The sequence below is a fragment of the Nicotiana tomentosiformis genome, chromosome 1 (genome assembly GCF_000390325.3).
Source record: "Nicotiana tomentosiformis chromosome 1, ASM39032v3, whole genome shotgun sequence".
Lineage (NCBI taxonomy): Eukaryota > Viridiplantae > Streptophyta > Magnoliopsida > Solanales > Solanaceae > Nicotiana > Nicotiana tomentosiformis.
In genome coordinates, this window is record NC_090812.1 from 40,301,299 (window position 1) to 40,445,052 (window position 143,754).

Sequence of the window (143,754 nt, forward strand, 5' to 3'; positions counted from 1 at the left end):
CGAGAGGGTGGAGAGATTGATGACTAAGTGAGGCCGAGGGCCTTATTGTGAGGATAATTATGGGATCGGGTTGCACACCGCAACATGCCATATTGGATTTATATACTTTATTATTATGGGACCGGGCTGCCCGCCGCAGCATGCCAGATTGGCTTATTATAGCACGTGAGTTGTCCGTGCGGATACAGATATTGATATTATAGCACGTGAGTTGTCCGTGCAGCACGTGAGTTGTCCGTGTAGATTATAGCGCTTAGGCTGAAGGAGCCCCTCCGAAATCTGTACACACCCCCAGTGAGAGAAGGTACCTGCTGAGTGCGAGTGCCGAGTGCCGACCGATTGGGAGGATTGAGTGACAATGAAGACTGAGTGACTGTGAGGACTGAGTGACCGTGAGAACTGAGTAACTGGAAGGACTGAGTGACTGGTAGGACTGAGTGAAATAATACTCTAAGAGTATGCATATGGTCTTTATCACTGATTTGCATCGCATTGACATGCACACATGACATACATGCATAAAGATGTATTTTCCTCATGTTCTACGGTATCACGTTATTCATGACTTCTTACACCTACTGGCCTATGGGCATAATGATGCATTTTTCACTGGCTATTTGGAAAGAAAATGAAACATCTTATTTATTGTGGAAAGGATTTTTGGGAAAATTACTGTTTTCAACTTACTCATATTTTTGGAACCTTCGGTAAACGATTTGGGTTTTTCACTGACGTACTTGAAAGGCAGAACTATTTTCAGAAATCATGATTCAACTGAGCATTTTATATCTGGGTTACTCCTTTTATTACTTGCTTTGAGTTGTTATGAATTATTGTTGCTTATGGGAGTTGGAATCTGACCTTGGTACAAACTCGTCACTACTTTCAACCTAAGGTTAGGTTTGTTACTTATTGAGTACATGGGGTCGGTTGTACTCATACTACACTTCTGCACCTTGCTTGCAGATATTGGATGATGATGTTGTTGTGATCAACGAGAGCTGGATTTGAAGACGTACCTGCGTTCTAGTTGTAGCTGCCTCTTGTTCATGGTAGCCTTAGATTCATAAAACTATGTTTATGTACTTTTCAAACAGATGATGTATTTACTTCATACCAGCTTTGTAAACTCTGTTCTTAGAAACTCATGATTTGTACTTCCAGTCCTTGGGGAATGTATAAGATTTAGATATTTTCTTTTACTTAATTGTCTTGTTAAATTACATTGGAATTGGATAGTGGATAGTTGGCTTACCTAACGGACTGGGTTAGGTGCCATCACGATTAGTTGGACTTTGGGTCATGACAGACATCTTTCTATACTATAATTTGACAGAGTACGTGTTTAAATTATATCCGCGCCATACACTCGTCAGATTAATTGTGTTGATTTCATCAGAGACATTGATCTTTATTGACATGGCAACATCTGGATCATTGGATCAGCTTCTAGAAACTACAGTTGTGTAACAAGAATATTGTGCAAATTTTGTTTATTCTTTATTTTTAGCCAATAGGAAATAGGACAGTTGGATAAGTTAGTTACAATAGATTCTTTTACATTTTGTATAAATATTGTACAGTTCTGAATGAAAAGACACATAGAAAATTCCATAATCTTCATCACTCTCTTCATGGTATCAGAGCAGTGATGTTCTTGTGCACTACTCAACCTCGTTTTCTTCTTCCACCATGGTTACTGATGCTTCTTCTGTAGGGAAATCTACTGAAGTCATAGCAGTAGATCCCAAGACCACAGTCATGGATTCCAGTCACCCATATTATCTTCATTCCTCTGACTTTCCAGGGATGAATCTTGTGAATTTCACCTTTGATGGCAGAGGTTATGGAAGTCGGTGTAGGTCGGTCCTTATCGCTCTATCAGCCAAAAATAAGGTTGGCTTTATTGATGGATCTTACTCCCCTCCATCTCTTGATTCACCAGACTTCAAACTTTGGAGTAGATGCAGCGATGTGGTTTTATCTTGGCTCCTCAACTCCCTCTCCAAAGAGATTGCAGGCAGTGTTATCTACTCCAAAACAGTCAAAGATCTGTGGACTGATTTGGAAGATCACTTTGGGCAGTCCAATGGAGCAAAGTTGTATCACCTGAAAAAGGAGCTCAATGACTTAGTACAGGGGTCTAATGACATAGAAGGATATTTCACAAAGGTGAAAAGGCTTTGGGATGAACTAGATACTCTCAATGCAAATATAAGTTGTAGATGTGACTGTACATGTGGAGGTAAGGCTAAAGTCTCTAAGTCATTTCAAGATGTAAGACTCATTCAATTTTTTATGGGATTGAATGATTCTTATGTTGTTGTTAGAGGAAACATTATAATGATTTCACATCTACCTGGTGTTAATCATGCTTATTCATTGTTGATTCAAGATGAAAAACAAAGGGAAATCTATGTTAACAATCAATTCCCTGGTGATTCATCTTCTTTTATGGTTGCTAATCAGTTTAGTGGTTCTCAAAAATTTGGAAACTCTAATTCTAGAGATGGAAAAGGCAGGGGATATTACAAGAAAAATAATTAAATTTGTTCCTACTGTAAGAAATCTGGACATACTGTGGATAAGTGTTACAGGATTATAGGTTTTCCTGCTGATTTTAAGTTCACAAAGTCTAAGAAATTTCAAGGAGGAGCCCAGGCCAATGTAGCCATAAATGATGGAGGGTCAGTTCATGGTTTTAACATTGATTCTAGAATGAATGTCCAGCACCAGTTATCACAAGACCAATTCACTCAACTCATTCAGTTACTTCAAGATGTGAAAGGAGGACAACAAGGTTCTACTTCTTCTGAGGCTGCTACTAATTCTGTTGCATGTGCTGGTATAACTAATCTCATTTTACACTGCATGTCTTGCATAAATAACTCTATCTCATGTTGCACTCACATTAAGTCTAATTCCTGGATTCTAGACTCAGGTGCTACTAAATATATGGCTTTTGACATCACTATTTTTTCTGAGATCATCCCTCTTCCTATACCGTTAACAGTAAATCTACCTAATTCACAAAAGGTAAAGGTAACTCATAAGTGAAATGTTTCAATTCTTCCCAATCTGATCCTTAAGAATGTGCGTTTAGTCCCAGATTTCAATTTCAATCTTCTATCAGTTCAAAGATTGTGCCAACAATATCACTGTTTACTAATGTTCACTTCTACTCATTACATTTTGTAGGCCCCTTCACTGAAGAGACCTCTGGTTCTTGGTGATTTGTAGGGTGGTCTTTATCAACTTCAGCCTTCTAGAGCTTTGTCTAGGATATTCTCTCAGAACAATGTTACTCTTTCAGTTTGTAATCAGCACTCTAGTATTTTGCCTAAGTCTAAGAAAAATGTTGATGTTTCAGTTTGTAATCAACATTCTAGTTTATTTCCTGTTACTAGTTCAGTTTTTGTAGTAGTAAACTTTAAAGTTGATGTAATGTTATGGCACACTAGGTTGGGCCATCTTCCTTTTTCAGCTATGCGAAATATCAAGTCTATTTTTACAAATTCTCATTGTGATATTAATATTCCATGTGAAGTTTGCCCTTTAGCAAGACAAGCCAAATTACCTTTCCCATCAAGTTCAATCACTACCAGTTCGATTTTTAAATTAATTCACATTGACACTTGGGGACCTTATAAAACCCCTACCTATGATGGATACAAGTATTTTCTTACTATTGTAGATGATTATAGTAGAGGTACTTGGACCTATCTTTGGCAACAAAAAGTAATGCGTTCACCATACTTAAATCTTTCCTAAGCATGGTTGAAAGACAATTTTCCACAAAAGTCAAGTCCATCAGATCTGATAATGCTCTAGAATTGGGTACAAGTGCTCTTACTTCGGAATTTTTCAAGTCACAAGGAATTATCCACCAAACTACTTGTATAAATACTCCACAACAAAATGATATTGTAGAGCGAAAACATAGACATCTTCTTGAAAGTCTGTAGGGCATTGTTGCATCAATCTAAGGTTCCAGTTTTCTTTTTTTTGGGGGGGGGGGGGGGGAGCTACTAACTGCTACTTTTTTAATCAACAGACTACCTTCTAGAGTGTTGAAATTCAAAACACCTTATCACATCCTTCACAAGAAGCCACCTTCTTATGAAAACATCAAAAAATTTGGTTGCCTATATTATGTTTCTACTCTCTCTGCACATAGAAACAAGTTGGAGCCTAGAGCAACAAAATGTATCTTCCTGGGATATCCAAATGGAAAAAAGGGTTACAAGGTTATGAATCTACAATCTAGAAAAGTTTTTATGTCTGGGATGTTGTTTTTCATGAAAACATTTACCCTTTCTCTTCTGTCACCTCTACTGAACATATCTTTCCAAGTTTTTGCTCCTCATATGCCTTTTATTACCTCTAGTGAGCATGTTGTCTCTAATCCCACAGCTGACAATTATGCACCAGCATAACCTTTCATCTCTACTCCATTTATCAGTTCTCATACTTCCCTTGCCTCTACCTAATCACCTATTTTGCCTGTTTCTACTCCATCACCTCTTTCTTCTACATCTTCTTCCAGATCACACACTCATTCTACTTCTCCTATTCCTCTTCCTTCTCCTCATACACCTCAGTTGAGGAGATCACCCAGGGAACACCATCAACCAATTCATCTTAAAGACCATGTGTGTAATGCAGTGCACCTTACTAACCTCATTTCATCTTGGTTCATTCCATCAGTTCATCCATCCATCTTTCCTTTTTCCCACACCAACTAGCAATTATTAAATTCGATATCCCATATTTCAGAACCACTAATTTATATACAGGCAGCACTGCATCTAGGATGGCATCAGGACATAACAAATGAGTTTGAAGCCCTAATGTCCAATCAAACATGGGAAGTTGTTGAGCTTCCAGTTGGTAAGAAAGCTTTGCCATGTAAATGGGTGTATAAAGTAAAACATAAATCATATGGGAGTGTGGAAAGACTGGAAACTAGACTTGTAGTCAAAGGGGACACTCAAAGGGAAGGAATTGATTTCAATGAGACATTTTCACCAGTGGTTAAAATTACTACAATTAGGTGTAATCTTGCAGTAGCAGTGAAAAAGAACTAGGAAATTTTATCAATTAGATGTGAATAACGCTTTCTTACATAGAGACCTACAAGAAGAGGTCTATATGAAGTTTCCCTCAGGGATGCAGCCCCCTAATTCTAATCTAGTGTGTAGATTGCGCAAATCCTTATATGGTTAAAAGCAGGCACTACGTCAGTGATATGCAAGATTAACTGCAGCCCTCAAATTCAAGGGATACATATATTCCCTAAACGACTATTCTCTATTTTTTAAGAAAACAGATGATTCGATTTCTATTGTCGCAGTTTATGTCAATGATATCTTGTTGACTGGGAATGACTCTACTGAACTCAGTAATCTTAAAGCTTTTCTGGACGCAGAGTTTAAAATCAAGGACCTTGGAGATGTTCATTATTTTTTGGGGATTATATTAAGCCAGAGAAAGTTTACCTTGGATTTGCTTGCGGAATTTGATTGTACAGACTCTCCAATTATCTCATCTCCCCTTGATCTATCCCATAATCTCCGAGCAGATGAAGAGGAATTGCTCTCTGATCCAACTATTTTTCGTTGTTTAATGGGAAAATTGAACTTTCTCACACATACTCGACCAGACCTCTCTTTCCCAATCCAACATCTCAGCCAGTATATGCAGACTCCACGACTTCCTCATTTCCTTGTAGGGCTTCGTGTAGTACGGTATCTGAGATCCGTTTCTGCACAAGGGATCTTCTTCTCCTCCAGTCCTTCTTTCAAGCTTCTTGCTTTTTATGACTCTGACTGGGCTTCTTGCCCCGATTCACGTCGTTCAGTAAGTGTCTATTTCATTAGCCTAGGCGGATCCCCGATTTTGTGGAAATCCAAAAAACAAACTTCAATTTCTTTGTCATCGGTCGAAACTGAATACAGATCAATGTGTCGTGTTGTAGCTGAACTCACTTGGATGGTTCGTCTTCTTGAAAACATCTCTGTAAGCCCAACTCTTCCTATCCTATCCATTCCGACAGTCAATCGATGATTCCTTCTTCCTCCCAGATCGTCGATCTGTTCACAAAACCCCTTCCGGTGCCTTCTCATTCTTTGAATCTTCGTAAGTTGGGCGTCTCTCCTCTCCCCTCTAACTTGAGGGGGGTTGTTAGCACAAATAATGGAGATAATTTATATGGAGAAAATGATTTGAAGAAGATGACTGAAGAACAAAGCAAATCTAGAGAAGCTATAGTGTTGTCTTAGACATAAACAAAGTAAAGAAGTAAAGATATTAGTCTTCAGACATTTGGACTAAAGAGCTACACGTGGAGGTCTAATTAGCATTGGATTAATTGTGTTGATTTCAGTGGAGACATTGATCTTTATTGACCTGGCAACACCTGGACCGTTGGATCAACTTCTACAAACTACAGTTGTGTAACAAGAATTCTGTACATATTTTGTTTATTCTTTATTTTTAGCCAATAGGAAATAGGACGGCTGGATAAGTTAGTTACAACATATTCTTTTACATTATATATAAATATTGTACAGTGCTAAATGAAAAGACACACAAAATATTTCATAATCTTCATCACTCTCCACAACTTCTAATCAACCTTCTCTTCCTTTGACGGTTTAACCCCCTCACATTCCATGATATAATGTTAACTGTCACGACCCAAAATCCCAACTTGTCGTGATGGCGCCTATCTCGATACTAGGCAAGCGGATAATCTCGATAAACCAAAATTTCTCTTAAGTTTGAAAATACAATAATTTAACACAATATAAAATCTCACAAATACTGACATGAACACTCCCCAAAATCTGGTGTCACTAAGAACATGAGCATCTAATATAAATACAAGTCTGGAAAATACGGTCTATAATAGTCTGAGACCAGATACAATGAACAAGGAGATAGAGAAGGAGAGACAAGGTCTGCGGAACACGGCAGCTACCTCAAAATCTCCTGAAAATCAACTACGTGAAATGATCAACACCCGCTATGTCCGGGAACACCTGGATCTGCACACAAAGTGCAGGATATAGTATGAGTATAACCAACTCAGCAAGTAATAATAATAACTAAGGAACTGATGATAATGACGAGCTACACAGTTACAGTTCATTTTTAATAATTCCAGCAAAGAATAGACATGCTTCCAAATCCGACAGTTTAAGTCAAATCAATTTTATACAGTTCAATTTCATGTAATCCGGATATAAAATCTTTCTGAGATTTCACAACAATGATAGATAGCAATCAAGTGCAATAACAAATGCAAAGCAAGTACATCCTCTTAGGCGACAGTCACTCAACTCATCATAACATCTCAACCACTCGGCTCTCAGCCCTCAGCACTCACTCTCAATGGGTACGCGCGCTCACTAGGGGTGTGTACAGACTCCGAAGGGGCTCCTACAGCCCAAGCGTCATAATCTGCACGGACAACTCACGTGCTGCATGGACAACTCACGTGTTATAATATCTTACACGGACAACTCACGTGCCATATATCCTTACCTCACCGACAGGCCCTCGGCCTTACTCAGTCCTCAACCTCTCTAGTCTCTCAGGCTCTCGGAAATCACAAAGATTAGCCCAAACAAAGATAACATAGTAGATCAACAAATATCAAAAAAGACTGAGGTATGATGCACAAGTAAAATCATGACTGAGTACAAGACAGCAATTAACAAATAATTCAATAAGTACGTGACCTCTGTGGGTCCCAACAGTACTATCACATAGCCTAAGCATGATTTTTAACATGATTTACAGTCAAATTTCTTCAACACAAAGAGAGCTTATAGCTAACAAAAGGTTATTCAACTTTACAGTTTCACGGGACGGACCAATTCACAATTCCTTCGGTGCACGCCCACACACCCGTCACCTAGCATGTGCGTCACCTCCAAAATAATCACATGACACAAAAATCCAGGGTTTCATACCCTCACGACCATATTTAAAATTGTTACTTACCTTAGAGCGTGAAATTCTTTACTCTCATATGCCCTTGCCTCGCAAATCGGCCTTCGAATGCCTCGAATCTAGTCACAAATAATTCGTTTCAGTCAATAACATTTATTGGAATTAATTCCATAAGAAAATACTAATTTTTCATAAAAATCATAATTTTAGCTCAAAAATTGCCTATGGGTCCCACGTCTCGGAACTCGACAAATGTAACAAAATCCGAAAGCCCATTTAACCACGAGTCTAACCATACCAATTTTATCAAAATCCGACCTCAACTCGACCCTCAAATCTACAAATCTTATTTCCAAATTTCTAAGTTCCAATCTCCAATTTACACCTCAAAATCATGTAACCTAGTCGGATTATTCGATGATAACACAATATTATGGAGTAGAAATGAGTACAAGGGACTTATCTCAAGTTTTTCTTGAAAATCTATCAAAAATCGTCTCTCCTCAAGCTCCAATTTGTCAAAAATGGCGAATGGGACGAAGTCCCTATTTTTATAATTCTTCTCAGTCAGCCTCGGTTCTGCCTCGATCTTGGCCTTCGATCTTGGCCTTCGATCGAGGTCCTCGATCCTGGGCCTAGATTCTGACCCTCGATCCTGGCCCTCGATCATGGCCCTCGACCTTGGCCTTCGATCATGTCTTCGACCCTGCTTTCGTTCGTGGCCCACTACCCTAGGCTCGATCGTGGCTTCGATCCCGATCCTTGACCCTGCCTTCGATGGTGGCCCTCGACCCTGGGCTCGATCGTGGCTTCGATCCTAATCCTCGACCCTACCTTCGATCGTGGCCCTCGACCCTGGGCTCGATCGTGGCCCTCGACTATGGGATCGATTTATTTGGGCTCGATTCTAGGCTCGATTTTTTGGGCTAGATTCTGGTAGAAGAAATTTCCATCAGAAGGAAATTGCAGCAACTGTTGTAGTTCAATTTTTGATTCGTTAACCATCCGAAACTCACCTGAGGCCCTCGGGACCTCAACCAAATATACTAACAAGTCCTAAAATATCATACAAACTTAGTCGAATCCTCAAATCACCTCAAACAACGCTAAAATCATGAATTACGCCCCAATTCAAGCCTATTGAAATTTGAAACTTTCCATTTCTACAAACAACACCGAAACCTATCAAATCACGTCCGATTGACCTCAAATTTTGCACACAAGTCCTAAATGACATAACAGACCTTTAAAATTTTTAGAATCAGATTTCGACCCCGATATCAAAAAGCCACCCCCCCCCCGGTCAAACTTTCTAAAAATTAAATTTTCGGCATTTCAAGCCTAATTCCTCTACGGACCTCCAAATAATATTCTGGACACGCTCCAAAGTCCAAAATCACCATACGGGGCTATTGGAATCATAAAAATTCAAATTTGAGGTCGTTTACACATAGGTCCATATCCGGTCCACTTTTCTAACTTAAATTTTCAATTATGAGACTAAGTGTCTCATTTCACTCAGACTACCTGTCGGACCCGAACCAACTAACCTGGTAAGTCATAAAACAACTATAGAGCATAAGTTGAGCAGTAAATGGGGGAATGGGGTTATAATACTCAAAACGACCGGATGGGTCGTTACATTCTCCCCCTCTTAAAAAAACGTTCGTCCTCGAACGGGTTTAGAACAATACCTAGAGTCTCAAATAAGTGTGGATATTTACTCTGCATCTCCTGCTCAATCTCCCAAGTAGCTTCTCCGGCTGGCTGGCCTCTCCACTGCACCTTCACTGATGTTATGCTCTTTGACCTCAGCTTTCGAACCTGCCGGTCTAAAATAGACACCAGCTCCATATCATAAGTCAAATTACTGCCCAGCCGTACCGTACTGAAATTCAGAATATGAGACGGATCCCCGACATACTTTCGAAGCATGGATACATAGAACACTGGATGAACAAATGATAGACTAGGTGGCAAAGCAATTTCATAAGCCACCTCCCCAATTTTCTTAAGTATCTCAAAAGGCCCAATATACTGAAGGCTCAACTTGCCCTTTTCACGAACCTCAACACACCCTTCATGGGTGAAATCTTGAGCAGAACCTTCTCCCCAACCATGTGAACAACATCATGAACCTTCCTGTCGGCATAACTCTTCTATCTAGACTGTGTCATGTGAAGCCGTTCCTGAATCACTTTGACCTTCTCTAAAGCATCCTGAACCAAGTCAGTACCCAATAGCCTAACCTCACCCGGCTCAAACCAACCCACCGGAGATCGGCACCGTCTCCAATACAAAGCTTCATACTGAGCCATCTGAATGCTTGACTGGTAGCTATTATTGTAACCAAACTCCGCGAGTGGCAGAAATTGATCCCAAGAACCCCCAAAATCAATAACACAAGCGCGTAGCATATCCTCCAATATCTTAATAGTGCGTTCGGACTGCCCATTCATCTGAGGGTGAAATGATCTACTCAACTGAACATGTGTGCCAAATTCTCGCTGCACTGCCCTCCAAAACTCTGAGGTAAATTGTGTACCCCTATCTGAAATAATGGACACCGGCACACCGTGTAGGCGAACAATCTCGTGAATATAAATCCCAGCCAACCGCTCCGAAGAATAATTAGTACCAACTGGAATAAAATGTGCGGACTTGGTTAGCCGAGCTACAATCACCCAAACAGCATCAAACTTTCTCAAGGTCCGTGGGAGCCCAACTACGAAGTCCATGGTAATACGCTCCCATTTCCACTCCGGAATGTCAAGTCTCTGAAGCGATCCTCTTGGCCTCTGATGTTCATACTTTACTTGTTGACAATTTAAACACCGAGATACAAACCCAACTATATCTTTCTTCATCCGCCTCCACCAATAGTGTTGCCTCAAATCCTGATACATCTTCACGGCGCTTGGATGAATAGAGTATCGCGAACTGTGAGCTTCCTGGAGAATCAGCTCACGCAAACCATCTACATTATGCACACATAGCCTGCCCTGCATCCGTAATACACAGTCATCTCCAATAGTGACTTCCTTGGCATCACCGTGCTGAACTGTGTCCTTAAGGACAAGCAGATGTGGATCATCATATTGGCGCTCTCTGATGCGATCATATAAAGAAGACCGAGAAACCACACAGGCCAAAACTCGATTCGGCTCGAAAACAGCCAATCTAATAAACTGATTAGCCAAGGCCTGAACATCCAAGGCTAAAGGCCTCTCTACTACCGGTAAGTATGCTAAGCTGCCCAAACTCTCTGCCTTACAACTCAAGGCATCGGCCACCACATTGGCCTTTCCGGGATGATAGAGAATGGTGATATCATAATCCTTAAGCAACTCCAACAACATTCACTACCGCAAGTTAAGATCCTTCTGTTTAAACAAATGTTGTAGACTCCGATGATCAGTATATACCTCACACTAGACACCGTATAAGTAATGCCGCCAAATTTTCAAGACATGAACAATAGCTGCTAACTCAAGATCGTGGACTGGATAATTCTTCTCATGTACCTTTAACTATCTGGACGCATAGGCAATCACCATACCGTCTTGTATCAGCACTGCGTCGAGACCAATACGCGACATGTCACAATACACAGTATAAGACTCTGAACCTGTAAGCAACACCAATACTGGAGTTGTAGTCAAAGCTGTCTTGAGCTTCTGAAAGCTCTCTTCACATTCATACGACCACCTGAACGGAGCACCTTTCTGGGTCAATTTAGTCATAGGCGATGCAATAGACGAAAAACCCTCCACAAAACGACGATAATAACCGGCCAAGACGAGAAAACTCTGAATCTCAGTAACTAAGGATGGTCTGGGCCAATTCTGAACTGTCTCTATTTTCTTCGGATCCCCCTTAATTCCTTCACTCGACATTATATGTCCCAAGAATGCCACTAAACTAAGCCAGAACTCACACTTAGAGAATTTGGCATAAAGTTTCTCCTCTCTCAGCCTCTGTAATACAATACCCAAGTGTTGTGCATCCTCCTCCTGGCTATGTGAGTACACCAGAATATCATCAATAAATACCACTACAAATAAATCAAGATATGGCTGGAATACACTATTCATCAAATGCATAAATGCTGCTGGGGCATTGGTTAGTCCAAAAAGATATCACAAGAAATTCATAGTGTCCATAACAAGTTCTGAATGTCGTCTTTAGAATAGCCGAATCTTGAATCTTCAACTGGTGATACCCACATCTCAAATCAATTTTGGAGAACACCCTCACTCCCTGAAGCTGGTCAAATAAATCATCAATATGTGGCAAGGGATATTTATTTTTGATTGTAACTTTGTTCAACTGCCTATAATCGATGCACATCCGCATAGTACCATCTTTCTTCTTCACAAACAGAACCGGTACACCCCAAGGTGACACACTAGGCCTAATAAACCCCTTTTCAAGGAGTTCCTGAAGTTGCTCTTTCAATTCTTTTGACTCAACTAATGCCATACGATATGGAGGAATAGAAATAGGCTGAGTGCCCTACACCAAGTCAATACCGAAATCAATATCCCTATCGGGTGGCATACTCAGCAGGTCTGTAGGAAATATATCCAAAAGGTCTCGCACGACCAGTACTGAATCAATAATAGGAGTATCAACATCAACATCTCTCACAAAGGCCAAATATGACAGACATCCCTTTTCAACCATACACTGGGCCTTCAAATAAGAAATTACTTGCTAGGAACAAAATCTAGAGAACCTCTCCATTCAACCTTTGGCAACCCCGACATCATCAACGTCACGATTTTTGCGTGACAGTCCAGAATAGCATGACATGGAGACAACCAATCCATACCCAGGATTACATCGAAATCAACCATACCGAGTAATAAGAGATCAACTATAGTCTCCAGTTCCCCAATAGTTACCGCACATGATCGATACATACAGTCCACAGTAATAATATTGCCCACATGTGTAGATACACACACAGGTGAAACTAAGGATTCACAGGGAATATCCAGATAATGAGCAAAATACGATGATACATATGAATAAGTGGAACCAGGGTCAAATAATATAGAAGCCTCCCTATGGCACATTGAAACAATACCTGTGATCACTGCGTCTGAGGCAACAACATCTGGCCTGGCACGAAAAGCATAGAATCAAGCATGCCCGCCACCTGATTGGCCTCCCCCTCTTGGGCGACCCCTAGCTTTCTGACCCCCACCCCGAGCTGGCTGGGCGGGTGGTGTAACTGCTGGTGCTGGTGCCGTTGGTCGAGAACTCTGCTGTGGAGCCCCACTCAACAGCCTAGGACAATCTCTCTTGAACTGGCCCAATTCTCCGCACTCGAAACATCTCTTCCTCTAACAGAATTGCTACTCCTGATAACCCGAAGAATTACCTGTAGAAGCCTGAGCGGACGAGGTATAATGAGAACTTTACGCTGGTAGTGCACTGAATGAAAACTGGCATGAGTGAGCACTATAAGAACCGTGGCTAGCTTATGCATCACGATAAGCTGGACGACCCGCCTGAGCGTGTCTGTAAGAACGGCCCCTACTACGGTAAAAACTGACCCCCTGAAGGAACACCGCTGAAATCACCGGAACTACGAGGCCTCTTAGCCTCCCTCTCAACCTGCTCCTGGCTGCGAACCATCTCAATCTGATGAGAAATGTCAACAACCTCATTGAAAGTAGCACCAGACACTCTTTCTCTCTAGTCATGAGTAATCGCAGCTGAAAAGTGAGGCCATCTATGAACCTCCTGATCCTTTCCCTGTCTGTAGGAATCAACCAGATAGCATGACGGGCCAATTCTGAAAATCTCATCTAATACTGTGTCACAGATATATCGCCCTGACGAAGCTGCTCGAACTGCCTTCAAAGCTCCTCTCTGCGAAATTGAGGCACGAACTTCTCCAAAAATAGACCGGAGAACTGCTGCCAGGTAAGGGGTGCTGCACCGACCGGCCTACACCACTCGTAAGACTCCCACCACCTAAAGGCAGCCCCAGAAAACTGAAAAGTAGTGAATGAGACCCCAATGGTCTCTAGAATACCCGTTGTCTGAAGCCTCCGCTAACGCTTATCCAGAAAACCCTGGGCATCCTCTGACTCAGCACCGCTAAAAGGTGGAGGTCGAAGCCTCTCAAATCTCTCAAGTCTCCTCTGCTCATCATCTACCATAACAGGAACTATCGGGGCCTGAGCGGCTGCAATCGGCTGAGCTGGTAGTGCCCCCGGTATCTGAAGTCCATGTACTACCTGGTCTGGAGTACGTGCAATAAGGGTATGAGTACCACCCCCGGCCTGAGAAGTGGAAGGTGCGGCCTGAGCCGAAACCACCTGAGCCAGACCAGTGCAGGTTGTCAATATCTGGGCCAAAGTCTCCTGAAGGCCTGGAATCTCAATGGGCACAGTTGGTGCCTGAGCTGATCCTGTTGACTCAACTATATCCGGAATCTGCTCCTGAGCTGGAGCAACTGGTGGTACTACAGGTGCTGGTCCAACTGTGGTACGAGCTACACCTCGACCTCTACCTCGGCCCCAGCCTCTACCACGGCCCCGGCCTCTCACGACCCTAATTGGTGGCACTGGTGGCTGACCGTCTGATCCGGTAGTACGTGTCCTCACCATGTGTAAGAGAATAGAATAGCAGAAATTTAGTTTCTAGAATCAATAAATTCGCACGACAGAAAACAAGAAAGTGAAATTTTCCTAAGGGTTCTGCAGCCTCTCGAAGATAAGTATAGACGTCTCCGTATCGATCCACAAGACTCTACTAAACCTGCTCATGACCCGTGAGACCTATGTAACCTAGGCTCTGATACCAACTTGTCACGACCCAAAATCCCAACTTGTCGTGATGGTGCCTATCTCGATACTAGGCATGCCGATAATCTCGATACACCACAATTTCTCTTAAGTTTGAAAATACAATAATTTAACACAATACAAAATCTCACAAATACTGACATGAACACTCCCCAAAACCTGGTGTCACTGAGGACATGAGCATCTAATATAAATACAAGTCTGGAAAATACAGTCTATAATAGTCTGAGACCAGATGCAATGAACAAGGAGATAGAGAATGAGAGACAAGGTCTGCGGAACACGGCAGCTACCTCAAAATCTCCTAAAAATCAACTGCGTGAAATGATCAACACCCGCTATGTCCGGGAACACCTGGATCTGCACACGAAATACAGAGTGTAGTATGAGTATAACCAACTCAGCAAGTAACAATAATAACTAAGGAATTGAAGATAATGACGAGCTACACAGTTATAGTTCATTTTCAATAATTCCAGCAAAGAATAGACATGCTTCCAAATCCGGCAGTTTAAGTCAAATCAATTTTATACAGCTCAATTTCATGTAATCCGGATATAAAATCTTTCAGAGATTTCACAATAATGACAGATAGCAATCAAGTGCAATAACAAATGCAAAGCAAGTACAGCCTCTCAGGCGACAGTCACTCAACTCATCACAACAGCTCAATCACTCGGCTCGCAGCCCTCAGCACTCACACTCAATGAGTACCCGCACTCACTGGGGGTGTGTACAGACTCTGGAGGGGCTCCTACAGTCCAAGCGCCATAATCTACACGGACAACTCACGTGTTGTACGGATAACTCACGTGCTATAATATCTTGTACAGACAACTCACGTGCCATATATCCTTACCTCACCGACATGCCCCCGGCCTTACTCATTCCTCAACCTCTCTAGTCTCTCGGGCTCTCGAAAATTATAAAGATCAGCCCAAACAATGATAATATAGTAAATCAACAAATATCAAGAAAGACTGAGGTGTGATGCACAAATAAAATCATGACTGAGTACAAGACATCAATTAGCAAATAATTCAATAAGTACGTGACCTTTGTGGGTCCCAACAGTACTATCACATAGCCTAAGCATGATTTTTAACATGATTTATAGTCAAATTTCTTCAACACAAAGAGAGATTATAGCTAACAACAGGTTATTCAACTTTACAGTTTCACGGGATGGACCAAGTCACAATCCCTTCGGTGCATGCCCACATGTTTGTCACCTCCAAAATAATCACATGACACAAAAATCCAGGGTTTCATACCCTCAGGACCAAATTTAAAACTATTACTTACCTTAGAGAGTGAAATTCTTTACTCTGATATGCCTTTGCCTCGCAAATCGGCCTTCGAATGCCTCGAATCTAGTCACAAATAATTCATTTCAGACAATAACATTTACTGGAATTAATTCCATAAGAAAATATTAATTTTTCATAAAAATTTGAATTTTAGCTCAAAAATAGCATGTGGGGCCCACGACTCTAAACTCAACAAAAGTTACAAAATCCGAAAGCCCATTTAACCACGAGTCTAACCATAATAATTTTATCAAAATCTGACCCCAACTCGACCCTCAAATCTACAAATCTTATTTCCAAATTTCTAAGTTCCAATCTCCGATTTACACCTCAAAATCATGTAATCTAGTCGGATTATTCGATGATAACACAATATTATGGAGTAGAAATGATTACAAGGGACTTACCTCAAGTTTTCCTTGAAAATCTATCAAAATCGCCTCTCCTCAAGCTCCAATTTGTCAAAAATGGCGAATGGGACGAAGTCCCTATTTTTATAATTCTGCCCAGTCACCCTCGGTTCTATCTCGATCTTGGCCTTCGATCGAGGTCCTTGATCCTGGGCCTCGATCCTGGGCCTCGACCCTAGCCTTCGATCATGTCTTCGACCCTGCCTTCGATTGTGGCCCTCGACCCTAGGCTCGATCGTGGCTTCGATCCTGATCCTCAACCCTGCCTTCGATCGTGGCCCTCGACCCTGGGCTCGATCGTGGCCCTCGACTCTGAACTCGATTTATTTGGGCTCGATTCTGGCAGAAGAAATTTCCAATAGAAGGAAATTGTAGTAGGTGCTGTAGTTCAATTTTTGATCCGTTAACCATCCGAAACTCACCCGAGGCCCTCGGGACCTCAACCAAATATACTAAAAAGTCCTAAAACATCATACGAACTTAGTCGAATCCTCAAATCACTTCAAACAACTCTAAAACCATGAATTACGTCCCAATTCAAACCTATTGAACTTTAAAACTTTCCATTTCTACAAACAACGCCGAAACCTCTCAAATCACGTCCGATTGACCTCAAATTTTGCACAGAAGTCATAAATGACATAACAGACCTATTAAAATTTTCAGAATCAGATTTCGACCCCGATATCAAAATGTCACCCCCCCCTCCCCGGTCAAACTTTCCAAAAACTAAACTTTCGGCATTTCAAGCCTAATTCCTCTACGGACCTCCAAATAATATTCCGGACACGCTCCTAAGTCCAAAATTACCATACGGAGCTATTGGAATCATAAAAATTCAAATCCGAGGTCGTTTACATATAGTTCTATATCCGATCCACTTTTCTAACTTAAATTTTCAATTATGAGACTAAGTGTCTCATTTCACTCAGACTCCCTGCCGGACCCAAACCAACTAACCCGGTAAGTCATAAAATAACTATAGAGCATAAATTGAGCGGTAAATAGGGGAATGGGGTTATAATACTCAAAACGACCGGTCGGGTCGTTACATTAACCTTCATTGATCTTTATAACTATACATCCCCTTACTTATTGTTCCATTGCTCTTGAAATTGCTCCCGATATCCAACCCCTTTAGTTCATTAATACCTTTTCTTTTTGGAGTATCCATCACCTGTAGTAATTTTCCTCTATTTTCTTGCCTTTTGTTGTTGATTTTTAAAAAGAGCTCCAGAGATTCTTTCTCACAACCTTGAAAGTCGACCCCTAATTCCTTGCTAAGCCTGATAATGTTCTGATGTACCCAAATTGAGGCATAAAATTCTAGGTCATTTTCTTCCTCTAAACTTTGCAGGTTTAAAGGTATTGCTTCTTCAATTACCCATCCTACAGCTTTGTCCATTGCTTGCGCTTGCATGAGTGTGTTGTTGATATCCTGCAGTTCTCCTTGGCCTTTATCTTCAATTTAAATCATAGTATTATCCTTTTCACTAGGACACCTCTATCGTGCTCTTCTTCTTCTTCTTCTTCTTCTTCTTCTTCTTCTTCTTCTTCTTCTTCTTCTTCTTCTTCTTCTTCTTCTTCTCCCTCTAAAACTCCTTGTACAACTACTGAAATTTGCATGGCTGTCGATTGCCTCTAGTTGTTTATGTATATCTCCTCATTAAAAGAATTGGGTTTGGGCTCTGTTCTGGTTTCTGTATCAGAGACCCTAATTGAAATAGTCTCTCATAGATATTGGGCCAAAATGTGTAGGCCCAAAGTTCTTTTAATAACTTGATGTCCCCTATGACTAGGGTTTAAAGATTGTGAAGTATATTTATGAAAGGAAAATTTACACATTTGAAAACTTGGGAAATTTACCGGCATTTTTTACTCGGAGCATGCGCTAAGCCATGGTTAATTAAGAATTATAGGTAGGAATTATGCATATTATATTAACCATAACTAGTAACAATCCTTGTGTAAAAGATATATGTCACGCTTATTGCTTGGTTTATGTACCGAAATAAAATAAGTATTTTTCAGGAGCGACGACTAAAACTAGAAAATAGTAGACAACAACATAAAAGTATACTTCCATGAAAATATTAAAGATCTTATTAAATGTGACGTAGAAGAATATATTCTTCTATTTATTTTGTTGATTTATTCCGATAGCATTATTTCCTACAGGTGCAAACAAGTAAAGATAACTTTAAAGCTGGTTTTATGCATTAATTTTTATCTTATCAAGTTGACAACACGGTGCTCTTGTAGAGTAGGTCATTAATATTACCGTGAAATATTAGTTGGTTATTTGATTATCATTCAGCCAAGTACATTATCGATATGTAGCTTCACCATTTTTAAATGATCCCCATCTCTCGATGCTCGTGTCTAGGCTTGGTCGTTTTAGCGATGCGCGTCCTAATGTTGGAGTAATTTTGGTTTACCGTAGGGTATTTATATATTTATCATATGATTAAAAAAATATTCAGTGGCATAAAAAATAATCTTATGACTATTGTTCAAGTATTATTATGATTAAATGTACTATATCCATATATAATTAGTTTATGAACCAAAAGACTCCTAGATTATGTAATAATAGTAATTATTAATCACCCTAATACAATGTTTACATTGTAATCTTTACCTAACTTATTAATGAACCTCCTGTTATAAAAATAATTATAATGTGGATGTTCGTTTATTAGTCCGCTATAGATAATCTTCCTGAAAAAGATTATCCGTTTGGTACTCTATTGAAGTTTATCTACAAGCAGCCGATGCAGGCAGGTTGCAAGCAACTCAATGAAATGATTTGCAGCAGCTTCTTATTAAACAGGCACGTTGCAAGCAGCTCAATAAAAGCCTCGCAGCTGCTTCCTTTCTTCTATAAATAGAAGAGTTTTCAGTTCATTATGTACATCAGTTTAAAGTTAAATAATATATCAGTTTCTCTCTATACTTGTCTTTACTTTACAGTCTTTATTTTATAACACGTTATCAGCACGAGACTCTGCCATCTCGAGCAAATACTTTGAAAGTATCTGAGGTATGAATTTTTTTTTTCTAAATAATGTCAAATCTTTCTAAACTTGATTTTATAGCCCTGGATATATCGGGCAAAAGCTACATGTCTTGAGTGCTTGATGCTAAAATTTATCTTGATGCGATGGGTCTCACAGACACCATAAAGGATAAAAATCAGGCATCAAATTATAATCGTGCCAAAGCAATGATATTCCTACGACATCACCTTGATGAGGGCCTGCAAATGGAATATCTTACTGTTAAAGATCCAGTCATACTGTGGAATAATTTGAAAAATAGATATGACCACCCGGAGATGGTCGTTCTTGCACATGCACGATATGATTGGACTCATTTAAGGTTACACGATTTTAAATCTATCAGTGAGTATAATTCTGTCGTGTTCAGAATTATTTCCGAATTAAAATTATGTGGTGATAATATTACGAATCATGATATGTTGGAGAAAATTTTCGCCACTTTTCATACCTCGAATATGCTCCTACATCAGTAATATCGAGATATGGGATTCAAAAAGTATTCTGAACTTATCTCATATCTTCTTGTATCCGAGCAACATAGTGGCTATTAATGAAAAAATTATGAAAGCCGACCTACTGGTTCTTGTCCATTACCTGTAGTGAATGAGACGAACTTCCACCAAGCTAAGCGTGGAAGAGGTCGTGGCCCCAGTCGTGGTCATGGCCGTGGTCGGGGAAGAAACTCTAATCATGGTAATAATAATGCACCAAAGAACTCGCCCCACCACCAGCAGTGGAAAAGGAAGGAACAAAAGCATGAAGCAGTGCAAGCAATAAATGCAGAAAATGCATGCTATAGATGTGGAGGAAGAGGGCACTGGTCATGTATCTGTCGTACGCCAAAGCACCTGGTTGAGCTTTATCAAGCCTCCCTAAAGAAGACAGAGAAAAATACTGAAGCAAATTTTATTTTTGAAGATAATTTAGACTTCATGCATTTGGATGTAGTTGATTACTTTGCACTCCCGGAAGGAGAAACAAGTCATGTGATCGGTGATGAATCTGTAGAAATATAAATATTTTAATTTATGTTGATTGTAGAAGATAGTATGGTTATGTAATTGTTGTACATAAATAAAAGTTATGCTTTGATAATGATGTTTACTATCATATTTATTTTGTTTATGTCATTTTGAAGAATATGGATAATCTTCAAATTATGTTTGGATCAAAGACCAATCATAAAGATATTTGTGTAACTGATATTGGAACAACTCATGCCATATTCAAAGATCATAAATACTTTTCTTATTTGCATAAGGAAAAAGCAAATGTTTCAACAATTTCTGGTAATATAAGTTTGATTGAAGGCTCCGGAAGAGCCACTATATTTCTGTCTAAGGGAACAAAACTTATTATAGACAATGCATTATTCTTCTCCAAGCCCCGAAGAAACTTGTTAAGTTTTATAGATATACGTCGAAATGGGTATAACATTGAGACGATAGATGAAATGAATGTGGAATATCTTTGTATTACAAAGAATGTTTCTGGCTAGAAGTGCATTGTAGAAAAGTTACCAACTTTATCTTCTGGCATATACTATTCAAAGATTAGTATAGTTGAAGCACACTCTATCATAAACCAGAAGTTCATTGATTGAAATACTTTTGTGTTTTGGCATGGCCGTTTGGGCCATCCTGGATCAATAATGATGAGACGAACTACTGAAAATTTGAGTGGGCATCCATTAAAGAACCTGAAGATTCTTACAAATGATGAATTTTCTTGTGATGCTTGTTATCAAGGCAAAATGATCACTAGACCATCACCAATGAAGGTTGGCATTGAATCCTTTGCCTTTTTAGAGCGTATACACGGGGATATATGTGGACCTATTCACCCACCAAATAGGTTGTTTAGATATTATATGGTCCTAATAGATGCATCTTCAATAGGGTCTCATGTGTGCCTACTATCATCTCGCAACCTGGCATTTGCAAAGCTATTAGCCCAAATAATTCGATTAAGGGCACAATTCTCAAACTATCCTATAAAGGCTATTCGCCTTGATAATGCTGGAGAATTCTCATCTCAAGCTTTTGATGATTACTGTCTATCAGTTGGGATAAAAGTTGAACATCTTGTAGCTTATGTTCATACTCAAAATGGCCTTGCAAAGTCATTTATTAAACGACTGCAATGGATAGCAAGACCACTACTTATAAAAATAAAATTGCCCACTACTATTTGGGGCCATGCTATCTTGCATGCAGCATCACTTATATGTCTCAGACCGACACGTTATAATAAATATTCTCCGTCACAATTAGTTTTTGGTCATTACCCCTATATGTAATCAAGAGGTCCGGAAGATTATCCATTTACAGAATATAGCAAATCAAATTTCAGACGTGTTTACTCATTTAAAAAGAATAACTAAGTCACATATCCCTGCAGAGAATGTGCCTATCCGAATTGATGTCCCAGCAGGACCATCTACTAGCATGAGAGCTAGTGAACCTAAAGCACGACTGAAGCATGGTAGGCCTTTGGATTCTAAGAATCGAAATTCTCAAAAAATAAAATCGACAAATGATCAAAACGATACTATAAAGGGATCTCCTGAAGAGACCCAAGATCTTGTTAGTTCTGAGATTCCTGAAGAAATCAATGAACCCGAGACTCAAGTGAGCGAGGAACTTTTAATACGTTCTACTGGTGATGGGATTAATTTAAATCGATCTGAAATAGTGGTGGATAATATTTTTGCATATAATGTTGCACTGAACATTATGCAAGATAGTAAGTATTTTGAACCCTGATCTGTCGAAGAACGTCGACAAAGATCTGATTGAAAAAAATGGCAAGGGGACAATTCAATCAGAATTGAACGCACTTGCTAAAAGAGAGGTCTTTGGACCAGTAGTCCAAATACCTACTGGTATAAAATCAGTTGGTCATAAATGAATTTTTGTGCGAAAAAAGAATGACAAAAAAGAAGTTGAAATATACAAGGCTCGCCTTGTCGCACAAGGATTCTCACAACGACCTGGAGTCGATTATGAAGAAACATATTCACCCGTTATGGATGCGATAACATTTCGATATCTCATCAGTTTAACCTTACGTGAAAGGCTTGAAATACATCTGATGAATGTGATTACAACTTATCTGTACGGGTCACTTGATAATGAGATTTACATAAAAATTCCTGAAGAATTTAAAATGCCTGAAGCAAATTCAAAATCTTGAGAAATGTATTCAATCAGATTACAAAGATCTTTGTACGATTTAAAGCAATCTGGGCGCATGTGGTATAATCGCCTTAGTGAATATTTGTTGAAAGAGGGTTACATAAATGATGTTATTTGTCCATATATTTTTATAAAGAAAATGGTATCAGAATTTGTTATACTTGTTGTTTATGTTGATGATATAAATCTTGTTGGAACTCCATAAGAGCTCTAAAAGGCAACTGAATATCTTAAGAATGAATTTGAGATGAAAGATCTTGGAAAGACAAAACTTTATCTTGGTCTGCAAATTGAACATTTAGCGGACGTGATCTTTATACATCAATCTGCCTATACAGAAAGGGTCTTAAAACGTTTTTAAATGGACAAAGCGCACCCATTGAGTACACTAATAGTTGTTCGATCACTTAAAGTGAATAAGGACCCGTTCCGACCTCCAAAAGAGGATGACAAACTCTTTGGTCCTGAAACATCATATCTCAGTGCAATTGGTGCACTTATATATCTTGCTAATGCTACAAGGCCTGACATAACATTTTTTGTTAATTTACTAGCAAGATATAGCTCTTCTCCTACACAGAGATATTGGAATGAGATTAAACATATTTTGCGATATTTAAAGGGAACTCTTGATATGAGTTTGTTTTATGCTAACAAAGGTAGTGCAAATCTTGTTGGTTATGCAGATGCAGGTTATTTATTTGATCCCCATAAAGCTCGATCTCAAACCGGATACGTATTTATATGTGGAGGTACTGTCATATCATGGTGCTCCAAAAAGCAATCTATTGTTGCTACCTCTTCAAATCATGCTGAGATAATAGCTATTCATGAAGCAAGTAGGGAATACGTATGGTTGAGATCAGTGATTCATTTTATTCAAGAAAAATATGGTTTGGAATATGATAAAAGATCCACAATTTTATACGAAAACAATGCTGCATGCATAGCCCAATTAAAGAGAGGATTTATAAAAGGAGATAGAACGAAACACATGTCACCAAAATTATTCTACACACATGATCTTCAGAAAAATGGTGACATCGATGTGCAACAAATCCGTTCAAGTGAAAATCCAACAGATTTGTTCACTAAATCTTTGCCAACTTCAACTTTTGAGAAGATGGTATACAAGATTGGAATGCGGAGACTCAAATATTTGGAACAAGGTTTTCATTAGGAGGGTGAAATACGTGTTGTTCTCTTTTTTCCTTACTAAGATTTTTCCAATGGGGTTTTTCTTGTAAGGTTTTTAATGAGGCGGCTAGAATTGTGTATTACTAAATATGTGTACTCTTTTTCCTTCATTAGGATTTTTTTCACTGGATTTTTCCTAGTAAAATTTAAAAGAGGCACATTATCTTTTAATGAACATCCAATGGGGAGTATTATGAAAATAATTATAATGTGGATGTCCATCTATTACTCCGCTATAGTGAAGAAGATTATATGTTTGGTATTCTATTGAAGTTTATCTACAAACAGCTGATGCAGGCATGTTGCAAGCAACTCAATAAAATAATTTGCGGTAACTTTTTATTAAACAGACAGGTTGCAAACAGCTTATGTAGACACCTTACAAGCATCTCAAGAAAAGCCTCGCAATTGCTTCATTTATTCTATAAATAGAGAAGTTTTCAGTTCATTATACACATCAGTTTGAAGTTGAATAATATATAAGTTTCTCTCTGTACTTATATTTACTTTACCGTCTTTATTTTATAACATCTCCTACTTTTTTTTCCAAAATAAAAGTTAAATAGAAGAAAACACAAAGCAAAATGGGTCTCAAATTGAAATGTCGTTTGGTAAAAGGACCTGTACGACAAGTCTGAAAAATTCCCTTTTCTTTTCAATTGAAAAATACCTTCGATTTGCCCTCTCTCTCTCTCTCACTCGCAATGATTGCGTTCTTCTGATTCTTCCCAATTTCACAAATTTACTTCTCTTAAGATTCTCTAATTTATTTTATTATCCCTCAGATTCTCCCAATTTCTGAATGTCCAGAATCTGATTTTTGTCATGAGGAAAAAACTCGACACTCGCTTCCCTGCGGTGAGCTGCTCTACTTTTTCACTCTTTCCTCTCTAATGCATTTTCTTTTTCTTTTTATTTTACTTATATTCGCCTTGATCTGCATATGGGCTCTGCTAATTTCAATGAATCTGGTATTTTATTAGCTTTTTAGCTGGAGCTATTTTGCTTAGTGGGTCGGGTTTCTAGGGTTGTTGCTCAACGGATAGCTTGAATTTTGACTTCACTTGTACATTGGCTCGTCATAAAATTCGCGTTCAAATTATCACGTATATGGTAACTTCAAGTTGAAATTTTGAGCCTTTTTAGGGACATGGTAATTTTTGGTTGAACTACTGGTCAGAATTGGATAAGCTTAGTGTAGCCAAAGAAAAAGTATAAGAGCTAGGATTTGGTATTGTGGGTTAAAGTAATTGCTTCAATCTATTGGTTTTGCTGCTAGTCTTACTGGCTTTATACTTGCTTTTACTTTACGTAACTATGTTTTTCCTAGGAGTTGTTTAGACTTTCAAAGATTTGTACATCACTAGAAAATGTAATGAACCTCTAGTACTTTTTAATTTAATATATTATATTATTATATTTATTTTGGATAATATTGGTCTCTGATGAGTTTATATGGAGTAACATGGTCACTGAGGATTAGTATAGCCAACTCCGGCTTATTTGGGACTGAGGCGTAGTCGTAGAGTTTTTGTCGCTGTATTTTGGTCCTTGAAATGACTTAAGTGAGGCAGTGCCGTGATGTGGCATGTCATCTGTGGTAGTTAAGGTGGATTATTGTTGGATACAGAAAGACAAATCAGCAAGTTACATTTTGCTGTGAATTGTTTTACAGTGTAATACCTTGGGAGCATTTGGAACTTTTTCAGCTTATATTAATTCTTTCTGCTGCTTTGGTGGTTAAAAAGTATCAGTAACTGTGGAAATAGAAGGAAGTTTCATGAGCATTGTCGCATTGGACATGCGAATGATAGATGGGGTTAGCCGTTTGGAGCTAACTGTTTGAACGAAATGGGTTGTACGTTTTTGTTTTAGTCGTGAACCTATTAACCTTAACTAGCGCAGGGCAAGCATTAAAAGCCAACTCATTCAAACTTGACAAAAAATGGCTGTTGTGGACATTGAGGCCGTATTTCGAAGAAGTAATTGTTGGGATGTGTCTATTGCCAAGAGCAATGAAAAACACACCTAGTGAAAATGTGCAATGGCCTAATAATGATGGCTGTGTTAGCATTGTTCTAGCAGCCAACGAAGGGAAAAATAGTTCTATATTCCAGAAGTGGCATTTCTTATCGTGATGGGAGATTACCTCAAATCAATCGTATCAAGTGTGTTAACCTCTTAATCACTCTTCTTAATTGGCACTGCGACAGCCTACTATTTGCCTTTTTTTTTTTTTGGGAGTTCTGTGCAGACACATTAAGTACAGTTTTATGTCCGAGTTATCAATCATATCAAGGGGTGGATTATCCTTGTGCCAGTCTGTCTGCCCATAAGAGGTGCATTTTGTGACAAGAAGTGGGCTCTCTCTTATCTGTGTGTTAAATGACCTTATAAAAAATAAAAATAAAACTGTGTGTTAAATGAACAGATATGCTGGTGCCTCTATAGGATCTGAGTTACTACATTTCTGATTCAAGTAGGGTCTCTGTTTCAGTGAATAACTCTTCCTTCGATTAAGAAAGAAAAGGATGGGCTTGGAGGATTAACATGGAAAACACGTAGAAGAACGTCTAATCAGATTCAAGTCTTTTTTATTTGTTATCATTGATGTTCTTATTGTTATATTCGTCATTATTATTTGCTTCTCAGCTTTTAGTTCTATCAAATGTTGAATATCTGAGATATCTCCATTTCTTCATGAAAAACGTTTAGGCCCGGATCAAGAAGATTATGCAAGCTGATGAGGATGTTGGTAAGATTGCAATGGCAGTGCCTGTTCTAGTGTGTAAGTCCCATATAATGTTTGTCCATCGTCAATTTACTCGTTGCTCGTTGGTATCTTTTTCTAACCCTTCTCCTCTTGGCATTAAATGCAGCAAAAGCCTTGGAGTTATTCTTACAAGACCTTTGTGATCGGACATATGACATAACTCTTAGAAGAGGAGCAAAGACTGTTAATTCACTGCATTTGTGAGTGACTTTACGAAAATCTCCATTCATCTGTATAGATCAGATCTGGAAGCTAATAATGAGCCGTTATCTATTCAATCTCCTCACTGATTTCTGATCTGGTTAATTTGTTGTTGTGTATGGTAACTTAATCCTGATAATCGACTTGGCTGTGTTGAGCAGTGCTTCAGACTTGTGCTTATCCTCAGGCCTTCCGATTCTTATGTAGTTTTTGTATTATATTGCATAGATGAAACATAAAATCATTATGGCTTTACTAGGAAGGTAATTAGATTTCAATATGCACATGTTATCTTGGTTGTCTTCTAAGTTCTCGGGCTTGTTTCAAGAAATGCACTTGCCTTGTATATAGGTCTGCTAGTACATGTCTTTAACATTTGATGAATTTATTTCTGCAGAGTGCTTCATCTCAGTGCCATTATTGTTTTTAACATGTTTGATTGATGAGAGGACCCTAGTCTTCATAGTTGTGGTGCTTTTGGTGAAAACCTGTTCAGTCTTTTTGATTCTTTCTCTGAAAATATCTGCCACTGTAGTGCTATTTTTTCTCATCTCTTTCTGTCATTGGAAACTTGTTTGGCTATTGCTGTTCATTTCTTACATGCTCTCTTCAAGTCTGCCAATCTCTACTGCAAGCCAACTGAGATGTTCTAGAAATCATGACGTCTTTTTGACAATAGTGGAGTATCATGGCTTCCTCTTAACATGGTGCAGTATCTTATGTCTGAAAGAATCCGAGCTACCTGCCCAAAACCTTTATGCAATAGGTGGAGTGGTCTAGGACATTTAAACCCTTTTGGAAATGCTCACGCAACCAATGAGGAACAAGTTTATTCTCCAACAGCACGTGTAACCCAGTTCTAGGGTTTACACGTGTGTTGAAGATTTAAATTCTTGTCAACCTGTTACCTTAAGGTTTTGGATTGGATGCTCAGATTCTTTCACATGGAATCAAAGCATCCAACTCAAAACCTTAAGACAATGGGTGGAGTGGCCCAAGACATTATAAACTCCTTGTATTTGCAAAACCCTTATGCAACCAATGAGGGATAAGTGCATTCTCTAACAGTAAAGCATAAGTTAGTGTTTGTCTCCACTTCAGCTGTGCAGTTCCAATCGAGAGTTTCGTTATCTTTTGCTAGTACATCAAATGCCAATGAATGTACTTTATTCCATTGCTCTACTTCAACTTATTTCTTAATTTTTTTCTTCCTTTTTGCTGATACTCATGGGACCTTATGTAAAAAATGCTTTATTTGTGAGTGCGAACATGTACAGATGACAAAATTTTGCTGTGTATTGATATCCTGACAGTCTTATGCTTGGGTTGTTTTTGATCTTCCTGTAGCTTGAGAGACACTACTGATCAAAATCAGTTATCAGGTGATCTTGTAATTAATCTGTAGGGGGACTGAGTACTAGCTGTTAGAGTTAAAAGACTTAGTTAAGAGCGAAAGGCTGCAGAACGACTTGAATTGCCACACTGTTTATGTTCTGTAAATCCTAACCTCAAATGCTAGGAGGATTAGGGGAAACAGTCACATATGAAATTTCAAGATTCTTTATAAAAAAAATGAAATTCTAAGAAACTTTAAGGAATTCTTCATGCTGAAACTGTTCATGCTTTAAGCACACAAAATAGTTATACAAAGGGAAACAGTTTGGCATTAGAACAAGCCAACTTTCGGCCTCCTGAAAATTTGGGGGCTAAGGGAAGAAGAACAACCAAATCAAGCAATAACTCTCTGTCAAACCAGCTGGCAGCTGTAATGGACTTGCTTCCTGAGCATTCCTTGAAGGCTAGCTGCTGCAACATAAAGCAATTAAACTTCAACATTACTAATACACCTTGGAATTGTCTAACAAATTGAAAATAGTACTCTAAAGAATGTTATGCATAGAATTTAGAATTCAATGCATTTCACAGATCCTCTTTTAATGTTCATGTCATCTTTAATCTGTGTTAGCTAATGCATCATTTTTTTTCTTCTGCAATGTGCTGAAAGATCCCACTCCTACTACCAGAACACGTCTTTCTGTGCAGGTTAAGTAGGGTGATGCTGCCTTTCTCACTCACTTGTCAATTCGGAGATAATGTGCTTGTTGGTTCATTTATCCTATTACATCCATACTGATTGCATCTAACATCTATTTGTAGAAAGCATTGTGTACAAAGCTACAACGTGTTTGACTTTCTTCGGGAAGTTGTCAGCAAGGTTCCTGATTATGGCCATTCTGATGCTGCTGGTGAAATGCCAAAAAGAAGGTTAGGATCATTTCTTGTTCGTCTTATAATGTTAAAGTTGGTAGTTTTTCTTCTATTCAGTTGATTATTTGACTTACACTTCCAAGGTGACAAACTTTGCAAAATCATATACTGTTTTATCAGGAAAGTTGCAATGGAAGAACATCATGACAGTGAGGATGAGTTCAAAAGGAGCAGGACGGTGAGAAAGCCTTTGTTGACTCTTCTAGTTTAAATTCCTCGTAATTGCTCAGGCTAAAAACTGAAAAAGAACTTATTTATTGTAAATCATTTAATTATTGCTAATGAAAAAACATTTAGTTCTCTCAAAGAATAAAAAATGCTCTGAATGTAGTAATAATATAAACAAGTAATTGCTGATGATCTCATTTTCTGAGATGAAGTTTTCACGGGACAAACTGATTTAGCTCAAGAAAACATTGCACTATCAATATCTTTGATTCTCTTAATCTTTATCTTTTAGTTAGAAATAATGTTCTATCCATTAGTTAGTGATAACCTTTTTTTTTTGGAGATAAGGTTTTATATAGAATGGACATCAACTGTTTACTTTTGACCATCTTATGGGTTTCATTTTAGGAAAAAGGGTCAAATTTGCCCCTGAACTTTGCGAGATGATCTTACCCTCCATTAATAGTTGGGGTCGTTCGTACTCCTGCTGTTACAGAAGTTGCACAAATTTGCCCTTTTGACTAAAAGTCAACAATTAAAAGATTAATTAGTCACTAAATATCTTATTTGCATCAGCAAGTGACATGTGGCTTAAAAATTAACCCTCACCCTTAACCCCCTCCCCCTTCCTTCCAAAAGTATTGTCACCGCCTTCTTCGTCTCTTTACTAGACCCGCTCCTACCCCCCTTCCAGCCATCCCTTCTCTCTCTTTCATTGGTTGAGGAAGGACCAAACAATGTATGCTTGTTTGCAGTTAAAGATCGTTCTTCAAACATTTACAATTATCATCGCTGATATAAGCATGGTCGCCTATTTTAAAGAAACTATGCTGTTCCTCAACCTCTCCGATTTGGTTATCGTTTTTGCTGCCGCCGCTTGCAGCAGTTGTCATCCGTCAGCCGAGACAAAATACTTGCCATATTTTTGTTCTATGGGATGTCAACAATTCCCGTCTCTAGTAATTTCTGGTTCGTATGGTGAAGAAAGAAATTTCTATATCTTGAAAATTGTTAATTTTGGCCCTTGATCTTAATTTTATGTAATGGGATTTCTGTAATTCATATAAAGTTTTTTAGTTTAATTGGTTGTTTCTCTCTGAATCTGAAAAGCCCCATTAAACCTGCCATACGTTTTATCCACCCCTGTGCTTACTCTTTCACTTTATTGCAGAAGTTGTAAGTTGGCTTTTATTACTTTGTCAACTACCTTCCATATAGCTTTATGGATTGGATAATAGTTGGAGTTTTCTTTCCTTATTGTGCAGAAAGGGAGCATCTAAGCCATACTTGCCAAAGATTTGAGCTTTCTTGCTTTTTTGGACTAGAAGCTAGATAAAGCTCGAACCTGTTAGGTTATTTTGTTTCAGAGGCCTCCAAGTATATTAAAGTGAAAGAGAGACGGGATCGGCCGAGAGCGAGTCTGGTGAGAGTAGAAAGGAGGAAGATGATGATTATTTTAACAGGAAAAGGGGGAGGGGATAGGGGTGTGGGTTAATTTTAAGCCACATGTCACACTTGCTGGTGCAAATAAGATATTTAATGACTAATTAATCTTTTAATAGTTGACCGTTAGTCATAACTCAGAAGGGCAAATTTGTGCCACTTTTGTAACGGCAGGGGTGCGGATGACCCCGACTATTTACGGAGGACAAATGCAGACAATTTCGAAAGTTCAGGGGTAAATTTGACCCTTTTCCCTTCCTTATATGAATCGAGAATTTATTTAGAGTTGCACCAACACTTTCACTCATTGCAGTTGAGTTTTCTCCAAGAGAGTGATGTAGATTAAACTAAGGTTGCACTCATTTTTTATTTATTTTTAATCTGTTAAAGATTTATATGTCAATAGAAAATGAAAATAACTTAGTGTTAGATAACCCAAATTATGGGATATTGGAATTAAGTTGGTTTTAAATGGAGCAATACGGATAAAGGATTCTTATCACTGACCCAACTACCTTGACATTGAGGTGTATGTTATTGTTTCTCTCAGTTAGTTAGCGTTTTTATATGGCATAATTAAATAAGGAGGAAGATGCAATGTGATAAGGCAATGTCGCATGTCGCATATCACAGATCAGGTGTTTTTTGTATAATGTGATAACACAATCATTTGTGGTTGTCATGAGAGTTGTGAAAGCATGATGTTTTCACATAGTAATCAACTTACAGTGTACAGTGATCACTTTATATTTTCTGTTATCAATTCATGACGTGAATGGCATTTTTTTCCTGCAGGAGACGTGTCATGCTAGCAGTAGTGGTAGGGGAAGAGGTAGGGGTAGAGGAAGAGGTCGTGGCCGGGGACGTGCTGATAGGGAGCTCTCGCGGCCTGATATGCAGCTTGAATCCTGCACATCTGTTCAGCAGAGTGGTTTGCAGAATCCAAACCCTGGAACTCACACAGAAAACTGCACTGAACCGAAGGGATCACCTAAACAGGATTCCAGTGCTTGTGACAGGGAAAGTTCAGTTGTAACAACTCCTGATCTGAAGGTCAACGTAGATGAAAGTGTTGATAAATCAGCTGCACCAGATATAGCAGCCTGCAATCCATCGCCAAGGCCTGCCAATGAGAAAGTGGAGGAAGGCCCCCAATGGTCTCTCGAGATGGAGAGAATGGTTATCGACCCTGTCCATATGTCACAACTTAATTCAAGTTTGGCGGAGGAGGAAGAAGATTATGATGAAGAGTAGACAGATAAAATAACAAACAAATGGCCTATTCAGCATATGCTATTTATTTGGTAGCAAGTTCCTATGGGCCCTAACATAAAGGGCATGAATCCCTCTGCCTCCCTTTGTGATTTGTTGCAGTATATGTATTTCTTAGTTGTCTTTGTGACTCCAGTCTTGTAATGGTCTCTAACCGTTTCCTCTTTCCAGTAGAAATAAGTAGGAAATGTGTGTTGCTCTCCAACCAGCACTCCATGTACCAGTTACTGTATGAAATAGCGAGGGATAACTAGTTTGTATCTTTATTCGATTTACATAATATTAGTCCTTGACTTCTGCTGAAAAAGGGTGCCATAAAATTTTCGAAAACTAGAAGGGGTTAAAGTGCCCTTTGAAGTGCCCCTACTACTTCATTATTGCTTACTCCAGCATACATAATATCAAAGTTATGCTGGTCTCTTGTTCTACACACATTTTGATACTTAACTTTAACCATCCTGCTGGTTACTCTTCTCTTATTTTGAATCATTTTTATCAGCTTAAAGCAAAACAAACTGGAATACCATTTTGATGATGGATCGGTCTATTGTGAGTTTCTTATTAACATTCAGAAACTCTCTTCCTTGATGTCAGAAAATTTATAGCTGTCATTTAACTAGGCAAATCCTAAACGCTCCAGTCAAAAGTGATCAATATACTAAGAAGTAATATGAATTCATTACTTTTTTAGTCCGTGTTAAGAAGAATGACCCCTTTCTATATTTGTAAATAATTTACCTTTTTAAAGTGATTTATAGCCACGCAATGTGACTCATTTTACACCACAAGTTCAAAAGGGTTCTCTATTTTTCTTAAATTACATGCCTAGTCAAATAGGTTCACATAAATTGAAATGTATGGAGTATTATTACAAGACGCCTAGTAATACTACACTTGGTCAACAGTACATAACTCTCCTTACCAATAAGATATAGACATTTAAATTGGGATAAAAGAAGGTATATATATAACATACGGATATCATTTGGGTACTGTAGACGCATTAGGGTTGAGGAGGTCGTGTGGACTATGCGTATGATGAGGAGGGATACAACGACCGGACCAGACAAAATTCCTGTTGAATTTTGGAGGAGTGTGGGCAGAGAAGGTTTGGAGTGGCTGACTAGGTTGTTCAATATTATTCTCAGGACGAAGAGGATGTCGGACGAGTGGAGGTGGAGCAGGACGGTACCATTGTACAAGAACAAAGGCGATATCCAGAGTTGTAACAACTATAGAGGTATCAAGTTACTAAGTCATACCATGAAAGTTTGGGAGAGGGTGGTGGAAAAGAGGGTGAGGAAAACTGTGTCTGTATCTGATAATCAGTTCGGGTTCATGCCGGGTCGTTCAACTACGGAGGCTATCCACCTTATTAGGAGGTTGGTGGAACATTACAGGGATAGGAAGAATGATTTGCACATGGTGTTTATTGACCTGGAGAAAACGTATAACAAGGTACCTATGGAGGTTCTTTGAGATGCCTGGAGGCAAAAGGTGTGCTGGTTGCTTACATTAGGGCGATTAAAGACATGTATGAGGGAACTAAGACCCGGGTTAGGACAATGGGAGGTGACTCCGAGCATTTTCCGGTTGTTATGGGGCTTCACCAAGGATCTGTGCTTAGCCTATTTTTATTTGTCCTGGTAATGGACACACTGACGCACCATATTCAAGGGGAGGTGCCATGGTGTATGTTATTCGCTGACGACATAGTTCTGATTGATGAGACGCGAGGCGGCGTTAACGAGAGACTGGAGGTTTGGAGACATGCCCTTGAGTCTAAAGGTTTCAAGTTTAGCAGAACTAAAGCAGAATACCTAGAGTGCAAGTTCAACGCCGAGTCGAGGGAAGTGGGTATGAACGTGATGCTTGAATCACATGTCATCCCCAAGAGAAGCAGTTTCAAGTACCTTGGGTCAGTTATACAGGAGGACGGGGAGATCGACGAAGATGTTGCGTACCATATAGAGGTGGGATGGATGAAGTGGAGGTTAGCATCTGGAGTCCTATGTGACAAGAAGGTGTCACTGGGGCTCAAAGGTAAATTCTATAGAGCGGTGATTACACCAGCCATGTTGTATGGGGCAGAGTGTTGGCCGGTTAAGAACTCGCATATCCAGAGGATGAAATTAGCAGAAATAAGGATGTCGAAGTGGATGTGCGGGCACGCTAGGATGGATAAGATTATGAATGAAGATATTTGGGAGAAGGTGGGCGTGGCCTCGATGGATGACAAGATGCGGGAAGTTAGACTCAGATGGTTCGGACATGTGCGGAAGAGAAGTCCAAACGCCCCAGTTAGGAGATGTGAGCGGTTGGCTTTGACAAGTATAAGAAGAGGCAGAGGGCGACCCAAGAAGTATTGGGGATAGGTGATCAGGCAGGATATGGCGAGACTTCAGATTTTCGAGGACATGGCCCTTGATAGAAAAGTGTGGAGGTCTAGCATTAAGGTTATAGGATAGGGGGTAGCAGAGCTCTTTGCTACTCCGCACCGGATGAGAGGCTAGTCTCACAGGTTTGTGTCCTAGAGTGCTAGTGGTTATTATTGTGTCCACACTTCTCTTTTACTTTTCATAGTACCAGGCCTTTCTTTCATCTATTTTCTGGTACTTTTGATTCTTTTACTATTTTTATGCCTTCTGCTGTTAGTACTGATATATTGTCTTTTCGTCTGCTTGAGCCGAGGGTCTATCGAAAACAACATCTCTATCCCTTGGGGTAGGAGTAATGTCTGCGTACACTCTTCCCTCCCCAGACCCCATTTGTGAGACTTTACTGGGTTGTTGTTGTTGTTGTTATTTATAGCTCTTTTTTTTTTCTTTTTTTCTTTTTTTTTGCATGACCAAACCTTAGTTATTTTATGACAAAATGATAGATTGACGGTATTCAAATCACTTGTAGGAATTGATAGAGCCCATTTCTCCACTTTTTACTGGTCCAGGCCCACGGTATTAATGTATAGGTTCTTACTAACCCAGCCCATAGACTGTTTCCGCAGACACAATTAGGTATAAATCTCAACAATCAACCACATGCATCTTCCTTTTTCTTTTCAGCTGGTTGAGGCAGCTGAGCTCCGCAAACTAAACCCTAGCTCCTCTGCCCTCCTCCTTCTGCCACTTTCTCTTATCTCTCCATTAACACCACTACTTGATCCGTTTTTAAGATCAGCGTCAAAATTAGATTATCAGAAAAGGTAATATCCGTCCCTATGTTTTTTGTTTTTGCTTTTGCTTTTTATCAGTTCTAAAGTTATGCGCTTATTTTTATCTGAACAAAGAAGAAACGATGTAATGCGATGTGCTCAATATAGCTTCTCTCGAATCTATACAACGTTATTTTTATTTTTACCTTTTTAATAATGCTGATTTTTGTTCCTGTTTAATAGATACTTGTAATTTCTTCTATTTGCTTCTGTGTTGGTGTTTTTTCTCCCTACTTGGTATTGTTATGAAAAGGGAATCAAATGTTTAATGCTGATTTTTTTGGTTCTATTTGTTAGCTTATTCCTGAAACTTAAACCTGTGTCTATGTATGTTTATTTGTTATTCTCATTTTATTAATATGAAGAAAGTTTTGACTAAGACTCTGGAGAAAAGGTTACTCATAGTACTGCTTGGGAAGTTTCTGAATTTCTGAATTTTATTTCCAAGTGGATTAGTACATGTCCGCTTTTAGACCAAATTGATCATTGAAAAGCAAAAAGATTCTATAATTTTGGGGTGGAGTAATTTGGTATATGTTTTAATAAAGTTGAATGAAAAGTGATACTGTTTGGACAAAGTAATTTTGTGTGCTTGTATAAGTAAAACGGATTTCATTGGTACTGAATGTACATTGTGACTTTGTTTGTATCCGAGGATATGATCAAGGCCATGGGTTAAGTATTATGATGAATTCTTTTGATTGTAGCTTGACAAAATGATTTATTGATGCTCTAAATTTCAATAGCTTTGTCAACTGCATTTTCCCGTGGAGAAAGATTGGTGATTTCATCTTTTTATAAACTTTAGTTTCGATACATGCAATTTGGTTCCAGACCAAATTTTTGGAACCTATTCAACTCAGGTTTTGAAGCGTACTTTCTAAGCCAAGCTGTATGATTTTGGCAGTGTTGAATCAGTTGACATGTGATTAAGTTTTTGATTACCCAGATTGTTTGTTGATGGAAAGTGTTGGTCGTATAATCATTTAATTCTTGCTGCTTTCAAACTGTGATGAAGTATATCAAGATATCAAAAGCAACATGGCCCCCCTCTATTTTCATTAAAAAGGCAGCCCCGTGCATGAAGCATCATGCATTCACACGGGGTCAGGGAAAGGGCCGCACCCCATGGTGTGATGTAGGCAGCCTACCCTGATGCAATCATCCCTCTCTATTTTCGTATTCCAACATTTTGTCCTATGAAGCTGTTGTACTAATCTTACTCCACTTTGTTTTGGTGCCTTAACACTTTCATGAAATATATCAATCAACTATGCCTTAGCCCCATCCTGTATCTTTTTGTTCTATTTATGTTCATTTCATTTCAATACTACTAGACAAATTAGGAGATTTTTACAACTGGAGGTTCTTTAAATCTATGACTTATGCCTACTCGGGCAGCCAACACCCTTTTAGTGGCTACTATCCACACAAGCATATAATGTTGTGTAAACAGAGGCCAGTAAGTAAAAAGTTGGAGGTTGACCCTTCGTAAATGTCACAACTGCTGGCCCATTAAAGTTTTAACCAGAAGAATAAATGGACTCATGCATCTAATGTTTGTAACAACCCAACTAAGCCTGCCAAATACCTGGTATAGCCATGAAGTATTCTTTTCTTAGTGATTTTTTCAATCTGCTGCATGCAGTAAGACATGCACTTCTTTTGTGATGATGGATAACTATTATTTCCCAGTCTCCACATTGTTTTTGACTTATTCTTTGATGTGTTTGTAATTATTTTTCCTCATTAATGCAGGCTGGAGACTGTAAAAGGCTGCGCTCTCATCTCCTGCCCTAAGTGTAGTAGTTGGTAGATGTGTTCATATTCATCTTCTAAACTTGAGGGCTAAACTTTCTCTATGGCTTCCAGGAGTAGCGTCCGTCTTATTTCATACTCCGAAGAGCTTATAAATGGTGAGCCAATCTATATTTCCTCAAACTGCTTTCCTATTAAAGCTCTCAAATATGAGCCTGCTGGGCTTGCTTTTCATTCTGCTGCTCTTAGACTGAGTGGGCATGTTGAGAAAGAAGACTCCAAAGATGGTAAAGAAGATGTTCCTACTGAAAAGGAACAGTCATTTACATATTCATCAGAATCATACAGCTCTAAGGGTAAAAAGAAATCTTCTACTGGGGAAAAGGTACAAGATCATTATGCATTGTTAGGGTTGAGCCATTTAAGATATCTTGCTTCTGAGGATCAGATAAGGAAGAGCTACCGTGATGCTGCATTGAGGCATCATCCTGACAAGCTGGCTTCTCTTCTTCTAGCCGAGGAAACTGAAGCTGCAAAACAAGCTAAGAAGGAGGAAATAGAAAACCACTTCAAAGCTATTCAGGAAGCATATGAGGTTCTTATTGACCCCGTTAGAAGAAGGATTTATGATTCCACAGATGAATTTGATGATGAAATCCCAACTGAATGTGCTCCACAAGATTTTTTTAAGGTCTTTGGACCTGCATTTTTGAGGAATGGACGTTGGTCTGTCACCCAACCTGTCCCTTCATTGGGTGATGAGAATACTCCAATTAAAGAAGTTGATAGCTTTTATAATTTCTGGTACATCTTCAAAAGCTGGAGAGAGTTCCCACATGCTGATGAGTTTGACCTTGAACAAGCTGAATCTCGTGATCATAGGAGGTGGATGGAGAGGCAGAATGCGAAACTATCAGAGAAGGCTAGAAAAGAAGAAACTGCTAGGGTACGCACACTTGTTGACAATGCCTATAAGAGGGACCCTAGAATCCTGGGAAGAAAAGAAGCAGAGAAAGCAGAGAAGCAGAAAAAGAAGGAAGCTAAACTACTGGCAAAGAAATTACAGGAGGAAGAAGCAGCTAGGATTGCTGAAGAGGAAAAGCGTAAGAAGGAAGAGGAGGGAAAAAGAGCTGCCGAAGTGGCTTTGCAGCAGAAGAAGTTGAAGGAGAAAGAAAAGAAATTGTTGCGAAAGGAGCGGAGCCGTTTAAGAACCCTTGCAGCTCCTGTTTTGTCCCAGCATTTGCTTGGGCTAGCTGATGATGATGTAGAAGGCCTATGCATGTCACTTGACATTGAGCAACTGAGGAACTTATGCGACAAAGCTGATGGAAAGGATGAGCTTATGATAGCTGAACTTCTCAGGGAGGCACTTGGACATGATCACAACTCGAATAAGGGCGAAAAGAGTAAGTCACATCAAAATGGTTCTCTGGAGGGTAAAAGACAAGTTCCTCTGATGAGCAGTGAGAAAAGGGAGAAACCTTGGAGCAAGGAAGAAATTGATCTTTTGAGAAAGGGAATGCTGAAGTATCCTAAAGGAACATCTCGAAGATGGGAAGTTATTTCCGAGTATATTGGTACCGGAAGGACAGTTGAAGAGATCCTGAAGGCTACAAAAACAGTTCTGCTCCAGAAGCCTGACTCTGCTAAAGCCTTTGACTCCTTCCTCGAGAAGAGAAAGCCCGCACCGACTATTGCATCTCCTCTTTCCACAAGAGCAGAAGTAGAGGGGGTAGAAAACAGTAGCAAACCTGAAAGTGAAAGTGCTAAGTTAGCTGATTCTCAGGAGTCCCCCAGTCAAAACACAAACAGCCAGAACACTGAGGATCCACCTGCTGCAAACGGAGTTTCTTCGAGCTCCGATTCAGACATATGGTCTGCTGTTCAAGAAAAAGCTTTAGTTCAAGCTCTGAAAACCTTCCCCAAGGAAACCAGCCAGCGGTGGGAACGAGTTGCAACTGCAGTCCCTGGGAAGACCATGAACCAGTGTAAAAAGAAGTTTGCATTACTCAAAGAGAACTTCAGGAACAAGAAAGGAGGTGCAGTGTGAGGTTAGTGGTGGTTGAAACTTCAGAGTCTAGTTTTTCCAATTTCTATCTTCTTATTGTTCAGGAGCAGCCGCAGCAAGCTCACACGTGAAATGTGACAAACATACCCAAATCCTCTTTCGCAGCCATTTTTGTCATTAAGCAGTAGCTAGCATTTACATATCTTACTATCAGTACGGCATTGTGAAGTTACTATACTGGAATACATTAATATTTGATGGGAAATACCGATGATACCTAAAGTTATGCATCTTTATATTTATTTTGATTGTTGGCCTCTTAATTTAGATTCTCTTTCCTTGATAAAAAAATTGCTTGTTTTCATCCCCCTCCCGTTTGGGTCGAGTTTCTTTGACCCTGTATTGGGGGCTTTTATAAATCTGGGCGTGTTTGGTAACTGCTTTGGGACGACCCTTGTGGGTTTACTCCATCATGCAAGTTGGATTAAAAGTTCTCCAATATTTGTTACGGAATATGTCGATTCAAATGTAAATTTGTTTTCCAGAAGTAGAGTTAACAATAAATTGTGATGAAAAGGAGTAAGAATGAGGCCCATGGAACTTCTTGATTAGATATAGAAATGAAACATTTCTTTTAACAGAAACGGACTCCATTTTATGATGGGTTCAAGGAGGGAAATTGCTGTGTTTTAAGGACAGAGCTTGATGTTAAGCTTCCCGTCTTTGCCTTTTTCATTGTATCATTCCAAAGATCTTTTTCTTTTATCTATTTTATGACCACGCACCTCAGCTACGAGGTATGAATTAGGGGTGTTTAACGGGTGGGTTGGGACGGGCTGGACAAAAAAAAAATCAGCCCGTCCGTTTAACGTTGCGGGCTGTTAGCGGGCTGTACTTTTTCGGGTTTTTTTTTGTCCGTCCGGGTTCGGGCTTAGAGGGTTGTTAACAGGCTGTTGGCTGGTTGTTAGAGGGCTGTTAGCGGGTTGTTCGCGGGCTGTTAGAGGGTTGTTAGCGGGCCGTGGATTTTTATTTTTATTTTTATTTTAAGTAAATTTTGTTTTTCTTATTCAATGTTATTGATACTTAAGTGTTTGTAAACTTTTAAGGCTTAGAATTAAACTTTGAAATTTGAAATTTGAATTTTATAATGTTAAAATTAAAATTTGAAAGTAAGTGGCTACAAAAAATTATTTAATAAGACCTATATATAAGGATCAAGCTCCGAAGACTTTCATTTGATATTTTTATTGAATAATATATAATACTTCAAATTAAGTTGCAAGTTCTTTTTTGATTTTGTTATTTTTGAACTTGCAAATTAAAATTTACAACAATTATAAAAAAATAAATAGTACATCACATGCTTTGCATCATTTTTGTAAGTTCATCCATGTCAACCTGAGGTTTTTGGTTTACGGCATTGGTTGAATCGGAACCATAAATCATTATATCTCCAATTTCTTGGTCCTCCGCTTCATCTACCTCGTCACGCCCTTGATTTTGTCGTTCTGATCTTATCCAATCTCTGAAGCACACTAGAATTTTCAAAGCGTTGCTACCCAATGAATGACGGGTATCTCCTAGTTGTTGCCTTGCTTGGCTAAATGCGCTCTCTGATGCGACTGTTGAAATTGGCACATTTAGCACGTCTCGAGCCATGGCCGAAAGAACAGGAAATTGATTTGAGTTGCTCCTCCACCAACCCAATGGTAGAAATTCCTTTGTGCGGGGCTCTGCTGACTTTTGCAAGTAAAATTGAAGTTCATTGTTATTCCTGCTACTGGTTTGTTGATGGCTTGATGCTCCCCTATTGTAGACCAAATCAAATAATCTTCAACATCATCATTATCATCCAAAGCACTGGTCCCAGATGTTGAAACTGAACTTGAAGGAATATTTGCATCTACAGCAGAAGAAGCATTAACAATGTTAGCATAATAATTATATAATGTTTCTAAATGTTTGTGTAGGTAAGAAATACAAGTGTCAATATCAGGAGTTTAAGTTGGTCCATAGTTTTTTTTTTAAAAAAAACGTTAATAAACGGGCTGAACCGGGCTGTAGCCCGTTGACAACCCGTTAACGGGCTGAACCGGGTTGTAGCCCGTTAACGGGTTAACAGGCTTAGCGGGTTTCGGTGCACCGATATCAAAAAATTGTTCGTTTGAAACCCGCTCCCTGCCCAATCCATCCCAGCCCGTACCGGGCTGTAAACGAGTCAGCCCGGCCCGATTAACAGGTATATGAATACTTTCCGCCGAAATAGATGATCTGAAAGAAGAGTGAAGTTATAAATAACCCAAACTCGATATCGTTTCTGTTAACTAGGGGAAACACTGGGGATGTCCATTGTACTCAATTTTCAAGTGAAATTAATAGGGTTGATTGGTAAAAAAGGTTCAATTATTATTTTATCCTTTATCATTGCAATAAACCACGAACCAATCCATCATATCACTTACGGACGAGCAGTGAAACATATATAAGGGGCTTGAGAAAAGAGCTGGCGGAAAGTAAGCTCTTCTGACGCATTTTGTATTGGCATTCCTCCTTGCGCCATAGTTGCTTTGATACACATACAATCTAGAAAATTAATATAGCATAACTTGTCCAAACACTAAAAATAAACGACAATAACAGGAATCTGCCTACGTTAGAGATTCTGAATCTTGAAATGTTATAAGGAATAGAATACATCGGCTCCTTATTTTATAAAATCTGGAAGAGAGAGTACTACTGCTGGAAATTATACATGATATGAAAACAGTATTCTTTTAAAATAATATTACGCCATAATATACAAGCGAAAAACTAATGAAAACTTTGATTTTACAAAAGAAGATACTATAAACATACTTTTATATTACAAAACTAGGTATAGTGCACCCCCTACAAGTAGCATAATAAATTATAGTAATAGCCCAAGTCTTTATCACCGCATGGAAATGAATCTTTCCCTAAAAATAAACAAAACAATTCACTTGCAACAAATTAGATACCTTGTAATGATCAGAATCACTACATCAGCTCTTGTGTTTTCTTTCGTACAGCTTAGCATAGGAATTACCAATCTGTAACCTTCTTATACCAGCAATATACTTTCCTTTTCCTTTGTGGCAGACTTTCGTCTCTATTCAACTAATTGGTCTCACATTTAGGCAACAGGTTTATACCATTAAGTTCACGAGCAGAATTTTACCTTAGATCGTAACACCTTTGTTACTTTTTTAGGAGATATCACCTCCGAATAAACCACCCACATCGCAACCATTCTCCTCATAATCTATCAAAAATTTTCTTTAAAAACGTAAAAAAGAAAGGAATTTTTTTCATGGGAAGCAAGAGAGTGGTTGTGGTCCATGATACATCAAAAGAGGTAAACTGGGCAGCCATTAGAGGGCTTCTTTATAATTTATGTCTGAAGGCTGGAGATGAGTTCATATTACTTGGAGTTGTTCACCAATTTAATAACTCAACTACTACATCAGCTTTCCTGGGCACTGTAAAACTTCGTAAGTCTTCTATACTTTCTGTTAGAAGTGTTGGAGGTTTTTGTTATCTAAGATGAAATAGTCTTAAAATGAGGGTGAATGGGAAATGGAGGAAAAATAAAAATTTTTGAGTAAAATTTTAAGTTTCCCCTCTTGATAATGAGACATTGTCCCATATTGGAAGAGGAAAAGATTTTTGGTGGGTATATATATAATTGCTCTTCTTATAGCTCTTAAAGAGTTAAGAAGAAAGCAAGCCTCGCGCCGCCGTCGTCGTCGCTCGACTCGGCTACGGCTACTACGGCATTCGGATTGATTGATTTTGATTTTTTGGACCAAATTTATTTGTTAATAGTAAATATTAACGTAAGATTATCCGCATTTGTAACGGATATATTCCAATCCGTGTATTGGCCATCAGCTCCACAAACAAGCTAGTGCATGCTCCACCATAGAGGGTGGAGGGTCGTTCATCTTCAAAGCTAGCTGCTATATATATGTGCAGCAGCTGTTGAAGAAAGATACGAACGAAAAACGAAAAAACACCAACAAAACTGAAAAAACGCTCAACTTTGGCTATACATTGCACTCCTTCCTCTCAGCATTTCCATACGATTTTATGAGTTTCTACTCCTTCGTTCTGCATTGTTTTAACTTCAAACAAAGCAACTGTAAGTGTGATTTGCTACCGAACTTTGTGTTCGCTGAAACACTGGGGTTTGAAGTACCGCTACACCAGTGTGTGATTCGTTCTATCCTGGGAGGAAATAATCCATTACCTTGGGTACTAGGAGGGGATTAAATTCCTTAAGGAAACACTGTGAATTCAGTGGGCTCGAATTAATTACTGTTTTATTACGATAACTTATATTTTGCAGAATTATTATTTACAAATACAACAATATTGGCGGGACTAACAAGAAGTCCAGAGGCGGAGCCAGGATTTGAAATGGGTTCGAGATTCTAAATCTTTAAATTACTGAGTTTTAAATTAATAATTTATACATGTTCAACGAATTTCTTAAGACAAATATATAGTTTGAACCAAAACTATTGGGTTCGATCGAATCCGTAGATTCTACTCTCCTCTGCCCCTGGTTAGAACTAATTATATACCAAATTAATTCATAAGTACGTTTTATAGCAATAGAAATTGTTAGTAGTAATATTTACGGGTTCATATTTTTTTATATGAAAAATGATTGAATATCTCATTATTTCTTCAACTTGTTCATTTTTCTAGTGGGGCAACCGAATAGAGTAGACCATAAACTGGTGGAAGAAGAACTAGTTAAAAGGATGGAGGAGTATAATAAGAGTTTGGAGATGCTAATGATGTTGAAACAATGTGAAATTCAAAAGGTTAGTCTCTTAAAACTCTCACTAGTCACTTCATATTTCTTTAATTAATTCATTCAGCTTTCACCTCCAGTATGGACCTCTACACAACAACAACAACAACAACCCAGTAAAATTCCACTAATGGGGTCTGGGGAGGGTAGTGTATACGCAGACCTTACCCCTACTCCGAAGGAGTAAAGAGGCTGTTTCCGAAAGACCCTCGGCTCAAAAAATAAAAAGACAAAAGGGACAAAAAGGGACAAAAAGGGAGACAATATTAGTATCACAACAATAATCATAGGATAAACATGTACACCATGAAATCCAGAAGAAAGATACAAAGTAAAGGGAGACAATATTAGTAAATATTAGTATCACCACAACAGTCATAAGAAAAATAGGAAATCATGAAATCTAGAAGAAAGATGTAAAGCAAAAGCGATAGCTAGTAAATAGGACCTGCACTGAAAAGAGAAATAGTAAGCCACAATATTCCCACTAGTTATCTTAATAAAAAATAAAAAATAAAAAAAACCTACATGGCTAGTCCCACCATGTTACGAAGTAAGGCACGACTCAACTACCTCTTAACCTACAACCCTAATACTCGACCTCCACATCTTCCTATCAAGTGTCATGTCCTCGAAAATCTGGAGTCTCGCTATATCCTGCCTGATCACCTCTCCCCAATACTTCTTAGGCCGCCCTCTACCTCTTCATATTTATTAATATTCAAAAGAAAAAATAAGAATAAGGAGAACAAGATCTTACCTTACTGATGTAGGATAGACAATTATGCACTTCATTTATATTTTAGTCACTCTTCTAAGAATTCGTCCAACTTCTTTTAACTCATAATTAATATAGTAGACGTGGGATAGCCACTTTTTAACATGATATTTAGTTTTTATCCAGTATTTTTAATGCTGAACAAAAATAGCCATTACTCTATTAAAATTAATACGAAGAGATGTTTTTACACTTTCTTCACGAGTGCTGTGTAAATATTAAGGACATGGTGTCCTTAACATTTACACTGCACACATGAAGTTAAGGACGACGTGTCCTTAACATTTACACTGCATATATGAAGTTAAGGACATGATATCCTAAAGTTTAACAACGGAAGGTGCATATACAAGACACTTTGTCCTTAATATTTATACAACATTTATGAAGTTAAGGACACCATGTCCTTAATATTTACATAATACTCATAAAGTTAAGGACACTATGTCCTTAACATTTACACTGCACACATGAAGTTAAGGACACTATATCCTTAACATTTATATTGCACATATAAAGTTAAGGACACGAGGTTCTAAAGTTTAACAACAGAAGGTGCAAATACAAGTTAAGGACATGATGTCCTAAAGTTTAACAATGAAAGGTGCAAATACATGACACTTTGTCTTTAATATTTACACAACATTCATGAAGTTAAGGACACCATGTCCTTAATATTTACACAACACCCATGTCTAACACAAGGGTATTTTCGTTCGGACGGGTAAAAATTTATTAAGTACTGGCTAAAGAGTAAATACATTTTAAATAATGGCTAAAGAGTAAGTATATCTCTAATTAATGGCTAAATGTGCACTTCTCCCTTTAATATAATCTAGTTTCTTTTGTTGACCCAAAAAAAAAAGAGACGGAATTTAGCCCACTTAAGTAACATGGGTGTATAACTTAAAAGAGTGGCCTAAAAGGTCATACGGAAAATAATCACTATTGTAAGAATAGTCCATACTTTTTTATTGTCCATTTTACATTCGCTCTTTTATTAACTAGGATTTGTAATATGAGGTGAATGGAGACATCAACCTAACCATTATCATAGTTTTGCTCTTTCATTATTGATTAATTAATTTTGTCTTCTGTTAAGCTTTTGATCCAAAACTATTTCTATGTTAAGATATGACACCTAACGGAATTTCAATATAACAATAATAATAATAATTTTAGAGAGTTATGCGGTGCATTATCTATCAAATAAAAGTTTTACTATGTTTTAAACAGTTTGTCATCTGAATATATCCCACGGAAGTTATGACCTTTTTTTAATAAGGGTAATAGGGCAGCCACACAACTACCTCATAGAATACCAATTAACTACATAATAAAAAATTGATGGGTGAATTTGGATCAATTTGTTAAAAAATATGAATGGACCCAAAAAACAATGTAAGAAGAACAAAATTGAGCAATTGCGGGATAATACAAATGAAATATTTAAGCTTTTTCCCCTGTGATATAGTATGTGAGAATTGTGATACAGTACTAATGTACTATACAAAAAGCTGTAAATTTGATCGATAGATATTGAAGATGCCTATGAGGTTCAATGAGGAAGTAGAGCTTCTTCACTCTTACCCAATGGGAGAATTCCCTACACAGACTGTCGAGTCAAATGGAAAGCTATACATCTTCTCGACAAACCCAATCTGTTTTTATGGCGGGAAAAAAAGAGAAAGCATTTTTGTGGAATTTCACTACGTTTTTGCACTGTGAATCGTCAGCAATCGGCCAAAATTCCTCTTCTCTCCGACCAATAGAAACCAGAATTTCTGGGCAGGAAATTGTATCGAAGAAGAAGTAGAATAAGAAAGTTTCACATATGGAGTCTTAAATCATGGAATCGATAGTCTCAATATAATTTCAAGTGCGAAATCTTAACTCTTCGAATATTATTATTTGGTGTTGCAGGTGAAGTTTCACATAGAAGTTCAAGCTGGAAATTCACGAAAGGTGGTAGCTGTGATTGCAGTCAAGAGGTTGGAAGCAACTTGGATCATTCTAGATAGGTTAGTGATAACATCAGAAAGTTTACAAAATTCACGAAACTCAAATTAGGTAGCTGAAATGCACAATTCTAATTAGTACTACCATTAGAATTTTACAGAAATTGATATTATTACTCCTTATATCCCGTTTTATATAACTCAGTTTGACTAGACCTGAAATTTAAAATATTAGTTTGATTCATCTGTTGTATTAGTGCGAGTAGAATCGAATATAAAGTCAAAATTGAAAAGTTAGTTTGATGAGAAAGCAACACCATAGTAAAATATGAATAGTTAAATGATCTTGAGTTATTGAATTGTACAAACTAATATTATCTGTCAAAATGAGTCAAATATTTTAAAACGTCCGAAAATAGAAAAACGGTTATGTAGATGGTGGAAGGAGTATTACTATCTGTATTGTTTGGTTAATAGCTAAGTTATCGTCAACTTGGCGGAGCCACGCTTACTTGGTTCAACTAAATCCTCTTCATCTAAAAATTGTACTATACATATAGCTAATACGTTTTTATGTTTGTATATGTGTTGAATCCTGTAGACACAAAACCCCATGTGTTTGAATCCAACAAGAACAACAAACCACTAAGTCCCACGAATGGGGTCTTGGAAGGGTAGTTTTTGAATCCCTTTTACGAAATTCTTGTTTACACCTACGTGAAGTTCGTAGTATAAAACGTTATTGCTTTGAGCCATCTTTCTTTTTAACTTCCTTTTGGTCTTATAATTGTTCTTTTTTGTTTGTAGGGAAATGAAAAAGGAGAAGAGGTATTTTATGGAGAAGCTATCATGTGGGATATCAAAATTGAGAAGTGACAACTCCATAGAAGATGTAAGAGTGCCACTAACATTAATGGAGAACACCAAGGTCTCCCTTACCAGAAGTAAATTTTCTTATGATGAAATGATTCCAGGCGACGATGACTCATCAGATGAACTTACTTTGCAAAAAGGTAAGCAATATGTATAATTTCCTCTACATAACTGAAATTTCTATCAAAATAATATATTCTTCTGTCAATACATTTTTGCTTATGTTTGACAGTGCTCTAATGCCATTTATTTTTTATGAATTGTAGACTCGAAAGTTATTTCTCATGTGAGAACCTCAAGCAAAGAACAAGCAAGCAGTATTATGGGAAAGTCCTCCGCCGAGTTTTGTGAAAACTTGGTAAAAATATCTTCAGCAAGTGACCTAGTAGATTCAAGTTCAAGCTTGGAAAATCCTAATAGCTCCTCAAGTTCTCACCAGAAAGCAAAAACAACCGAAAACTCACCTTCCCGCGTCTCCAATGACCAAACCCAAAAGCATCAAACTGTTAAAGACAAAGAAAAAGTGGAGATGATTATTGACCAATATTTTTGTGGTGCAATATTCAAAAAACCTGAATGTTCAACATGTGGGAACAAAAGGCCAAAGATGGGATGGCATAAAGGATTCAGCTATAAGGAGCTTGAAGAAGCAACAGAATGGTTTTCCAATGAGAACTTTCTATCGGAAGGTGGATTTGGTTCTGTCTATAGAGGGGTTTTAAAGAATGGGCTAAGAGTTGCTGTGAAGCAGCACAATGGTATGAGCCTTCAAGGGGATAAAGAATTCAAGTGTGAAGTTGAGGTTCTTAGCAAGGCCAGGCATCCAAATTTGGTTATGTTGTTAGGGTCTTGCTCCGAAGGAAACCAAAAGTTGCTTGTCTATGAGTATGTTTGCAATGGTTCACTAGACCAATTCTTATCAGGTAATTGGTAATGCATTAGTTTTAGAATAGTAAATATTGGAGGGTCGAATGACCCGCCAATACACATATATATACCCAACCTCATCCGTCCAAGTTGGAACATCTATATATGCTGACGCATAATTGTTTTATACTTTGCAGGAGATATAAGAACGCCTCGCGATTGGGAGAGGAGGATGAAAATAGCTTTGGGTGCTGCCAGAGGATTAGAATATCTTCATAAACATAACATCATCCACAGAGATATCAGACCTAACAACATCCTCATCACACATGATCATGAATCACTGGTATGTTGTCCATGGATTAATTATATCCATAGTATATTAACAAAAAAATTACCAAAAAAGGGAGGGAAAACATACACTGCTATTCATGATTATGTAGGATGCACTAATTAGTAAGTTGAGTTATAACCTTAGTTTGGTTCAAGCAAGTTGAGGTGAAATGCTCTGGTGTGAAATGTAGAGAGATTAATATGGACATGATCAAAATGCATGGATAATTGACATTCATTTAGCTTAGGTGTTAGACATATATTTTTATCTAACTATGTAACATCGATCACTTAGCTAGGAGATTTTGGACTTGCAAAAGCTGGGTATGATGAATCACAAATATCTTCTGGTAACAATGTGGTTGGCACTCTTGGATATATGGCACCAGAATATGCAGCAAATGGGAAGTTCTCAACTAAAACAGATGTTTATGCTTTTGGGGTTGTCCTGCTGCAGCTGATCACTGGGCTGAAGACCACAGATAATTATCCTGAAGATAAAAGTCTTGTTGAATGGGTAAATTAAAAAGACTGTTTCTTATATTTCACCATATAACACATGCTTATTTCGTTTTGAAAAATGATATATAGCTCGTGAGACAAATATTTATTGTTTTCTCCTTTCTTTTGTATAAGCAAAATTATATGGAGTATGTAGTAACTAGGTGTGTGAAAAAGAAAATCCCCAAGGTCATATTACTTACGAAAATGTAAAATGTATTACATAATAGGACATCCCTTTTAAGTGCAGGCAATGCCACTTTTGGAGCAAAGGAATTATCCTCGTCTAATTGACAAGAGAATTGTGGATTCCCATGATTTCCATCAGCTATTTTGGATGGTTGAAATAGCAGAAAAATGTCTCAAAAAGGATCCTAATAAGAGGCATACTATGGAATGGGTAAGTTTTTCTTGTAACGTCAGACTAAATGAGACTTGTTTTTCTCTTGAATTTTCTGATTCTATGAGATACGAATAGTAGATCCATCATTTTTTCCCCTTAAAACTATTATAATCTTCATCAATATGATCTTAAAATCCCGACATTTGATTTGAGTATCCTGACACACTACCCTCCCCAGACTCCACTTGTGGGATTATACTTGGTATGTTATTGTTATAAGGTACTCCCTTCGTCCATCATATATGACACTCTTTATGGTTTTTCCCACACTTCTGACTCATCATTTTGTTAATGCAGGTGGCTAAAACTTTGAGCCATATAATGGAAGGAAGTACTGATAATTCTATAGACTTCAACCCGATAGAGTCAAGTTCATATGTTCATATAGGTGATAATAATATTAACAATAGTAGTAAACAAGGGGATGTCAAAGGCAAGGAAGATGATAAGATCCTTGAAACAAAAGCAACATCTTCATGTTCAACTTACAGAAAATGTTCATCAAAAAGTTGGAGTCCTTCATCATCCAATACTCAAGAGGGATATGAAAGAAGGAATATTCAACTCAAATATAAAGGACCATCTCCAAGCAAAGGGAAACTACTTTATGAAGAGATGATTCATTAAATTTATTTTGATGTGTTTTGTTACATGTGTAAAGTTAATTACTTACTATTATTTTGTGATTAGTTATTTGCTTAAGTGACACCAGTTTTATATCAGTTGTCTGGCTGAATGGTTGATACATACTACACTTTTTTTTTAACCTTAAAGGAGGAATAAAGAAAAGGCCAAGGACAATGATTTCCTTTTATTGCATAGTCAACAGTGAGGAAGAAATGAAATAAGGATTTTACTGATGTTACGAAATGTCCCGAGGGTGGTCTTGTGGATATGTTTGGAGGCTAGAGGTATACTTGTTGCTTATATTAGGGCGATTAAGGACATGTACGATGGAGCTAAGACAACAATGAGGACAGTAGGAGGGGACTCGGATCACTTTTCGGTCATGATGGGGTTGCACCAAGGGTTGGCACTCAACCGTTTTTTGTTTGCCCTGGCGATGGACGTATTAACGCGCCACATCCAAGAGGAGGTGTCGTGGTGCATGTTATTTGCAGATGACATTGTATTGATTGACGAGACGCCAGATGGCGTTAATGCGAGGTTATAGATGTGGAGGCAAACGGTGGAGTCTAAAGGTTTCAAGCTGAGTTGGACTAAGACAGAATACTTTGAGTGTAAGTTTAGTGGGGCGACTCAGGGAGTGGAGGGGGGAGGGGGGGTGAGACTTTATTCACAAGTCATCCCTAGGAAAGGAAGTTTTAAGTACCTTGGGTCTGTTATACAGTTATACGGGGGTTGGGAAAATCGACGAAGATGTCACGCATCGTATTGGGACGGGATGGATGAAAAGGAAACTTTGTTCCGGTGTTTTGTGTAATAAGAGGATGCCAGCAAAACTTAAAGGTAAGTTCTACAGAGTGGTGGTTAGGCCGATTATGTTGTATGGGGTTGAGTGTTGGCCAGTCAAGAGCTCCCATGTCCAGAACATAAAGGTAGTAGAGATGAGGATGTTGAGATAGATGTGCGGGCACACAAGGTTAGATAGGATTAGGAATGAAGTTATTCGGGACAAGGTGGGTATGACCCCTATTGAGGACAAAATGCGGGAAACGAGACTTAGATAGTTTGTACATGTGAGGAGACGGAGGACATACGCTCCAATCAAGAGGTGTGAGAGGTTGACATTAGAGGGCCTAAGGAGAGGTAGAGGTAAGCCGAAGAAGAATTGGGGACAGGTGATTAGGCAAGACGTGGCACAACTTCAGCTGACCGAGGACATGACCCTTGATATGAAGGTGTGGAGGTCGAAGATTAGGGTAGTAAGATAGTTAGTTTAGTGTTCTCCTTGTCATATCGGTAGTATTAGTACGTACTTTCGTATTCTATTGGTATTAGATTTTTATGACTACCTGTCGTTTCTTTCATTTCGGTCGTCTGACTATCTGGTTGTTATTTATGCCGTTTTTACATGGCTTCTCGTTGTTGCGCTTCTTATTTTTCTCTTCATTAATGTGGTGCTTATGCTTTTCTAAGCCGATGGTTTATTTGAAACAATCTCTCTATCTCCACAAGGTAGGGGTAAGACCGCGTACGCACTACTCTCCCCATATCCCACTATGTGGGATTATACTGGATTTATTGTTGTTGTTGTAATGATGTTACGAAATATTTTATATTGTACTTTGTTACCTTGATATTATTGTAAAATGATTAATCATCTTTTAAATGAAATGGAGAATCCCTGTATTTTTTTTTTAATTCAAGCCATCACCCAGGGTATGCTGCCCTATGGTGGTGGGGGGTTTGGCATTACCCCTACCTGTCTATTAGATAATCCAAAAGAATATATAGAGGAGGACATAAACATTTGCCTCTAGAGATACATGGAGAGTGAGTGAGTGAGCTCGAAGATAATTTTGTGTATTGTCTAAGTTTTCACTAAGAGAGGACTCCCCTCTCATGTTACGGATGAAAGAGCTAGCTTTGAAATGAAACCTATATGTTAATACAACTTGAGTAGTCTTAACCATTATCAAATATGAAATGCCACTTCTGGGACCTTATTCTAAAGCGAATAAAGCCATTTTGATCATTCTTCAATAAAGCTTTAGTCTCTCATGGTAAGGCCTTAACTTGTGTGAAGAATCTCTCATGTTTAGTCTCCACTCCAAAGTTAGCAAGTGAGTCAGCAACAAAGTTGGCCTCCCTATAACAGTGACCAACACGAGTAATTTGCCCTTGAATCATCAGGCATTTGATTTGATGGATATAATCCTTGAGGTATGGCTGAATCTTGTTCTCCCCTTTAATCATTCTGACTAGTAATAAGGAGTCGGTTGCCACCAAAATATTGTTGTGCCCATTGTTGATGCACCATTGCAACCCTTTAAGTAAGGCCATAGTCTCAGTTTTGTTATTGTTGCAAACACCAAAGTAAGAATAGTGGCAGATGCCTTGAGTCGTAAGGCGGAGAGTTTGGGCAGCTTAGCATATTTACCGGTAGCAGAGAGGCCTTTAGACTTGGATGTTCAGGCCTTAGCCAACCAGTTTATCAGGTTGGATGTTTCCGAGCCGAGCCGAGTTTTGGCTTGTGTGGTTTATCAGTCTTCTCTTTATGATCTTATCAGGGAGCGTCAATATGATGACCTTCATTTGCTTGTCCTTAAGGATACAGTTCAGCACAGTGATGCCAAGGAAGTCACTATTGGGGATGACGGTGTACTATGGATGCATGGCAGGCTATGTGTACCCAATGTAGATGGCTTGCGTGAGTTGATTCTCCAGGAGGCTCACAGTTCGGGGTACTCCATTCATCTAGGTACTGCAAAGATGTATCAGGACTTGAGACAACACAATTGGTGGAGGCAGATGAAGAAAGACATATTGGAGTATGTATCTCGGTGTCTAAATTGTCAATAGGTGAAATATGAGCATCAATGACCGGGTGGATTACATCAGAAGTTAGAGATTCCAGAATGGAAATGGGAGCGGATCACTATGGATTTCGTTGTTGGGCTCCCACGGACTCAGCGGAAGTTTGATGCAGTTTGGGTGATTATGGATAGGCTGACCAAATCAGCTCATTTCATTCCTGTGATTACTGCTTACTCTTCAGAGCAGCTGGCTCAGGTATATATTCGCGAGATTGTCAGACTTCACGGTGTACCGGTATCTATCATCTCTGACCGGGGTACACAGTTTACCTCACAATTTTGGAGGGCAGTACAATGTGAGTTGGGTACTCGGGTAGAGTTGAGTACAACATTTCACCCTCAGACGGACGGGCAGTCCGAACGCACTATTCAGATACTGGAGTATATGCTTCGTGCGTGTGTGATAGATTTTGGGGGTACTTGGGGATCAGTTCTTACCACTTGCGGAGTTTGCTTACAACAACAGTTACCAGTCAAGCATTCAGATGGCTCCGTATGAGGCCTTGTATGGTAGGCGATGCCGGTCTCCAGTGGGTTGGTTCGAACCGGGCGAGGCTAGACTATTGGGTACAGACTTGGTTCAGGATGCCTTGGAAATGGTTAAGTTGATTCAGGATCGACTTCGTACAGACCAATCTAGACAGAAGAGTTATGCGGATCGGAAGGTTCATGATGTTGCATTCATGATTGGTGAGCGGGTATTGCTCCGGGTTTCGCCTATGAAGGGTGTGATGAGGTTCGTGAAGAAGGGCAAGTTGAGCCCTAGGTATATTGGGCCTTTTGAGATTCTTGAGAGAGGTGGAGAGGTGGCTTACTGACTTGCACTACCAACTAGTCTTTTTGCGGTTCATCCGGTATTCCATGTTTTTATGCTTCAGAAATATCACGGCGATCCGTCTCATTTGTTAGACTTCAGTTCGGTTCAGTTGGACAAGGATCTATCTTATGTTGAGGAACCAGTGGCTATTTTGGATAGGCAGGTTCGTCAAAGAACATTGCTTCCGTGAAGGTTCAATGGAGGGGTCATCCGGTCGAAGAGGCGACTTGGGAGACCGAGCATGATATGCGCAGCTGATATCCACACTTATTCACCAGCTCAAGTATTTCTTCTAACTCCGTTCGAGGACGAACGTTTGTTTTAGAGGTGGAGAATGTGATAACCTAAAATGTCATCTTTAAATTTAATAATTAATTCTGTGTTCTAAGATCTCGAAAATCACTATTTATCATTATTTGACTTGCGTGCGTAATCCGTAAAATTTTCCGAAAAATTTTTATGCGAAAAATTAATTAAAATGTGAATTAGAACTTTAAAACTCAACTGAGTTGACCTTGATCAACATTTCTACCAAACGGACTCGGATCAGTGTATTGACAGTTTCGGTAGGGCTATATCGTGATTTGGGACTTGGGTGTATGCCCGGAATCAAATTCCGAGGTCCCTAGCCCGAGATATGGAATTTTGAAAAAAAATTAGAAGTTTAAATTTAAATAGTGACCGGATGTCGAATTATATGCAAATGACCCAGGAATAGAATTTTGATAATTCCAACAGCTTCGTATGGTGATTTTGAACTTAGGAGCGCGATCGGAATTTTATTTGGAAGTCTGTAGTGAAATTAGGCTTAAAATGGCTAAAATAGGAATTTAAGTTTGGAAGTTTGACCGGGGAGTTGGCTTTTTGATGTCGGGATCGGAATTCAGTTCTGAAAATTTTAACAGCTCTGTTATGTCATTTATGACTTGTGTACAAAATTTGAGGTCAATCGGACTTGATTTGATATGTTCCGGCGTCGTTTGTAGAAATTAAAAGTTTCAAAGTTTATTAGGCTTGAATCTATGTGTGATTCGTGTTTTTAGTGTTGTTGGATGTGATTTGAAGACTCGACTAAGTTCGTATGATGTATTAGGGCTTGTTGGTATATTTGATTGAGGTCCCGAGGGGCTCGGGCTTGTTCCGAATAGTTAACGCATCATTTTTGGCCTTGGTGAGATAGTTGATATCTGCTGCTGTAATTTTTCTGGTTTCCTCTTTCGCGTTCGCGAGAGGAGCCTTGCGTTCGCGAAGAGTGTTCTGAGCTGGTGAGATTTTTGTTCTACGCGTTCGCGGAGGAGAGGACGCGAATGCGAACGCGAAGGGTAGGGCAGTGTGTGCATCGCGAACGCGTGAGTGGCGTCGCGTTCGCGAAGGATAGTGAGGCAGCTGGGAACCCCAGTCTTTTGTTCTACGCGTTCGCGAGGTAATGGACGCGTTCGTGAAGCGTAGGTCGTGTTCGCGAAGAGGAAAGTCGGGCAGCACATTTTTGTGCTTCGCGAACGCGAGTCAAGGGTCGCGTTCGCGAAGAAGAAACCACTGGACAAAATGTTTAAGTTCAGAAAATGGGATTTCGTCCCATTTTCTATTTTTAACGATTTGGAGATTAGATTGAGACGATTTTTGGGAGATTTTCAGAGAAAACATCGAGGTAAGTGTTCTTAACTCAATCTTGGTTAGATTACCCGAATCCATCACTGTTTTTAACATTTAATTGGCGATTTAAGTTGAAAAATTTTGAAAAACTCTCATGGGTAGATTTGAGGATTTGAGGGTCGAATTGTTATTGGAATTTAGTCATTTTGGTATGGTTAAACTCGTTATTGAATGGGCGTTCATATTTCGTAACTTTCACAGGATTTCGAGATGTGGGCCCCACTGGCCATTTTTGAGTTAATTTCGGATTTTTATTGAAAAATGTAGTATTGTTTTTATAGAATTAATTCTATAATTTTTGTTGACTCTATCGAATTAATTATGACTAGATACGAGTCGACTGGAATCGAAAAATCGAGAAAAAAAGCATACTACTTGGTTAAATTGGAGCAAGTCTTGTGGGGTGGAAATTCCCCCTAGGATTGATAATTGTAATGAATGGAAAGTCGTGTACACGAGGTGACGAGTGTGTACACGGGCTAAATGTAAAAGATTATGTTTTAAATTGTGTAGATCACTGTTGCGCATTAATTAAATTATTTTATTTTGTTATATTCTTCATTATTGATTTAATGTTTATATTTTAAATTTGCGTGACCTTTTCCTACTAATTGTTTTATCTGTTTAGTTGGAACTTGGTTTCTTTTATTCTGTGCATTATTTGCAGATTGATTTTTTTTAAATTAAATATTATTAATATGAAGTATTTGACATTTTAAAACTTGATATTGAAGCAACGTATTAAAGATTTTCAAATATTATTGTTGAATTATTTTGACATGAGCCGTGAGCTATTTATTGTGGAAAAATATTATTGTTGAATTATTTTGACATGAGCCGTGAGCTCTTTATTGTGGAAAAATATTATTGTTGAATTATTTTGACATGATCCATGAGCTCTTTATTGTGGAAAAAATATTGTTGTTGAATTATTTTGGCAAGTTAAATTATTTGAGCAATTGAGGTGCAAATTGTGATATATTATGATATTGATACGCATGCGGTGGTATAAGGTTTGGGTATTGAAACGCATGCGGTGAGATAAGGGTGGCTTAATACGCGTGGCTAGTAGGAGGAACTACTAGAAGTCATGCGGTGTGATAAGGATGGCTTAAACGCGGGATGCTATTTCGGAAAAAATATTTTCTTTAAAATAAATTGTGAAAGCTCCCGCGGTGAGATAAGGAAATGAGATATTGCGAATTTATTTATGATTTGGGACTACGAGGCGGTACCTCGGGAGTGCCCTTGTTGATATTGATTTATGGCCGTAGTTGCCGTTGATTATTTGTTGTGATTTTCTTAAGTTGAAAGGAAATTTTGTTGGTTTCTACGAGATATTATTTGCCATTATTTTGTATAATTAAATGGTGACCTGCTACTTGATTCATTTCCATTGTCATTTTATCTTTATTATAATGTAAAACATTTTACCATGTTATTATTTATTTTCCAGTAGGGCCTGACCTGACCTCGTCACTACTCTACCGAGGTTAGGCTTGGCACTTACTGGGTACCGTTGTGGTGTACTCATACTACGCTTCTGCACATCTTTTTGTGCAGATCCAGGTACATCTTATCAGACTAGGCATCAGTAAACTAGTTGTACGAGGAGACTTCGAGGTATACCTGCTAGCGTCCGCAGACTCCGGAGTCCCCTTCTATCTTACTATGTTGCTTCCTTATTTGCTTTAGACTCTGATGTATAGAGACATATAGAATAAATTCTTAGAAGCTTGTGACTTATTTCTACCGGGTTTTGGAAGTTGAAATTATTTGAATTGTAGTTTATTTATTTCAGATATTTATTATTATTCCGCATTGATAGGCTTACCTAGTCTTAGAGACTAGGTGCCATCACGACATACTACGGAGGGAATTTGGGGTCGTGACAGAAACCCTTTTCTTGCCTATGTATATAGGACAACCAAGGTAGGTAAAAAGGAAATTGATGTTGAGTGAATCTTGTAATCTGGTTCATCTCTTGAATAAAGATATCAGTGGCTTTAGGGTGGACAATGAACCCAGATTTGCTTTTGTTAATGAGTTGTCCTGAGACCTTTTCATATGTCTCTAGAGTGTTCATCATCTTGGTGATAGAATTTGAATCTCCTGAAGAGAAAAGAATGGTGTCATCTGCATAGCATGTGTGATTCTAGGTCCATTTCTGCCAGTGGTGAAAGGGATGAAATTATCCACTAATAGCATGTCCATTGTTCTAGAAATGAGCTCAGCACCAATAATGAATAATGAAGGAGATAAGGGATCCCCTTGTTTGAGACCTCGGGTGGATTTAAAGAAACCATGTCTGGTTCCATTGATATTAATAGAGTATCAATTATTAGCAATCACTCTCCAAATCATATGAATCCAGTTCTCAGAAAATCCCATTTGCCGCAGAACCTGGCACAAATAACTCCACGAGACTCTATCATAAGCCTTAGCAGTGTCTAGCTTCAGAGCCACATTAGAATTAGGATCGTTCTTGTTCATGTTGTGAATCATTTCCTGAGTCAAGATGATATTCTCTATAATTGATCTCCCCTTCATAAAACCAGTTTGATTATGGGACACTAATTTATTGATAATCTTGGAAAGCCTACTATTAAGCATCGTGGAGATAATTTTGCAAGAGAAGTTACTCAGGCTAATAGGCCTCATCTCAGAGAATTCTTGAGGAGATTTGACCTTAGGGACAAGAATCAAGCAGGAGTGCGATATAGATCTAGGAAGGCAACTCCCATTGAAGAAGTCTAAAATCATATTGTGCAGGTCCTGAGCAATAATATCCCAACAATGATGGTAGAAGAGCCCTGACATACCATCTGGCCCAGGTGCACTGTCAAAACTCATGTCAAAGACTATCTCTTTTAGCTCCTGAATAGTCGGATATGCATGTAGCATATCATTGTCCTCACTAGCAACCTTAGAGGGTAGACACTGAATTAAGGAGAGATCCCTATTAAGATTCTCCTCGGTAAATAAATTTTCAAAAAATTTGACTGCTTCGTGGCCGATATTGTTCTGCCCTTCAATCCAAATTCCTCTATCATTCTTAATTCTACTCAGTTTTAGCCTCTGCCTTCTAGAAGAAATAACTTAATGAAAGAATTTGGTATTGAGGTCACCTTCAGCATGCCATTTAATCCCAGACTTTTGTCTCAAGAAGGCTTCTTCTATCTTGTAGTGTCTAATAAGTTGAGCATTGGATTCATTGAGCCTGACTATATTCTCAACAGAGTTGTCATGAATACAAATGTCTTCTAGCTCTGCTACCTTCTTTTCTTTATCCTTATTAATAGCAAATATGTCCCCTACAGTATTTTTAGACCATCAGGAGAGGCTCTTACATGTGTTTTTCAACTTAAGGTGGAACTTCCACATAGGAAATCCCTCCACTTGAATTTGCCAAGCTTGTTGAACAATCTCCTTAAAACCAGGTTCATTTACCCAAAAATTTAAGAATTAAAAATATTTAGGGGGCTGATAATCATTACTACCAACAACAATTAGAAGAGGAGCATGATCCGATCATGTTCTGACCAAGTGGGTAACCGTGGTGTTGGGGAATTTTGAGAGCCATTCCTGATTTGCAAGAGCTCTATCTAGTCTCTGCCATATCCTTTCTGATGGAGTTTTGAGGTTGCACCACGTGTATGTAGAGCCAATATAACCAAGATCATTTAATTCACAGTTTGTCATGCATTCGATTAAAGGGAGGCTCTTTTCCATTATGTGAGAATTACCACCAATCATTTCAGATGGTTCAATAATACAATTGAAGTCACCCATGACCATCCATTCCTTCATGTGGTTCGAATAAGTCTGCCTCAGCTCTTCCCATAGTGGTTCCCTGAGAGGAACCTTGCTTTTAGCATAGATAGTAGTGATGGTGATGTCCTTTTTCTCACTCTCTAGTGAACATGTGAGTTGTTGCTCACCATCAGAGAGAACCGAGAGAATAAAATCCTTGTCTGAGAATATCCAAATCTTATTATTGCAACTAGCATAAGCATAGTGATATCCTAACCAATTCTTGTATTTGTCAAGTTTAGACCTTTTGCGAAAAGGTTCTTGAATGGCTGGCCATGAAATTTATTTTGTATTGCTTCATAAGCATTTTCAGTCTCTCAATGGAGGTCTTAATGCCCCTGATATTCCAACATAGAGATCTAATCATGAAAGGTGAGTTTAGGTTGATTAGTATGGACTTGCTAGTTGTGTTGCCTCTGCCTCCTCTACCCCTAATGCTTTCTCTGCCTCGAATAGTAGATGTAGTACCTCTCTCTGATAGGTTTGCTCGATCTGTAATGTCACCGAAAGCTTGTGAAATATTTGGATCATAAACCTGATGTCCAGTAAAAGCTTCTACTTACCATCACTGAAGGGTCCTTATTCTATGCTCTTATAATTGCCTTCGTAACTACTAGATTCCACCCCTGAGCTATCCTCATCACTATCTGAATCTGAATTACCTAGCTTATATTCACTACCAAGGACCTCTTCTTCTTCATCTAAGGAACTAGACATTTGGATATTGGGTGTTCTGTGTGCAGCTGAGATAATAGCCTCCTTAATAATTTGATTCTTAGACATCTGGTTGTTGTTTTTTGGTATATTTTGTGATGTAAGTTTTTTCTTCATTCCATAAGTGCCTTCTTGTGTCATATTGAGTGTCACCACATTGAGGTGATCATCCTGTAGAATGTGGTCTGAATGGACTATATCGTGAGTTCTATGTTCCTGTTCACTTTGATTCTGATATTCATCTTGCCTTTCTTGACTGTCAATGTGTTCTCCCAGAATCTGGTGTTGTTGACCTTGATCCTTTTCTATTTGATTTTGTATTGCTGCCTACTCTCTTTGCTGGCTTCGCTTCTTATCTCTTCATTCTTTTCTTTTGTCATTCTTCTTCTTTGACTTCTCAGTACTTGTATGTTTGTCAGCAGCATATTTGTGGGGTGCATAAGATATTTCATGTGCCGTGTTGTGGTTATTCTGCTGCTGCTCCTTGCTACTACTCCTTGTAATTTCCCTTTATTGATTCTTGGTGACAACTGGTTTTATCGGTTGGCTTTCAGAATTTTCTAAATCTTTGTCCTTCACCTCAGTAGTTTGAGCTCTATCTTTAGTCATAAAAGGTATATTGGAGTACCTGTTGTCTGCTTCTTTGCTCACTTGAGTATTGTTACCAGAGTTGTTGTGTCTAGCCTTGTATGCTCCATTTGTAGTGATAATGGAAAACCATTTTCGTGATTAATAGGCATGTCATCATTTCTTTCTGTTTTCTTCTTTTTTTCAGCATCCTTTTGAGCCTCTTTTTGATCTTTAGCCTTTTCACGCACAACTTTAGTTCTGCAGTTGGCTTCAACATGCCCTTGGAGTTTGCAGTAAGAACAATAACCGGAGACATTTTCATATTATATGTCTAGCCAAACACCATCTTCCCCTCCTTTCGGCCTATTAAAGCCTAGCCAAATTTGACCTAACTTTTGGCTTTAGTAAGTCTATTTCAACTTTTAACTTTGGCAACATTTCCCCAAGACTTGGAATATGTTGCTTGATTTGGAGCAATAGCAACATCAACAGATTCAAGAATTCTAGAAAGTACATTCCATCTAAAGAGATGCCATGGTAATTTATTCACCAGAATCTAGACATGGACGATGGTTGTCTCAGCTTCAGGCTTAAAATCGGGGGTCCATTTAAGGACCTTCATAGGATAATCTCCAAAGTAGATATAAGGCTTAAAGTAAATATGCTTGTAATCGGTCTCACTGGTAAAATCAATGTAAACGGTTTGAGAATCTACAAAAGCAATTTTGACCGAACCTTTCAAATGGAATTGAGTGACGAATTGTTTCCTGAGATCTTCCATAGCTGGTTTTCCTCTGTAAAATTTTCCCACTATTGTCATTTTGCAATCTTGGGCCAGATTAATGAAATAGTCTTGCGCACTGAAGAAAACAGTTGGTTTGCCCAAATGTGTGCAATGTCTAATCTCAATTGGGTTAACATTGGCCATGTCTTTGGTTTGAACTGCAGCAGCAAAGGCAGGCTTTGATATCACCTGTGTGTTTGGTCGATTCCCAGCATTGTTAGTTAATTTAGGTTCAGATGAGCTAGGGATATCGGGGTGAATTTTTTGATTTTGCTGGTTTGTATTTGTTTGTTTGGTCGTGTCTCCCTGCTTCATTGCTTCAATAAATGAAGGATCTTCAGGCAGCTCGACTGAATCATCAAAGTGCAGGTTCTTCCTCCTTGAAGTTGGTCGATCAAAATTTGTCAATATTTTCGGTGGTGGAGGAATTTGCTTTTGTGCATTGTTACTGATTTTGGCATTTACAGTGGATTCACCATTAGCGGACAACTCAATGTTATTTGGTGTCACTTCCGGTGGTGTTAAACTGGGTTTGGTGAGTGGTGGTGGCGGTGTTCTGGTGTGGTGTCGAATTCTCATTGGGTTTGGATTGTTGGGGAGTGTGTTGATCTGACATAGTAGCTGTTGGTTGAAGGGGATCGGGGGGTACAGGAGGGATTGATACCATAGAGAGGAGAAACCTTGTTTGAACTATTTAAACTATGCTTTAGAATCACAGTCATATCACATTTGAACTATTTAAACAATTTTACTCTTATTTCTTTCAAAATAGTTAGTTTTAGTTTTTTTCAAACCATGAAATATGTAAGAACGTCATGAAAATAGAAAAATATACTTTTAACAAAATTAATTAGGTACCTAAAACTTCCATGCTAGCAATTATGCTCTTTTGTTTTTGCTTATAGTCACGTTAGGAAATGGCGTTTTCACAAAATGTGTATCTCCGACTATAAGTACTTCATCCGTCTCGTTCATGTGATGGTGTTTAACACTACACAAAGTTTAAGAAAAAAATAAAACTTTTCAAATTTCTAGTGTAAACAAGCTCTAGATATGGGACAAACTAAAAAGCAAAGTATGATGCACAAATTGAGATAGATTGAGTTGTTCCTAATGAGTACTCCCTCTATTCTAAATTATTTGCCATGTTTCATTTTTCGAAAGTCTAACCTTGTGAACTTTGACCAATACTTTAAAATATTTTTCTTAATCGCCTTGACACGAGAAAAGTTGTAACTTGTAATATTTTTCTTATAATTTTTGAATATCTAAATTTTAGTTTAAAAATATTTAGTTGATTTAATCCAATTTAATTTTGAAGATTAGTCAAATTGACTCTCAAACATGAAACATGACAACTAATTTGGGATGGGGGAGTGCTATTTTTTACACAAAAAAAGTTACTCTTAAAAAATATACTTCTAGAAATGAAGGATAATGAACAAGAACAGGAAAAGAAAAAGAAAGAAAAAAGAAAAGGAAAAGTCAATAAAAGAAAGGTGAAAGGAGAGAAATGGGGAATATTAGAATTTTAGAACAGTTTTCCCGCCCAAAAACAAAAAGCGAAAATCTCAGTACTTTTATAACGCCAAAAATCTTTTAAAGTTTTAACACAATAAATATACCCTAAATGTGAAAATTTGAAGAACATTAGCGATCTTCTTCTACTCAGTGATTGCCAGGGTTTTTCTCTTCTTCTGCTCAGTGATTGCTAGGGTTTTTCTTGTGAAGAATAGAGACAGACAATGTCATCAATGAGTGGTTCCTCTCCGCTTTCTCTTACTAAATCGGCCACTACTACTTGTGCCACTCTTCTTCAACAATTGCAGGTATTCAATTCAAACGCCTCCTCTTCTTCTTTTTCTTTTTCTTTTTATTTGTTTGAATGTGATTTTGAAAGTGATTTTTGGTCCTCTTTTCTTTTAAAAAAATTTCTTTTGGATACCTAGAGCTGAGTAAGATTGCGTTGTAGGGAGATACTATAGGGATAGTAAATTGTATTCTTGAGTATATTTATTCAACCAGTTTTTAGGTTCTTGTGCTTTCTATTCGTGTTTCCTTTTTTTTTTTTTTTTTTTTTTAAAAAAAAAGTGTGGGAGATACATTTGGATTTGTTGAGAATTAACCATAACTTCGTTGATTTAGTAAAAATGTATGTTTTAAAAATCAAATGGGTTTGTTCTTGTTGTTGCTTTCTTCTTTTTTCTCTCTTCTCTTTCTGGTATACGCACATACATACATATTTGCACTCACACACACACACACGCACATAAGGAGAAGATCTAAGATTTGTCGTAGATAAGAGTTGTATACGACAGGCTTGACCTTTGGGGTTTCAGTGGTATATGGTTGGATATACCAATAACCAGTGTCTTCTTGGTTCCACAAATGAAATTGAGAAGAATCGATAGTGAAGGAGAGTTCTTAAAGTAGAAATCTCTTGGTTGTTGGTTGAATGAATTGAATGTTTCAACAGTTTGTAAAAAATGTCTTTTGCCAGATTTAGGTTGATTTGTTATATTCTCTATGGGGTCCTGTTTGGCATCTTAGGTATGCATGTCGATAGCTTGGATATTCATGTATCTCTGCATTCTTGTTGCTCTATTCTTTATTAGTGTATCTGTGTCTGTAATTTTTTTTTAATGGAAGTCCATGTTTTCTTAATTGGAGAATGACACATTTTGTTCCTACTTTCTCACTTGTGTCAGTATCGACACCCATAAGAATATATGTTCTTTCTAGTTTATTTCATCTGCTGAATTTTCACTTATATTGTAGTAGAATCTAATCAAATAATCTTTTTTTTGTCTGAAGGAAATATGGGATGAGATTGGGGAGAGTGACAGCGAGAGGGACAAAAAGCTTCTTCAGGTTGAGCAGGAATGCCTTGACATTTACCGTAGAAATGTAGAGAAAGAGAGAAAATACAGAGCTGGATTGCATCAGTCATTAGCTGAGGCTGAGGCAGGAATTTCCAAACTTGTTTCTGCCCTTGGAGAACAAGCTTCTTTGCCATTGGTTTGTCCTTTGTTTCCTTAGAATTGTTAACCTTCCATTATTCAGGTTTAATATTTTTAACTTATAATTTACTTTTTTCCTTCCTTTTTAGTCTGAAAAGATGAAAGGCACCCTTAAGCAGAAATTGTCTGTCGTTGATCCTGTGTTAAAGGACATTAGGACAAAGAAACAAGAAAGGATTAAGGAATTCTTGAACATAGAAACGCAGATAGCGGTGATTTGTGCAGAAATAGCAGGAAATGACAGAGTAATTGGTCCCACAGATATTCAAGTAGATGAACAAGACCTGACAGCTAAGAGATTGGGAGAACTGAAGTCACATCTTCAGGAACTTCAGTCTGAAAAGGTTTCTCAACTGATTTTGCTGCCTCTAATTTTTACTGGATAGACAAATGACTTATCATTTCAATTCAATATGTTAACTTTCGTCCTTTTCTGCAGAAACTCCGTTTGCAACGAGTGAATAGCTATATGAGTGAAATTCATGAGCTTTCAGTTGTTATGTCACTTGATTTCAAGCAGATAATAGCTAATATCAATCCAAGCTTAGCGAATCATATGACTGTACAATCAAAGAGCATAAGCAATGAAACACTTGCTAGCTTGACCAGTGAAGTCATCTCACTAAAGCAATTGAAACAGCAACGGCTAGAAAGGGTGGGCGAATTATCAATCACAATCTTTCCAGTGTTTTGCACTTCACATTTAGTGGAATAGTCTCTCTAAAATGTATAGGGAGCAAAGTTGCAGGCTTGTTTTTAATTCGAATTGAATACACTTGCATGAATGCGTATCATATTAATGTACCTAGTGGTGCATTCACCTTCCTGTTTACAGCACTAAATTTGATAACGTGCAAGTACTGTTCCGTATCAGTCTCTAGTCACATGACATTTTGAAAATTGTATTGCTGTAACTCAAATTTCTGCTAAATTGCATGAAATGATTAACAAAATGGTACTTGCTACAAAATGTTAACAACTAAGAATTTAGATGGATAAGCATGACTGAGAATTGTTTGGAATTTGTTATTCTGCTTTAATGTCGTTAATTTCAGATTTAGACTACCCTATTTAGAATGCACTTGTTAATATTGATTCCATCAGCAGTCTAGCTGTTTATTTGATGGAACTTTATCCCTTTCCTTTAAATGATAAAGTCCTCTGTTTCTTGAAACCTGATTTCTGGAGAAGGTCCAATTTATTTTTGTTTATACATTGTGGTGATTGACGCTCGGTCATTTGGAACCTTCCCCCTTGTTTGATTTGGACATTAGACCCATGTTCCAGTTAGTACACCTGTTTTATGAAGTGTATAAAATGAACTATGGATATTACTACACACAAGATAGTATAACTTCGGTATTTCAAGGTCAAGAAAATGTTGGAAGCCAGTTTGGTTAATCTTTAGGGTATTTCTTGTCCCGTTTGGAAAACTAGATTAGCACTTAAATGTCTATACTGGCATACACTTAATGCTGATACATATATAAAACTTAACCTTATCAAACATGATGTTGATTCTTTTTCATTTTATTTTATTGGTGAAGCTTCAAGATCTTGGCAGCTCCCTAATAGAACTTTGGAACCTCATGGACATGCCAATGGAGGAACAACTGAAGTTTAACCATATTACTTCCTTAGTTTCTTCCTCTATTGATGAGGTATCTAAACAAGGATCTCTTGCCATTCACATTGTTGAGCAGGTACATTGAATCATTATTCCTTTCTCTTTTCTCATCTTAGTCTTTGGGGGATATGGGAAGAAATCTTGCGAAGATATTCTTCTGGTTTTCATTTCAGCTAACCTACTTTCTCTGCAGTCTCTTACTGCTTCTCATTTCTATCTTGGTAGGCTGAAGTGGAAGTTGAGCGTTTAAATGTTCTAAAGACCAGTAAGCTGAAGGAATTGATATTTAAGAGACAAAATGAGCTCGAGGAAATCTATAGGAGTGTTCATATGGATGTAGATAGTGAGACTGCACGCCAGATTTTAATCCAGCTTATGGAGTCTGGTACATTCAGTTTACTTTACCCTCGTTTCTGTTGTGTGACTTGATGGGCTTTAACTGCTTCTTTCTTAAAACAAAAGTTAATTTCTCTTAAAAAATAATTTTTCTCTTGAATTATTCCTGCTTTTTCTTTATTTTGTTTCAACTTTCAACTTATCGTTTGTTCTTCTATTGTTTAAATTATTTGTGCTGGGTTTTAAGTGAGAAAGCTGTTAAATTCATTTGGGATCTTTTAGCCGTGGTTTGTATGTTTTTTGGTAGAGGCAAGTTTGTGGGGGTGATTCTGAAAAGTAATGGTTGGTTTGGATTAGCTTTCATGTGTTGACAAGGGAAAGAATCTGCCATCTCTCAGTCTCGCCTGCTATAAATTGCATTTTGACTGTGTATTAGGCTCTTCACTTGGGAAAGAACAGTTAGTGTGAGATCTAAGTCCTCATGTTGGAGATGATATAGTCCTCGATGGCATGTTCTGCTCTTGCATATCCCATTTTGAACGGTCAACTCCGAAGAAACTTTTGTTGGTTATAGCTTGAATTAGCAGTCAAAATCTCTATCAGAAATAGATTGTCTCACAATAGATGAGAAGATTAAAATCTTCAAAGAACTATTTCCAGAGGTTCTGAAGGGCCTCTAAATGGGTGGTCAACTGCAACATGAGAAGATAGGGCATTAACCTATGGTCGATGTGAGGAGGCCTTACCTCTTAGATGGCCCAAGCAAGTCATTAAACTATTGGATGGATCCTCCTAACTGTAGTTACATACGGCTGAGTAGTGGACAGATGAGGGCAACAGTTCTAATTAAGCTGAAGCTTTTCAGAGCAAAGCAAGTCTACAAGGTGCCATTGCAGTTACTTAGTACTTAGGTCAAGAGTCCCGATCTTAGTAGCCTTTATTCCCCTCCTCGCAAGATGATATGTTTTTGTCCCTCATTTTTGCTCTCTTTTTCTCTCTCTTCATGAATGGCTCCTTATTATCTTTGGTGAAAGAATATATACGAAAATTGCTGGGAGAAAGTGGTACTGTCTACAACTTTGATACTAATGATTCAAAAGAGGACATGCACTTTTTTAGCTGAGTTGTGCTTTCATTCTCGGTTTCTGTTGAACTAGTTCAGTAACACACCAGCCCATACTCCGAAGCAGGAATACAAATGTTTCCAGGCCTCTTGCATCTTAGCATGTCTATTGTTATCATCAGTTGAATTGAAAGATAGATTTCATTATTAGTATTAGGTTTGCGTTCTCTTATACATTCTTTTATTATAATCCAATACAGGCAGTGATCTCTCTTATCTTCTTTCAAGCATGGATGATCAGGTGGTGAAAGCCAAAGAGCAAGCTGCTAGCAGGAAAGAAGTTTTGGATAAAGTGGAGAAATGGAAGCATGCATCTCAAGAGGAAAGCTGGCTTGATGAGTATGAAAAGGTATAACATTGACATAAATATAGGTGTTTACTTTTGCATTGTACTCAGTTATGAATCATATGGAGCACGTGTGCATAAAGGACACTAATGATGCATTTGAATTTACCTGTTTCATTTTCGTCTTTTTTTTTATCCTTTTTGCACCCATCCTTCAAACATTCTAAGATCCTTATATTGTAGGTCAACTTTATATCTTTCAAAGATATGTCATAATCTAATACCTGTTGCAAGCTACTTAGGGAAGTTTGGCATGTCAAGCTTAGTGTTGCCAAAAGTCTGCTTGTGAAGCTCAGTGCAGTGTGGAGTTGGTGCTTCGCCTCACTCTGAATGCGCTTCAGCATACACCGTGTACATTCACGAGCATGTCTTAAAAGAGGACGGACAACGCTAAATAATTAATATAGTTTTCAAAGCAATATCTTCATTACTAAGATTTGGATAAATATGTTAGGATTTTGGCATATGAAATTAGAAATTGAAACGGAAACTAGCAACTAATATGAATCATAATTTAAAAGTGTTTTGAACTTGATTGACATGGTTTAAAATTCATTCCACTTATTGCGGTGTTTCAATATTTTGGGTCGATATGATTATAGTTGTAGCAACAACAACATACCCAGTATTATCCCACACCGTGGGGTCTGGGGAGGGTAGTGTGTACGCAGACCTTACCCCTACCTTGTGAGGATAGGGAGGCTGTTTCCAATAGACCCTCGGCTCAGGAACATGATTATAGTTGTAGAACTAGCAATTTTTCTTCTTTTGGTTACATATAATTTTTGATTCTTTTTTTCATCTACGTCCTTTATTGACTTAAGCTAACACTTCAATTGTACTTTGTGCTTAAAGACCTGGTAAACAGATGGAATTATAAGCTTTTTATGATAACAGTGGTCAAGCTAGAAAAGTTACATAGGCATGTCTTGCTTGCTTTTTCTAAGTTGTTTGTGCTTATAGGCTGGTCGCAAATGCTGTGTTGTGCAGTCAAGTAGTGCTCATAATAGCTTATATCAATCAGTCTAATTATTCATTTCTGTAACTAAAAGTTGGACATTAGTTGGATGTGTCCCACAAATTGTTTTGGGTGCTCTCTGTGATACCCCAGATAAACTGACCCTTTCTGTGTTCCATGCTTCTTATGTTGGCATAAAATCTGAAACGTATGTGCAGTCTACAAAACTAGGTGATAACATGTTTACTCAATTTGCTCATCCCTTCATCTCTATCATTTACTTGAATCATGAGTCTTTACCTTTTCTTATTCCCTGGATGACTTGGCTAGTTTTAGTTCAGGCGTTTTGAGGGTGTAATAGTTCTGATGCTGTATAAGATACAGTTTGCAACTTGACTTCCCACTAAATCATGATTCACTTGTTCTAACTAACAGGATGAGAATCGTTTTAGTGCTGGGAAAGGTGTCCACATCAACCTGAAACGTGCAGAGAAAGCGCGGATTTTGGTCAGCAAAATACCATGTGAGCCTGTACTCATTTATCTCATGTGATGCACACCTCTTCCCTCGCCCTCTCCTGATCAACCACTATTAGTAGCTTCGTGAAGCCCTACTGTTCCCTTCTGGAGGATAATCCTATGCATAATTGTGGATCTATATTAATTACTTATACGAAGAAGCTTCTTGCTTTTGCTCGTTGTCCCATCGTTTTCCTTTTTTTATTTTCCTATCTTCAAATTTCTTCTCTTTTTCTGGTAATAAACATACTAGTTCACCCATTTCTCTTTGCATTCTTTTGGTCCATTGGGTTGGTTGTCTACTCTGGAAACTAAATATTCAATGTCAGAGAGTGCTTGGTACTTGAAGTTAAAGTACCATTCAGGTCTACTCATTTGGTTTTTCTTTTTATTGTTCCATGTTACTTGGTATATTATGTTAATTTCATTGATCAGTTAAGCCGTGCTCGTAGCCCTTATCTAAGGTGGTGATCACCCAGTATATTAATGAAGAACCTAGTAAATTTTAAGTTCAGGTCTATTCTCAGCACATTGTAAATTTTAATAATCTAAAGTATGTTTGAATATTCTTTCTATATCAGCAATTATCATATACTGACTGAAAAAACCTATAATGCAGCTCTTGTTGAAAACTTGACTGCCAAGGTAAAGGCCTGGGAGAAGGAGAAAGGAATGCCATTTTTGTATCACAAAGTGAGTTCAACATTTTCTTTGTTCAAGATGATATTATGTTGTGACAGTACCTTCAGACCATGACTGTTTTGTGTCTAGGCCCCTCTGTTGCATACTTTGGAAGAGTACATCATCTCGCGGCAGGAAAAACAAGAAGAGAAGCGTAGATCTCGGGTATCACTTTTTATTCTCTTGTCTGATACTTGTTTCTGAATCTTTTTGTTCAGACGTTAGAGAAGAACTACTCTTAGCTGAGCAAGGGTCTATCTCATCAACTTTGCATTGTTATGTTGTCTTGGTTGATTTTGATAGATAATTAGCACTTCTAGTTAAACTGTTGGATTTTTGTTGGTTGCTTTGTGATTGTGATTGTAGCAGCAGTATATGTTGTGTGAACTATCTATTAGTATGTATGCTTGAAACTGAATTGTGTTGGATGTTTCAACCGCGCATACCATTGTCAATATAGCACAGGAGTTAGATTTGGATGCTTGGATGATCAACTAGTGTATATATTTCAGGAACAAAAACGGCTCCAAGATCAATTTGCTGCAGAACAAGAAACAATCTACGGTTCAAAGTCTGCCAAGAAACCTCTGGGTAATGCTAACACAATACTTGGTACTCCAAATAGTCGTCGTGTATCTACACCTTCAGGTCGTTATGGTGCGTCCATAGGGAAGGAAAAGAGAGGGAGCGGTAATGTTGGTGCTGTAATACCTGTAAACTACGTAGCTCTTGCAAAAGATGATCAGAAATCTGGAGGATTAGACTGAAATTGTGACTTGTAGAAAGATCATACATTCTGCTGATTTTGCACAAACTAAGCCATTCGTCCTGTGTGGTAGTATAGCATATATTAGAATAAAAGGCCACGCATATTCATTATTCTTTTCCCATTTACAGAGGTTTTAGAAGTTCTGCTATGAACTGGGGCCTGAAATGCGTATATCTTGTTCATTTTCTTTGCAGAATTTTCTTATCAGATGTCTGGTAATTTGGCCTTACTGTTTGGACATAACTTTAACCAAATATTATTTGCAAATATTGAAACATTATTTACAAATTAGTGAATTTGAAGTTGAAAAACTGTTTGAGGAGTATTTCAAGTGAAATAATAGTTTTTAGTCACAGAATTTCAACTTATTTTCAAATGAAATTTATGTCCAAATGTAACAGCAATACAAAATTTGTTGCGAACTACATTATCCTTGCGAACTACATTGGATTGCTGATAATGCAGGTTCAGAGTTTGAAAACGAGAAATTGTACAAAAACCTATTTGATGAAAAAAGAATGTTAATAATGGGGAGTTATAAAGTAGCAGCTTATGCGCTTTGTGAATTTGTTTGCTTTTTCTAAAGTCAGCAAACTTTTGATGTAATTTGTGAGATATCGCTTCGCAAAAAGAAAAGAAGAAATCTTATTGCGAGATTATTACTACTATTCACTCATTTGATAACAACATACCCAATATATTCTTACATGTGGGATGGGGGAGGATAGTGTATACGTAGATACCCCAACCTAGTGAAGGTAGAGATGCTGTTTCCAATAGACACTCGGTTCAGAAAAGTGAGGAGGAGAAGAAGAAAAGGAGGGAGAAAAGAATAAGTAGTACCGGAAATATCATAACTTATTTTCTCCCTCAATATATACAATATAGTTGAATTGATTTAATTATCCGAATATCAGCTGTCATATTGATCAGTTCTCGAACTTTATGCGAGTCTCAGAAGTATAACATTACGATTTCGAGAGCTACACCTTTCACACAACTAACCAGAAACATTATAATTTTTTAATGAAGTTCTGGCTGATACTAAAATAAAAATAATTCAAAAGAAATTGGACTCCGGGCTGAAATTGTAGTAATAATTTGACTCTTCTTGTAACAACTAAGTCAAACAAATAAAGTACAACAAAAAAAAAAGAAAAAAAGAAGCACTTTTTCTGGGAAGTTACTGTATGCACCTGGCTTGTCCAATTCTTCCCCTTTGGGCTTTCTTTTACATGTCCACTGCAATTCGTTTATACAACTCCGCTGGCAATCTGGGAGTGGCATCAGCCTGTAATGGAGTCCTCATGTAGGTAACAAGCCCGGGGTTCTCACCCATATCAATCTCCTCTGGGCTCAATCCATTAGAAGGAGCCCAATGAAAATGGTGCAAAAGATGGCCCAACATAGAGGTGACCAAGTTGATACCCAATTGTGCCCCTGGACATACTCTTCTACCTGCACCAAATGGGAGTAGCCTAAAATCATGTCCCTTCATGTCCACATCTTCCTCAAGGAACCTCTCCGGTCTGAACTCCAATGGGTTTTTCCACACCTCGGGATCACGAGCAACTGCCCAGACGTTCACGTGCACGTTGGAGCCCTTGGGAATGTCGTAGCCACCAATCTTGACGTTGGCGTTGGCTCTGTGTGGGAGCATTAGAGGAGTTGGAGGGTGCAGCCTTAGTGCTTCCTTGGCCACGCATTGTATGTATGGGAGGCTGGGGAAGTCTGTTTCGTTCATCACACGCTCGTAGCCAACCACTCGGTCGAGCTCTTCTTGGGCCTTCTGCTGCACCCTTGGGTTCTTGATCACCTCAGCCATTGCCCATTCAACAGAGATTGCAGTTGTGTCCATTCCAGCTGTGATCATATCCTGCAATTTCAACGAGATCGGTTCAAAGTTCATCCCCAAAATGAAATAATAGATATTTCATTTGTCATTTTAGCTATTTTTGTGAATCAGAGCAATGCGAAGTGCCAAAAGACTGTATCTCATAGGAACGTGGCAACAATCATTTTAGCTCTTTTGTGAGGTAAGTGTATATTAATTTACTTACCCAAAGTAAGCCAATGAGAGTGTCTTCACTTAGGTCATATTTCTGTTGGAGGGTCAATAATGCATCAAAAAAGTGTTGCTTGGCTCCTCCACTTTGTTGGCGAGCAAGGGTGTGCTCCTCCATAATAGCTCGAGTGAGACGGTCTCTACGTGCTCCGTGCTTAGCAAAGGCGTCCTCGTCAATAGGGAACATCCAGCGAAGCCATGGGATGTGTTCGGCCATGGCAAGGGATGCTCCAAGCTTCAATCCATTAGCGACAATCGCCTTGAACTCGTTTCCTTGTTCATCCATCACACCTTCAAAGTTTACAAACCTCTTCCCAAAGGCAAGCCTTGTTATGTTATTAAAGGCCACTGCTCCAAGGTACTTCTTCACCAGCAGACTCTTCCCCACGTTATCTACACAAACACCATATTCTTAGGCATTTAATACCATATGCTTCACGGTTGAGTACTCAAGATTTTCATACTACTAGTTGTCCATAATATCATCTAATAGATAAGTAAAGGTAATTGTCCCATAAAAGTGTGATCAGCAGCCTAAAAAATAAAGCAAGATACCTGTTATAACGATTAAAATATATTAATAAGAAAAATTCTTTACATTGTAATGGTATCTATATCGTAATATAAAAAGGAGTAAGACACCAAATAATGATGCAACCATGATTTTTGCAGGGTGACCATAATGTCACGTGATCCTCACATGACACTGGCCAGACCAACTTAGCGATTATAGCGGGTCTTATTCAAAGTTTGGTGTAGCAGTATCAAGTAATATCATTAACCACCAAACACGTTTGCTAGTTAAGATGGTCACTATTCACCATTTCTTTTTCTTTTTGGAAAAAGTTAGGTTGATATTAGTCGACCGTCCATCTTAGTTGACCCATATCCAACAACCCCTATGGGTCCCAAATGAAAAAGAGAACCACCAAACATTCACCAAAAAACCTCAAACTCCTATAAAAGAAAGATAAGACTTATTTTCTTATCTACCTTCACGTACCTCAATACACTTTAAATACAATATACGGATAGTGTTTACGCAATTGGATCACCAAAAAGATAATAACATAGTTTCTCCATTTCAATTCACCAATATGTGGCAAGAAAAATGATCTATTTCCATAAGTAAAAATAATTTAACTTTATGCAATGATATATGTGACTCAATTTTCACCACAAGTTCAAAAGTGTATCTTTTCTTAAACTATGTACCCAATGGAGTGAATACCATTATTTGTAAAAAAGTAAAATTAGTTATGGCAAATTAGTTGTTAAATTAGGTTAAAATACACCACCAGTATAAACCTTTTTTGCATTGTCATATATATAAAATTAAATTCACGTGAATATATCGAGGAAATCTGCATAGAACGAATAATAATAAAATCTCAAATTCCACAAACAAAAGAAAGGAACAATGCTTTGTTGAATATTCTGTAACATCCAATCATGTATATTTTATTTTTATTTGATAAGTCCAATCAGGTATATTTTTAAAAGAGCTAGATATTAAACTTTTCAAAAGTAATTAATAGACATCATTCTTAACACATAATTTTTCAATAACTTACTCAAATTTAATAGGGTAATTTAAGGCATGAATAATCTTCATTCAAAAGTTAAGGCGTGGCCAATTTTTTTATATGGTTTCACTCGATAATGTGTCTGAGCATCATAGCAATTATAAACTTGATAAAAAAGAAATTATACCAACTGAAAATACATTGAACATTAAAAGAAGAGGAAGTCAAAATTTTAGTAAAAACATACCAGGATTAGTGCAATCTCTGTAAATGGACTCTACCATAGCAGTGACCTCATCTTCTCGAATGGGCCTAAGGGCTTCAAGCCTTTTAGGCGTAAAAAGCTCAATCGTACAAACCTTTCTAACCTTAACATAATGAGGCCCATAATCAGCCCAAATAAGATCCTGCCCGTCTCTGCTAAACTTGGCCGCCGATCGGCTCCTGTGCCGGTCAGCCAACTGCTGGTCCTTTTCTTTCAGAACTTCCTTGGCTAATTCCGAGCTGGAAACGACGACGTTCAGGGTCGACCCGAACCAAACCGAAATGATCGGTCCGTAAGTTTGGGCCCATTCGTAAAAGCATCGGAACCTGACGGGCTTTATCTGGTACAGGTTTCCGACGATGGGCCGTGGACTTGGGCCCGGAGGAAGCTTGAATCGGAGACGATAGTAAAGGTGATAAGCTATAAATGTGAAAATGAAAGCTAAAGGAATTGCAGCAGCTAAAGAAATAGCCATTGTTAGGGATATTTGAGGAAAAGAAGGGTAGCTGGTGTTATATAAGAACTGAGACAGTGGGAAAAGGAAGGAGAAGAGAGTTGGTGAAGGGTATTTTAGTCTTTTAAGGAAACGGTAGTTGGTGCTTTTGGTGAAGAGTATTATCTTGATTTTAGAATATGGAATCTTGTGAAATTTTGATTGGTGAGGAAAGTGTATTTCAACGGGTGAGTTTATCTATTAATTTATTTTTTAAAGTTTTTTCCCTCTTAAGCAAGATATACAATATCCTTAATTATTACGGTATTTCTCTAAAATACCTTTTATTCCTTTATTGAATGTTCCATTAATTAGAACAATAAGGTTGAAATTTGAAGAACAAAAATAGTAGTAAAAACTTTTTTATAACGTTAAATATGTTAAAATAAATTAAGTTTATTTAAAAGATCAATACTCCGTAATAGGGATTGGATGGAGTATTTCATAATACTGAAATATAAATAGGAAAAAATGCTAAAAATATCTAACACCTTCCGTAGTTTTCTTATTTTATCCATTATATTGGATTTGTAGTAATTTGTAAATATGCATTAGAAATCTCCTTAAAACATTATTTCGACAAACTCTGACTATGTCTCCATCGTTGCAAGTGCTATTTGAATTTGGGTAATATGTATTACCCTTCTCTTTGTCTTTCAATGCCAATCTTAGTGACATGTATGATGTTTTGAATATTTTATCTTCTATGATAATTTTTACGAACTTGTTATATCATGACGTTACTGTGGATGTTCTTGTTGTATATGACAAATTTTATTAAACAAAACAAATGCACTTAGTTCACATTCGATCAAGCTATTTAATTAAGCATCGTGTCTCCACGGTTAATATAAACATACAGCGCATAGCAAGGTTTAATTTACATGATGCCTAAGAATTCAAATTCATGATTTAACCTTGGATTTAAATGATGAATATAATTAGTGAGAATCATATAGCTGATTCATCTTATTTGAAACTCAGGTATACTTATTATTGTTGTAAAGACAAATGAGCTATACACGAGCAATGGCTGAGCTAGGGAGGCGGAAGGGTTCATCCGAACCCCCTTTCCTCAAAAATTACACTGTGTATGTGAGGTAAAAAAGTAATTTATCTATACGTATGAGATGTTGAATCCCCTAAGTTTCTTCATATATTTAACTTTTTTATTTTTTGAACTACTTTATAAAAATTCGGGTTCCGCCACACAAGAGCGCTAGCGCTAGTTGTTGGAAATACTAATGAAAGATTGGAAAACAATATGCCCGCCCATAGAACGATGTGGTTGGTAAAATGGACCCACCTTAAGTAGGTATCCAGTATGGAAGGTATAGCCAATGAAAGGTTTACAATTCTGTTTTTCCAAAGATGTGGGCAAACTCCACAAAAAAAAAAAAAGGGGGGGGGGGGGGGGGGGGGGTTGGGGGGTGAGAAAAATGGAAAGAAGTCGAGTATATTAAGAGATAAGCTGGGGTAGAACATATAGAATTGTTTTTACTGGTAAAACGGACCCACCTTAAGTGTATATGTAACAGTCACTAGTGGAGAGATCAGTACATACTACATAGGATTTACCTAAATAACATATATAGATAGACTCATACATAGATATGATCATTTAAGTAATTCAATTAAATTGATTGTTGACACGCAGAATATTTTCTCTTTGAATAATAGTATTACAAAAACTTACCGAAATATATATATACTAGGTCATCTACCAATATATAACAAGAAAACTAAATGATTTGTCCTAAGAGATGTCAGAACTTGAGCTTGAAGTGTCCTGAGGGGCTTCAGATTGGACCTCAACTTGGGGAGCAGGAGCTTCTGGAGCAGAGCTTTCAACTTCTGGTGCATTTGGTGCTTCGGTTTCTGGTGCTGCTGAAGCTTGGACAACTTCTGGTGCATTTGGTGTTTCGATTACTGAAGCTTGGACTATTTCTGCCGGCTTAAACTTGTTGATATAGTAGCTAAGGGATGGTCCTGAGTACTCCATTGTTTGTACCGGAGGAGGTGAGTTCTTCCCGACTTGAAGGAGTACCGATGAAGCAGCTGCAATAGAGATTAAGGCTATCCCAGCTGCAATAGCTGCGGTGTTCTCTGCTCCATCAGAAGCTGTGCCCGCAGTCCCAGAGCTGATAGCACTTTCTGCTACATAAACTGCAGGCTGTTTCCAAAGTAAGCAACGTTAACGACACAGATAACATAACTGAATCCATACAGGTTTTCAGATAGTATTATTTCCTCTTAAAAAGGACTAAAAGAGGATGATGATTCAGTGTGATATTGCCAAGATATATATACTCTCTCACCCATCATATATTGTACCGAACTATTCAGTAGTTGAGATGGATTTTGGACAGAATCACATTGATCCTAAATGAAGTGAGAGGCCAGGGGGCAGGGAAAAGGGCCGAGTTGATCAGCATTGGCAATCAGGAGAAGCAAAACGGCTTGTCTTGTGGAAAAGCAGAAGAGCAATTGGTATGTTATGATTCATCGCATGACTCCTTTCTAGAATCCTGATATGTCCCAGACTTAATTCATGATATCTCTAGAATAAATACCTTAGGGCCTGAAAATTTGAGGTCTGAGATCTCTACATCCTCAGCTTTACATAGCCTACATACTTTGGTTATGCCATCCTGGCTCTATATATTGTCCCAAGTGAAATAGCAAAGGATGTAGGCATGAAAGTTAGATTTAGAACCCTGATATTTCCTAGACTAGATTCATGGTATCGCTAGTATAAATACCTTAGACACTGAACATGTGAGGTCTGAGATCTCTATACTTCCTCAGCTTTACATGGCCAACATCCTTGATCTTTTGGCTATGCCCACGTGGCTCTATTCACTTGAATATACTACTGTTTATCTTTTTCAAACATACTGTGAATTGCTTTTCTTGAACCGAAGGTATATCGGAAACAACCTTTCTACCTCCACAAAGTAGGGGTAAGGTTTGCGTACACATTGCCCTCCCCAGCCCCCACACTAGTTGTTGTTGTATTTTTTTGTTTACTATTCACTAGAATAATGGACGTTAGATTTAGCCCGCGCGGAGAAAAGCTGAGAAATAGAATAAAGCTAGAAATATATAAACCCTCCATCTCAAAGCTAGATTTGCTCTAGTGCATATGTGGATTAAGAAAACTCATATGGGTGAGCCTCCCAGCCCAATACCTCAGAGTAAAAAGTGAAACAGCCTACAACCATTTATTACTCTGTCCAAGCATCACTATAAATTGCCGTTGCAGTGGTAATACTATATTGATACTTGAAGTTGAACATCAACAAAATGAAATAAAGATTGATTCGTTTATGTAATTCAACAGACAGATTTCACTACGAGATAGTTTCTTATGTGAAGAGCTAAGGCATGCCATAATCTGAAACTTCCTTTTGCTCCATACCATCTGAACAATGTAGTTTCAGTAGAACTTATGTAATTGCAGAATATAGAAGTACTAACCTCAACAGAGTATATATTTGTCTGCCCAGCAGTATCCTTCTCAACATACCCAGTCCAGCCACGCTTGCGAGGTGGAAATGTCCCAACCACTTTGGTGTTGTCCCCAGCTACCCATTCCATGCTCACCTTCCCGACCTGTTTCAAAAAAAAAAATTGTATCAATACTTTTTCCAGTGTGAACTACCATCTTGCTGGACAGTATGACCTACAATGTCGATTCAATAATGATAATTAAAAAAAGCTCTAAAATATGGGCAATAAACTCAAATTACTACAAAAGTTGTATAGGTATTGTTTACAAAGTTTTATATTATTGATGAAAAATATTACATGCTCTTGGTACATTTGAAAAGGCTTAACACTAGATACGAAAAAAAGTATCCCATGTGTTTCCATATGCCTAAACAAATACAACTCTCCTTTGCAGATTTTTCCAGAACTGGCTCGCCGATCTTATACAATCTAAATGAAATCAAACTGCTTACTGCTAACATCTCGACTAGTTGTAGCAGTAGACATAAACATATCATTATCACTCAAAAGAGCGCATAGTCTTTAACTAATTTTCAATAAAATAGTCTATAATTACAACACAATAGTATTTTCTTCCCCCAAATATTCATAAGTAGCCATAATTATTAGCCATTTTGAGAATTCTCTACGTATTTAAACAATTCCTAAAAACTTCAAGAAAAAAAATTCTCTCGAGGGAGTACAAGACTGTGCATATCCACTTCCTTTTTTCTATATCTGTCAACATATATTAATCCACATACACAAATTCAACAAGGAAAAGAAGTATATAATTAAGCTCAAGGAAGCAAAGAGGAAGATTGACCTCCTTATCAGGGGCACATTCTTCATCATTGCAATCAGAATCATCAGTTGAAGCTGCCCTAATTCTGAATCGAATAAGACTCTGCTTTTGCCTCAATTTTGAGTCCTTTTGGTATGTGCAAAAGCTCAATCTTCCGCTAGAAGTTGAGGCTATGGTGCAGCTGTTTGCTGATAAAGCAGCACAAGCCATTATTTCTTTTTTGCTGGTTATTTTTGGGTTCTTTAGACTGCGAATTTTAGTAGCCCAACAAAAGATTTCAAATGTATTGAGGCGAAGAAGCAGAACCACTTGTAGAATTTTTTGCTTCTTCGATTGGCTGTGTTTGAGCCTCGAAAATCCTTTCCTTTTGAGGATTGTTTGGTTTTGTGGTTTGATTTGAATGCACGTTGAGTGGGTTGTGTGTCTCGGATTTCATTCTCTTTCGAAAAGTATTAAAATGACGACTATATCCCTTATTGTCATTTTCTGACATCCATAAAATGCTACTACTATATTAGAGATAATTAAAAATTATGAGATTATATTTAAGAAAAAAAAATTGTGTAAATTATGCATTGAAAAAAAATCAAAATAATTTTGTTTGTATTTGGCACATTATCAACAACAATAATCCAGTAGAATCTAACTAGTAAAGTTTGAGACGTTATGTTTGTGACAAATAAATAGTGGAATAACATTGCTTGTGAAAAAATCTAAAATGGCCGAGTGAGCAAGTGCGAGCAGCCAAATTTTTTCACATTGCCTCCTACATTCAATTGCATATATCTGAGATCGCTCCGCGGAAGGTTTTAGTGTGAAAGTGTCACTACTATTGTCTATTGGTGAGAGAGAAAAACACATACATAACGCCTTCTTTATCTAGCTTTCGAATGTGTAGACTTTATTCACAAAATATTAATATTAAAGAATCAATATCCCAATTCGAGATTTGGTTGAGTGACTAATGCTAAGGAATGCTTAAATTAGAGGTGCCAATGGATATTTAAAATCCTATTAAATCGATCGTATCGCACCGAACTAATTTTTAGGTTTCTTTTAATAAAACTATAGATTTTTATATAAATCTATAACTGTACCGATAATTAGGATATATTTTTTATTTTATGAAAATAAACCGAAAAAATACCGAACCATGCTGAATAAATTTATATGGGAAAAACATATCTATATATTATGTTTAAAAATAATAAAGCATTAGATTTTTTCTTAAGCCTTGAAATTATGAAAATAATTACAAGTCAACAAGTAATTAAACTCAAAATCCTAATTCCCAAACCTATTATATTACTCTTTTGAAACTAAATTATTTTTATCATATTCACTAGCAAGACACAAGACATTCAAGCGATTATGAGTAGCAAACTACAATGTATTGAATATGTTTCCATTCGAATGATTTAAATTTATATTTTTGAATATTTAATCTTCTATAGACTTTATTCTTGAGTCCAACTTGCTTAATATCTTTTCACTCGTGTGATTTATATTCTCTTTGTCCTTGCTTAGTTTCTTTTACACTGCTGTAGAATAGTTGATGGATCTATACTCTGGCCATCTTTCATGTTTTCGTAATTCATCACCCTTTAAATTGTAAAAATATCTAAAAGTTTTGCTAAGTCCTATAATACGTATGTTCCTGCTTCTAATAGTGACTTTTAAATAAAATTTAAAAAAATACCAAAAAATAACTGAACCGTACCAATACCGAAGAGAAACCGACATGATTGGTACGATTTCTAAAAGTCTAATTTTGATTATAAATAATAAAATAACCGAAAAATTAGTATGATATAAATTTTATAAAATAACCGGTCAAACCATTGACACTCCTAGCCCAAACATAAATAAAGAAGTAAACGAAACCATTAAATGTTAGAAGATCAATAGAAGGTAGTAAAATGAACTAAATGTGATTGATAAAGGAAAGAAATAACAAGCAATAAATAATAATTTAGTGCTTTTACACAAAAGTATTTTGAAAATCAAAAGCACTTTTGGTGAGAAGCAGTTTGTGTTTGGCTAATTTATTTGAAAAGCACTTCTGAGAAGCAATTAGTATTTGGCCAAGCTTTTAAAAAATGCTTCTAATAGCCTGTTTGGTCAAGCTTAGTTTTTGGCCAAAAGTGCTTTTTGGTCAAAAATACTTTTGGCCAAAAATTGAGGTGTTTGGCCAAGCTTTTAGAAGGAAAAAAATGCTATTGAGGAGAAGCAGAAGCAGAAGCAGAAGCAGATTGTGAGAAACAGAAAAATGTAGCTTCTCTCCAAAAGCACTTTTCTCAGAAGCACTTTTGAGAAAAATACACTTAGAAGCAGTTTTCAAAAGTTTGGCCAAAAACTAATTACTGCTCAAAAGTATTTTTCAAATTAATTAGCCAAATACAAACCGATTCTCACCAAAAATACTTTTTTGAAAAGCACTTTTGAAAAAAATATTTTTCAAAATAAGCAGATTTTAGAAGTTTTGCCAAACATGCTATAAGTGTATTTTTCTCAAAAGTGCTTTTCAAAAAAATACTTTTAGGGAGAAGCTATTTTTTTCTGCTTCTCGAGAACTGTTTCTGCTTCTACTTAAAAATACTTTTTTTTCTCAAAAAGCTTGGACAAACACTTCAACTTTGGGGGAAAAAAAATACTTTTTTAATAAAAAAAAATATGCTTTTGGCTTGGAAAAACTTGACCAAACAGGCTATAAATGTATTAATTGAACCGAAGTGGGCTCATGATAAATTATACCACCATAATAAGTCGATGAAGTGAAGTAACACTTAATATAGGTGGGTTTAACAATATACCAAGTCTAACTGATATATGCCTAATAAATTCATCTCAACCGTGTTGCGGGCAGTTCAATTGCATGAGTGAGTTTTTGAGTTTTAGCATATATCTTAGCTCCAGTTTGGTCATAAATTTTGGCTTTTTTTTCTCAAACTTTTTTTGAAAACATTATTTGTTCATGGAATATGATCATTTTTTTGAAAAAGATTTGAATTTTTTTTTGAAAATCCCAAAAATTGGATTAGGGCAGTTTTTGAGTAAATAATTTTCTTTCACTCACAAAATTTTAACCTATTTCAAATAAAATATATGTTCAAATACAACTTCAACTTTCAAAAAATATATTTTAAAACTCTTTTTCAAGTTTCAATTAAGTTTATGTCCAAGCTTAGATTCGAGTCCTCAAAAAGCGGTTTTGTATAGTTTATTAGGTAGTCTAGAGAAGGCAAATAGACTTTATGATGTTGTAACACCCCGAAAAAATTTTTAAAGTGTTTTAAGACCATTAAGAAGATTGGCATGTGCTAATGATATTAATTTGGGTATGAACATGACTAATAATTTGAATGATATCAGTTAAACATAATAATATATGTATGAGGTGCATTAAGAATGGTTTATGGTCTAATAAGATACCTAAGGCTAAGTCAAGTTGAAAATTATATGATGGGATAAAGTTTCAAGTGAGTTCGCACACGACCTAACTTCAAACGAGCATACCTCTCAAGATATGAAAAGTTATATGGTGTATAACTAATTAAATAAAAGGTATATGTGTCTAGTTTCTAATGCTTCAAACCGTTTGTCATTTGGAGATTTCTACCAGAAGTTATGACATTTTTTTTAAAGGATGACAGAATAGCTGCGCGAGTCTGCGTAGCCTACGCAACATAGCAGCGTAGCCTACGCACCATAACAGCGTAGCCTACGCACCATTGCGTAGGCAAATCCAGCAACTTCCAAAATGAAGGGGAATGAAAGTCCATCCTGCGTAGCCTTTGTGCGTAGCCTATGCAGGAGACTACGCAGCTCCAAGGGTCATTTTAAAGGGGCTGAAACAAGGGGTTTAGAGAGAGAAAACATTAGTTCTTCAACTTGGAATTGATTTCTAGAGAGAAGGAAGAGCTTTTCCACCATGGATACACTTCAAGGTAAGTTATTTTGGTACAAATATGATTATATAACATCATTTAGTGATAACACTAACATTATTATGGATCAAATCCATAGGAAATGGGTTGAATCTTCAAGAACACCAAAAAATAAAAAAAAGGTTAGATTCTTCCACCTAGAGGTAATCCCTTCACTTGAGCTTCATATATATGTCATATTGGAGTATGAGTAACATGTTTATGAGTTTTATTTGAAGTTATAATGGGATATTATATGAACCCTAAGGGTGGGTCTTGAGAATGCCATTTTTGGGTAAAGAAAAAGATGAATAGTGATGAATTGATATAAATACATATGTCTTGAGTTTCTAATGATTCCACTAGACTTGATAACCTAATTGATGCACGAATTTAATTGGGAATCACCATTTGGATAAGATACAACACTAGTTCTTGAAATGGATGTTCTTGAACCTAGACTTTTGTTGGAGAAGACAATAAATAGTGACTTGATGATGTTGAGTAATTAACATAGTATTATTAATGACTCCAAATGAGTATTAAATGATAAGAATTGAATTGAATAGGCTAATGGATGAGCCTATTGGATAATTTGGGATGGTTGAAGGCTTGTTGTCGAGCTGTGAAGCCTAAATGGGTATTTATGAATCTTTTCGTATTTGTTTTAATGTAGTTGGGATATCTAATGGTAGGTATTGAATTGTGAGTGATATTTGGACATTTTAATCAATTGGAGTATTGTAGTATTTTTGGAGCTTGAAGATTTAGGTAAGTTGATTAATACTTACTCTTCTTGAGGAATTTTCTCTACAATCATATTTGAGTTATTCGGTTTGTAAATGTGCATCCGTACGTGTGGGGACAAGCGAAAAATATGTCACCGTGTATTTCTAAATTGTTGCTTATGAAGTGTCATGAGAGTTTATAAAAGTATTGTTTTCAAAATTTGTTGGCAAAATGACACTTAAGGAAATTCTTATAAGTTTTATTAAAACTTATTTGTTGATAAGAGTATAAAATGCTTGACTGCTAAATATATGCTTTCATGAAAAAGATTATCTTTTGAAACTTCACCAAAGAAAGCATTTGTTGTATCTTAAGGTTTATGTTAATTGCTAAAGGCTTTAACATAAAAAAGGTTATTCATTTGATTTTATTCAAATGGTTTGAATTGACTATGAAAATCATGATTTGATAAAAATAGATCCTTCGAGGCAATTATGCTATGAATCTATTTTTAAAATATCAAATATTTTGGGAGCTAGTAGTGGAGACCACCGAGATTGGTTCGAATGTCGAGTTCGTTACCATGGAACTACACGTGCCGGTGTAGGGACACATTCCAAGGCTAAGCCGAGGTTTGTGGGATAAAGTCCCCAATTGAGAGGGCAAATGATCATTACATAAAGTAATGAGGTTAAGTCGACTCGTACGGCACTACGGGAAGTCGCCCAGACAAGTAGAGTCAAATACTTATTACTAGGTCGATCACCTAGTAGTTGTTTATTATGTCGGTGTCGGTATAGTACTCCTGGTGAAAGGTAAAATAGGACTTTATTATGTTTAGGCCTAAGGAGCCGAAAATGATTTCAATGATTTAATGAGATTGAAATGGTTTTATATGATTTCTATTAAAATCTTGGGTTGATAGAGATGTTCTAAAACTTTATAGTATGGCTTACATTTCACTTATCTTTTATCTAAAATGATAAAGATCGTGTTTTATATAATAGTTTATCACTTTATGTCCAATATTGATTGCATAGTTTTTGTAAAATCTTGTCCCGGAAACTTGAGTTAGAGAGAGTCTATGACACTCATTGAGTACCGTTGTGGTGTACTCAGCCCTTAGGCCTCCCCTCCAGGGCTCCACTTACTTTACATGTTTCAGGATGAGGTACGGTACATGGCATACAGCCTCAGGGATTATCAAGTGGAAGCCCGGAAGGACAAGCCTCAACAGCCTGTCCGGGGGGGATACAAAGGGGGGAAGCCAAACACTGGTGGTCCTAGCAGAAGTGGAGAAGATCAGAGTGCAACCAAATCTAAGGCCCCCTCCTCATGCATTACTAGCACTGCATCTAACGACAACGATCAGGGGAGGAAACCCCCCTCAGGATGTCATCATTGTGGCGGACCACATTGTAATAATGAATGATCACATGTACAGATGACACCCATCAAGCTTTTAATGATGGGATGGATGATGACGCAGATGATGCGAACCAGACTGAAGCAGTAGGTGAATTCTATGTAATTGTTAACTCTATTTCTGAGTCCTTCGTGGGAACCAGTGCTGGTATCCGTAAGAAGAAGGACCCCCGCCCAATCGCCAAGAAAGGGGAAAAGAAGGCGAATGAGAGGACTCCTCTTAATCAAGAGATGACCTTAATATTCGTCGATATGAAGGTAAATGGAAAGCCCATTCGGGCGATGATAGACACGGGTGCTACCCATAACTACTTATCCTTGACTCAGGTGGAGCGCCTCGGCCTAGTGGTAGTAAAGGGCAGAGAGGGCAGAGGTCGTGGGTGGAATAGCAAAAGAAGTACCAGATGGCTAGGATGACTCTTTTCATGAGGTATATGGCAAGGCACCACTCATATTTTGTGGTAGCTATCATGTTATTTCTTTAATTTATATTAGTCGGGCATTAGCCCAAGTATTTAGTTCTATCCCTGGGTATAGAGGCTCCATAGATAGTTGTGAAAAGTTATAGTAATGGGATTATACGCGACATACATGAAAATATATTTACTTTACTTACTCTCATTGTTATGATTATGAGAGGTTCCAGGTATGATTTTGAATTGGAAAATTATTCCACAGTTTAACTTGAAAATATATAAAATTTTCAAAGAGTTTTTGCAGTTAAATTGGTTTTTCATGCATATAGTTTGGGTGCATCATATGGGTTGGTTCGCTCAGGTCGGATAGTATGTCGGGTGCCGATCATGTGGATTTGGATCGTGACAGATGTCTACCATTGCTCTCATTATTTAATAGAAAATATATATAAGTTAACACTCAAACTTGTCCCTAAAACTTAAGATTGTTTATTTACCTCTTATTCTTGTTCGAAGTAAATTTAATGCCCCTTCAAAGTATACAACCAGTTGCATAGTAGTAGGTGTTTTGCACTCTCCTTGTAATTTTTTCACGTCAGATATCATTTAATTTTACTTTTTTTACTCTCTTTTTTCTTTCTTTTTCATTCCTTTTCTCTCTTTTGTTTCACTCTTTTTTCTTTTCATATCCCTTCCCCAAGTCCATCACCGGCATAGCTATCGACTTTCAAGCCAACCAAAATTATTTCAAAATTTTTAGTGTAAGTTTGATGAAATATTAGTTTTGACAAAAGAATACCAAGAAAATAGAGATTATGGTAAGAGGGATGAATATAAAGGATTGAAATTTGGCCCGAAGAAATGGAAGCTTGCCGGAATTTTTTGTCGGCAACATATTTTAACGCTATCTTTTTAATCTTGCCAGTTCTTGAGCTAATGATGAAAAAAATAAAACGATGAACTGCAAGAAATGGGCAACTTCCAGCTTTTATTTCTCCTGGCTCTGCATAACTGTTCTCTGTTTCAGGGACCCTCTTTCTGCCGTTAGCAGCTGAAGAAGCCAAGGCCTCAAAAGGGACATGAGATATTGGGGTTGATGGGTGCAAGATTGAGTTTTGACTTAAAAGGGCTATTTGTATACCGGTGAAACCGGACCCATGAGCCGACCCGATTCCCGATAAAATAAATTGAGTAAGGAACGCGATGACAAGAAACTGAAATCGAGGTAAGAGGCTCACCGAGTCAGGCATCGGGGGCACAATGCCCGCCCTCGAGTATATCGAGGCCATGACCCCAGATCGGTCCAAATCTCAAGAGACTTCGGAGAGCATTATTGGGCGATCGAGCACGATTAACGAAAAGCCGTAATATCCGCGGTCAACCGGGTATTACGATGCAGATCTTGGCACGTACCGACGGGAATCCAGTAGTTAATTAAACGGGAGAATTTTACCTTTTATACAATTGTACTTAGGGTAAAACTCCCCTACTATATAAAGGTGAGTCTGATTATTCATTGGAGACATGGTAACACGTATCCCAAAGCAATATACAATTATTTTCACTTTTATTCATAGCTCTTAGTCTCGTTCATCAGTGCTAGCCATTGTGAATCTGGATCGAGGGTGGATATTTCATCAAGGCTGGAATCCTCATCCTCGCGTGGTTTGACTTTACTATATCTTTATTTGTTTAATCTAACACAATTTATCGTTCGTATTGAATTAATTCGCGTATCCTTCAAATCACTTATAAATTTAATTGTTATCCATTTTTTAGGGTAAACAGTTTAGCGCCCACCGTGGGGCTAAGGATAATAGAGGCAATTTGATACAAATTTTTATAACGCACCCTATTTTACACTTGTTCTTTGAAGTGTCTTCAATTTCAGGTCAAAGTTCAAAATGTCGAACTCCCAATCTGCACCTCTAAACGTGGATGCTGAGTCGGTCACCACGGCGAGAATAATAATATGGTAAGCAGTAACGAGGTGCCTCCTGTCGATCCCAGCGGAGTTCCAGTAGCGAACCCAATCGACGCTTACTCACATGTGGCCATCAACGCAAATTTGCCTACCGATCCTGAGAACAGCGTCCGCGGGGGAGTCTGATCGACAGCCCAAAATACACACGACGGTGAAGGAGGTGAGATCAACTTGCGAGTGATCTTCGAATGCTGCAGGCCCAGTAGGCAGCGATAGCCCAACTGCAGAACCAAAGCCGCGCCCCCAGTAGAATTGAGCTCGAGTCGTCCCGGATCATCACTCGTAGAAATGAACCAATTACAGAGAGGCCGAGTGAAGTTGAACCCGGGACTAATCCTGAGATCATAAAAATGCTCGAGAAACTGACAAAACGGGTAGAATCGCAAGAAAAAAAAAATCGAAGCCAATGACAGAAAGGTGGAAACCTACAATTCCAAGGACGACCAAATCCCAGGAGCGCCACCGATTTTGAAGGACCTGGATTCCAAGAAGTTTGTTCAAAACCTTTTCCTCCAAGCGCAGCTCCGAAGCCAATACCGAAGAAGTTCCGCATCCCCGAGATTCCTAAGTACAACGGAACAACCGACCTAAATGAGCATGGGAACCTCTTACACATACGCCATCAAAGGGAACGACTTAGAAGATGATGATATCGAGTCCGGGGCCATCAAGGTTGAGACCAGGAAGTCAGACCTTTTCAAAGTAAAACAGAGAGATAATGAGATGCTCAGGGAATTTATGTCCCGATTTCAAATAGAACGAATGGACCTACCTCCGGTCGCACATGATTGGGTCGTTTAGGCCTTCACCCAAGGACTCAATACTCGAAGCTCATTGGCTTCACAACAGTTGAAGCAAAATCTGGTAGAATATCCAGCTGTAACTTGGGCCGACGTACATAACCGGTATCAATCAAAAATTAGGGTCGAAGATGATCAGCTTGGGGCCCCTTCCGGGTCCGTTTATCTCGTCAGAACTATTGACAGACCCAAGAGAGACATTGATCGTGAACCAATATCAAATAGGGATCGGTATCAACCATACAATGGGGATCGAAGAGGCAATGGATCTGGACGAAATCCCGTGAGAAATGAAAGGCGAAGCGATCGGGGTCAAAATTACCGAGGACTCATGAGCAAAAGCGGTTTCGACAGGCCCATCGGGCCTAAGGAAGCGCCAAAGTTATCGGAGTACAAATTCAATGTCGATGTTGCTGCCATCGTATCTGCAAATCGGACGCATCAAAGACACCAAGTGGCCTCGACCTCTACAGTCTAATCCAGCCCAAAGGGACCCCAACCTATTGTGTAAGTATCACGACTCTCACGGCCACAGAACGGAAGATTGCCGATAATTGAGAGAGGAAGTAGCCCGGTTATTCAACAATGAACATCTCCGAGAGTTCCTGAGCGATCGAGACAAAAACCATTTCGGGAATAGGGACTCTAATAAGCAGATCGAACAGAAGGAACCTCAGCACGTCATAAACATAATCATTGGTGGGGTCGACGACCCTTAGAGGCCTATGTTAAAGCGCACCAAAGTGTCCATCACTAGAGAAAAATGGACTCGAGATTACGTGCCAGAAGGAACCTTATATTTCAACGATGAGGACGCTGAAGGCATCGTGCATCCACACAACGATGCACTGGTAATATTTGTACTCGTAAATAAATCTCGAGTTAAGTGTGTGTTAATTGATCCAGGTAGCTCGGCCAATATCATCAGATCGAGAGTCGTAGAGCAGCTGGGTCTACAAGACCAAATTATGCCTACAGTCCGAGTTCCTAACGGATTCAACATGGCATGTGAGACCACTGAAGGGGAAATAGCACTACCGGTGAACACCGCCGGAACCATTCAGGAGGCAAAATTCTACGTGATCGAAAGAGATATGAGATACAATGCTCTGTTCGGGAGGCCGTGGATTCACACCATGAGGGTGATGCCCTCGACACTGCACCAGGTGTTGACATTCCTAACGTCATGAGGGATTAAAACAAGTTACGGAGAGAAACCGACTGCAAAGAAGATTTTTGCGGTCAACGAGGTGATCCCGATATTCGCACTTTCTACACCAAAGGATCTGAGTTCGGTCGCCAAGGAAGGAACCAAATAGTAATCATCGACACCGGTCCTGATCGAATCGAAGAAGAAGGGGATGAATGAGGACGACAACTACGAATTTCCCAGATCTTTCATAGTCCCCGACGATTCCGACGCCACCAAATCAACAGTCAAAGAACTGGAGCAAGTCATATTGATCGAACACCTACCCGATCATAAGGTATACCTGGGCACGGGGTTAAATCTCGAGCTCATGAGTAAACTCATTAAATTCCTTATAGCTAACATAGATTATTTCGCTTGGTCCCACCTCGACATGATTCATCAGCCCGGGGAGCTGCTGCATTCGATCTTGTCACTCTGGCCATTCATGAAATGGGGAATGGACATCGTTGGCCCCCTGCCATGGGCACCCGGTAAGGGTCAATTTATATTATTTATAACTGACTATTTTTATAAATGGGTGGAAGCCCAGGCATTCGAGAAAGTCAGGGAGAAAGAAGTTATTGACTTCATTTGGGACCACATAATATGCCAGTTCGAAATGCCAGCCGAGATCATATGCGACAATGGGAAGCAGTTCATCAGCAGTAAAGTGAGTAAATTTTTTGAGGACCATAAGATCAAAAGGATCCTATAGACACCCTACCACCCGAGTGGGAACGGGCAGGCAGAGTCTACGAACAAAACCATACTCTAAAATCTTAAGAAGAGGTTGGCCGACGCCAAAGGGAAATGGAAAGAAATTTTGCCCGAAGTCCTGTGGGCCTATCGAACGATCTCAAAATCTAGTACCGGGACTACCCCTCGTTGGTCTACGATGTCGAAGCGCTAATACCGGTCGAAGTAGGGAAACCGAGTCTCAGGTTTCGATACGCGACCAAACAGTCAAACGATGAGGCCATGAACACGAGCCTGGAACTGATGGACGAGAGGCGCGAGGCAGCCCTCATCCGGTTGGCCGCCCAAAAATAACAGATCGAACGATATTACAACCGGAGAGCCAACCTCCGACACTTCAACACTAGGGACTTAGTGTTAAGAAAAGTAAGACTAAACACCCGAAACTCTAACAAAATCAAATTGGGACCGAATTGGTAAGGTCCATATCAAATTATCGAGATCACCGGCAAAGGATCATACAAACTCGAAAAAGGGAACGATGAGCGACTACCGAACAACTGGAACTTGACCCACTTAAAATTGTACTACTACTAATTTACAACCCCATTCGTTCTTTTATTTACCTAACATTATGAATTGAACTAAGACTTGCAGGCAACAACCAAAGAATGATGCAGTTATTAGGCCTGAAAGCACATGTTGCACTCTTTTTCCATTGGACCGGTTTTGTCCCAAATGGGTTTTCTGGCAAGATTTTTAACGAGGCAACAATAGATCGTGCTAACTTATAATTGAAGACCGTCTATGAACCGGAGTCGAGGGTCACATCAACAGTATCCGATCCCTCTCTACGATCAGCCTCGAATACTGGGGGCCATCACCTTTGATAATGATTTTAGGAAGGAAGGAAACTTTGTGCTCGAACAGCCTGAGCTTAGTAGATAGGATTTATTGTAAGGGCCAAATGGTCAAATGAATTGTGCCCACGTAAACCACTTAAGCCATAACACAAAGCTTGTACACATTTGCCATCTTGTACAATGCGCACAAAAATGAAAGAAAATTTCTACCTTGCAGATACATATTTTGTCTCCTAAAAGATATCACATTTTTCTCCTTAAGGACATCGGGCCCAAGGGCCACCTCTATCCGAATCCAAGGGATCACTCCACTCAGGGACTATCGTCCAAGGCAAACTCGGATGGCTCGGGCTATCGAAGTCCGGGGCACAAAAGTCTATTAGGCAGTGCCCGAACTTTAAAGGCTACGGCTACCTCCATTCGGGGATTGTCGTCCTGGGCAAGCCCGGATGGCTCGGGCATCGAAGCCCGGGGTAATAAGCCTATTGGATAATACCCGAACTTAAAGGCTACGTCCATCCTAGAAATGGATCGGAGACGTCCGAAACCCGTAACCAAAACATAAGGTTATAAAAATACTTTGGGGAAAGCTTCCGGTCATACCAAGCCCCCACGAGTTATAAAAAAAGTCACATCGAGAATGAGCCTTGTTCGAACCTCCGAACAAGACCTTATTACTACGTGCAAAGGCATTTGAAATCTTTGCAATCGTAAAGAAAAAGCCAAAAGAAACAAAACTTGAAAATTGCCAAAGGGAAAAAAGAAAAGCCTTGTATATATATATATATATATATATATATATATATATATAAAGATCTTTACAAATTCCAAATGGCCTCAACAAAACATACAAAAATACAAAAGGAAAGAAAAATCTACAAGGCACCGAAGCCTGATCTTCGCCGAAGCCCGCTTCGTCACCGGGACCGTCGGGGTCTTCTACGCCCTCGGATATGTCAGAGCCCTAGGAGCTTTCATCGTCCTCGGGATTTTCCAACTTTTTGGCCTCGGCCTCGAGCCTCTTAACATTTTCGATCTCGACCGTTAAGTCAAAACCTTGGGCATGAACTTCCTCGAGATCCTCCCTTCGGGACTGCCACTTCACTTAATCGGCAATAACTTTCAGGCGGTCTTGGGATGCCTCAGCGTGTGCTTTGTACTGGGCCACCATCTCTTCGACATCGTCCCTGGTCATTTCCGTCACTGACTTGGCCGCTTTAAGCTCCTTGGCAAGGGTATCCCGTTCAGCAACGGCCGGGCCCAGTTGAGACAGGAGGTATTCGATTTTTCGAGATCGGGCCTCATCTTTCTCCTTCGTCGCTCGAAGTTGGGCCTCCACCGAGGCCATATGATCCCGGGCAGTCTCTTTTTTCGAAGCCAATCGGTCTATTTTTCCCTTTCATTCTTCGTCCATGGCCTTGACCTTGTCCATCTCGGCTCGAAGCTGGTCGACCCGATCAACCTTCTGCTGGACCTGCGGGTTCTGACCGTTAGTCACCATGTCTAACTCGTCATCACTAACTTCAAAGATCTTTACCTGCCACCAGGTTGGCATGTTCTTTTTGAGCCGCGTCCTACTCGGCTCGAAGGTTCCTAGCTTCTCCTTCGCGTTGCTCGCTGAGAAGCTTATACATATCTCTCTTCTCAGCAAGCTATTTGACTACGGTCTCGAGTTAGCTTAGCTCATCCTGGTACCGGAGAAAGGTTTCATGATAAAGCACTGAGGCCTGCAGAATGTGAAAAAGAGAAGGCATTAGAGTCATAAAAGAGTGTGATAACGCCTCACCCGGTTCAGCACCTGTTGTTCTTCGTTGAACAAGCATGGCGTATCCACCTCGTTCATTTTTGCCTGGTCTTTTTCAGTTACCAGGTACCAGAGGTAGCTAGCTACCCCGACAGGGGCGGAAAGAACCCGGTCATCCTCTGGGACGGTGATAACAACTGATCGCTTTCGGCCAGGATTTGTGCTCGGATCGGGGAACCGATTGATCAACCTCGGGCTCGAATTTGACCCGCCCACCTCCGAGGATGGACTTTTCCTCGACACCTCTAAATCTCCCATCCCGGTGAAGTCTTCCAGAGTGGTTGAGTCCACACCATCAAAGAAACATCGAAGGGGATCGTCCGCTCCATGGACCCCTTCGTTGAATCGTTCCTTCGTCGCTCGGGCTTCTTCAAACATAGACTCTGTGAAAGAGGGCGATCTTGAAATTTCTATGACACCGGGTGGGCCGGAGCCGGCGTCTCTAGGAGTCTCGACCGTCACCCGTACGCCATCCTCGTGTACTTAAGGGGGATTTGCCTCCGTTGTTCCCCCCTCCGCTTCCACATGCTCCTCAGGGAAATATGGCTCGTGGGCCACAAAAATTTCGTCCTCCTCGGGCTCGTCCCTGAGCCGGTAAAGTGAGTCCGAGTCAGGAACTTAGGAGCTGGAGCTTTCCTTTGACTTACGAACCAACCTTCTCCTTGATTTCTTTTTCTCTGAGCTCGGGGAACTCGGGGCCGTCTTCCTTTTCTTCTCTCCTACTGTGGCTCCGGGCTGCTCCGAAGTAGAAGAATAAGTGGGCAAGTCATTGTCCCCGACCGTAGGCCTAAGCTCGACGGTCTTAGGCAAACCTGCAAAAAGGAAATAAAAGAAATAAGAACCTGATGCTAGGAGAAGAATCCTAACACGACTTATTCGGGAAAGATATCTTACCATGGGAACGGGCCTCCCAGTGGCCCTTCGAGAGTTTGCACCACCAGCGCTCGAAGTAGGGCATCTGTGAAACAATGCCTTCGATCCACTCCTTTAACCGAGGGATAGCATTTGGGACTCGAGCTACAGCTGCACCGCCATGAATACCAATGAGGAAAAGGGAGATGAACATGAAATCAACATTCAAAGGAAAGTTGTACTAAGGTCCTCACCCGGACAAAGCGGCCCTGCCAGCCTCGATCCTGATCTTCATCGATGCTTGAGAATGGGGCTTTACTAGCCCGACGCACGAGCTTTATCAGTCCCCCTCAGAAGATCCAGGGACTATACAAACGGATTAGATGATCTACGGTGAGCCGATAAGAGTCGATCTTGTTCACAAAACATCAAAGGAGGATTACAATCCTCTACAACGATGGGTGGAGTTGACCGAGGCATACCTCGTACCTCTTACAAAAGTCTATAATGATCGGGTCCATCAAGCCCAGTGTGAAGGGATAAGTGTAAACACTTAGGTATCCCTCAACATGGGTAGTAATGGCCTCCTCGGATTCGGGGACCACTATGTCCTTATCGGCCCAGTTGCAATCCTTTCGGACCGCGGGAAGGTCATCTTCAGTGATCGAGCAAATGTATCTCGATGCCTCTTCACGCCGACCCTGCACCGAATAAGGCTTCTCAACCTTGAAGTCGTCAGCGACCGAACAACCCTCGGGAATGAATATCTTCAAGGGAATTTTAGGAGTCGGTTCATCGGTAGCAACGTTAGCGGCGGACCTCCTCAGGTCGACCACATCGGGAGCGGTTTCGTTGATTTTGACAGTCGGTTGGGAGATAGAGGCGACCTTCTGGGGAATAGATTTGGAGGTTTTGGCCATTGTTATCTGCAAAAACTTGAAAAAGATATAGAAATGGTGAAAGTTGAAAGCTCAGATGTGTTGGCTTGAGTAAAGGATGAGTAAATACTTTGTGACGTACTAAGAAATCTTGAGTAACGAAGGTAAGAATACTGAGGGATAAAAGAAGACTGTAATTTCTTAAAGGATCGAGGGTAGAAGTTTGGACGTAAAGTAGAAAATGAACGAAGGAGGGGATATTATATGGTTTCCACGACGTTTCGCGTTGAGGGGCAAACGACCGACGGCTGACACGCATTTGAGGTCATTATGACGCGACTAAAGGGACGTTTCCGTTTCTTTGTCGTTTTGTGTCGCAGCGTGTTGAAGAAGAGATCGAAGAACTCATGTCGTTCCTCGTCGATTCCGTAAAACTTACTCTTAGAGAAACAAGGGGACTATCTGTATACGGGTGAAACCTGACCCTTGATTCAGCCCGGTTCCCGATAAAATAAATCGAGTAAGGAACGCGATGACAAGGAACCGGAATCGAGATAAGGGACTCACCGAGTCAGGCATCAGGGGCACAACGCCCACCCTCGAGTATATCGAGGCCATGACCCCGGATCGGTCCAAATCTCAAGAGACTTCGGAGAGCATTATTGGGCGATCGAACATGATTAATAGAAGGTCGTGATATCCGCGGTCAACCGGGTATCACAGCGCAGATCTTGGCACGTACCGACGGGAATCCAATAGTCAGTTAAACGGAAGATTTTTACCTTTTACAGAATTATACTTAGGGTAAAACTCCCTTACTATATAAAGGGAAATCTGATTATTCATTGGAGATATGGTAACACGCATCCCAAAGTAATATACTATTATTTTCACTGTTATTCATAGTTCTTATTCTCGTTCATCAGTGCTAGCCATTGTGAATCCGGATCGAGAGTGAATATTTCATCAAGGCTGGAATCATCCTCATCGCGTGGTTTGACTTTACTATATCTTTATTTATTTAATCTAACGCTTTTTGTTCGTATCGAATTAATCCACATATTCTTAAAATCACTTACAAATTTAATTGTTATCCGTTTTTTAGGGTAAACATTGTTAACAAAGTAATGAAGCTCTAAAACAATGTTCAAATTCATAAAAGTTGCCGGAGGAACCGTGAAGAAGAAGAGAGGTAGGGGAGAAATTCTAATTTTTTCGTTTTTTTACAATCCTGTGCGCCTATTTTTTTACTATAATTATTTGCCATATCAACATTTGGGGTGGTATTAAATTTATTTTGAATTAGAATAAGGGGTAAATAAACGTTCGTAAAGTTAAAATGTGCAATCAAATTTTCCGGACAAGTTTAAGGGGAACTTATGTTAATATGTTTATATAGTGATATATATAGATTTGTGTGTATATATATTGGCTAAAAACATATCCCGGTGAAAATTGGTAAGTTCAAAACGAAATCAACGTCATACTTTGTTCCACAATAAGCACTTTCAATTCCGAGTTTCCTCCTAGCATTGCAAACTCTAAGCTTCGTAGTTATATTCAGAATTTAAATTTTATGGGTTCAATCTTTAGAATTTTTAACATTAAACCATTATATTGTTAAAGTTATCGGTTCATATCAATTATTTGTTATAATTTTAATAAATATTTACGCATAAATTAATATTCTGCATCGAAAGTACAGGCTTCGGATGCACCTAGTACCAAAGAACACATAGGATTTTTTCACTTTTAGCCCGCATCATAAACTATTTGCATTCGATAGCCGAAAAAGTATATATATATATATATTATTATATTTCCATAAGGATACGCCCCTGCTAAGCCCAATTCCCAAAGTTGACCCACATCTCATTTTCAAACACTCTGTAGACATTTAATTTTTCATGCACATTATCAACATAGTATTTTTCATTTATTTGGTTCTGACAACATTTAATCTCCGGTCCAACCTCATTAATTTCGTTCCGATTCATCCGCTGACCCTCGCTCCAACGCTTTTCATTTGTTCTTCCATTTAATTTGCAGCTATATCTTCACACACACACACACACACACAAAATGTCCATAGCTAACTTACCTGATTCCGCAAGCGGAGTAATTAGCCTCAGATATGGTATCGCCATTGTCATTGGCATTTTGATTCTTATTTCCCTTATCATGTTTGCTTCCTACGCTTGTTTGCGCGTCAAATTAGCTGCTTCTTCTAACACTGAAGACTTCACACCTGCATCTTCTAATGGGATTATTTATAGTTACTTCCTAGGATTGGATCAGCCCGTTATAGAGTCATTTCCCAAAGTGGTGTTAGGTGAAAGCAAGAGATTACCCAGTCCAACTAATGCAAATCTATGTGCTATTTGCTTGTCTGATTACTGTGCGAAAGATTTGGTTCGTTGTATACCGGAATGTCAACACTGTTTCCATGTAGATTGTGTTGACGAATGGTTGCGGAAGAGTGGGACTTGTCCAATTTGTAGGAGCTCTCCACCTAATTCTCTAATTGTCGGTTCAACTTCGCCTATGCTCACTACTCCTCTTGCCCAATTAGTACCCTTGGCTTATTATCAGAGAATGATGTAGTTGCAAAGGTGTAGGTATTAATTAAATACGTTGTGATTTGTATAGTACTTCTTGTTTTGAATTCTCTCACTTTTTGTTTTCTTTTTACAATTTGTGTACATTAATCTTGTTCCTAAATTTTATGTAGAAATTGTTGAAGTTCTTGTTTTTTTACTCCCTCCATTTTTTGTTACTCCCTCCGTCTCATCTTATCAGTCGTGGTTACTAAAAATAGTTATCTCAAATTATTTGTCATTTTAGAAATTCAAGACAAAATTAATTATCTTTATCCTGTTTTACCCTTAGTAATAATTATTCTTGAAGACTACAAACACCTCAATTATGGATAACTTTATTCAAATACCAATGAAGAAAGATTAAATATAAGACATGAATGAGGGTAAAGTAGTCAAAATCTCATCCTAATTAATTTTTCTTAATGGACGTGTACAAGAAAATCATGACAGATAATATGAGACAGATGTAGTATGTCTTTTGTATGGGGTTTGAATTTTTACGAGTCAATACATGTAATTAATTAATTCTTTTTGATAAATATTTATGACATTGATGTTTGCTAATTTGATACTCCCTCCATCGCATATTAATAGTCATGGTTACTAAAAATAATTGTCTCAAGTTATTTATCATTTTAGAAGTTCAAGACAAAAATAATTATTTTTTTTCTTTTTTACCCTTAGTAATAATTGTTCTTGAAGATAGAGATAACACATAAATAGAATAGTTATTCAATGAAGAGATATTATATCTTAAGATATAAATAAGGGTAGAATTGTCTAATCCCTTTTCTAATTAATATTTTTTAAGAGACGTGTAAAAGAAAAACACGACACATAATATGAGACGGAGGGAGTACCTTTGAGTGTTGTATAACGCATTTCGTGTTTTAAAAAATTAAGTATAGAGCATTAAATAGTTAATTTCAAAAGTATAAGAGAAGTTACAATCTTTTGATTTATGGCAAGGGGTATGTAACTGGAAATTGGTCATAGTTTTGGAAGATACCTATACATTTTCCGTGAACTTACATAAAGTTGTGCATAAGCAAAAATTCATTATTACTTGTATACGGTTTAGTTGTCATTTTTGTCGCCTGATACAAAATTGAAAAAGAATACAGAGATCAGTAATGTATGAATTAAAGCAACTAAATTTTTCAAAACAACCTTTAAAGTGAAATACATGTCCAAATATAATTTTAAATTTCAAATACCATTTTTTAACTTAACATATCCAAACGCATGCTTAGTTTCTTGACTTAACAAACTGTGAAGGTAAGCCCCGAGCCTCCTAATTTCTCTTCCATAATATTGGAAAGCCTCTCAAACATGGAAGGTGTAAAATAATTCACCCAATCCCCAATCTCACCTTTCCTAAACAAATTCCTGTTTTCAAAGTCTGAAATTGCCCCTTTCCCTTTCTTATTCACTTGTAAATCCCTCAAGTTCTGAAAACTACAAAGATTTGACACATCTTTTATTATTCCTCCCTTTTCCTCCTCCTTTGTAAAAGGAAACCCCATGAACTCAGCTAATCTCTTCAATTGATTACACATATCTACTTTCATATCCTCATATTTCAAGAACAACACCTTATTTGGACTTTCTAAGCTCTCTCTCCAGTACCCCAACATATGTTCCCAATAAGGACCAAACCCTGTAATTCCCCTACAGTACAAATCAAAGGCTTCCTCAAGAGTAAAAGGACCTAAAGATTCAGGTCTAATTTTTACAATATAATGCCAAACTGAAACAAAGGTGTCAAAAGGGTTCCTGCAAATGTAAACAATTTTGCATTTTGTGGTCTTAACTGAATTTGGTAATGCCCCAAATGGGACGTGAGTAGCAATAAGGCGTGGAGAAGGTAAAAGAGAGAGATCAGGAGGGGAATTATACTCAGCGTAAAGTTTGTATTCAAGAAAGGGTACAAGTTCGTGAGGATTATGAGTAAGTAAAGGGTGATTAATATTCTTTTGTTGGACGTTGAATTTCTTGCGGTTTACAATGGAGAAAGTGAGTGCTTTTAGCCATGTTGTGCCAGATTTTGGTATGGACGCGACTATTAGGTCGCTGTTTTGAGCTTTAAAGTGTTGTTGTGTCGAAATTATGGCTCGGATTTCTTTGGGTTGACACCAAAAGCCTTGGAAAAAGAAAAGATTGGGTGTTCTCCACCCTTTTTCTTTGGGAAGAGAAGTGAAAAACTCATCAAGATCCTCGCTTAGAGTTTCTTGTGGTTGTTCACTGTTGGATTGGCTTTTGAGGAAATCTGTTATAGTCATTTTAAGTAGTGTTCTTGCTAGCTGAGTGATGAATGAAAATGGATTTGATTTGCATGAGAAACTAGAGCTATATAAATACTAGTAGTGAAATGGTATCAGTTCTTATTTCTTAACTTTATATCCATGAAAAACATGGGAGATCCAATTCAAAATATTCAAAGCAAAACAACTTTTAATACGCAAACCCAAATAGTACAACGTGTATCTCGACGCAGTGTAATGGTGGTTGCTATGTAGCATCAAAGTTAAGCAGAGCCGGATCAAGGATTTAAATCTTATGGGTTCAACTTTTAAAATTTTTAGTATTGAACTCATTACATTTTTAAAGTTATGGGTTCGTATCTACTATTTTTACAATTTTAATAAATTTTTACATATAAATTTTTACTCCGCGTTAAAAGTTATGAGTTCAATTGATCCCCGCTGAGTATATGCTACATTCGCCCCTGAAGCTATGAGTTCAGTTAAACCTATAACTTTTGACACTGATTATAAACTTTAGTGTAAAATTTCCTAAAATTGTAACAAATAATATATATAAACTCATAACTTTAAAAATATAATTGATTCAATGCTAAGAACCTTAAAAATTGAATGCATATATAGAATTTAAATCTTTAATCTGGTCGCTATCACGTTTAAACCATGCAAAGGGGGACCTATATATCGATTGTTGAATAGTGGACCAAAAGAGGAACCATAAACAATTGGAATTAATGCACGTATTTTGACATGATATATGATCAAGTGATTGTTAATTTTTCCTTTGGTTGTCCAATTTATTTTCATACAATATTGCTACGTCTCCAAAACCCACCTTCTACCAACATCCACGGTATTTCACGCAACGAATAAACTCTTTTTTATTAAGTAAAAAATGATAACTCTCGACGCATTATTATGACTTATGAGATCAAGCAACTACCAGGGGTGGCCTTGGCCCCAATTTTTTTTTTTTATGTTATATATTATAAATAAAAAATAAAAAATTGTGCATATACTGTTGGAAGGGAATTTTTTTGGAAGAAAATAATTTTTTGTCTTTTATGTGGGGACCGTTGGTGTCTAATTTCTTGCATAATTATATGCTATCACCTAACATGAGTCCACGTGACTATTCCTATATTTTTGTCTTTTTCATTGTCTCTTTCATTGTCTCTCCTTATTAACTATTCTTATATTCCATTGCAGAAAACTTACCGTTTTGTGTGCTCACAAAAGATCAAAGTTTGCTTTTGGGTGTCTTCTTCAAAATTTCAAGCATTGTAACAAGACAAAAGCAATCATTATTTTGAAGCAGTGCAATACTATTTCGATGCCGTTATATCAACTTATCAAATTCTTGAACCATTTTTATTATTCTAACTTTATATTATATTTTTTTATTGAAAATTTGTCATTATTGATATTCTTACTTCCTAAGTATATATTTTTGTTTTAGTTATTATTAGATTTTATTCAATTTAAATAAGTCAACTAGAAAATATGAATCCGGTTAGGGGTGTTCATGGTTCGGTTTGGTTCGATTTTTCCATAAAAAGAAACCAAACCAAGTAAGTTGGTTCTTCAAATATTGAAACCAAACCAATTAAGTCGGTTTTTTATCGATTCGATTTTTGTCGGTTTTGGTCGGTTTTTCAGTTTTTCGGTTATTTATCAAGTTTTTTCTTAAATATGAGACATACACTACCAAACACATATTCCGGAGACTACATTTTCAACGTAACACTATCAAACCAATTGCTCTTTGAGAAATCTATCATTTACCAAGATATATTAATGATAGTTGAATCAACTAGTGATGAATAATTTAAGTACTCAATTAAAAATCGATTATTTTTAACATGAAATAAATTCTTGTACTTAGCAAAAGAAAACTACCAATCAAACTAGAATGTAAAGGCAAAGAATTAGATTATTATAATAGAAAAAAACTAGACTAAAAATATAAACGACTAATATGTACCATAAAATTTTAGAAACTTTATATAAAAATATACATATATATATATATATATATATATATAGGTGTAATAATAAATTTAAATAGCTACTTCTATAGTATGTTTGGTTCGGGTTTTTCGGTTATTTTTTGATTAAAACCAAAACCAAACCAAATTTGATCGGTTTTTAAAATTCATAACCAAAACCAAACCAAACCTAAAAAGTATCAATTTTTTTGGTCGGTTTGATTCGGTTTTCAGTTTGGTTCGATTTTTTGGGTTTTTATGAACACCCCTAAATCCGGTTATGCAAAAAGAGAAAAAAAAAATGTGAAGAATTAATTAAATCCCAAAAGGGAGCCTTTGATAGATTTTTAACAAATAATAAACATCTTGAATAAGAAAACACGGGAGAATGTTCTTCAAATGAACAAGTCACTGATAGAGTTGAGTTAGATGATAATAACATCCAAGAAGAAAATCTAGAAGAAGTTACTACGAAATCTGACATAGTTCCACAAAATCAAGAACTCTTAAATGATTTGACTAACTGCATCTCTAAAAATATATATGGCAATTTTTTTTTTTTTAATATTAGTGCCTCTCTGTGAAGTTTGGCTTTAGGCCCCCCAAACACCGAGAACAATAAACTCGCACGATAGGAATGAATGAAGTGAAACTATTCTAATAGTTCCGTAACCTCTCGAAGATAAGTACAGATGTCTCCGTACCGATCCGCAAGACTTTACTAAACTCGCTTATGACTCGTAGTACCTATGAACCTAGGGCTCTGATTAGGGGTGTTCAAAATCGAACCGAAATCGAAAATCGAACCGAAACCAAAGCTTAATGGCTTATTGGTATCGGGTTAACGGTTTAACGGACGGAAAACAAATTAATTTTTTTTTATTAACGGCTTATCGGTTTGGGGGCGGATTATTCAATTTTCTTAACGGATAATCCGTTAAGAATATATATTTTTCCAGAAAGATTACCATCTTCAAGAATAATTCATATTTTGTTATAAAATTTTATCCATATTATTGAACTTGTTTACTGTTGCTCTTTAAACTTTAGAAGAAAGATTCAATTATTTATTACCAGTGTGGGAGGTTTCATAATAAATAATAGTAATACACGAATAAATAAAAAGGCAATATAAGCACGAACCAACAACTGCTTAATAATTTAAATATTTTGCAGGATAGGAACCAACTTCTTGTTAGCATTGCTAGCAATATTGACTATTATTATGGCTCAAAAAGAACTGATTGTCAACATCACCATAGTTCACAGTGCCACTGCACAATACATTAAGCAACAAAGAGTAAAGAGAATCACATGTAGACTTCTATGAGTACTAAGTATTTATTTGTTTATGAGACATCAAATAATGTGCCTCGATGGAAGCCCGCCAACATATCATCTTGATAGAGGATATGGTAGCGGACTTCGCAACTGGATTATCAAATTGGTTAAGTTCAATCTTAACCAAGTTGTATTTTTATTTTTTAACAGTTTGTCATCTTCTTAAACAGTAAGAAATTTGTTCAAATGATATTGTTGATGTATTTTGTTGTGCACTTCTCAATCTCTTACCATCCACTTGAATGTAGTATGAGAAGATAAAAGAAGTATTTGATATCCAGTAATATGGTCTCATGGTGTAATTTAGTTGATATATATGTATGAGAAATGTTGACTATATTGTTATCTCGGGGATGTACTCCCCAACACTGTGTTGAAGTATGTTAAGTTTCAATCAACTGAAACTAAATCGATAACCGCCTGATAATAGCTAAACCGATACCAATTCGCCAGATATCTTATCGGGTGGCTAGCGGATTAATACATTTAAAAATCGATAACCAATAAGCCAAACCGTAAAGAGCAAATAACTGCCCAATCCGTCCGATAAGCAGCCCTAGCTCTGATACCACCTTGTCACGACCCAAATCTCCCTCCGTAGAATGTCATGATAACACCTAGTCTTAGGAACTAGGTAAGTCTAACGTTCACCGAAATAATAACAATATTAAATAACGACTGACAAATGCGAAGTAGAAATCTCTATACAATACTTGCAATCCCAAAACCCGATAGTACAAGTCATAAACTCTATTGAATTACTAGAAAGCCTATAAATACAACTATTTTGAAGTAGAGATAAAACATTGCAAGTACAACATCAGAAGGTGACTCCGAAGCTTGCGAACGCAGCAACAGGTTTACCTTAAGTCTCCACAGCAAGTTACATACTGCTAGCGAGTGGTCAACTGACTCCATATTACCTGGCTCTGCACAAAAATATGTGCATAAGTGTAGTATGAGTACACCACAGTCGATACCCAGTAAGTATCAAGACTAACCTCAGTGGAGTAGTGACGAGGTATAGTCAAGGCACTCACTAGTCAAATAACCTGAGACATACAAAAATAATCGAAAATAAATAGCAGTGATAGCAACAATAATCAACTAGTGATATAAACAGTAAGGCAGCAAGAACACCATAATTATTACTCAGACGAATAAGAAAACACAAGTACGACCAATTAAACAAGTCTTTCACATATAATTCCTTCAAATAAAAACCCTCCAAATATATTTCTTCAAATAAGTATCCTTCGAATATAAAACTCTTTCAAATAAATATCTCATATCATAATCATAAAATACGGTTCTCAGCCCTCCTTTCATATTCTTACGGTACCTCGTGCCCATATCTCTATCACAATCGCACAGACAACTTTCGTGTCAAATATGTCAATACATAAAATTCGTACGATTAATCCGAGCTCTCAAAGTCCCAAAATTGAAAATGGGATAAAAACCCTCGAATTTGGCCTTTTTCTGCCCAGCGATTCTGCACCTGTGACGGTGCACCTGCAGAAATTCCATCGCAGGTGCGGAAATGGCTTAAGAGGCCTGGGACCGCTTCTGCGATAAAGTGGCCGCACTTGCACGTACGCACCTACGGACGATGGTCTGCTTCTACGAAGTCCTCCCCCACTCGACTCCCGCTTTAGCGATCACTCCCCCGCAGGAGCGGCTCCGCTTTTGCACTCCTTTTGTCGCACCTGCGACCAGAGGGTACCCACGCCAGGGCCGCATCTGCGAGCTCCCTTCCGCACGTGCGAGTTCGCACCTGGGGTCACCCACCCGCAGGTGCGATTACACCAGAAGCTGAAATGCTTCAGCAATTCCTCCAACTCCCAATTCGATCTGTTAACCACCTGAGGTCCCCGGGACCTCAACCAAATATACCAACAAGTCCCAAAATATTATACGAACTTAGTCGAGTCTTCAAATTAAATCAAACAACACTAAAAACACGAATCACACATAGATTCAAGCCTAATGAATTTTGGAACTTCCAATTTCTACGACGACGCTGGAACCTATCAAATCACGTTCGATTGACCTCAAATTTTGCACACCAGTCATAAATGACATAAAAGATCTATTCAAATTTCCAGAATTGTATTCTAACCCCGATATCAAAAAGTCAACCCCCAGGTCAAATTTTTTAAAAATTCGGCTTTCGCCATTTCAAGCTTAATTCCACTACGGACCTCCAAATAATTTTCGAACACGCTCCTAAGTCCAAAATCACCATACGAAGCTATTGACATCATCAAAATTCCATTCCTCGGTCGTTTTTCTCAAAAGTCAAACTCCGGTCAACTCTTTTCATTTAAACCTCAAAAATGATAATTGTTCTTTTAATTTAATTCTGAATCTTCCGAAAATCAAAATCGACCACACCCTCGGGTCATAATATGTATTACGAAGCTGCTCGAAACCTTTAGTTGCTGAACGTGGCGTAAATTCTTAAAACGACAAGTGGGGTAGTTACATATAGCCGCTCTTAGAACATTCAAAAATGATTTCACTATCAAATTGCCAACTTATTGAATTTGATTCTATTACCTAAGATCGATCAATAATATCTTAGGAGAATAAATTATTTATAAAAAAAATTATTAATAACTTTAAATCTCAAGAATCTAGAAAAGTAGTCTTCAAATTAATATGTTCATCAATATGTGGATTTTTGCAAAAAGGAAACTCGCCAAATCGATATCTGAGTGGTTGCTTGTTCGTTTGGTAATTCAATTTATTTGTGTCATATATCGCTATCTGTCCTCAACCCACGTTTAACATTTATTTAACCTCGTACTTCATGAAAAAAGTAATTACTTGTACTAAATCCTCCAATAGATATCTTCTGCGTCCAAAATAAGGAGCAAATCCTGACGCATGATTTGGCATCACAATGAATAGGGAGAATCCGGGGCACCCAAAGTAGACAAGATGATCTGTCCCAGAGCCTAACCTAGGCCCGTTTTGCATTACAAAAAACTAATTAATTGTAATATCTTAGAGGTTTTTTTTTTTTTTTATGGGCGTGTCTGTTTCGCTTTAGGAGGTATCAGAGCAGAGTTTTGAGTTAAAACCTTTCGGGGGGGGGGGGGGAGGACAACACAGTTGAATATATATATATTCAACGAAGGCCATTAGCGAAATATTGTTCGCATTTTTTACCATTTAAAAATAAATGCCATATTGGATAAAATAGTTATTTAATTATTCTCCTAATATTTAAGATTTTGATATTAAACTTTTTCTTATTTGAACTATGTATGAACTCCTAATATTTAGGTATTTAATTTAAACTCAAATAACATTTTACCTATATATAATTCAATAATCATTAGAGAACTACAAAATAAAGAATCTGCATCGATTTCTGGCTCTGTAACCTAATTCATCAAACTAATGTTAATATAGTGTTTGTATAATAAACCTTCGGCAGTTACTCAAAAAATAAATAGATGAATAAGCCATCTCCATTTCAGACATAAAATAATACAAAAAAATAACTTATTTCAAAAATTAAACTCAAAACTGATTTTCCCAAAATCAAATTAAAATCAAAATTAATACTTATAAATGTGATGGAACTTTAGGACCTTCAATTTTAGGTAAAGAATGTTAAAGCCGATCTGTCCTTATAACTTATGATTTATTATGGCAACATTTGTTATTTTAGCAAAAAAATTATTTATCAAGATCCAATGAGTTAAATTAATATCCTTACCAAAATATTTTTAAATAAGCAAATTATTAATATAGAAAATATCCCAACCTCTTTATTTGAAATTTTTTAATATGTATTATTTGATAATTCTTTGAAACATCGTAATAAAAATATTTTTTAAATTTTATATTTACTAATCTGAATACACGCAAAGTCGTAAAGCGTGTAACTTAAAACTAGTATATATATATATATATATATATATATATATATATGCTAATGATGTGTTACGAGATCTAGTTGTCCAGATAATGACCAATTTTGCCACAGAACTTGAAATGCCTACAGCCCTAAACTGCCGCACAAGGACATAAGTTCGGTAGGCGCCACATTATAACTATATTGGAATTCATAAGTAGAGCAATAATATGGAGTTCTAAATATTCGAACCAAAAAAGATGAGGAAATTAACGATCAACCATATGTCCATACCATACTCAAACTTGCCTCAAGTCCCATGTTTACTCATATGAAGTGTCAAAATAACTATATATTACAACTCCTACCAAGAACTAAAACAACTGAAACTACGCAAATTGGAAGAAATTAGCAGTTTCCAACATTCAAAAAGAACACTGGAAAGTTTCTTCCTTAAGTAAGATGTCTGGAGCCTTAGAAAAAATAGGGGCCCCTTTAAAGCGTTTCGCCACTTACATAACTCCTGGTAAGTCCAAAGAAATGCCAGGATTCAACTGTTTTACCTATTTTCCTCTACACAAAACAGTATTCGTGAGTCTTGAGCTCTTGGAGCTGATAGTCCTCTGCCAACACTATCATATGAAAGAAATAACTGATCAGCTAGCAGACGCAAAAGTAGATGTATTTAGTCTCTACTCATGCCTACAATACAAGCTTTTGTCAAAACTTAGCCGGATCTGATCAGGCCAAATAACATAAGACGACCGTGCTGTAATATCTTTGAAGGAAGCATAAGCACTAGGATACAGAGTATCGCCAATCAACCCACTTCATTGTTCCACTTTCAAGAAAGGTTTGAGCAGAGTCAAGAATGCACCGTCTATCCGCTAAAGGTAGGCACATCACAACCCGAGGAACCTGAAATATGCCACAACATACCACCCGAATGCTGTCTTGTGTCGGTGGCTTCTGCCAAGTCCAAAGATGAACCTCCAGAAGCACCAAAATCTATGTTGCTGAACAATAGGTTGGCAACAGTTCTGTCAATTACATTCGTCTGCAATTCTGTTGTCTCTTCTTTGCTTAACCTGATTTTGTTTTTTCAATATGAGAAAAATGTTGACGATAATTCCAGGAATACAATACTGTCCAGTCTAGTTTTTATCTAAAGGCGACAAGAATTTCATGCTGCATTTACCCTTGGATTATTAAGGTGTGTATTTTCAGCTTCAAATGAACCTCTACAGTCACTTTTTCTTTTATTTCTCCGTTTCCAACGGCACTAGTGAGATCTTGAGCACAGAAAGTACATAAGTGATAAAACAATTAAGCTTTTACGATATTTTTAGCACATGAAGTACAAGAAATAATGAAGCTTTTATGAAGTCAAGGTATAATTTCCTCTAACGATCTCAACCAGGCAGAACAGATAAGAAACATATCCATCATAGTCTCTCTAATCATGAACCACAACATCATGTGTAACAACTCACTAACAAGCTCAAAGTTCTAATCTATTTTCAGTAATTAAAACAATTAATGAGCTTTTGCACTTACCCCCTAGAACTTTGATCTGACTGAACATTCCACCTCTGACATTCATCATGTTTTGAATTATCTGCAAGACGGTATAGAGAATCCCGGAAGCAGATTCTGGTTTCCTCAGTCAACTGGTAGTATCAAGATAAGCACAAATTCAGTAAGGTCATGTCGCTGCTAATATTATGGTGGTAAGCCCAAAACTTAAAGCCTTCATTACCTGAGCTGTGAGACTTTCAAGGTGCTGTAGGACAGATTGCTCCATGGATATTTCCTCGTCACTCACTCTACTATCTCCTCTATCATGCTCCAATTTCACAGCAACCTCTGCAGTTGGTGCCTAGAGCATAAAATTTAATGATTTAGGCTTCGGAACCCAGATCAACTAAGCAGCGCACTTAAACTAATTGGAATGAAAGTACCTCGACATAAATGAGAATAAACGTGTATGCACATGTTAATTTCTACTAATTACCATGAGATGAAGATCCAAAAATGTGTAAACAACTGCCTAGCGGCTTTATGATGTCTTCCCTTAAAACCAAAACTTAGAAACAAGAAGTTATCTCCCTCCATTTCTGCTCCTACACCTGACCTAGCCCTCACAACATAAAATAGGGAAAACAAAAACTTTGAAAAAAGAAGAAAACAAATCAAACGTATAAGACCATTTGAGTTCAATAACAGTTGTTGCTTGATCGTACTTAATTTGACTGTTCTATTACAGCACTGAAAGCAAAAGCTTAAAAAATCATCACTTGTTCACACTGACACAAAAAGATTTAGGCCCAAAAGCAAACCCTAAGATGAAAATTAATATGCTTAATTGAAATGTTTAAACTGGGAAGTGGCAACGCAAAGCACAAAAATCCAATTCATTAGCAACAGACAGCTCTTAAACTAACAAAGAAAGGATTCAGATTTGAAGACAAAGACAAAAACGATAATGAGATAGATGGATGCAACCCAACAACTTCCTATAGTTTTTCTTTTTTCCTTTATGAAATTCTCATCCTGAACCAACGCACTGGAAACGCTGAAATTATAACAGAACAACGCAACACTAGCCTGCCTTAAATATTTTAGGCCATGGCATCTGTCTCAAGTTGGTCACATTAGTTTCTGTGATAACAAATGATAGTTCAGTTAATACTTGAAACCAATTACCAGCAAATACGTTCAAAACGTTTTTCTGTTCAACATTATCCAAATATATATGTCACCCACAAGCATGAAGTTTGCTACACTAAGCCATCTTTATGCGGGGACGGACCTCCATAGGTCAGAAAGAGGGGAAGCTGCTCCAAGCTTAGTTCCCAGGAAAGAGAAAATTCAAATTTGTGTTCTTCTAGAGATTTTTAAGATGTTATGATTTTTTACCTTCAAATTTTAGTTCAACCCTCAAAAATCATGCAAGGTTCGCCCCTGCTTGAATGCTAGTCAAATATTCCCAATATTTCCCTCCACTGAAAAGCATGAGACGTAACCTGCTTTGTTCCCTGCATCTGCCTCAATGCAAAACTAAAAACTCCATGTGAGCCAAAGATACTTTTTCATGTAAGACATCACAACGAACTGAAGCTCACTATAAATACTTAGACCAATCAGATTATCGGCTGGTCCAGCTAGATAGTCATAGATCTCACATGACATAATTTAGATGCAGTGACGTCTTAAGTTCTTCTGGGGTTGATGATTCAACTCCAGCTTCAATATTGAATGGAGTTGCTACATGAAAATTCATGCCCTTCAGAAACAAAAATGAGCAAAAGCATCACCTTTTCCAGCAAATAAGAATTATTAACTTCTTGATGACTCTCCCAATCCATTGGCGAAGTAAAAGCATGTGCGGAGTAATATTTGGCACTCTCGGCACTACAAGCGTTGCTTGTAACGTGCTCTGGATTTGAATAATCATCTCCTGCTTGATTATCAGCCAGCAGCACGCTGCACTGTGAATTTGTTGATAAATCAGATGACTCATCAGAAGCATCCATTCTAGTTGGACATTCTTCGAGTAAGGAACTTCTGCACAATAGAGTATAAGAACATAATCAGTCATTCGAGAGAAATGAGAAATGAATATGTAAGCCTGCTATGGCATACCAACTACCCGGATTATCCCATCCAATTCAACATCTATAGACCGAAATAATTCAATAATAGTTAGAGATTTACAGGAACACATCATCCAACTGATCGATCGAGGCCAAGTTATCAAGATGAGATTCCAGCTGGTCAGGTGGATATGAGGACCATTGGTCCATATCACAGTATGAATCTTGGCTAGCCAAATTATCAAAATTCTCCTCGTGAATTCCCAAGTTTTTCAAGTCAACGCCGCTCCTGGTCACTTTACAATCTTCAGATCCAACGTATAACCTTATATTGTTCCTTTTCATTTCTGACTTGAAATTCCCAAATGGTGTTTCCCACTGTGACCAGCTGTCAGGAGATGGTGGAAAACCATCTTCTAAGCCTTTAGGAACAACAAGATCACCAACATCAACTCGAGAAAACCACTCCATAAGACCAACCTGGTAAAATAGCAATCAAATGTTAATATGCAGATTTTTGGAGCAACTACAAAGATTTGAGAAATCAAGATAGCACATCACTGAGAAAGCTTAATAACCCTCAAGCTTGATAAAAGTTACTCATCTCATAAGTGCAACTAAACACACAAAAGTCATTGAAATAAATCTTCAAGACACAAGACACACAAAAGTCATTGAAATAAATCTTAACACAGCTCAACACAAATATAATCAACTTATTTCCCGTACCTATTTGTCATTTCCCAATACACATATAGAGAGACTCTCATCTCAATTACCACCAACAACAATAACAACAAAAAACCAAGAGTAATCCCACAAGTGAGATCTGGGAGAGTAGTGTGTACTATGGCCTTACCCTACGAGAAGGTAGAGATGTTGTTTCCGGCAAACCCTCGGACACATAAAAACTCATCTCAATTACCAAAAAACAAAGCTCTCATCTCAGATTTCAATTACAAGTTATTGTAGATTATAAGACCTAGACCCCCATTCAAAGATACTAATCAGAAGAAAAGAAGTTTTAATAATAGAGACAGTTACACGGATGTTAGTAACATTTAACCAGCTTAGATTTCAGAAAAGAACAAAGATAATAATTTGCAAGAATTCGAACTGCTCATGAAGCTCTAATAACAGCAAAAGAGATGAAAGAAAACAGAATTGATCAACTTATTTCAACCATAAATTTTGATAGGACAAGCTTATAAGCAGATCAAAAGCCAAAGTCAAAGTCTTCTTGACAAAAAAAACTAAAAAAAATCTCAAATTTTATGAAGAAAATACAAACACAAAAACTGGACAAACTTTAAAAAAAACAGTAGCAGATGTACTTTGCAAATTTCTTCCATAAGTTCCATTTCTTTATCTGTAATTGAAATAACTACACCATAATTCACTAAAAACCTGCTCAAGAACCACCCTCAACAACACAACAAAGCATATTGACCTACTCAAACTGCAAATTCACGCAGTATAAACTTTGAAAACAACGAAAACAGCTTACCTTTTAGGAAATACAAGAAAAAATGAGGAAGAAAACTTTCCCAAAATAGCACAAGAAATGGAGGACAGCAATAGGCGAAGTAAAGATAGAATTCTGTTTGGCTTATGAGAGTAATGAAGAAACTGTTTTGGAAGGCAGTGACCTTTGGGTGTAATATATATTTTTCTGTATTCGCAATATTAGCAGCAATTCAGCAAACTTTAGGAAACAGAGGCGGTAATGGTATTGTAAATGTAAATTGCAATGGCTATAAATTTAATCGACGTTTTATATTGTTAAGAGTTATTTTACTTTATTTGTGTCCACGAAAATGAAAGCTTGTTTTACAGCGAAGAGTTGTAAGGACGAAAATAGCCTTCCAGAAGCATAAATTTCTCGAATCTAACATTCTAACTTCCTCGCATAGCCACACATCCCAACCTAAGAAAGTGGGTGTTAAAGGGCAAAATTGGAAGCACGTGACACGTGGACCAATCAGCTATCAGATTTAGATGGAAGAATATGAGCCTCAAATTGTAAAGCAAATGATTGTGAGCCACAAACCAAAGAGGCGTGGATTACGTTATTGGTTCCTTGGTTGCGTGGCCAAGGAAAAGAAGGCCCACGTAATCAATCGTGTACACGTGTCAACAAAATAGGAGCACAGCAGGAGTAGTTGGATTAATACAAGCTTGCCCAATCACGTGATGCTCAAAGGAGTGAAGTTAGAAGTTACGGCAAGCTAGTCAGAGAAATCTCTCCACTCTGTAAGAATACCTACATGTGCAGACATAACTACTACACCACCAATTATACCACCAGAATAATCGGACAAAAATAACTAAATAGATGTGAAAGAAATAACAACACACTCCTATAAGAAAATGTTATTCGACAAGCAGACAGTAAGCCAAACAGAGTACTACGATGAGGATCCCCCAAATCATCAAAGATGATATAATAACGACCCAATAAAATTTTACAAGTGGGGTCTAGGAATGGTAGTGTGTACGCAGACCTTACCCCTACTCCGAAGGAATAGAGTGGCTGTTTCCGAAAGACCCTCGGCTCAAGAAAACGGAAAATACGAGAAGAAAAGAGAAGGGACAATATATTTATGCCATCAAACAGAAACCAAATAAATAATATTAGCATCATAAGAACTAGAAAATAGTTGAAATACAATAACAAAACCAGAAAATAAGTCTGATAAAGGAAAAAATATTGAAGGCTCAATTGCCCTCTCACAAGAAGACAAAAAATGCTTATACCAACCATGGCGCTTCTCAGTAATCATAAAGGCTTTTGGTCGTAGAATGCCTCACCATTACCTTCGATCTAAACTGATTGACCTATGAAAACCATCCGAATAATTAATCTTGATTGACTTAGGATAGGACTTCTTCATTGTCAAATTTAGTCTAGAGAAAAATATGACTAAGGCACTACACCTAGGGCCATGGTTCGTCTATGGGAATTTCCTATCAGTACGTAAATGAGAACCAAAATTCGTCCCACGAGAAGCTACACTCTCTTCCACAACCATATGGACTCGCCTACCCCAACTACTAACAAAATTCTATGACAAAGAAATATTGGAAAAGGTTGGTAGAAAACTTGGCAAACTACTCAAAATCGATTCATGCACATCTTCCACGTTGAGAGAAAGATATGCACGCATCTGTATCCAAGTACCACTTGAAACCCCAGTTGAAACATCAGTAATCATTGGTGACCATAAGCAAGTAATGATTTATGAAGGTGAAGGTACGTTATGTACAACGTGTGGAAGAATTGGCCACACAACAAAAAATTACAATTTCAAAAATTTTCAACCATCGCCGTCACAAGAAGCCCCTGAAAATTCAGGAATGCACCCCAAGGAAGGAGAGAACGATGGATGGACGACAATCACTTTCCCTAGACGAAAGAAAATAAGCCAACAACTGATGAAGGGAGGGAACAATGGAAACGAAAACAACCAGCATCATATACAAAAATCACAAAAGATCCAAGTAAAAATGTTCGATGCAAACTCTAGTAAGTTTCTGGAAACCAAAACTTTTCAATATAATTCTAAGTCCAATAATATGTAGTCCAAAAATTACAATAGGCCCAGTGGGCCTGTGAATAAACAAAACCACATCCCCCACTCCCCTACAGCCCAACACACGAGGCCACAACCCAAGTACAACGCCAAACGCAAGGCGGGAATGAGGCCCTATGGAGCTGATATCGAAAAGTCAAGTGGGCCCGTTAATGATACCTACTAGGAGGCCCCTACCAATAGCCCAACCCCAACCATATACCCTGCTAAAGATGTGGCCTTGGGCCACCGCACCAATACCCAATCAACCACTGGGGTCCATACCTAATTAGAACTACCCAGCCCAAATAATTATCCCTACCTAAATACTTATGCGCCCCTTACTCCCCTCCCAGCGGAGTACTCTAATGGGAAAAACTCACAACACTCCATGAACATTCAAGTGCCTCACCTTAGAACCCACCCAATCTTAGGTGACATGTCACCTTCCGTCCACTCCAACAGATACCACATTAATTCTGAATCCATTGATCTTTCCACTGATCAAGATTTGACACCAAATGACGCCATTATGAGCCGGCTCGTTAACATAACCCTCGCTCTTACCCAAAGAGGTAAAACAAAAAAATACAAAAATAAAAAAACCCAACTGCCACCCACCATTGTGACGTCGCTTCCACTGTCACCGGACCACTCACCGGTATCGTGGTTGGAAGTGGTACTTCAAGGACAAGGCCTAGCCTACAATTTCACCCTGGGAAATCAACCAGTAACCATGATTGTCCAAAACCCTGCGCATCTGGCGAGGGTAACGGTGGAGTCCCTAAACAGGGCCTTGACAGCCTTTGGCCCAAGCCTGTGGCACGCGATGACAAGCAATGGCAACATGCAACCCAATCTGGACCCATCAATGATCAACACCCTCATCTCCTAAGCGTTCCAGTCAACCCCCTTATTCCCAGACCAGGGAATAGAGGACCCGGCAACGTCTCCAGTGTTTGTGGCTATCGATGCCAATCCCATCAAACTCCATCACCTTCTGCTCCAGTAGAGAAGAACCAGCCCCACCACTGGGAAATATTATAAGGGAGATCAACAAAACACTAGAGCTTCTGAAAAGGAAAAGCCCACCGGAAATAAAAGGAACAGCCTACGGGCCTCTACCCACAGACTATCTCCTACTCGACTCAGTCAGAGCAATCGATTTCAGTGTGGAGAGCAACGAGGTGCTTGTGTTGCTATGTCCCAAAGCCATGACCAAGTGTGGTCTGAGCCTGGTCTCTCACCACACCCAGGGTATGACCAAACCACTCCTCAATTTGACCCCAGTTCTAATCATGAAAAAAAGAAACCAAAAGAAACAGCGAGGTCTCCTCAGGGAATGGAGAAGCCTCACAAAAACCAGTCCCCCAACTGCCAACCACCCATGATGAACTATATCAAATGGAATGTTAGGGGTGAAAACAACATAGAGTTCAGGAGACACTGCCTCGACATGGTTCAGCTTCACAAGCCAACACTGTTGGTTCTGTTAGAAACTAAGATGGTTGACCATAAAAAACTAACTGAGGAACTACACTTTGATATGCTTATCCAGTCTCCGGCAATAGGGTTGTATGGTGGGATAGTTATGATGTGGAAGTAGGATTTCATCACTGTTGATGAGGTATCTACTACCCCTCAGGGAATCCATTCCATGGTGAAAGTACTCTCATCCCATGCCCCTTGGTTATTTTCAGCCATTTATGCTAGCAACATATTAACTGATAGGAAATTGTTATGGCCAAGTCTGGTTACTATCTCTAAAAGCAATACTGGGAACTGGTTAGTAGGCGAAAACTTTAATGAAGTCTTAAAAGCTAGGGATAAATTTGGGGGTAACCCCATTAACTCAAGTCATAGTAACCTATTTTGGAACTGCCTCAATGAATACAAGCTAGTTGACTTAGGTTACAAAGGCAAAAAATTCACCTGGACAAACAAAAGATACAAAAATAGGAGTAGTCTAATCTTAGAAAGGATAGATATGTGCTTTGCTAACGACTGTTGGATTTCTCAGTACCTTAAGGCTAGTGTTAATCATCTCCCTAGGACCCGTTCAGATCACTGCCCTGTTCAAATAATGCTAAAGGGGGATTCTTTCAATAATTCTAACAGACCCTTCAGGTTTTAATCAATGTGGACTAGCCACCCCTCCTTTCCTTGTATCATCAATGTGGCCTTCACTAATAACTCCCCTTAATCCAATCAACTGAGACCTTCAAAAGACTTGTGACCTAGTGGAACAGGCACACATTTGGTAATATCTTTCACAAAAAGAGAAGGATCCTGGCCAGAATTGTTGGGATCCAAAAATCACCAAAATACCAGTTCAATAGTTACTTGCTAAATCTGGAAAGTAACCTGACCAGAGAGCTTGACTCCATCCTCAAGAATGAGGAAGACTTCTCAAAACTCAAGTCAATGGTCAATTGGCTAACTGAAAGTGATGCCAACACTAGATTTTTTCACACTTCCACCCTCAATAGGAGAAGAAGGAACAAGATCATGTCCCTCAAAGAGGATAGTGGAAACTAGCTCTATGACCAAGGGGACATTAAGGCCTCTATAATGCACTTCTTCAGGAGCCTCTACACTTACTCTCACACACAAGCTCCCATTTCCACTACCAGTTATCTGGGCATGACACATATCCTCTCAGACTGTCAAAGAGACAGCTTGGATAGGCCCCTTGATGTTAGAGAAATCAAAATGGCCATCTTCTCCTTTAAACCTTTCAAGGAACCAGGCCCGGATGGGCTTCACCCATTTTTTTACCAAAGGTACTGGAGCATTGTGGGGAACTCAGTAGTTGACTTCTGCAAGTTATGCTTTGACACACACTCCATGGATGAGACCATGAATCAAACTCTCCTATGTCTCATTCCCAAGTGTCCCCAAACCATTATGCTCAAAAACTACGAACCAATAGAACTTTGTAACACCATCTACAAGACAATCACTAAGATCATTGTCAATAGGATCAAGCCCCTTCTATATGCTATAATTGGCCCTAGCCATGCTAGTTTTCTATCCAATAGAAGGTCATCTGATAATGCCATCATTGTCCAAGAATACATTACCCATTTTGAGAAAATTAAAGGGAACCAGGCTCATATGATTCTTAAAATTGACTTAGAGAAAGCTTTTGACAGGCTGGAATAGTCTTTCATTAGGGACACACTGCATGCCTTCAGCTTCCCTCCTGGGCTAACTAAGTTAACCATATCCTGCATTTGCTCATCAAACATCTCCATCCTAGTGAATGGGGGAAAAACAGACACCTTCAAGCCTTCTAGGGGCATCAGACAAGGGGACCCAATCTCCTCTTACTTGTTCATTTTGTGTATGTAGAGGCTCTCCAGGTCAATTGATAAAGTTGTCCAGGATAAATAATGGCTCCCTATAAGTGTATCAGTAGGTCTGGCCCAAAAATTTCTCACATCTTCTTTGTTGATGAGCTTACTCTCTTTGCAAAAGCAAACATTAGGAACTGCACCACAATCTATTCTTTCTTGCAGGCCTTCAATGAGGCTTCTGGCCAAAAAATCAATCTTACCAAGTCCATGGTTCTCTTCTCCTCTAACACAAAGCCTGACACAATGGAATGCCACACAAATACCCTGTCAATACAAGATACTACATCCTTTGGGAAATACCTAGGATTCCCTATGTTCCATAGAAGACCCACTAGAACTTACTTCCAATTCATACTAGATAATATGCAATCCAAACTGCTGGCTAGAAAATAAATTGTCCAAATATGACTGGAAGAACCATCTTTGCCAAGGCCTCCCTCAGTAGTATCCCAAGCCATGTTATGCAATACATCAAATTGCCCACCAAGACTACCAAACAAATTGATAGAATTCAGAGGAATTTTATCTGGAGCACAACTCCAAACAAGAAAAAAATGCACCTAGTTAGCTGGGACAAAGTCACTAGGCAGAAGTCTCATGGTGGGTTGGGTTTGCAGAAAGTTGAGCTAAAAAATAAAGCATCTCGTGCTGGGATGGCTTGGAGGATCTAGCATAACACCTCCAGCATATGGGCTAGAGTCCTGATCTCAAAGCAGTGTAACTGGAACCATACCCCCAAGAAGCCAAAATCTCTAATCTTGCAATATATCCTCAAAGGCTGGGATACATGCAACAAGGCCAGTAGATGGGTTGTCCACAAGGGAAGCATGGTGAGCTTCATCAATGATACATGGATCCCAAACCAACCAGCAATTAGGGACATGATTGAGGGCCATTTAACCCCTAATGACATAGCTACCAAAGTGGACACTGTCTACAATTCCAGGAACTAGGATATCTTATCCTCTCTATAGACAACCCTGAGAACATTACTAACTTGATCAAATCAACTTTCATCCCTAATAACTCTGCCAAGGAAGACATGCTAATATGGGAGTTGACTCCAAACGGGTCTTTCACCACCAAATCAGCCTATACCTTCCTTAGCAGCAATAAAGAGACTTTGTGGAAAAAGGGGGAAGGTAACTTCAATTGGATATAGAAGTTAAGAGTTCCCAACAAAATCAAAAACTTTATTTGGCTACTTGCCCAGGATTGGCTGCCTACTGGAGCCTTCCTGTTCAAAATTGGGGGTTAATTGCAACGCTCAATGCTGTTTTTGCTCAGCATGTCCTGAAATCAGTGACCACATATTCTTTAAAATCCCCAATGTAACCACTTCTGGCATGAAATACTAGCCAAGGGATCTACTGAAAGTCAACAATTGAATACCATATTCTCAGCTCAACTCTGGCCAATAACCTGGAACAAGCTAAAGAAGCTTTCTTTTAACAATATTATCGCATAGGAGGACATCCTTCCTTTTTGCTTCTGGCACATCTGGCTAGCAAGAAACCATAACCTTTTCAATAATAAAAGAGATAATATATCGGCAAATAACACCATCTCCAAAGCAACAACGTACTATATGTTGGAACAAAAAAGGTGCTATCAGGAGGCCATTCCATATCAGAGTTAAATGGGAACCCCCCAGGAGGGGGCACTATAAACTCAATATGGATGGCGCTGCCAATGAAAACCCAGGCACTGTGAAAATTGGTGGAGTATTCAGGAATCATGGTAGGGATTGGATTATGGGGTATGTGGAAAATATACCACATACCACCAACACCATGACAGAACTAGAATCACCACTAAAGGGCCTCCAAATAGCAATACAAAATGGCTGGATTCTACTAGACATAGCTACAGATTCGGCTGAAGTAATAAAAATGCTACTCACAGGCAATACAACTTACGATCCTATGATTTGTGAATGCAGGTTATTGATGCAAAGGATGGACAAGGTGATGGTGAGACACAACTACAGGGAACAGAATAGGATGGCCGATGCACTGGCAAAGGAGGCTCGGCAAAGGAGGCAGCAAATTCAAGTTTTTTTGGTAGAACTACCATGCTAGCAGTTCCTCCGATATTTGCAAATGATGTATTTTGTGCAGACATCCTAGGAACTGAAGTAGTTAGGAATTTTTGGGCATGTAACATCGATACAATTGAACATATATATATATATATATATATATATATATATATATATATATACTAGTATCTATGAATGTGCGTTGTACGTTAATAATGGCACGTGATGGTTTAAACATTTATTTATATTTATTTATATGAAGGAACAATAAAATTTAATTAATGAGAGAATTTTTATGTATAATAATACAACAATCATCTAAATGTCAAGAAATATTATTACATTAGCATAATACATGAATTTAAAATAAAAGGACATCATCAAAACTTACACAAATGATCAATTTTGTCATGTTAGTTAGATAATTATGTATTACTTCCTCTAGTCCACTTTAAGTGATTTTTTGATTGATTTCACGCATTAAAGAATTCACTTTTTAGCATTAATTGACCATATTAACCTTAAAGTGGACTGTAAGGATCGGAGTATAGTTTAAAAGTATTTAATGTGATGGTATCTTATCGAATACTTTTTATGGACGAAAATATATTTGTGTATGTTTCCTCTTAATGATTTGGTTGCTCTACCTTAACCAGAAGTCTTGTTGTCGATCTTGATATCTCTCTTGAAAGTGCAACATATAGTTGTTCGTGCAAGAAAATATATTACGGTAAATATAGTCCAATATTTAGGTTGTTTGTCCTTGTGCTTTATTTATTATATTTCCAAAACATAAACATACTAAAAGTTATTTTCACATAAATTTAAAAGGATATTCCTTGGTTTCAGAAGACCAAAATTGAATTCAGGGATAAGAATATACTTAGAATCATATTGATCAGTATCATAATTTTTGCATGTATGACGTTATTGTCAAAACTTCTATATACCATCTATGTGCTATTACATGAGCTATTCGGCGTATCTAAGTTTTTCAGCAGCATGATGGGCATATTTTTCTAGTTGTGAAAATTCGAAACGAGGTGTTGGTTAATATGAGATTAATTGATGATGCTGGAATTAATTATGAACAGCTTTTAAGACCAGAGATGTGGTGATGGGCATACATATGATATGCTTCATGTCCTGATATCATTATGATAATACAACACTTGTAATGCTGAGATTGGTGTTATTGATATATACCTTGTGGTGTTTTGTTGGGTTGCGGATGTATTGTTAAGAGTTGTTTTGGTGTTACTCTGGTAGGTGGATAGGCCCAATTACAGGGGAGACTCTGCCGAAATTTCTGAAAAATTTGGGAGTTAGTAAAATTTGAGGGATTGAGACGTGCAAAAGAAGAGATAAGTTATGTTATGTGTTTGAGGGCGAATGATCCTAATCGGAGGAGAATGTAACACCCCAGAAAAATTTTGAAGTACTTCAACACTATCAAGAAAGTTGATGTCCGTAGGCACGAGTTGCTATAGCCAGTTGAGACTAATACCGTGTGTTGATGTGAAAATCAGGCCTTTTGAAAATGTTTGGAGTGTAAGAAATTGGTTTTAAAGTTTACAAATATGGATAAAAGAAATAATCTCAAATGAAATGGTGTTGTCGGGCTTATCTCAAATGCGGTAACGTGGGATCAACCGTGAGTATATGTGTAAAAGTAAAATCATCAATTTGGTAACCTCAGAATAATTCATAGCACGTTCGAGGACGAATGCTTGTTTAAGAGGTGGAGAATGTAACGACCCGACTTATCGTTTTAAGAATTAATGTCTCGTTCAGTGACTTAAGGTCTCGAGTAGCTTCGTAATATGTATTATGACCCGCGGGTGTGGTTGAGTTTGAATTACTGAAGATTCATAATTAAATTAAAAGAGCAATCCTTATTTAGAAGTTTAAATGTAAAGAGTTGACCGGAGAGTTGACTTTTGAGCAAACGATTCCAGAATGAAATTTTGATGATGTCAATAGCTTTGTATGGTGATTATGGACTAGGAGCGTGTCCGAAAAATTATTTAGAGGTCTGTAGTGGAATTAGGTTTGAAATGGCAAAAGATGAATTTTTAGAAAGTTTGACCGGGGGTTGACTTTTTGATATCGGGGTTGGAATCTGATTCTGAAAATTGGAATACTTGTGTGCGAAATTTGAAGTCATTCCGGATTGATTTGATGCGTTTCGGCACAAGATATAGAATTTGAAAGTTCAAAATTCATAGATTTTGATTTGAGGTGCGATTCGTGGTTTTGATGTTGTTTGATGTGATTTGAGGCCTCGAGCAGGTTCGTGTTATATATTGGGACTGGTTGGTACGATTGGACGGGGTCCAGGGGGCCTCGGGTTTGATTCGGGGTGGTTCCGGACCAAGTTTGGGTATTTTGATGTTGCTGGTTGCTGGTTCTGGTGTTGTTCTTTGCGTTCACGAGGAGGCTCTCGCGTTCGCGAAGAAGGATTTTGCTGCTGGGACTTTGTTCTTCGCATTCGCGAAGAAAGAAATCTCTGTTGCAATAGTCTGAATTTGGAGGCTCATATATCGCAATCTATAAGGAATTTGGAGATGATCAAAAAATGAAAGTTGTTGCCCTTTGTGTCTAGTTTGCAGAAATATAACCCATTTGGTATTTGGAGTTGTGTACCAAAAGTTATAGTAGATACACTATATGCTATCTGGGAAGAGTTTGGAAATCTCTGTTGAACAGGGCTGAATTTGGAAGCCTATATCTCGCAATCTATAAGGAATGAGGAGATGAGAAACAAATAAAAGTTATATCCCTTTGAGTCTAGTTTTCAGAAAGTTAAACCATTTGTTATTTGGAGTTTTGTACAAACAGTTATGACCATTATACTAGAGGCTGTCTGATAAAAATTTGAAAATGGTTGTTGGAGAATTTGTTCATCGCACATGAAAATTGGTTCCGAAAAAGCTTGGCTTTTATAGTGAAATGTTATTATATAGGGATGCTTTTATAGAAAGGTCTCCATGTATAATTATTTATTGGATAACAAATTTATGCATTTTATATTGGTCGCATCACTTTTGTTTTGGTCAAAGTGGAATATATATATATATATATATATATATATATATATATATATATATATATATATATATATATTATAAAAGCATGAATACAATGTCGGTTTACAAAAATAACCTTATAGTATTAATCATAATAACTCATAATAAAAGGATATAACTGGAATTCTAGATATTAGCTTTATAATCCTATTAGTTTTAGGACATAAAACTACACGTTAGGAATCCTACATGATTAACATTACCACTCCATAATATCTAATACAAAAAAAAGTAATATTAAATGGACTGCATAAAGAGTTAAAATTGAGAAAATAATATCCCCACAATAGTATATTTTTATATTATATTTGAATTGTTTTCCTACTCAAATAATATTTTTTTATCAATTTTTTGTAGTGTCACCGTATATATAATAGACTAAGTTAAAATTGATCTTTCATTGTATATAGGTTGATTTTTAGAATGTGAGGCATGAAGACCTCATAACTATTTGCCCGACTTAATGAGTCACATTTAACGCCATCTGAGCACTCACCTCATAGGCTAAAACTCAATGTTTACAGCACGAAAATGGCTAAATATGCACAGAAAAATATACAAGAATTATCAAATGAGCCTAACAGGGATGACTCCCTATTAATACTATAGTACAAATTAAATTTCACAAAAATTAAACTTATAAAAATTTTATCACAAGGACCTCGTCCTCACATAACTTCCACCGCGGCTCGTAACCTAGTTTAAATATTTCATCTTATATAAAAATGCGAGGATCTCGTCCTCAACTCCGAATCACAAGTATTTTACACATTGTGCCAACTAAAATTTTCAATTTCCTTTCTTTCTTCTTTTCAATAAATTTCGTAAACAATTTTTCACAACACATAATGAACCCTCATAGCGGTAGGGCATATAATTCATAAAATTGAATTCAATTATTCCGAAATCACATCGAAACCCACGGTAGTGAATAATAAAAATTACTTTTGGACTGATAGCACTCAATGGTGCATAAAAATAAAAAATGATAGACAGGGGCTAACATCATCAAATCTCCCAACATGGATAACATATAAGTGGGTCACAAAGTTACGAAGCTCATCCATAAGCGGAGCATAATAGGAGGACTCGCCTCAAAATTCAGAATCGAATCAAATTAAGGAATATAGCCTTTTATAACAAATCGGGATCGTACCTGTAACGACACCATCTGGTGTATCGGCCTTATCCAAATCATAGCGATTATATCAACTGGTCGGGCCTCCACCTCTTAGGCGCCCTCTACCCGCCTGTCCTCCACCTCTAACTGACCATGCACGTGGAGTATTAACTAGAATAACCACTGTAAGACCCCCGTGCCGATGGTGCATTAAAAGAACTTAATGTAGCACCTCGAATATTTTGAAATTGTTATTATGACCTGCTGGTACTGAAATGTAGAATTATATAGGACGTCGGAATACCGCAAGCCCAGCATCATCCCATACAAATCTCACCCCTTAGTCATATACAAGTTTCAGAGAACCTTTCATTACCACGTAAATACATCTCAGGCCAAAACTGATATAACACATGACCCCGCAATCTGATCGTTGATAGTGGACTCCCCTCGCTTGGCGCGAAGCCATATGACACATGCCGATGATCCACCATACTAACCTTCACCGATCATAAGATACCTCAAGCCATTTATTTGGCGCATGTCACCCCCGTGACACTTAAACTCGCTTTCTCTAGTGCCTTGGCTGCTAGTATGTACCCTTCGCCAAATAGATATCCCATACGAACTACATAGTCTCTAATATCACCAACTATCTTCATATCTACATCCACCTCGTGACCCTACCATGATTGTGACTATTAGGCAATTAATTAAACCTTCTTAATATCATACTTATCAATCAGATGTCAGAACTTGCTGCACCCCAATGTGGACAACTGAATAATCTCTCAATACTTCAGCATCCTCGATCTGAACGACATATTGTAACAATGGTTGAGCAATCCTGGTTCTCTTATAACCCCTATGTAGTATCACAAACCGTTGGCGTATAGTTGATATCGAGTGCGCGATTTCATACACGAGTAGATACAAAAGGACATAAGATATATGCTTCAAGCTGAATAAATGCCGCACGGTAAGGAATGAAAGAAGTGAAAATTTTCCCTACTAGCTCTGTAGCCTCTCGAAGATAAGTACAGATGTCTCCGTACCGATCCGCAAGACTCTACTAAACTCATTTGTGACTCGTAGAACCTTGAAACTAGGGCTCCGATACAAACTTGTCACGACCCAAAATCCCACCATAGGCGTCGTGATGGCACCTAGTCTCTAAGACTAGGTCAGCCGATTTTCATTACATTTCGAAGCCCTTTTTTTTATAATCAAACCAACAGCGGAACAAATATAAATGTAACAACCTCCCAAGACTGATAGTAATGAGTCACGAACTCTAACTGAATACATAAAATAATCTCAAGGATCGAATACTCAGTACTGTTTGAATAATAAATAACAGTACAATAAAATGGAAAGACTCTAAGGAACTGCGATGACCAAGCAGCTCTACCTTGAATCCTTGCGATCTCACTCTAACTCTATCCGAGTCCGATATCTCCAATACCTGGCTCTGCACAAAAATGTGAAGAAGTGTAGTATGAGTAAACCACGGTCGTTACCCAGTAAGTATCAAGACTAACCTCAGTGGAGTAGAGACGAGGTACAGTCAAGACACTCACTAATCTAATAACATGTGCAATATGATATCCAAAATAATAGAAAATAAATAGCAGTGATAGCAACACAAATCAACTAGTTATTTAAACAACAAGGCAACAGAAATACCGTAAATATTAGTCAAACGAATAATAAACACAGGTACAACCAATTAATCAAGTCCTTCAAAATATACATCTTTTATCTATAAGTTTTTTAATAAAAGTCTCTAGAATATAGTCCTTTTCAATAAATATATTTCGAATATACTTCCTTCAAATAAATATCTTTCCATTATAATTCTTTCAAATAAATATTTTTCGAATATAATTCTTTCAAATAAATATCTTCTGAATATAATTCTTTCAAGTAAATATCTTTCAAATATAATTCTTTCAAGTAAATATCTTCCAAATATACTTCTTTCAAGTAAATATCTTTCAAATATAATTCTTTCAAATAGATATCTTTCTAATATAATTCTTTCAAATAAAAGTCACCATGTGACACCTCATTTAACTTTTCTGGCGTGAGAAATATATTCAACATATCACATCAAATGGCACGGCAATACCTTCGTGCACTTGTCTCATTCTCACCCAATATATATATGTATATCAAATCAATTGCACGACATCACTCTTCGTGCATTTATATCTTTCTCACCATGCATACATATAACAGTAGCAACTAGGTGGAAGAAATGTCAATAACAATAAAAGAAATAAAGCGGAGGCACACAGAAAGCAACAACGACTGCAAGTCACATAGCTTCATAGGTGCACAATAACATCTCAAGATAAAGGTATGAATGTATACACACAAAACGATATCACAATATAATGTATGTCCCTCGTCCTCACCTGCACGAAAATACCCTTCGTGCCATGAATATATGATAATATAAAAATAATTGCACGGCATCACCCTTCGTGCTTTTACTCTCATCCTCACCTGATAATATAAATGAAATAGCATGATATCACCCTTCGTGCTTTACACTCTCAATGGCACGGCATCATCCTTCGTTCTTTACACTCTTAAATGGCACGACATCACCCTTCGTGCTTTATACTCTCAAATGGCACGGCATCACCTTTCGTGCTTTACACTCTCGAATGGCACGACATCACCATTCGTGCTTTACACTCTTCCTTACCAAGCACATGTATATCATTAGCAAGCAAGGTAGTAAGCACAAATAACATCAAGGAGAGTGTTTAAACCACAACACGATACAACAATTCATATCACAATTTTTCATTGACCACAACCAAATTCCAAATATGTAGAAGAATCAATAAATTTCTCAACAAATAGCCCAAGGCTCCACACAATATATAATAAACCTCAAAATAATCAATAGAGGTGAAAAATACTCAGTATAGGGCAACACCTTCATTAATCCAAATTTTGATAATTATATTAACTCCTCAATTTAAACTTATTTAATAAATGTTTGCAGATAAGGATTTTCATCATGAATTTAATTCCAAGAAAAATATCAAATCAACAAACACACGGAATTCACATAAAATTCAAGTGACAATAACACCAAATTATTATATAAAATACAAACTTGACAAATGAGGAACGAGGCGTAATAATTCAAGGATTTAATAATGCCAACAATTATCTAATTTAATACATAAGAATGCCTAAAGCTTTAACCAATACAATTTGCGCATATAAGCCCGAGTACGTACTCGTCACCTCGCGTATACGGCTTCTCACATTTCACAAATAGCAGATAAGACTCGATGCCTAAGGGGTAATTCCCCCACTCGAGGTTAAGAAAGACACTTACCTTATTGAAGTTATGCCGATATTCCAAAATCGCCTTCTTGCTTGAATTGACCTCCGAACAACTCAAATCTCTCCAAATTAATTGTACCGCTTCATTAAAATTCATCAAAAATAATTCCGGATAATAAAACACCAACATAAAATTTTATTCTAAAAAGTCAGTGCGGGATCCACCCCTCGGAACCCGACAAAATATTTACGAATTCATTACACCCATTCCGATACGAGTTCAACCATACCAAAATTAACAAATTTCGATAACAGATCGCCCTTCAAATCTTAAATTAAAGTCTAGAGGATTTCTACCATTTTCAACCCAATTCACTAATTTAGTGATAAAAACAACAATAGATTCATGTAATTTAACCAAAATTAAGTTAGGAATTCTTACCCCAATGTTTTCCTTGAAAAACTCTCGAAAAATTGCCTCACCCGAGCTTCCTTGGTCCAAAAATGGAAGAATGAGACGAATTTGGACTTTATTCTGCTGCACAGGGATTTGTTCTTCGCGTTCGCGACCCTTCCCACGCGTTCGCGATGAACAAATTCTCCAACAACCATTTTTAAATTCTTCTCAGACAGCCTCTAGTATAATGGTCATAACTTTTTGTACAAAACTACAAATTACAAATGGTTTTACTTTCTGGAAACTAGACTCAAAGAGCTATAACTTTGATTTGTTTCTCATCTCCTCATTCCTTATATATTGCGAGATATAAGCTTCCAAAATCAGCCCTGTGCAACAGAGATTTCCAAACTCTTCCCAGACAGCCTTTAGTATATCCATTATAACTTTTGATAAACAACTCCAAATACCAAATTATTTAACTTTTTAAAATTTTAAATATTAAAAATTATCATAGAAGGTATTGTAGTCCAAAAATAGGTTATTGCAGTTATGCCCTTCCCTATGAGTTATTCCATTTTATATTTTAGGGCTATTTTGATCTATTAATATTGTATTTGTGCTTTTATAATAATATAGCTCTCCTTTTTCTAACCGGATTCGGACAATATAATACATTCTCAAATTAGTCCAAAAAATAGGTTATTGCAGTTATGTCATTTATGAGTTCTTCCATTTAATATTTTAGGGTTATTTTGGTCTATTAATATTGTATTTATGCTTTTATAATAATATAGGCTCTTCTTTTTCTAAATGGATTTGGACAATATAATATATTCTCAAATTAAATTAGTAATAGGACATTATAATACGTTTTAAAATTAAATTAGTAATAGGAATTTGTAAGAAGTTTATCCTAAAAGTAATAGGATTACATGACTAAAAATATGTCTATACCCCGAAAGTAATTATATTAAAAGAAAACATAACGTGTTCCTAAAGGTATTAGGTATACATGCTAACATGTAGTATTATATGTTATGCCCGAAAGTAATTATACTAATAAGATTCATATAATATATATTCGATATAAGAGCACTTCGCTATAACATCCAAAAATATTCGGAACAAACGAGTCTGTTATAGAAAGGTTTGATTGTATACTCACTCCGTTGACACAAACTTTACAAAAAAGGAAAGACTTTTAAAATGTAATCTTAAATAAACCATGGCATTATATGGCTGTAAAACTTTTAATACTTGTAATCTTAAATATGTCATAGCATTTGCATGGGTATAAATATTTCTTATTAAGGAGATATTGAAATATGTCAATCTTTTTAGACAAACAAATAGGAAACATAGTACCACATCTTTTTGTAAGGGAGTAATTTGGAACGTTTTCATAATTGTCTTACAGTATTTTATTTTTATATACAACTTTCAAAATCTAAAATTTATTAAAATATCCATATTTTAATTTTGTAGGGATACTTGTGCTATTTTCAACAACCACTTAAATGTTTATTCTTTTACTATCACTAATATATTATATAAATTAAATTAATATCTTAAACGTCACGTCCAATTAAATATTTTTGCATAAGTATTCCTATATCTTATATCATGAATGGAGTATAAGCTTTGCCAAATATTAACACCCGACAAGTCCTAAAATTTAGTGTGAAAAGCATTCACTCCTGCAAGTCCAAAGAAATGCCAGGAAACTGTTTTAGGAGTAGTACGTTTTTTCCTAGACAAGATGAATCTCATACTTGCCTTTTCCCTTGGGATTATTAGCGTGTGTATTTTCTGCTTCAAATGAACTTATGTTTTTCCGAAATCAACACTAGGGCATAGAAAGTACAACAATGAAGCTTTCACAAAATCAAGACATAATTCGTCTAATGATCTGCAACTAGGCAAAGCCGATAGAAAGACATCCACCAGTCTTTCTAATCCTGAACCACAACATCATGTGTAACAATTCACTAACAAACTCTAAAATTCCAGTAATAAAAAGAAACTTGATGAGCATGTGCACTCATCAAAATTTCCAAGATCAAACTGTTCCACTCCAATTATTAATACACCAGCTCCGAGACGAATGTCAACAACTAAAGTGCCTTATCTGCTGGTTTATAGAGAAAATCCTCAAGATTTCTACAATAAGAAAATAACAAACATTAGGCTAAAAAGGACGAAAGAAGTCATAATCGCGTTCCGACACTACAATTAAAACAAGTCCTGAGTTTCTTTCACCTGCATTGGAAGGTAAAGTTTGAATTCTGGTGGGAGTTCCTCTTCTGAATACAGACGGTCAGAAAAGTAAATCCTCCTCAGCCTGCAATTTGCATGAACCTGAACTCGCAGTGTTTCGACGTAGTTGGTTCCATAAGCTCGTCTGGTCAAATCAGAAAGATTCAACTGGATTTGATTCCATCCTTCATCCAATCTCAAGGGCATAGTGCAAATATAGGGTTTCACTCGTGTGACCGCCTGCAACATACAGGGGAAACTTTTCAAACTCCAGCATTAAAGAAATGTAATAACTAAGCATTAAGAAGTTTGTCAAAAAAAAGGGCACCAATACAAACAAAATTAGACCCCAAAAGTAAAGGTGTCAGACAGGACCATCCAACCAGTGTAGGTTATGCTTCAGCGACAAATGCTATAATAGCTTGAGTATTACCCTAGTCTATTCAGCAGTAATGAAGAAACCTAAAGTTAGAGTCAAAAGTACTGCAATATCCAGGACAAAGAATGGCAGAAAACTTTAGTAGCTTTTATCCCTCATTTTATTTTCTCGTTTATGGCGCACTAATTATCTAATGCTCACTAATTCAGCTTTTACAAACAGCACCAATTTTTATGCCTCCAAAATAGTAACGGAAGTAAGTAAAATGCTCCATAAAACAGTTACAGAAAAGAGGTGTGCGTCCAAGCAAAACAGGAATGTAGCAACATCTAGGGAATTTATATTACACATTTACATTATACATCTGTTACATCTAAAACTGGATCAGAAGAAAGCAGGGGCGTATGTAGCATATAGGTAATGGGTTCAACCGAACCCATAACTTTCAGTGCGGAGCATAAATTTATGTGTAAAAATCTACTAAAATTGCAACAAATAGTAGATTTGAACCCATAACTTTCAGTGCGGAGCATAAATTTATATGTAAAAATCTACTAAAATTGCAACAAATAATAAATTTGAACCCACAGCTTTAAAAATATAATAAGTTCAATGCTAAAAATCTTAAAAGCTGAACCCATAGAGTTTAAATCTTGAATCCGCCTCTGGAAGAAAGTGGTTTGGTAATTAGTTCACATGTCACCTCTGTACTCCAAATGGGAAAGTTCAAAGAAGGGATTATTTGACTACGAAATTAGTTAAACTATAATAACTGAAAGACAATTAGTCTATAATATGGGTTTTCAGTCAACAGACAACACTAGGCAAATGCAGGCGTTACAATCTATCTACAAAACACTAAGCAAGTTGGTCCATAATTTGCTTTTCACCTAATAGAACAATCGCTGGCAAGGAGTACTAGGCAAGTGCAAAACTGCAAACCTTCGAAGCAGCAAAGCGTCAGCGGGCTTCATAACTCATCAAAGAAATCAAATTAAGACAGAAAACTTAGAAGGTCAACTAAACACTGATACAAGCAGAAGGAAGGAAACCTTTCCTTTATTGCATTCAGACCATACTTCATCCTTTCCAGCCATGCATATGTCATATCTTATTTTGATCAGATACTAGAGTAGTTCTTTACAAGGTAGGGGTAAGGTCTGCGTACACACTACCCTCCCCAAACCCCACTTGTGGGATTACAATGGGTTGTTGTTGTTGTTGTTGCTGCTAGAGTAGTTGTTTAGATATTCTTAAGTCACATAATACTTTGCTAGCTGAGTAATGATACTCTATAGAAAACTTTGGTAGGTCAAAACAATTGCATCCTTCATCAGTTTCTAATGTTTTTAGTCTGCATAGCACTATCAAAATCCTTGACTCCTTACTCTCCCAAAATTTTGAATTGCACGCGTTTGTGACATGCCCGAAACAGTTGTAGTCTGTGCAATTCTTAGCATAGGAACTACCTGACTAAGGCACATGTACTGGCTATTGGTACGTAAAGGACCCAGGTAGCCCAATATAACAGTTCATTTAGGGCATTTTGAATGGTCCAAATGTACCACCTATAACTATGAACATCAATTGAGATTGGTATGTGAATTGTCGAGGCCTCAGGGCAAAATTAAGAACCCATGTAACAAACAACAACAACATACCCGGTGTATTCCCACAAGTGGGGTCTGGGGAGGGTAATATGCATGCAGACCTTACCCCTACCCTGTGAAGGTGGAGAGGATGTTTCCGGTAGACCCTAGGGTCAAGGAATAAGAACCCATGTAGCATGGGCATGAAAATAGCATTTTAACCAAAGCAAGATATAGGATGATCATGTCCTCATTATTTCTGACCAATAATGAAATTCTCTCGGCCAAAAGATTATACCACTTCTATCAAGCAGGATTGACTAGTTCCATCAAGAAAAATATGCCCACAACCTGATACAATCCATTGTTCCATCAAGAAAAATATGCCCACAACCTGATACCATCCATTGTTCTTGGTACAAAATAATGCCCAAGCGCCATCACTAGCAATTGGTTCCCCCCCCCCCAAAAAAAAAAACAGGAAACAACAACAAACTCAGTGTAATCCCACAAGTGGGGCCTGGGAACGGTAGTGTGTACGCAGACCTTGCCCCCCAACAGGAAAGTTTATCATAAAGATATCTTGTCCAATATTTCAAGAATCGGATACCCCAAATAGGCTCTCTTTATCTGTAGTTCCATCACAATTAATGTTGTAAATCCTGTCCCCCCAGTTCACATCTCTATTACTCTTCCCTGCCATTTCTTGCCATGGTGCCACCCTTGCTCAATATCCACAACCAAGCTCTCTATTCTAATGTCATTTCTTAGTCTTTCAATCCATGTGGCCATTCACCATCTTAGGTTAAGTTTGAAACCAAGAAGCGGTTGTGCATGTGCTGGATCATACCTAACTATGTCATCCTTATGTTTCCTTCTGAACACTAAGACAAGAATAGTAAGGCAATTAACCAAGGTGGTCAAAATCAAATTTAAGCGCCAATCAAAAAGGTAAGGTTATTGCGAGCTAAGAAGCTTCTAGTCAAACTCCTTACCATCATTTGCCACACAGACTTCGTAAAAAGAAGCCCATCAAGCGACCAAACTGCTATTTCTGACATTTTAACACATAAACAGGGATTTTCTCCATATAACAAGAACAATAAGAAAGGTGTGATGTATGATTATACTACTGTTCTAAGGCAAAAAAAAAAATTCCATCGTTATAAACTTACCGAAAAGGAAGACATTGTTCATGTCTTTATAAAAATAAATAAAAAAAAAAGACATTGTTAATAGTTTCCATCTAACAAATAAATGTTGATTAAACAAAGAAACATTCCACTCAACTACAGTTTCTTTCAAATGCTAAGATTATCAAATATCATAAATAGACAGCACTCAGCAGCTCTCTCCTGAATATGGTTGAAGTCAAACCACACAGGCAGAGACATATATAGGAAAGACTAAATATACAAAAATATATCAAATTATAACAGAAATAAGTCACAGGAACAAATCTATATTCCTGGAAAGACTTACAGACTTGATAATTAGAAGCTCGAAATCTTCTCCGGACATTTTTATCATCTAAAACCTGAATTTCAAATGTGAAGTACTTCTTCACATTCTTCACTATCATGACTAAGAAGGGTAGCTTTATGCCAAGAGTCGCATTAGGATCTGCAGGACACGTTATGTATGCTTGCTGGACATTAGACCCAACAATTTCCAGGACATTGGATTGGATATCTTCATCTGGCAGCCGTTTGACGTGCCCATTGACAACTGCACACAAGACCAAAAAGGAAGAGGTAAGCATACTGCATACAGTTATATCTTTCTATTTGCCTTGTTAGAAAGGAGTGATAGGAGGGAGGTGTTAAATAAATTGGACAGCAAGTCTCTTAAGAAAGTAGCCTTCTTTCTTTTGCAGCGCAGGGTTCTATTTCAACTACAGACAACTTAAGAAAGAGACTGAGGATATTTGCGAGTTGGTGTTGCGTTATGCATGTGCACAGAATCTAGAGTGAGACCTTGTATTTTCATTGATTAATATCTCGTGGATGTTACCGAGGACAATGGAGGAAGCAACCGCGTGTTGGAGATTAGAGAGGATTGCTAATGAAAGGATGGCAGCTTGGAAGAAGGCTCCATGATACCTCTTTTGGAGCATATCGAACGAAAGGAATAGGAGAGCGTTCCATAATAGTGAGGATGATGTCGAATGCATAAAGAGACATAATAGTGAAAAACAACCATAATACAGATAGATAAGAAAGTAAAGAGGAGGATGACCAAGAAACAAAAAACTAAAAAGCACTAACAAAGGAAGAAACTACAATGGAATTAACGCTTCATGTATATAAAAAATTTCCTGCATTGAGAAATAAATCACACAATCCCTACATTGCTAATACGATTCAGGGACAAATCAATTGCTCGAATAAATAGGAAAAAAACAAACAGTAATAAATCCCTGTCGAAAGACCCAATAACACTTGCTACAAGTCAACACAAAACCACATATACTCATCCATAAATCCTATTTACTGGAGCGATAGGAAAATAAATGAAATTCAAACATTAGTTTATATTACCTTCTTTATCCCAAATCTGCAGAGGCTTGCTCCTGGACAAAAAGATCAACAAAGAAAGCTAATATTTAAAACAAGTAGAAAAAATAAATATTGAGAAATAAACAAGACAAGGATTACATACCCGAGGCTGTACAGGATGGAAAGAAAACCAGATTGGAACGTGTTCTTAAACATTGAAATCAGTTGCTGCAAATTAACACAAATTGTTCCAATTTTACTTCAAAATAAACTTGTATTTATGAACTGGAAACAAATACTAGTATATAGATGGCTGATAAATACAGATGAATACCTCGTGAAGAATCGGGCCGACTGAGAGGAGAAAATAGGGGATTCCAGACTCCACTTCGATTTAGGACCGGCAAAAAAAAATAAATTGACCCGGCTTGAATCCGGAGTAAGGTAAATGAGTCGCGCCTAATGTTAATTTTACCAAATTCCTAAATTGGTCCTCTTTGTATCTGAATACTCGATACTATATTTTAAGTACTAATTTCTATGTGCATAATTATTATAAATTAGTAAATTTATTCGCGCTTCGCGCGTAACCGGTTACAAAAGACATCAATAAATTTAGAAATAATCTTTTATATTTTCAATCAAGATAGAAAAATTAATTTTTTGTCTGTTTGCATGGTTCTCTCAACCTAATTTTATATTACATGCATTTATATTGGTACTTGACTCATTAGATAATGAAACCTTTTTTAATTCTAAATTTTCTTCTATTTGAATAAATTAAACATGAAATGAAAAGAACAGATCAAGAAAAATATAAAAAGTAAATAAACTACAAACAGAATGAAAAATAAAGCAAATCAAATAAATGCAAAAGGCAAGTTGTTGTATTAGTCCAGTATCATTATGTATAACATATGTATCCCACCTCCATAAGTCACAATTCTCCATAACCCCATCCAAATGTTTAATGAGGTTATTACAATTAAAATATCTGTTTAAAAATATGTCGTTTCTTTACTCCATGCTCACGAGTTATGCATATTGAAATAGTGCTCGAGACAGTGGTCTACTATTTTTAATTTTGCCATTACTCTCTTTTAGAGAGAAAGATGTTAAATTTTTACTTGGGTTCCAAATTAAAAAGTCGGGTGCTTGAGATAATGTAACAGAAGAGGCGCATTATCAGTTCGATAAGGTGCCTTTTATTTCTCCATTTGTATTATTTAGTAAGCACAATAACTTAAATTCAGCAACTACATTTTTTATTTAATTTATAATCAGAGAAAAGGCAACAAAATAAAACGAGAAAAAAGATAAATAAGTTTTTTTGCCAAAAAGAGGTACCAGGTCAACACCATTTGTCCCTCCTTTATATTAATTAATTAATATTAATTTCAGGAGTAATAAATATAAGAAAGCAAAAGAACATAACAGATGCCTATGGATTTCGATCCCTTTGCATCTTGCAACTACATCCTCAGTTCAGGCATATAAATTTTAATCATTGTCACGAAAAGAATAAATTGATTTCTTTACAATTTTCTTTTAAAGAAGACATACCCGTTTCCACGGTATATCCATTCATTGCTCTCAAAATAAATATGTCCAAGATGAACCTTACATAATTTAAGCTTTCAAGAATGACAGAAGTAGCAGAAACAACCTTATAGACTAATACTAAAGAAAGAATTCCCCTGCAGTTGGTTAAGATTTGAACTGTATCACCCTCCTTTTGTGGGAGTGTTGGTGGTGTTACCTTCTTTCTTTATAACTCTGCGGATACGCTGCACTTTAAAATGAGAAGTCAGAAATTTTAACCGATTAATTGTAATAAGTTATTGACAACGGTTATCTCTTTGTAGACATTGCGCAAAAAAATGAGGAAGTTACAACTCTTCATTACCCTACCTAATGGCATCATAAATAAACAATAACTGGCAAGATAAAAAAAAAAAAAAAAATTGAGAGAAAAGGCAAGCTTCTCAGATTATGCTCAATAACATTTTACCAAACTATCCACGAAAAATAACACAAACTTATCATAAACCGAATTAATACGAAAGAAAGAGAATCAGAAAGCTAATAGATAAAAATGCGTACTTACTACTGTAATATTTTGTAACCATGTTGCTACCCTGTTCTTAACATCTCTTGAATCTATGACTCTAAGTATTGTTAAAATATTCATACACACACACGAAAAAAAACACAAATCAAAATCTTGAAGGAACATTCATGATTTTATTGCTAAACATGAATATTATCAAGACGGAAAATGAATGAAGAACTTGAGTAGATAGGAGAATTTAATAAGTACACCAAGCAAAACAAATCGCCTAATAATGCAAAGTATGGAGGTTAAAAACAGAAGTCATGAATAAAAAAAGAGCAAAAGGAAAACGAAAAACTTTGAGAAAAATAAAGGGCTAAACAGCTTAAAAGAATGTGGTTATATGTGCCAAAATTTAAAGGAAATGCACCATAATTCTTTAGAGAGGTACAGTAAATGAGACACAACTTTTCAGGTTGTACCGTTTCGGAGAGCTTCAAAAACGTAACTCCTTCAAGGTGGAGAATGTGATAACCCAAAAGGTCATCTTATATTTTAAAACTCGAATATGCGCTCTTAAGCCTAAAATTTCATTTCTACCATCCCTGATTTGCGTGCACAGTCCGGACAGGTTTCCGAAAAGCTTTTATGTTGAAAACTAATAAAAATAAGAATTTTTGCTTTAAAAATTAATTTTAGTTGACTTCGGTCAATATTTTTGGTAAACGGGCCCGAATCTGTTCTTGGACGGTCCCAGTAGGTCCATATCGAATTATGGGACCTGGGTGTATGTCCGGAATCAAATTCGGAGGTCCCTAACTTGAGTTATGAATTTTTGATGAAAATTAAAAATTTGGAAATTATTTATTTTTAAGAATTGATTGATGTTTGGCATTGTTAGTGCCGGGTCCGTATTCTAATTTCGGAGCCCGGTACAGGTTCATTATGATATTTAAGACTTGTCTGTGAAATTTGGTGAGAAACGGAGTTGATTTGACGTGATACGGACGTCTAGTTGAGAAAATAGTGTTCTTGAGAATTTCATTTGATTTGGTGCTAAATTCGTAGTTCGAGGTGTTATTTTGGTTATTTGATCACGCGAGCAAGTTCGTATGATGTTTTTAGACTTGTGTGCATGTTTAGTTTGGAGCCCCGAGGGCTCGGGTGAGTTTCGAATAGGCCACGTGATGTTTTGGACTTTGAAAATCTGGTATTTTGCTGCAGCAGGTGTTCTAGCATGTCCTTCTTCGCGTTCGCGAACGCGAAGAGTAAACTGGGCAGCTGAAGATTTCTTCTTTACGAATGCGAAGGCTTGATCGCGAACGCGAAGTGATGGGGGCGTTACCTTTCGTGAACGCGACAAGCCCATCGCGAACGCGTAGTGTTAGGCATTGGAGAGGGGGAGTCAGTCGTTCCTTCATCGCGAACGAGAGCAATGCCTCGCGAACGCGAAGGCCAGGGGGGAGTAACCATCGCGAACGCAAGATGGGTCTCGCGAACCCGTAGGCTTGGCAACCAGTCCCCTTCGCGAACGCGACAGTGCTCTCGCGAACGCGATGAACATTGTCACCCAGCACTTAACAGAATCCAAAAACGGAATTTTAGCCAAAAATTCATTTTCTCAAAAACCAAACGATAAGAGGCGGTTTTTCAAGATCCATTTCTTCCCCAAATTGTTGGTAAGTGCTTCTAAACCATTTTCTTTCAATTACCCATTACATTTCTTAAATTTTCAATCTAAAATCTAGAATTTTCATGGTATAATTAGGGGTTAGGCAGAAACTAGGAATTTCGGAAATTTGGGGATTTAGACCTCAATTTGAGGTCGGATTCCAAAACCAATTATATATTTGGGCTCGGGGATGAATGGGTAAAAGGGTTTTGGTCCGAACCTCGTGTTTTGACCAAGCGGGCCCGGGGTCTATTTTTTGACTTTTTGGAGGAAAATTTAGGAAATTTAATTTATGAAATATAATTGATTCCTTTAGCAATATTTGATATTATTGAGTCATTTTTGTAGATACGAGTAGTTTGAAAGTGAATTCCAAAGAAAAAATTGTGGTTGAGAATTAAGTGGCTTTAGGAGCGAGGTAAGTGTCGTGTCTAACTTTGGCTCGAGGGAATATGTATTATGTGTTCATTTGCTACGTGTTTGGTTGTTAAATACGATGTGTAGGTGAGGTTATGAGCATCTATGCGGCGTTGACGAGTCATAGCATGCGAGTGAAATTCTATTCTTATCTATTTTTAGCCTTATATTCTACTATCCATGCTTAGCGGGTTATTTGAAATGTTGGGTGATGCCGTGCCATTCTATTTATTTATTTGGATGAGGTTGAGAGTAAAAGCACGAAGGGTGATGCCGTGCCATTCTATTTATTTATTTGGTGAGGTTGAGAGTAAAAGCACGAAGGTTATGCCGTGCAATTTTTCTTGCTGTTTTAATGGCTCAATTCGCTTAAGGATTTTCGGTGTACTTATGTCTTTTTATTATTCTCACTCTTTATGTTGTATTCCCCCACTGTATGTTCCTTTCCCATTATTTCTATGTTATTTCTTTATTTACTGTTGTTGCCACTAGCATGATTATATTGTTTAGGTTATATGTGGGTATCTTGTCCTAGTCTTGTCACTACTTTGCCGAGGTTAGGCTCGACACTTACCAGTACATGGGGTCGATTGTACTGATGCTGCACTCTGCACTTTCTGTGCAGATTTGATACCCGCTTAGGTTGATCGAGATTTGCTATTGGTCCGCTGTCCGGAGACACAAGGTAGATCTGTCGGCGTTCATAGACCTTAAAGTCTCCGTCTATCTTTTATGTCCTACTTTTTTCTTTCATTCAGACTGTTCTATTTCTTTTAGGCTATTACTTATAGTAAATTCTAGAATGTTCGTGAATTGTGACTCCAGATCCGAGTGGTAGTAATTAATACAGTTTTATAATATTTTGTACTTATTATATTTCATCTTAGTTAATTATTGTTATTTATTGAATGAAAATAAGGAATTGGTTTAACAATTTTCTAACGTTGGCTTGCCTAGCAAGTGAAATGTTAGGCGCCATCACGGTCCCGTAGGTAGGAAATTTTGGGTCGTGACAGTTGGTATCAGAGAACTAGGTTGCCTAGGTCTCACGATTTATGAGTAAGCTTAGTAGAGTCTAGAGGATCGGTACAGAGACGTCTGTGCTTATCTTTGAGAGGCTATGAAGTTTAGGAACAAGTTTCACTTCTATTCTTCTCTATCGTGCGATTTTGCTTTCTCAATACTGATTGAACTTTTCTACTCTTATTCTCTCGTATATGGCGAGAACACGTACCGCTTCCTCAGCTGAGCAACAGCCAGAGCCTCCAGTGACAGCTCCTACGCGGGGCAGAGGTCGAGGCCGTGCCAGAGGCCGAGGCAAGGCTCAGTCTAGGGCCCGAGCAGCAGCCCCAGTAGTAGAGCCTTAGATAGAGCTTGACAATGAGGTTCCAGCCCAGACTGTTCCTACCGGACCAGCTCAGGTTCTGAAGGGGTTCATTGCTACCCCAGTACTTCAGGACGCTTTGGTCCGTTTGGTGGGCCTTATGGAGAGTGTGGCCCAGACTGGCGCATTTCCCATGGCACTAGCAGTCTCTCAGGCTGGAGGAGGAGCCCAGACTCCCACCACTCCCGCTCCGGAGCAAATATCTCCCCAGTATCAGGCTCCAGCAGCTCAGCCAGTCGGATTAGTTCAGCCGGTTATTGCGGCACAGGTCGGAGATGAGCCAGCTATGTCTTCTGAGGCTTTATGGAGACTGGACAGGTTTATCAAGCTCTTTCATGTTCACTTCAGTGGTGCTTCTTCGGAGGATCCCCAGGAGTATCTTGACAGCTGTCACGAGGTCTTATGGAACATGGGTATAGTGGAGACCAATGGGGTCGATTTTGCTGCATTTCAGATGACTGGTTCCGCCAAGAAATGGTGGAGGGATTACTTGTTGACCAGACCAGTTGGGTTGCCTGCTCTTACTTGGGACCAGTTTTCTCAGCTCTTCATTGAGAAGTTTCTGCCTATCACATTGAGAGAGGAGCGTCGCCGTCAGTTTGAGCGTCTCCAGCAGGGCACTATGACTGTTACTCAGTATGAGACCCGTTTTGTGGATTTGGACCGTCATGCTATTCTTCTGCTTCCCACCGAGAGAGAGAGGGTGAGGAGGTTTATTGATGGACTTGCTCAGCCTATCAGATTGTAGATGGCTAAGGAGACTGGAGTGAGATTTCTTTTTCAGGCGGCTGCTAATATCACCAGACGAGTCTAAATGGTTCTTACTCAGGGAGGTCAGGGGTCTGACAAGAGACCTCGTCATTCCGGTGAGTTCAGCGGTGCCTCATCTAGAGGCAGGAGTACTTTTGGTATAGGCCATCCTCCCAGGCTGTTTCATTCAACGCTCCAGGCATCCCACGGTGCCTCAGGTGGTCGTGGCCCTCATATGCATTATTCCGACCAGCTAGCCTACAGTGCACCACCAGCTCCTATTAGTGCACCTCCACTCCAGAGTTATCAGGGTAGTTATTCAGGTCGACAGGGCCAGCTTCAGGGTTAGCAGTCATAGCAGCCGAAGTTATGTTATACTTGTGGTGATCCGAGGCACATTACTAGATTTTGCCCTAGAGCAACGGGCAGCTCACAACATCAGAGTTCGCGTGCCATGGTCCCGACACCAGTTGCTGCACGGCCTGCTCAGCCAGCCAGAGGCAGGGGTCAGGTAGCCAGAGGTAGAGGCCAGACTGTTAGAGGTGGAGGTCAGGCCGTTAGAGGTGGAGACCAGCCAGTTAGAGGCCGTCCTAGGGACATAGTTCAGGGTAGTGGGGCCTAGCACCGATGTTATGCTTTCCCAGCCAGGCCTGAGGCTGAGTCATCTGATGTTGTTATCACATGTACTATTTCAGTTTTGCAGTAGAGATGCTTCAGTTCTATTTAATCCGGGATCTACTTACTCCTATGTGTCATCCTATTTTGCTTCGTATTTGGTTGTGCCCCGTGATTCTTTAAGTGCTCCTGTGTATGTGTCCACACCAGTGGGAGATGCTATTATTGTAGATCATGTTTATCGTTCGTGTGTGGTCACCATTGGGAGTCTTGAGACTCGTGTAGATCTCATACTTCTCGACATGGTTGATTTTGATATCATACTGGGTATGGGTTGGCTGTCACCTTATTATGCTATATTAAATTGTCACGCCAAGACAGTGACCTTAGCTTTGCAGGGGTTGTCTCAATTATAGTGGAGAGGAAATCTTGGCCATTCTGCCAGCACGGTTATCTCTTATGTGAAGGCTCGGCATATGGTCGAGAAGGGGTGTCTAGCTTATTTGGCTTATGTTCGCGATTCAAGTGTGAAAGTTCCTTCTATAGATTCGGTGCCGGTTGTTCGTGAGTTTCCAGAGGTGTTTCCTGCAGACCTGCCGGGGATGCCACCCGACATGGATATTAATTTCTGCATTGATTTGGCTCTGGGCACTCAGCCTATTTCCATTCCGCCATATCGCATGGCCCCGCTAGAGTTGAAAGAATTGAAAGAGTAGTTGCAAGATTTGCTTGATAAAGGCTTCATTAGACCTAATGTCTCGCCCTGGGGTGCACTTGTGTTGTTTGTGAAGAAGAAAGATGGATCGATGAGGATGTGTATAGATTATCGGCAGTTGAACAAAATCACCATCAAGAACAAATATCCATTACCGATGATTGATGATTTATTTGATCAGTTTCAGGGTGCCAAGGTGTTTTCAAAGATTGATTTGAGATCTGGCTACCATCAGTTGAGGATTAGGGCATCCGATGTTCCTAAGTCAGCTTTTCGGACTCGGTATGGGCATTATGAGTTTCTAGTGATGTCATTTGGGCTGACAAATGCCCCAACAACATTCATGGATTTGATGAACAGTGTGTTCAAACCCTACATGGATTCCTTTGTGGTTGTGTTTATTGATGATATCTTGATCTACTCCCACAGTCGAGAGGAGCATGAGCAGCACCTTCGGATCGTTCTTCAGACTCTGAAAGACAACTAGTTATATGCTAAGTTCTCAAAATGCGAGTTTTGGTTTTGTTCAGTTGCTTTCTTGGGTTACATTATATCAGCGAAGTGTATTCAAGTGGATCCTAAGAAGATTGAGGCAGTCCAGAACTGGCCTAGACCCACATTAGCTACCGAGATCCGTAGTTTCCTGGATTTGGCGGGCTATTACTGTCGATTTTGTGGAGGAATTTTCATCCATAGCAGCCCCGTTGACCAGATTGACCCAGAAGGGTGCCCCGTCCAGGTGGTCAGACGAGTGTGAAGCGAGCTTTCAGAAGCTCAAGACCGCTTTGACCACGACACCAGTATTGGTGTTACCCACAGGTTCAGGATCTTATACAGTGTATTGTGATGCATCTCGTATTGGTCTGGGTGCGGTATTGATGCAGGGTGGCAAGGTTATTGCATATGCTTCACGGCAGCTGAAGGTTCACGAGAAGAATTACCATATTCATGATCTAAAGCTGGCAGCCATTGTTCACGCACTAAAGATTTGGAGGCACTATCTTTACGGCATGCCATGTGAGGTATTCACTGATCATCAGAGCTTACAGTATTTGTTCAAGCGGAAGGAACTCAATTTGAGGCAGAGGAAGTGGCTGGATCTATTGAAAGACTATGATATCACCGTATTGTAATCCCGGAAAGGCCAACATGGTAGCCGACGCTTTAAGTAGGAAGTCAGTCAGTATGGGTAGCCTTGCATATATTCCAGTTGGTGAGAGACTGCTTGCATTGGATGTCCAGGCCTTGGCCAACCAGTTCGTGAGGTTAGATCTTTCTGAGCCCAGCCGTGTTCTAGCTTGTATAGTTGCCTGGTCTTCTTTGTTTGAGCGCATCAGAGATCGACAGGATGACGATCCTCATTTACTTGTCCTTAGAGACACAGTGCGGCACAAGTGTGCCAAGCAGGTTATTGTTGGAGATGACGGAGTTTTGAGGATGCATGGTCGTATTTGTGTGCTTAATGTGGATGGACTTCGTGAGTTGATCCTTGAGGAGTCCCACAGTTCCCGGTATTCTATTCATCCGGGCGCCGCCAAGATGTATCAAGACTTGAGGCAACATTATTGGTGGAGGCGAATGAAGAAGGACACAGTTGCCTATGTAGTTCGGTGCCTAAATTGCCAGCAGGTAAAGTGTGAGCATCAGAGACCTGGTGGTTTACTTCAGAGGTTAGATATTCCTGAGTAGAAGTGGGAGTGTATCTCACAGACTCAGAGGAAGTTCGATGCAGTTTGGGTTATTGTGGACAGGCTGACTAAGTCAGCGCACTTCATTCCTGTGGCAGTTACCTATTCCTCGGAGCGGTTAGCAGAGA

At 38.0% G+C, this 143,754-nt stretch overlaps 12 protein-coding genes across 13 annotated transcripts; 7 read left to right on the forward strand and 5 right to left on the reverse strand.

Moving 5' to 3' along the window:
* Positions 1-1,692: 1,692 nt before the first annotated feature.
* LOC138906045 (uncharacterized) lies at positions 1,693-6,281 on the forward strand. The gene is made up of 7 exons (XM_070194566.1): positions 1,693-2,518; positions 2,606-2,845; positions 2,936-3,042; positions 3,241-3,441; positions 4,797-5,072; positions 5,323-5,859; positions 6,084-6,281. The coding sequence occupies exons 1-7, from the start codon at positions 1,693-1,695 to the stop codon at positions 6,279-6,281; spliced, it is 2,385 nt and encodes a 794-aa protein (XP_070050667.1).
* An 18,264-nt stretch (positions 6,282-24,545) lies between these two features.
* LOC104110493 (uncharacterized) lies at positions 24,546-32,391 on the forward strand. The gene is made up of 6 exons (XM_009620006.4): positions 24,546-24,817; positions 26,675-26,747; positions 26,839-26,932; positions 29,091-29,198; positions 29,322-29,379; positions 31,608-32,391. The coding sequence occupies exons 1-6, from the start codon at positions 24,785-24,787 to the stop codon at positions 32,064-32,066; spliced, it is 825 nt and encodes a 274-aa protein (XP_009618301.1). The 5' UTR covers positions 24,546-24,784; the 3' UTR covers positions 32,067-32,391.
* A 2,735-nt stretch (positions 32,392-35,126) lies between these two features.
* On the forward strand, positions 35,127-39,369 carry LOC104110494 (uncharacterized). The gene is made up of 2 exons (XM_009620007.4): positions 35,127-35,286; positions 37,054-39,369. The coding sequence occupies exon 2, from the start codon at positions 37,157-37,159 to the stop codon at positions 39,101-39,103; it is 1,947 nt and encodes a 648-aa protein (XP_009618302.1). The 5' UTR covers positions 35,127-35,286; positions 37,054-37,156; the 3' UTR covers positions 39,104-39,369.
* Positions 39,370-42,212: 2,843 nt separating this feature from the next.
* Positions 42,213-50,339, forward strand: LOC104110495 (probable serine/threonine-protein kinase PIX13). The gene is made up of 9 exons (XM_009620008.4): positions 42,213-42,573; positions 43,796-43,914; positions 46,606-46,703; positions 47,448-47,653; positions 47,780-48,436; positions 48,578-48,726; positions 49,009-49,230; positions 49,465-49,614; positions 49,915-50,339. The coding sequence occupies exons 1-9, from the start codon at positions 42,393-42,395 to the stop codon at positions 50,242-50,244; spliced, it is 2,112 nt and encodes a 703-aa protein (XP_009618303.2). The 5' UTR covers positions 42,213-42,392; the 3' UTR covers positions 50,245-50,339.
* Positions 50,340-50,563: 224 nt separating this feature from the next.
* LOC138906064 (uncharacterized) lies at positions 50,564-57,643 on the forward strand. The gene is made up of 3 exons (XM_070194588.1): positions 50,564-50,784; positions 50,969-51,087; positions 57,582-57,643. The coding sequence occupies exons 1-3, from the start codon at positions 50,564-50,566 to the stop codon at positions 57,641-57,643; spliced, it is 402 nt and encodes a 133-aa protein (XP_070050689.1).
* Positions 57,644-63,051: 5,408 nt separating this feature from the next.
* LOC104088296 (65-kDa microtubule-associated protein 5) lies at positions 63,052-71,042 on the forward strand. 2 transcript variants are annotated; one of them, XM_018768132.3, is made up of 12 exons: positions 63,052-63,297; positions 64,283-64,486; positions 64,578-64,832; positions 64,928-65,143; positions 66,036-66,191; positions 66,341-66,380; positions 66,456-66,500; positions 67,775-67,923; positions 69,314-69,401; positions 70,016-70,089; positions 70,168-70,242; positions 70,590-71,042. In XM_018768132.3, the coding sequence occupies exons 1-12, from the start codon at positions 63,214-63,216 to the stop codon at positions 70,842-70,844; spliced, it is 1,641 nt and encodes a 546-aa protein (XP_018623648.1). In that variant the 5' UTR covers positions 63,052-63,213; the 3' UTR covers positions 70,845-71,042. The 2 variants fall into 2 exon arrangements, with proteins under 2 accessions (XP_018623648.1, XP_018623647.1); XM_018768131.3 differs by having other exon boundaries at positions 63,085-63,135; positions 63,169-63,297; positions 66,341-66,500.
* Positions 71,043-71,925: 883 nt separating this feature from the next.
* LOC104088297 (cytochrome P450 98A2-like) lies at positions 71,926-75,205 on the reverse strand. Its single transcript, XM_009592953.4, has 3 exons — positions 74,685-75,205; positions 72,907-73,304; positions 71,926-72,722 (listed from the first exon to the last, which is right to left on the reverse strand). Exons 1-3 carry the CDS (start codon positions 75,175-75,177, stop codon positions 72,078-72,080), a joined length of 1,536 nt encoding a protein of 511 aa, XP_009591248.1. The 5' UTR covers positions 75,178-75,205; the 3' UTR covers positions 71,926-72,077.
* A 1,604-nt stretch (positions 75,206-76,809) lies between these two features.
* LOC104088298 (protein MAINTENANCE OF PSII UNDER HIGH LIGHT 1) lies at positions 76,810-79,893 on the reverse strand. The gene is made up of 3 exons (XM_009592954.4): positions 79,514-79,893; positions 78,676-78,810; positions 76,810-77,368 (listed from the first exon to the last, which is right to left on the reverse strand). The coding sequence occupies exons 1-3, from the start codon at positions 79,700-79,702 to the stop codon at positions 76,952-76,954; spliced, it is 741 nt and encodes a 246-aa protein (XP_009591249.1). The 5' UTR covers positions 79,703-79,893; the 3' UTR covers positions 76,810-76,951.
* A 17,246-nt stretch (positions 79,894-97,139) lies between these two features.
* Positions 97,140-97,661, forward strand: LOC104088012 (putative RING-H2 finger protein ATL69). Its single transcript, XM_009592614.4, has one exon. The coding sequence runs from the start codon at positions 97,140-97,142 to the stop codon at positions 97,659-97,661; it is 522 nt and encodes a 173-aa protein (XP_009590909.1).
* Positions 97,662-98,793: 1,132 nt separating this feature from the next.
* Positions 98,794-100,054, reverse strand: LOC104088013 (cytosolic sulfotransferase 15). The gene has a single exon (XM_009592615.4). The coding sequence runs from the start codon at positions 99,937-99,939 to the stop codon at positions 98,920-98,922; it is 1,020 nt and encodes a 339-aa protein (XP_009590910.1). The 5' UTR covers positions 99,940-100,054; the 3' UTR covers positions 98,794-98,919.
* Positions 100,055-107,390: 7,336 nt separating this feature from the next.
* LOC104088014 (protein LNK4-like) lies at positions 107,391-112,468 on the reverse strand. The gene is made up of 6 exons (XM_009592616.4): positions 112,225-112,468; positions 110,839-111,197; positions 110,439-110,688; positions 108,881-109,000; positions 108,679-108,791; positions 107,391-108,209 (listed from the first exon to the last, which is right to left on the reverse strand). Exons 2-6 carry the CDS (start codon positions 111,186-111,188, stop codon positions 108,002-108,004), a joined length of 1,041 nt encoding a protein of 346 aa, XP_009590911.1. The 5' UTR covers positions 111,189-111,197; positions 112,225-112,468; the 3' UTR covers positions 107,391-108,001.
* Positions 112,469-129,464: 16,996 nt separating this feature from the next.
* On the reverse strand, positions 129,465-135,097 carry LOC104109888 (uncharacterized). Its single transcript, XM_018775502.3, has 6 exons — positions 134,667-135,097; positions 134,496-134,560; positions 134,375-134,406; positions 133,321-133,562; positions 129,870-130,106; positions 129,465-129,770 (listed from the first exon to the last, which is right to left on the reverse strand). The coding sequence occupies exons 2-6, from the start codon at positions 134,546-134,548 to the stop codon at positions 129,762-129,764; spliced, it is 573 nt and encodes a 190-aa protein (XP_018631018.1). The 5' UTR covers positions 134,549-134,560; positions 134,667-135,097; the 3' UTR covers positions 129,465-129,761.
* Positions 135,098-143,754: the final 8,657 nt, after the last annotated feature.

Bases quoted from the DNA above. Each gene is read 5' to 3' on its own strand.
- LOC138906045 (XM_070194566.1), top strand. From the start codon at position 1,693: ATGGTTACTGATGCTTCTTCTGTAGGGAAATCTACTGAAGTCATAGCA. The intron at 3,043-3,240 runs GTAACTCATAAG...GGTGATTTGTAG, and splicing joins CTAATTCACAAAAGGTAAAG to GGTGGTCTTTATCAACTTCA. The intron at 3,442-4,796 runs GTAATGTTATGG...ATTTATATACAG, and splicing joins TAGTAAACTTTAAAGTTGAT to GCAGCACTGCATCTAGGATG.
- LOC104109888 (XM_018775502.3), bottom strand. From the start codon at position 134,548: ATGTTTAAGAACACGTTCCAATCTGGTTTTCTTTCCATCCTGTACAGC. The intron at 134,407-134,495 runs GTATGTAATCCT...CTTTTTGTCCAG, and splicing joins TCCATCCTGTACAGCCTCGG to GAGCAAGCCTCTGCAGATTT. The intron at 133,563-134,374 runs GTAATATAAACT...TCTTGTGTGCAG, and splicing joins GCAGATTTGGGATAAAGAAG to TTGTCAATGGGCACGTCAAA.
- LOC104110494 (XM_009620007.4), top strand. From the start codon at position 37,157: ATGGCTTCCAGGAGTAGCGTCCGTCTTATTTCATACTCCGAAGAGCTT.
- LOC104088012 (XM_009592614.4), top strand. From the start codon at position 97,140: ATGTCCATAGCTAACTTACCTGATTCCGCAAGCGGAGTAATTAGCCTC.
- LOC104088013 (XM_009592615.4), bottom strand. From the start codon at position 99,939: ATGACTATAACAGATTTCCTCAAAAGCCAATCCAACAGTGAACAACCA.
- LOC104088296 (XM_018768131.3), top strand. From the start codon at position 63,214: ATGTCATCAATGAGTGGTTCCTCTCCGCTTTCTCTTACTAAATCGGCC. The intron at 64,487-64,577 runs GTTTGTCCTTTG...CTTCCTTTTTAG, and splicing joins AACAAGCTTCTTTGCCATTG to TCTGAAAAGATGAAAGGCAC. The intron at 67,924-69,313 runs GTATAACATTGA...TCTAACTAACAG, and splicing joins GGCTTGATGAGTATGAAAAG to GATGAGAATCGTTTTAGTGC.
- LOC138906064 (XM_070194588.1), top strand. From the start codon at position 50,564: ATGTACGATGGAGCTAAGACAACAATGAGGACAGTAGGAGGGGACTCG. The intron at 50,785-50,968 runs GTTATAGATGTG...TCTGTTATACAG, and splicing joins CCAGATGGCGTTAATGCGAG to TTATACGGGGGTTGGGAAAA. The intron at 51,088-57,581 runs GTAAGTTCTACA...TCTTGAATAAAG, and splicing joins GATGCCAGCAAAACTTAAAG to ATATCAGTGGCTTTAGGGTG.
- LOC104110493 (XM_009620006.4), top strand. From the start codon at position 24,785: ATGAGGAAAAAACTCGACACTCGCTTCCCTGCG. The intron at 24,818-26,674 runs GTGAGCTGCTCT...AAAAACGTTTAG, and splicing joins TCGACACTCGCTTCCCTGCG to GCCCGGATCAAGAAGATTAT. The intron at 29,199-29,321 runs GTTAGGATCATT...CTGTTTTATCAG, and splicing joins GGTGAAATGCCAAAAAGAAG to GAAAGTTGCAATGGAAGAAC.
- LOC104110495 (XM_009620008.4), top strand. From the start codon at position 42,393: ATGGGAAGCAAGAGAGTGGTTGTGGTCCATGATACATCAAAAGAGGTA. The intron at 42,574-43,795 runs GTAAGTCTTCTA...TCATTTTTCTAG, and splicing joins CCTGGGCACTGTAAAACTTC to TGGGGCAACCGAATAGAGTA. The intron at 48,727-49,008 runs GTATGTTGTCCA...TCGATCACTTAG, and splicing joins CACATGATCATGAATCACTG to CTAGGAGATTTTGGACTTGC.
- LOC104088298 (XM_009592954.4), bottom strand. From the start codon at position 79,702: ATGGCTTGTGCTGCTTTATCAGCAAACAGCTGCACCATAGCCTCAACT. The intron at 78,811-79,513 runs GTCAATCTTCCT...TTTTTGAAACAG, and splicing joins AATGTGCCCCTGATAAGGAG to GTCGGGAAGGTGAGCATGGA. The intron at 77,369-78,675 runs GTTAGTACTTCT...CTTTGGAAACAG, and splicing joins CAAATATATACTCTGTTGAG to CCTGCAGTTTATGTAGCAGA.
- LOC104088014 (XM_009592616.4), bottom strand. From the start codon at position 111,188: ATGGAGTGGTTTTCTCGAGTTGATGTTGGTGATCTTGTTGTTCCTAAA. The intron at 109,001-110,438 runs GTGATGCTTTTG...TTTATGCTCTAG, and splicing joins ATTCTTATTTGCTGGAAAAG to GCACCAACTGCAGAGGTTGC. The intron at 108,792-108,880 runs GTAATGAAGGCT...TGATACTACCAG, and splicing joins TTGAAAGTCTCACAGCTCAG to TTGACTGAGGAAACCAGAAT.
- LOC104088297 (XM_009592953.4), bottom strand. From the start codon at position 75,177: ATGGCTATTTCTTTAGCTGCTGCAATTCCTTTAGCTTTCATTTTCACA. The intron at 73,305-74,684 runs GTATGTTTTTAC...GTGTTTGTGTAG, and splicing joins CAGAGATTGCACTAATCCTG to ATAACGTGGGGAAGAGTCTG. The intron at 72,723-72,906 runs GTAAGTAAATTA...TTGAAATTGCAG, and splicing joins CTCTCATTGGCTTACTTTGG to GATATGATCACAGCTGGAAT.